Consider the following 144,179-nt stretch of genomic DNA (forward strand, 5'->3'; position numbering starts at 1 on the left):
CTTATATGTGGAATCCAAGAAAAGGATATTAATGAACTTATTTGCAGAACAGAAACAGACTGACAGATTTTGAAAACATACTCTTTTTTTACCAAAGGGGGCGGGGGTTGGGGGACAAACTGAGTTTTTGCAATTCACATATGTACACTGTGGTAAAGAATGACTGGCCAATGGGGAACTGTTGTATAGCCCAGCAAACCCTACCCACTATTCTATGATAATCTATGTGGGGGAATAATCTGAAAAAGAATGGATGCATGCACTGTATAGCTTAATTTCATTGTTGTACAGAAAGAAATATTACAACACTGTAAATCAATAATACTTCAATAAAACTTTAAAAGTAAAAAATATATGTCATGCAAACTATGAAATATAAAATGTATAACAATAAGGTCCTTCTGTATAGCACTGTATTCAATATGCTGTTATAAGATATAACAGAAAATAATATAAAAAAGAATATACATATACTTAATTTAAAATATATATATATATATATATTTATACACACACACACATATGGGAAGGGAGTTCTCATTGCAGCACATTGGTTTAAGGATCCAACATTGACTCTGTAAGGATGCAGGTTCGACCCCTGGCCTTACTCAGTGGGTTAGGGATCTGGTATTGCTGCAAACTGCAGCATAGGTTTCATATGCATCTCAGATCCGGTGTTGCTATGGCTGTGGTGTAGGCCTGCAGCTGCAGTTTCAACTCAACTCCTAGCCTGGGACCTTCCATATGCTGCAGGTGTAGCCATAAAAAGAAAACAATACATATATGTGAAATAAAAGGATGTAGTAGATATATATACTGTAATATTACTCTGTCATTAAAAAAGGAAGGAAATAATGTCATTTGTAGCAACGTGGATGGACCTAGAGGTTAACATACTGAGTTAAGTAAGTCACAGAAAAATATAATGATATAACTTTTGTGTAGAATCTAATCAAATCATACAAAAACATATTTATAAAACAGAAATTCACAGACTTCAAAACCAATCTTAGGATTTTCAGAGAGGAAACCATGGGAGGAAGGGAGAAACTGGGAGGACAGGAATAATATGTATGCACTGCTGTATAAAATCAATAATTAACAAGAACCTACTGTATAGCACAGAGTAATCTACACAATAGTTTGTAATAACCTATATAGGAAGAAAATATACATATGTGTTTGTGTGTGTGTGTATAACTGATTCACTCTGATGTACATCTGCAACTAACACAACATTGTAAATCTACCATACCAATGAAACTAAAAATAAGTAAATAAATTAGTTTTGTTATTTATTACTTTCAGAAAAATACAATGTTAAATTTGCAAGGCTTTACTGCCTTAGAAATCCTGAATTTCTTTTTATTTTTCTCTAATGACACAAAAGTGAGAATATTACCTTATTTCATTTTTGCTAATATCTTACAAGGAAGAACAATTAATGAATTTTGACATATTTTAATACTTCAAATCACTGAAGAATGTATTCATGCTCAAGTATCTTTTCTTTGGCTATTAAGAGACTTTTCACATTAAAATTTTGGCCATTCTGATATGATCCTAGAAATTTTTGTTATCTGGACTTCTCTCTACATGACAATTTATTCCTGGCTCACCTTAGAAAGCTCCTGTTCTAAATGTGGGGTCAATTAAACACCCCCTCAATGAGCCCTGTTTCCTTCTAGTTACACAGTTATATGTGACACTACAACTGCTCTTTGCAAAGGATTTAGCCACTGTTTCTAGGTCTTCCCATTGAAAAGAACTGGAATGACTAGTCTTTCTATTTATTTTTTTAAGAGAAAATGCATTATGGACTCATGCTTTTGTAAAACACATTTATATTTCAGCTATTTTAGTTACATTATGTGGTCTTTTTGTTACGCTGATACTTCTGTATCATATCAACATTAGCACAGTTATTTGCATTATCTTAATATGCCAGTTCAAACTCAGGGCTTTTGCTCAAGAAATCTGGGATCTGATCCCACTCTCCCAATAGGGCAGTGAGAGACACTGAGCAGAATAGCAGCCCTGGCTCACAACAAGCTCTGGTCCTGATTTTCCCATATCCAGCCTCATCTCCTATCAAGGTGATAGTTGCCAACAAAATTTGATGAAAGACATGATATGCATTCACATCACATTCAGATTTTTCACTAGAGCCACTGGACACTCAGACTGCACAGGGATGCTCTCACAAAAGGACACCACTTTAAGACTGTGAAAGGTAACTGTTTCACCTAATTTCAAATAGACAAAGAAAATTAAGGAAAATGAGAAGAAAGAGGAAATGTAATCAATTGAAAGTGTAAGAGGAAACTTTTGAGGGTAAAAAAGATGATGCAGCAGAATTACATAACTTACCAAATAAAGAGTTCAAATTATTAATAGTAAGAATGATAACTGAATTAGGGGGAAAGAGATAAATACAATGAGAATTACAACAAAGAACTAGAAAACATAAAAAAAAACTAGAATGGAAAAATACAATAATTAAAATTTAAAGAAAAAATCACTGAAAGGAATTATTAGCAGACTAGGTGATACAGAAGCATGCATAAGTGATCCAGAAAATAAGATAATAGAAATCACACAATCATAACAGCAAAAAGAAAAGAGATTTAAAAAAAATGATAACAGCTTAAAAGAATTCTGTACTATCAAGTGTATCAACATTCACATGTGGTTTCCAGAAGGAGAAAAGAGAGAGAAAAATGTGGAAAATGCGTATGATGAAATTTTGGCCAAAAACTAGCAAACCTTAACAAGGAAACAGATATCCAGATAACACATAAAGTGACACACAAGAACCCAAAAGACACATATCAAGACATATAATTAAAATGGAAAAACTTAGTGATATAAAGAATTTTAAAGGCTGCAAGAGTAAAACAAAGCTATAAATACAAGGTAACCCCCATAAGGATATCAGGTAATTTTTCTGCAGAAAATTGGCAGGCTAGAAAATAGTGTCATGATATATTCAAAGGAAAGAAAGGAAAAAAAATCTGCAACAAAGTACGCTGTACCCAGTAAGGTTATCATTCAGAACTGAAAAAGAGATAAAGAACTTCTCATACAAGCAAAAGCTAATAGAGTTCACTAATACTAAACCTACCCTAAAATAAATGTTGAGTCTTCTCTAAATGGAAAGAAAATTGTTACAACAAGTATATACAAGAAAGAAAAATCTCACTAGCAAAAGTAAATATATAGTAAAGATTGAGAATCAACCACTCAAATAATTATAAAGATCAAAACACAAAGATTATAAAATCAACTATTACAATAATTAGTAAATAAACATAAAATGTAAACATCAAAATACAAAATGTGGGGGAGGGTACTAAAAATATAGATCTTTTAGAATGTGTTTGAACTTAAATGACTACCAGTTTGGAATAAGGAGATATAGCTATGGCTCAATATATATGCACCCCACAGTAATCAGAAATCAAAAACTTACAAAAGATATACAAAAACTAGAGATAAATGAACACAAACATACTGCTTCAAACAATCATCAAAATAAAAAGAACCACAAAACAACCAGAAAAAAAGTAAAAAAAGTGTCACTAAGTACATACTATCAATAATCACCTTAAATGCCAATGGACTATATACTCCAGTCAAAAGACACAGGGTGGTTAATTGGACAAAAAGCACAAGATCCATCTATAAGCTATTTACAGGAGATTCACTTCAGAGCTAAAGACACACAAATACGGAAAGTGAGAAGATGAAAAAGATATATTATGCAAACAGAAACAAAAAGAAAACAGGGTAGCAGTACTCATCGCAGACAACACAGACTTTAAAACAAAGTCTATGACAAAAGACAAAGAAGGATATTGCATAATGATAAAAGGAAATATATAAAGCAGATGGCAAACAGATGGGAGAAATTGACAATAATACAAAATAATAGGGGATTTTTAATATCCTACTGACATCAATAGATCATTCAGACAGAAAATCAATGAGGAAACAGTGATCTTAAATGACACATTAGATCACTTGGACTTAATATTTATCTACAGGACATTCCCCCCTAAAACACTAGCATATACAAGAATAAAAGTGAGGAAAGCACAAACAAGTAGAGACTACACAAAATGCCACTAAAAAATGAAGAAACCAAAGAAGAAATCAGAAAATGCCTTTAGACAAGTGAAAATGAACATAGAGCTTTCCAAAATCAATGGAATGCAACAAAAGTGTTCTAAGAGGGAGGATTATACTGATACAGGCCATCCAAAAAATAATGAAGGATGGAAGGAAAGAAAATAAGTCCCCATAAACAACCTAACCTATCCTCTAAATTAATTAGAAAAATAACAAACAAAGCCCAAAGTCAGCAGCAAAAAGGAGTAATATGATCAAAGAGGAAAGGAATAAAAGAGATTAAAAATAGATATGATCAATAAAACCAAGTTTTTTTTAAATAAACCAAATTGATCAATCTTTAGCCACATTTATCAAGAAAAAAGAAAGAGGGTACAAATTAGCAAGAAAAGAAAGAGGATAAATTATATCATAGAAATACCAAAAATTCATAAGATGTTATTATGAATAGTTACATGCCAAGAAATTGGAAATCCTAGAAGAAATGGAAGATGTTCTAGAAGCACATAACCTTCCAAGAATAAATCAGGAAGTAACATACAGTCTTAACAGACTGAGCACTAGTTGTGAAGTTGAACAAACAAACTCCCACAAAATAAGAGTCCAGGACTGGATGACTTCACAGAGGAATTCTATCAAACACATAAAGAGGAGACAATACCCACTGTTCTCAAACTGTTTCCCCAAAACTGAGGGGAATGAAGCATTTCCAATAGCCAAAATTATTCCATGCCAAAACCAAAGGCACTACAAAAAAATAAATAAATAAAATTACAGGCCAATATCTCTGATGAATATAAATGCAAAAATCCTCAATAAAATATTAGAAAATTGAATTGAACAATTCATAAAATAGATCACACAATATGATCAAATTGGATTTGTTCCAGAAATGTAAGGATATGTAAGGATGTTGCAATATTATTAAATCAATCATTGTGATATACCACATTAACAGAAAGGATAAAAATCAAATAGCATGATCATCTCCATATATATATACAAAAAGTATTTGGCAAAATCCAACATACATTTATGATAAAAACTCTCATCAAAGTTGGTATAGAGAGAACATATCTCTCAAGAAAGGTACTTTGTGCCAAACTCACAGCTAACATAATCAATAGTGAAAGGCTGAAAGCCTTTCCTTTAAAATTAGGAAAAAAGATATTAATATCAACTCTCATCACTTCCATTTAACACAGTATCAAAAATCATAGCAATCAAAGAAAAACTCTACTTGTTGACAACAGGATATTTTATACAGAAAATCTCAATGTTTCCACACCAAAAAAAAAAAAAAAAAACCCTGAAAAAATGAATTTGGCAAAGTTGCAGGATATAAGATTAATATACAGAAATCTGTTACATTTCTATATACTAATAATAAACTGAAAAAGAGAAAGCTAGAAAACAATCTAATTTATAATTGCATTATGGAATTCTCTTGTGGCTCAGTGGGTTAAGGATCCAACAGTAACACTGCAGCAGCTTGGGTTACTGATGTGGTGTAGGTTCAGTCCATAGCCCAGGAACTTCCATAGGCCACCGGCATGGCCAAATAAATAAACAAATAAATAAATAAGAAAAGAAAAAACTACCTAGGAATGAATTTGACTCAAATAGTGAAAGACCTACATTCCAAAAGCACTGCTGGAGGAAACTGAAGATAATACAAAAAGAAAGACATCACATGCTCCTAGACTCAGTCCTCATCTTACTTCATTTACATAATTAGACACAAAAGATATTTTCATTCTAGAAATCTCTTCTTCACTTAATTTTCTAGAAACGCACTAGACTTATTTTCTACCTAAAGCCATTCTTCTTTGCTAATTACTTCTCATTTCTCTACCCACTTAATATTGAAATGTATCAGCATCTTTATTTTCAGGGAAATAAAACACCACAAAGAAATGCTACTTTATAACTAAAAAATGGCTGAAATTCATAAGATTAACACTATACATATACATCAAGAATAAGGAACATCTGAACCTCTTGCTTATGGCTGGAGAGAATATAAAACATTACAACCACATTGGAAAACAATGTGACTTCATATATAGTTAAACATCTACCTACTCTTATGACCAAAGGTTACATTCATAGACCTTTACTTGACCAGAATGAAATTATGTGTTTCTAAAAGGTATGCACAAATTTCCTCATATTAGCTAACAGCCAAAAATAACTGAAACACTACTCAAAAGAGAAAAAATCAATTAGGGTTATATTCATATTGTTGAATGACATATTTCAGTAAAATGAATTCACCACTGATACAAACAATAACATAGATATTTCAACAACATGTTACATGAAAAAAGTCAGAAAAAAGTCAACATACTGATTGATTTATATATATATCTGTGTGTGTGTGTGTATATATATGTATATATCTATCTCTATATATATATGTAATACATCGACACACACACAGGCAAAACTATGTTATGGTTGTGCAAAAAAATATGTGTTAGTTCTTCGGATGGAGGGCTGAACTGGAAAGGAACATAAGAAAACTACTTGAATTGATGGGACTATTCTATTTATTGACTAGGAGGCATCCTCATAGTCAAAAATATTTTTCAAAATTGACCCTAATAGGCATATAAGATTTCCACCATTCACTATACATAAATCACACCAAAGTATAAAAAATAAAATTCAAGAAAGAAGGAAAAAAAACAGAAAAAATATGAGAAGCTTCCCAAACATGATAATAGATATTAAAGTCAAAAACCAGAATAAATCTTAAAAGCAGACAAAGAAAATGTATAATATTGTCAAAGGAAGAACCATAAAACTGATAACTTACTTTTTAATAGAAATGATGGAAACCAAAAGCCAAGTAACTGACATGCTGACATGCTTAAAGTACTAAAAGAAAATAATCTGTGGCAATTTTTAAAAAGTGAAATACTATTAAAAGTTGGATGAAATTAAAATAAAAATCATGGACAAAGTGGAGATCTGGTTGCCAAAAGAACTGTAGATAGAGAAGAAATAGTCTTGCATAAACCATGAGAATTCAGATTGTAATAAAGAGAAATGTGAAAGTGTAAATAAATGTAGACTATAGTATTTTATTTTTAACTAAAATACATGGCAACAAGAAAGCAGGTGTTGAGGACAATTAGGCTGTTTTATTTTTTAACACAATAAACTAAAGATCACTGTTAGTAAACCAAATAAAAAATCTGAATACTCCTTTATCTCTAGTAACAAATTTTACTTAGTTATGAATCTCCTAAAAACCAGTCCTAACTGGCTTCAAAAAATGGTGTTTTCAAATATTTAAGAATAAAGATGCATCATGAAAACAAAAACAGATGGAGCTCAAGATGGCATAATAAAAGGACGTGGAGCTCATTTCCTCCTGCAAATACATCAAAACACATCTACATGTGAAACAATTCTCACAGAATACCTACTGGACACTTGCAGAAGATCTCATTCATCCAAACCTTCAAGAAAGATCACCACATAACTGGATAGGATGAAAGAGTGGGGGGAAAAAAAGGAATTTAGAGAGGATCTGTGTAACAGGAAAAGTTCCCTTACCCTGGGAACCTCCCTTTACTAGCTATGAGACCAGCCAGGACAAAAAGGGAGCTTCAGAGGCTCAGAGGAGAATGCAGCAATCAGCTTCAGCAAGCAAAACAGAGATATGCACAGAATGTCCAGGCCACCTCACTGCATGCCTCAGTTCTAGATACATGTCCAGTGATGTGCTTGGGGACTGGATGCTGAAACCTGGGCTTCAGCAGACAGACCTAGGGAAAGGACTGGGGTTGGTTACATGGAGACAGCCCAAAGGGACTGGAGGGTAGCCCAGGTGCATCATAGAAGCCCCATTCTCAGTGTGCTCATAGAAGGCACAACTCTACCTCTCCAAGCTCTGGGAGCTGCAAGTGCCTGCAACTGCCAAAAACTGGAGGCCAGGTTGAAATATGAGCAGATTCCCAGGGGCTGCATGACTTCTAAAGCAGGACTGAAATCTAAGCTATGTCCAGTGGCTTTGCAACTTTGGCAATTTTACACTGCCAGTGCCTTTGTGAGCATACAGTCTGAAGGATATCAGAATGGATTATTTGTGAGCTTACAGTCTGAGGGATATCAGAATGGATTATTGGTGGTCTCAAGGTCTCCAAGTTAGCACCTTTGGGCTTTGGAGGCAAGAATGTGGAGACGTGGCCAAGATTTGCACTGGTGGCTCTGTGACCACCTGGGAATTCAGGGTTGATTGCTTGCATTCCCAAGGCTGATGAGAGGCAAAGGCATTTTGTGGGCACCATAACAGGTGACAGATGACACAGAGCACACTTCCCAATGGACAGCTCCTTCAGAGAAATACTCAGTAGCTCCCTTCCCAGAAGAAGTGCTACAGTCTGGCAGACCCCACAACACACCTCAGAAACAGATATGGGACATCTGCTCAAACAACTGGGGGGGTAGACCCTGCTCCCAACAGAGCTGTGACAGTCACAGAGCAAAGGGGATCCCCCACTCAACCAACAGTATAGGCTCTGGTCACCACACCAGTGACATCTCCTATCAAAGGGATAATAGCCAGCACCACTGAGGCAACATGAGGGAGGTATCCATACTAAAAAAGAGCCCTAAAAATAAAAAAATTAGACTCACACAGGTCACAGAGGGGCACGCCTGCACAAAAACAATCCTTCAAGGCCACAATAGTTAACTGTTTTTCCTAAATTCATAGGGTTATAGAAATATAAAATGATGTGGCAGAGGAACCCCTCCCAGTGAAAAGAATAAGAGAAATCCCTTGAAAGAATAAACAATGAAATAGACCACTCCAATCTACTAGATACCAAGTTTAAAAAGGAGTTAATAAAAATACTAAAGGTAGTAAGAAATGCTATTAATAGAAATGCATATCAATGTAAGGAGGAGCTATAAACTATAAAGAGGAAATTAAAATTTAAAAAGTCATTTGGCAAGATGAAAGCTGAATTAAAGGCAATAAATAGAAAACTAAGTAATACAGACTAATGAATAAGTGATATGGAAGGCAGAATAATGTAAATCACCCAAATAGAAAAGAAGACAGGAAGACAATTAAAAAAAAAAAGAAAACAATATATGAGTTCTATAGGATAATATTAAACAAGCCAATCTACTTTTAATAGGGATCCCTGAAGGAGAAGAAAGAAAATGGGGTATCAAAATGTACCTAAGAAATTGTGGCTGATAACTTTGCAAACCTAAATGAAACAGATACCCTGGTAAAGGAGGCACAGAGGGTTCCAAAAAAGATGAACCCAAACAGATTTACATCAAGATGTATTATAAGTAAAATGGTAAAAATTAAAGATAAAAAGAGGATTCTAAAGGCAGCAAGATAAAAACAAAGAGATAATTACAAGGGAACCCCCATAGGTTACCAGATGATTTCTCTATAGAAACATCTCTGGCAAGAAGGGAGTAGCAAGATATATTCAAAGCTCCTAAAAGGGAAAAACTTGCAACCTAGGATATGCTACCCAGGAAGATTATAATTCAGAATAGAAGGAGAGATAAAAGAATTTCTCAGACAAGCAAAACTAAAAGAATACAGCACTACTAAATCTATCCTAAAAGAAATTCTGAAAGATGTTCTGTGAATAAAAAAGAAGCGATAATCTCTAAGAAAGAGCAAATCACAATTAGAAAACAAGTCAAATAAGGCAGTGCATAGATTTAAAGGAAAAAATTTTTTGACAACAAAGGTAATTACAATGAATAGCTAAATATAAATATGAAGATATAAGAACATCAAAATCATAAAAGGTGGGGGAGAAGAGTAAGAAAATTAATTTTTTAGAATGTGTTTGACACTATATTACTATAAGCCTAAAGCAAATAGATGTAGGAATGGGTTAACATAAATCAGCAGAAAGGAGGAAATGATAAAAAAATCAGAAAAATAAATAAAAACTAAGATCCAGTTTTTTGAAAAATTAAAGAAAACTAAGGAAACTCTGGCCAGGCTCACCAAGAATTAAAAGAGGGAGGACCAAATAAAATAAGAAATGAAAGAGGAGAAACAATAGCCAATACTGCAGAAATACAAAAAAAGAATGAAAGAAAAAGAAAATATGATAAAGAAGTATATGACAACAAACTGGATAACTCAGAAGAAATGGACAAATACTCCCAAGCTCATTCCATGATACCATCATTCCCTGATACCAAAACCAAATAAGGATAACACACAAAAAAGAAAATTCCAGTGATATCACTGATGAACATAGGTATAAAAATCCTCAACAAAATACTAGCAAACCAAATCCAAATATATATTAAAAGGATCATACACCATGATCAAGTGGGATTTAGCCCTGGGATGCAAGGATTCTTTAGTATGAGCAAATCAATCAATGTGATACACCACATCAACAAACTGAGGCATAAAAACCATATGATCATTTTTATAGAGCAGAAAAGGCTTTTGACAAAATTCAACCCCATTTCTGAAAAAAACTCCACAGACTGGGCATAGAGGAAACCCTACCTTGACATAATAAAAGCTATATGTGAAAAACCCACAGCTAATATTCTCAATTGTGAAAAACTGAAAACATTTCAACTAAGATCAGGAACAAGAAAAGGATTCCACTTTCACCACCATCATTGAACACAGTTTTGGAAGTTCTAGCCACAGAAATCAGAGAAGAAAAAGAAATAAAAGGAATCCAATTTGGAAAAGAAGTAAAACTATCACCGTTTGCAGATTACATGATACTATACCTAGAAAACCCTAAAGATAGTACCAGAAAATTTTTAAACTCATCAATGAATTTGGCCAAGTTTCAGGATACAAAATTAATATGCATAAATACATTTCATTTCCATACACTAACAATGGAAGATTAGAAAGAGAAATCAGAGAAACCACCCCATTTACTATCACATCAAAAAGAATAAAATACCTAAGAATAAACCTACCTAAAGAGACAAAAGAGTTATGCTCTGAAAACTATAAAATGTTGATGAAATAAAAAAATGACACAAACAGATGGAAAGATATACCATGCTCTTGGATTGGAAAAATCAATATTGTCAAAATGACTTTACTACTCAAGACAATTTACAATTGCAATCCCTATCAAATTACCAAGAACATTCATTGCAATCCCTATCAAATTACCAAGAACATTCTTCACAGAACTAGACAGATATTTTAAAATTTGTATGGAAACACAAGAGACCCTGAATAGCCAAAGCAATATTGGGAAAAAAAAAAAAACAGAAATTGAGGAATCAGACTTCCTGACTTCAGACAATACTACATAGCTACAGTTATCAAAACAATATGGTAGCGGCACAAAAACAGAAATATAGATCACTGGAACAGAATGGAAAGCCTAGAATAAACCCAAGCACCTGTGGTCAACTAATTTATGAGGCAAGAACATACAGTGGAAAAAAGATAGTCCTTTCAAAAAATGGTGCTGGGAATACTGGAAAGCTACACGTAAAAGAATGAAATTAGAACACTATCTAACACCATACATAGAAAATAAAGTCAAAATGGATTAAGGACCTAAATATAAGTCCAAATACTATAAAATTCCTTGGGGAAAACATAGGAAGAACACTCTGACATAAATCATAGCAACATCTTGTTTAATTCACCTCCTAGAATCATGACAATATAGATGCAAATAAACCAAGATGACCCAATCAAACTCAAAAGCTTCTGCTCAGCAATGGAAAGCATTAAAAAAATGAAAAGTCAACCAACACAATGGGAGAAAACATTTGCAAATGATGCAACCAACAAAGGCTTAATGTCTAGAATATTCGAACAACTTGTATAGCTCTATAACAACAATAACAACAAAACCCAATAGATAAATGCGCAGAATGCCTAAATAGACATTTCTCCAAAAAAGACATACAGATGGCCAACAAATACTTGAAAAAATGCTCAACATCACTACTTATTAGATAAATTTAAATTAAAACTACTATGAGGTACCTGCTCACACCAGCCAGAATGGTTATAATTATGGTCCACAAATATGGTCATAATTAACAAGTCCACAAAAAACAAATGCTGGAGAGCATGTGGAAAAAATGGAAGTCTCCTAAACTGTTGGTGGGAATGTAAGCTAGTACAACCACTATGGAGAACAGTATGGTTTTACCTCAGAAAACTAAGCATAGAACTATCATATAATCCAGCATTCCAATTTATGGGCATATATCTGGACAAAACTTTCGTTGAAAAATTTGCATGCACTTCTATATTCATTGCAGCACTATTCACAACAGCCAAGACTTGTAAATGAGCTAAATATCCATCAACAGATGAATGGATTAAGAAGATGTGGTGCACACATACAATGGAATACCACTCAGGCATAAAAAAGATAAACTAATGCAATCTGCAGCAACATGGATGGAATTAATGATTTTCATACTAAGTGAATTAAGCCAGAAAGAAAAAGACAAATACCATATGATATCACTTGTATGTGAAATCTAAAATTTGGCACAGAGGATACTGTCTATAAAACAGAAACAGATCACAACCAAGGAGAGCAGATTTGTGGTTAAGGGGTTGGTGGGGGAGTGGGATGGATGGGTAGTTGGAGTTTTGGGATGTAAACTTATATTTGGAATGGATGGGCAACAAGGCCCTACTGTACAATGCAGGAAACTGTATGTGATTGGGTCACATTGCTGTATAACACAAATTGAAGAAACACTGTAAATCAATTATACTTTAATAAAAAAATAAGATAAAAATAAAAATGCATAGCCCACCAAAACTGAACAAAGCAAGAATATAATTTAAACAGACTGATCACAAGAAATGAAAGAAAATTTGTAATTAAAACAAACAAAACGAAGAAAAAGCTTCCCTGAAGAAAAAGTTCAGGACCAGATGGCTTCACTAAGAAACTGTACCAAAAATATAAAGAAAAACTTACACTTATTCTTCTCAATCTTTTCCAAAAATCTGAAGAAGGAACACTTCTAAAGTCATTCTTTGAAGACAACACCACTCTGTTACCAAAACCAGGCAAAGACACTATCAAAAAAGAAAACTACAGGCTAATATATTCAAAAAATGTAGATGTAAAAATATTCGACAAAATATTAGCAAACTAGGGCTAGCATCAAAATCAGCAGCAGAATACAGGTTTGATCCCTGACTCCGAACAGTGGGTTAAAGGATCTGCCATTGCCACAGTTTTGTCATAGGTTACAACTACAGCTCAGATCTGGTCCATGGGCTGGGAACTCCATATGCCCTGGGTGGCCAAATAAGAAAAAAAAAAAAAATAGCAAACCTAATATAACAACATATAAAAGATCACATACCCCATAATCAAATTGGATTCATCCCTGTATCACAAAGTTAATTCAACATATTCAAAGCAAAATTAACAAAAGACAAAAATCTAAAAGACGTAGAAAAAGCAATAGATTAAATTCAACATGTATTCATGATAAAAATTCTTACCAAAGTATCTATAGAGGGAATTTATTTCAATACAATAAAAGCTAATTATGGCAAATCCACAGCCAACATAATACTCTGGTGAAAGGCTAAAAGCCTTCCTGTTAACATTTGGAATAAGGCAAGGATGCCCACTATCATTACTTCTATTCGATGTACTATTGGAAGTCCTAGCCACAACAATGAGACAAGAAAAAAAATTAAAAAGATCCAATAGGAAGGAAGAGTTAAAATTATAAGTATATGCAGATGATATGACACTACACATGGAAAACCCTAAAGGCTCCACACAAAACTGCTGGAACTGATAGACAAATTTAACAAGTTAGCGTGATACAAGATTAGCCCACAGAAATGTGTTGCATTTCTTTACACTAACAATACATGTCAAAAATAGCAAGTAAGAAAAACAATCCCTTTTAATATCACATCGCAAAAATAAAATACTTAGCAATGAACATCACCAAGGAGGTTGAAGACTTATATCCTCTGATAAAGTAAGCTGAAGGTGATTTAAAGAAATAAAAATATATCCCATGCTCTTGGATTGGAAGAATTAACATTGTCAAAATGGCCATATTACCCAAAGCAATCTACAGATCTAATGTGATCCCTATCAAATTACCCACAACATTTTTCACAGAACTAGAAAAAATAATCCTTAAATTTATATGGAACCATAAAAGACCCAGAAATACCAAGGAAATTCTGAGGAAAAAGAATAAGGCTGGAGGCATAACCTTCCTAGACTTCAAGCAATACTATAAAGCTACAGTTATCAAAACAATATGGTATTGGCACAAAAACAGACATGGATCAATGGAACAGAAGAGAGAGCCCCAAAATAAGACTGCTCACCTTAATGTTTGACAAAGTTTGTAAGAATATACAATGCAAGTGGTATTAGAAAAGCTAGCTAGATAGGAGTTCCCGTTGTGGCACAGTGGAAATGAATCTGACTAGGAACCATGGGGTTGTGGGTTCAACCCCTGGCCTTGCTCAGTGGGTTAAGGATTCAGCACTGCCATGAGCTGTGGTGTAGGTTGCAGACGTGGCTCAGATCTGGCAGCGCTGTGGCTGTGGTGTAGGCTATGGGTGCAGCCCTGAGAAGCAAAAAAATAAAAATAAAAAAGAAAGAAAGCTAGATAGCTGCATGTACATCAAAGAAGTTGGAACATTCCCTCAATACCATACACAGAAATAAATTCAAAATTACTTAAACTTACATATAAGATATGATATCATAAAACTCCTGGAAGAGAACAGAGGTAAAACATCCGATATAAACTGTAGCAACTTTTCTTAGGTCAGTTTCCCAAAGCAATAGAAATAAAAGAAAAAATTAAAAAATGAGATCTAATTAAACTACAAGCTTTTGTACAGGAAAGGAAACCATAAACAAAATGAAAAGACAATCTAAAGAATGGAAGGAACTATTTGCAAATGGTAAGAATGACAACGGTTTAATTTCCACGATATATAAACATCTCATACAAGTTAATAACAAAAAATAAACCCAATCAAAAAAAAAATAGGCAGAAGCCCTAAAGAGATTTTTCTCCAAAGATGACCAATAGACATATGAAAAAATACTCAAAATGTTCAGTTATTTAGAAATACAATTCAGAACTACAGTGAGGTATCACTTCACACCAGTCAAAATGGCCAAAATGTCTACAAACAACAAATTCTGGAGAGTGTGGAGAAAAGGGGACCCTCCTACACTGTTGGTGGGAAGATAAATTTGTGCAGCCACTATGGAGACCAATATAGATACTCCTTAAAAAACTAAATATAGAACTACCATATGATCCATCAATCTCACTCTTGCATCTATACCTGGATAAAATTCTAATGCAAAAAGATACATGCACTCCAATGTTCACAGCAGCACTATTCACAATAGTCAAGACATGGAAGCAACCTAAATATTCATGGAGAGATGAATAGAAAAAGATGTGGTAATATATACACAATGGAATCCTACTCAGTCATGAAAATAAATGAAATAATGCCAACTGCAGCAATATGGATACATCTCGAGATTACCTACTAACTGAAGTCAGAGGAAGACACATTTCATATGATATAATTTATAGGTAGAATCTAAAATATGATATGAATGAACTTATTTACAAAACTACAACAAACTTATAGACACTGAAAACAAACTTTTGGTTACCAAAGGGGAAAGGGAGGGTGAGGAGTGATAAATTAGGAGTCTGAATTAGCAAATACGAACTACTATATATAAAGTAAACAACAAGGTCCTATTACATAGAATAATAAACTGTAATGAAAATGAATATACATAAATATATCTGTGTGTGTGTGTGTATAAAACTGAATCATTTTCCTGTACACCAGGAACTAACACATCATTAGTTAACTATACTTCAATAAAAAATTAAATTACAAAGAAAAAGAATAATTTCACACAAACTCTCCAGATACTTTCTTTAAAATGCAAAACTTGAATAAATCTATACAAAAGTAAGTCTCCGAAATATCTGAGAGGTACACAACAGCACACTCAGCTTTATTAGTCATCAGACAAATTTCAATAAAAACCAAAAATACTCTACCACTACAGATCCATGACAATGTATAAAGTGAAAAAGATAATACCAAATTCTGGAAAAGATATGCTGCTTCTGGAACTCATAGACTGTTCATGTGTAAAATGGCCCCTCTCTGAAAAACTATCATTCATATATATATATATACATATATATATATATACACATACACATGTATATATATCTGCCAGTTTATATTAATGCTAAAATAAACACATGCTTCATGACTTAGCCATTATACTTCTATATATCCAACAGAAAGCATACAAATATCCACCAAAGAAAGGCACATGGTTTTAATAGACAAAATTTGATCAACCAAAATGTCCGGCAATATTGATATATTTATAAATTGTAGAATTGACAATTGTCATATAGTAATTGTAGTATATTCATCCAAAGGAGTACTACTCATTAACAAGACTAAATCCCTATTCAACTATCCCTATTCATAAATCCTGGATACTCTTCACAAAGACTGTATAATGCAAACAAAGCAATTCACAAAAGACATGATTCTATGTACATCAGGTTCCTAAACAGGCCAGACCACCTTATTAGCAATCAGAAGAGTTACTATTCTTGGACCCCAGAAGGGGTCATGAGAGAAGTTTCTGAGGTTATGTTCTGTTCTCTGTCCTTACATGCAGCATACTGGTTACTTAAGGATGTTCTTTTTTTTTTTTTTTTTTTTGGTCTTTTTACCTTTTCCAGGGCTGCTCCTGCAGCATATGGAGGTTCCCAGGCTAGGAATCAAATCAGAGCTGTAGCCGCTGGCCTACGCCAGAGCCACAGCAATGCGGGATCTGAGCCGCATCTGCAAACTACACCAGAGCTCACGGCAACGCCGGATCCTTAACCCACTGAGCAAGGCCAGGGATCAAACCCACAACCTCATTGTTCCTAATTGCATTCGTTAACCACTGAGACACAACAGGAACTCCCCATTTTGTTAAAATTCATGGAAGGATACATGTGGATTTTCCAGGAGTAGGTCATGTGTCATTAACATATTTACTGTATAAGAAATAAAATTGTTTTTATATTTAATTATTTTCAAAAGCACTATCTTTTCTTTCTCTGTATGAACATATTATCCCATCAGACGATTCTAAAGTGGTTAGTTACAGGATTATAGGATATTGCATTTTTCTTGATGATAATTCAAAATTATTCTTTAATTTTTTATGTTCTTTTAGATTTAATAAAAGAGTGTGTATCAAACTTTAAAAAAAACCCTACAAAGTTACCATACTTAACACATCACACTGGACTATATTTGCAATATCCCTTTACACTTCTCCCACAGCCATATACACATGTACACACACAGTATTTGGAAAATATGCTACACATCAGACAACAGCAATAATTCTAAATAAATACATTTCAACAAAACAAATTTTTTACTACACTTTTAATTCCTTGTGAATTTATTTCTGATCACTCAGTACATAATTCTCACAACTTTTATGTAAAAGATTATAAATCCTTAATAACTTTCTCCTCTGGTTATAAAATAGTGAACATTAAAACTTACATAAAACAGTCTATAATAATGTTTTATTATTTTAACTATATTTCTGAGGTTGAATGAATTATAAAAATCAAGGTCAATGTAGTTATCTTTACTTTTAATATCTAAAGACATTAGATATCTGTGTTTGAAAGTGAAATTACTTTAAAGATTTTATTTTCATCACGAATCATTTAACATTGGTAAATCAAAGACAAATATTCTCCAAGTACCAAAGTTATTTCTTAAATCACTTTAGGTTTGCATGCATATGAGTGTGTGGTGTGAATGCCTAAGATATATGCATGCTTTGGTATAATTAGTATTGGGTTAAACAAATTCTTTATATTCTTCAATCACCAATTGTATAAGCCTGCAATTTTTGTTTTCTTTTGAATTGACACACGTGAAATTAAATCATGTGTTCTTTTGTGTTGTTTTGTATTCTTAATACTTTATGAGAAACATTAATGTCTTTGTTTTGTTTGTAGCAATATTTGAGTTTCCTTAAATTATAGTTTTCCTTGTATAATATTCTCCAACTTATTAATTACCAGATATGATCCTGCTGTTTTGAGGCTGCAATTTGATGTTTTCTTTCTTTTACAAATTTACTGGACATTTACGTTATAGTCACTAACTTTTTAACATTATACTAATTTACTATTACAAACTATTTCAATGATTGGTGTTCTCATGTATTTATTTTCTTTGTTTTCAGTGTTTTGGTTTTTTTCATCATTTATTTTTAATTTTAGGCTCTTAAATTAAGTTACTGCAAGCTGGCAAACAATGACCAACTATTTCGTCCACAAAACTATAACCACACATTCCCAGACATTACAAGTATGACTGCACTAATGTTAATACTCATCACCATTGTAACAATTACATATTAAAACAAATATCAAATATTCAAACATGAAGGCAGAGTTCAATGGCATGTAAAATATTATATGTTTGTTGGATTTATTAGCAGAAATCCATTGCTTTTATTACAGTAAATATTTGTAAGGAAAAAAATCACAATTCATACAGAAATATTTGGTAAATGACATATACTAAGTGTGGGGAAGACATAAGATTTTTGAGAAATATAACAGTTATTAGTTGTTTTATCTACAGCAAAGCATCTCTATCTTTTAAAAACTATTCCTTAGATTAAAAGTCCATGCACAAGACAAAAGCAATGTTTTACTCAAAGTATTTATTCATTTCCACCCATTCTTTTTTTTTAAATGCCTTCTCTGTTAAACTGTGCCCTGAAATGCAAATAGTAAGGCTTTTTTTTCTTCTGGAGACATTAAAGGCGTGTGCTCTGCACAATGTGGATTGATCACAAATTTTCAAACGGTTTTTATTATTTCTTAAAAGAAGTTTCCCTAACAACAAAATGATATCTATAGAATGACACTAAGTAATCACTGCAGAACTTGGTAAAAATCCAACAAAGCAATGGTTTCACCAACCTGATATATATTGGGACAAATGTGGTAAATGTAAACGAAAAGTGATTAAATCAATAGATACTCCTTTCAGTGGCTGAAATGAGATGTAGAATGTTGTTCATAGTTGTTAGGACCTTAAATGTACATAATATTAAAAATATAAAAGTAGTGCACTTCTTATTTTGTCACCTATTCTCTCCAAAGTTCTTATATATTCATAAGAGTCTAACATGGGAATGAATCAAATTGAGGAAGATTTATAATTTAACACAATTTATTTACAAAAAAGGTCAATTGATACATACGATAACCACCTTATAAATGCTAAAGGGCAAGAACTTTGTGTTAAGTATCCAAAACACATTCAACTGCAATCCAAACCTAGTTATTTTATCACTGACACATGGTAAGTACTAAATAATTATATGTTGCATGAATAATAACACGCATACACCTTTCCTAGGGCATAGATAGGAACAAAAAAAGCAGGTACTACATATCAAAAATTGAATCAAATCTATTGAGTTATCAGAGGAAAAAATTCAAAAAGGCCGGAAATTAAAAAAAATTAAAAACTGACCAAGATAATGATCATATCCTAATAGTATCTACCATTGTTATTCATTGCTCCCAATTAATCACTTCCAGGCTAATCACTTCTCTCTGTGTCTCTCATACTTTAGGATCATTTGGATTTATAAAAAAAAGTTTATTTATGACTTCATCAATAGAGGTTTACTGATTTCCTTTATATGGAGATGTCATCACTTTCTAAAATTTCAATACCCATCTGGAGGGCTTATCCAATAAACACAAGCTTTTTGACCTATTCATCTTCTCCTTCTTTCAGTATTGTACTGAACAAGCTCATATGGGAACAAGCTATACTTTTTCTTTTATCTTTTAAATTTCAAATTCATTATCTAATTATCTTAAACCATCTTCTGTCTTTCATCTTCCTGTTCTATGCTCTGAACTCTAAAACTTCTTCACCAAAGTTAGATTTCCTATTCAGTGACCTCAAGATTTCCTCCCATACAGTCTTCACTGTTCCATAAACAACTACCATTTCATATCACATCCTTGTATTTAATTCTGTGGAAATACTCTTAGCGCTTTTGAATGTCCAGAAATAGTTTAAGGCCAGTTAAGCCTGACTATTTCTTTTTTTGGTCTGAGTAAAAAACTCATTAGAAAAGGTTTAAAAAAAAAAATAACACTTTTTTTTTGTCTTTTTTCTTTTTGGGGCCGCACCTGCGGCATATGGAAGTTCCCAGGCTAGGGGCTTAATTGGAGCTGTTGCTACCAGCCTACACCACAGCCACAGCAATGCCAGATCTGAGCCATGTCTGTGACCTACACCACAGCTAACAGTAATGCTGGATCCTTAACCCACTGAGCAAGGCCAGGGATTGAACCCCCAACCTCACGGTACCTAGGTAGATTTGTTTCCACTCTGACACAATGGGAACTCCAGAAATAACTCATTTTACCTTAAGCAAAACTGCAAATATTTGATTCACTGCACTCAATCTGGCACTCAAAACTGCCTGGATAACTTAGGAATTAATTCTTCCTGAGCAAGTTATTTCTTACCTTCATATCTTACTTTACACTTTTACCTCTCCCATCATCACTTTAATTTGATAGCTTTACTTCATATTTATTGAGAAAAAAATTTTAAATAAGAAACTTCCTCCTTTTCCTTTATCAATGTACAAATTGCCTACATTATTACACATATCCTTTGTCTTTTCCCTATTTAAAGTAGAATAAATGTTAGAGTCAATCAAAGTTAAAATAATTAACACTGGAGTTCCCGTCGTGGCGCAGTGGTTAACAAACCCAACTAGGAACCATGAGGTTGCGGGTTCGATCCCTGCCCTTGCTCAGTGGGTTAACGATCCAGCGTTGCCCTGAGCTGTGGTGTAGGTTGCAGACGCGGCTCCGATCCCACGTTGCTGTGGCTCTGGCGTAGGCCGGTGGCTACAGCTCCGATTCGACCCCTAGCCTGGGAACTCCATATGCTGCAGGAGCGGCCCAAGAAATAGCAAAAAGACAAAAAAAAAAAAAAAATTAACACTGTTGGAATCTGAGGCCATCCTGAATTTTTGGCACTTAACCCTTGCAGTTATTCCCATTTTCCCCTTTAGTATCATATTTCCCCCCTTCCCAGATTATTCTCATCAGGATAAAACTATACTATATAAATACCCATAATTTACAATAACAATAAAATCTTCACAGAACTAGAACAAACAATCCAAAAACAATATGGAACCACAAAAGACCCAGAATTGCTAAAGCAATGCTGAGGAATAAAAACCAAACAGGAGACATAACTCTCACAGACTTCCGACAATATTACAAAGCCACAGTCATCAAAGCAGTGTGGTACTGGTACCAAAACAGACATATAGACAAATGGAACAGAGTACAGAAACCAGAAATAAACCCAGACACTTATGGTCAATTAATCTTTGACAAAGGAGGCAAGAATATAAAATGGGAAAAAGAAAGTCTTTTCAGCAAGCATTGCTGGGAAACTTGGACAGCTGCGTGCAAGTCAATGAAACTAGAACACACCCTCACACCATGCACAAAAATAAATTCAAATTGGCTGAACGACTTAAATAGAAGACAAGACACCATCAAATTCTTGGAAGGGAACATAGGAAAAACATTCTCTGACATCAAACTTATGAATGTTTTCTGAGGTCAATCTCCCAAAGCAACAGAAATAAGAGCAAAAATAAACCAATGGGACCTCATCAAATTGACAAGCTTTTGCACAGCAAAGGAAACCCAAAAGAAAACAATACAACTTACAGAATGGGAGAAAATAGTTTCAAATGATGCAACTGACAAGGGCTTAATCTCTAGACTATACAAGCAACTTATACAACTCAACAGCAAAAAAGCCAACAACCCAATGGAAAAATGGGCAAAAGACCTGAATAGACCATTCTCCAAGGAAGATATACAGATGGCCAAAAAGCACATGAAACAGTGCTCAACATCCCTGATTATTAGAGAAATGTAAATCAAAACTACCATGAGATACTACCTCACACCAGTGAGAATGGCCACCACTTGTAAGTCCACAAATAACAAATGTTGGAGGGGCTGTGGAGAAAAGGGAACCCTCCTGCACTGGTGGTGGGATTGTAAGCTGGTAATACCACTATTTCTAAGGTACCTCCTTATATACCTACCTCTATACATGGAGCTACCATATGACCCAGCAATCCTACTCTTGGGCATATATCCAAATAAAACTTTCCTTAAAAAAGACACCTGCACCCACATGTCCATTGCAGCTCTATTCACAGTAGCCAAGAATGGAGACAAACCAAACGTCCATCAAGAGATGGTTGGATTAGGAAGATATGGTATATATACACAATGGAATACTACTCAGCCATAAAAAGAGCAAAATAATGCCATTTGCAGCAACCTGGATGGAACTAGAGACTGTCTTACTGAATGAAGTAAGTCAGAAAGAGAAAGACAAATACCACGATATCACATATATCTGGAATCAAATATATGGCACAAATGAACCTTTCCACGGAAAAGAAAATCATGGACTTGGAGAATAGACTTGTGGTTGCCAAGGGGGAGGGGAAGGGAGTGGGGTGGTTGGGGAGCTGGTGGTTAATAGATGCAGACTATTGCCTTTGGAATGGATTAGTAATGAGATCCCACTCTATAGCACTGGGAATTATGTCTAATCATTTATGATGAAACATGATAATGTGAGAAAATAGAATGTGTACATGTATGTGTAAATGGGTCACTGTGCTGTACAGTAGAAAAAAAATGTATTGGGGGAATAACTATTAAAAAATAATAAAAAAAATTAAATAATGTATAAACACTTCTGAGATTTCCTGGTCCATAAAGCTGTTGCTATTTTGATTTTTTAATATCAATGGCATATATCTGGAATCAAATCAACTTTTTAAACTTATAGATATAACTTAGATATAACATATAGATATCTAAGACAAATATCAAAATGCTATATATTTCCCTCTATAGAATGAAGTATCATCATTCTACAAATTTTGGTATATTGTGATTTTCTTTCTATTTACTTAAAAATAATTTTTAGCCCACAACTAACATCATACTCAATGGTGAAAATATTAAAACTTTTCTTCAAAGAAAAAAAAACAGACAAGGATGCCCACCCTAGCCATTTTTATTCAACATAGTATCGTAAAACCTAACTAGAGAAACCAGGCAGGAAAAATAAATTAAATACATCTAATATGACGTGAGCTATGCTGTAGGTCGCAGACATGGCTCAGATTCCATGTTGCTGTGGCTGTGGCGTAGGCCAGCAGCAACAGCTCCGATTAGACCCCTAGCCTGGGAACCTCAGAAAAGACCAAAAAAAAGAAAAAAAAGAATAGACATTACCACATTTTATTTACTCGGTATTGAACTGTATATAGCTTTTTACATTACTTGGTATTAACCTATTTTACTTTTAATATTTAAAATGTAAATCTCATAGTTAGAACATCGTTGGGTTTTGTTGTTGTTTTTGGCTGTGCCTGAAGCATGTAGGGGTTCCTGGGCCAGGGATCAAACCCATGCCGTAGTAGTGACCCAAGCCACTACAGTGACAATGCCAGATCCTTAACCTATTGTTCCACAAGAGAAATCCCATAGCTATTTTAAAAAGTAAAATCTGGCAATCTCTTTCTGTTGAATGTAGATATTTTATACAGAGAGTTATTACTGATATACTTTGGTTTAAGTCTATCATATTGCCATTCATTTTATATTTGTCTAATATTTCTTTGCCCTTAAATTTTTTTACCTATTTTGAATAAACTGAATATCCTTAAGATTCTATTTTACCTCCTTATTAAAAGTATATATCCTTAGATATATATACATCTAAAGTATATAGTATACATATACATTCAGGTGAGTTATACTTCACATGTAACAACCTTTTACTTTCACTTCTCCCTCCCATTTCTGTACATTTTTGCAAATATTTTATTACTTCATATGTTATAGATGCTTTGTCTACTATCAACCAAGAGATTTTTTTTACAAGGATTTTTATTTTTTTCCATTATAGCTGGTTTACAGTGTTCTGTCAATTTTCTACTGTACAGCATGGTGACCCAGTTACACTTACATGTATACGTTCTTTTTTCTCACATTGTCATACTCCATCATAAGTGACTAGACATATTTCCCAGTGCTACACAGCAGGACCTCATTGCTAATCGATTCCAAAGGCAATAGTCCACATCTTTAAGCCAAGCTCCCAATCCAGTCACTTCTATTTACCCATTTAGTTGTCAGTTCTGGAGCTCTCAATTTCTTTGTGTTGATCCATACTGCCGTCTGGTATCATTTTTCTTCTGCCTAGTAGGCTTCTTGTTAACATTTCTTGGAGTGTGAACATGCTGGTGATCTATCTTCCCAGCTTCTGTGTGTCTGAAAAGTCTTTATTAAACTTTCATTTTTGAAAGATACCTTTAATTGGTGTAGATTTCTGGGATAACATTCTTTTTCATTTTCTTTTTTTTTTTTTTCTACTTCTTTAAAGAAGTTACTATCTTCTGATTGGGCTATCTCTGCTAGGATCTGATAAACTGCTTACACTGCTTGGAGTTATCACATACCTCCCTTACACTCTGTTCATTTATTTTCCAGTCCTTTTTCTCTTGTGTTTTCTCTTTGAGTAATTCCCATTTCCATATATATATATATTCATTCACTACTTTTTTTTGGCAATATCAGCTATTAATGTCATCTATGGTATTCATCATCTCAGACATTGTAGCTCTTGTCCTTAAAATTTAGATTATATCTTTTTTAATATTTTCCATTTTCCTACTTAAATCTTCATTGTTTCTTCTTTCTGTATATGTACCATACAGTTATAACTATATTAATGTCCTAGTCAACTAATTCTATCATGTGTATTGAGTTTTAACTTACAGATTTTGCTCCTCATGGAGCTGTAATTTTCTGCTTCTCTAAAAAGTAATAGGTTTTTATTTGATGTCAAATATTGTAAATTTTAACTTTTTATGTTCTGGATATTTCTTATTACTATGCATATTCTTGAACTTTCTTCTGAGAAGTGTTTAAATTACTTGCAAACAGTTTGATTATTTTGGTACTGTTAAGTTTTGTTAGGATTAGTTTTGTGCCGACTTCCACTTTCACTGTTAGGATTATGCTTTATTTCTGATGTAATTACTTTCTCGGTCATTTCTAATCCTTTTAGGTGTTTCCTTTCCTGGCCTCATGTAGTTTCTATTGCCATGCTGCTCTCTCCTTTCTAATGTTATGCTTTAAGAAATCTAAGACTCTCCAGACCTTTAGCTCTGCATCTGTCAAGCTCTCCCAGGGTTCCCCTTCTTTGGGCAGTATTCTTGAAACTCTCTCCCTGTATGAAGCTATGACAATTGGAAGACTTAATATACTCTGTACTCTATATCTCAAAGACTACTTTGCTGCACTGTTTAATGTCCATTACACTGTATATTTTGTCAAGTTTTCTGCTATCTCTGAGTGGAAGGAGATATCCAGTCCCTATCTCCATGTTTACCAAGAACACCAAGTCTCAGTTTATCTGAATGCTGAATTAGAAGAATCTGAGGCACAGGGAGAAAAGTTTGGCTTTGCCAGTGATCTAAGGATCTGAGAAGAGCTCATCTAGGGGGCCTGAAGCTGCACTAGTAACAAAAGGACAAGAAAAGCAATTTGACCCAGAAGAGACCACCTAAACTTTTAAACTGGTACTGCATTAATTTCATTGGGTAATTATAAATCTTGTCCCAAACAGGGATTAGAACTTACAATCAGTGTAATAATCTATTAAAATATATTTCACAGGAAGTATGTAAAGCTAACAGGAAAAAATATTTCAAACATCATATTTTCCTCTCCCAAACAGGAAAATTAGAGTAGGGCATATACAGTTACCTTGAGAAGTGCCTGAAAAAAGTTCCATAAGAGAACTTCTTTGAAAACTGTCTATGGTACAGTACTGATTTTTATTACTAATGATATAGTATGCTTTAAAGAAAAGAAAGAATTTTTTAAAAAATCACTTTCTTCTCATTTGGGTTAATCCAGTGCATCCATAAAGCAACTAATATTTGACAGATAACAAAGTAAACGGATGGCCTCAACAATGTGACATCTCTCATCATATCATGTTATATTAATAACTGACCTAAAAGGACACTTAAAAACGATTGTTGAGGAATTTCTTTTACAGGTTTTGTGGAGCAGTGAGTTAGGCCATGACCTCATCACCAAGCTGAGCACCTTTGGGCTGTGTAAGGAAACATTTTGTTGCTTTAGGGCAAGAAGCCTCTGAAGTTCTGCAACCTTCCTGCAGTAGCAAAAAATCAATATAGAGCTGCTGTATCTTTACTCTGTTTAATATAGAACCAGAATTTTCTGAGGCTGGTTCCTAAGTATTAAATTCTGTGCCTATGACAGGTACTTTCTTCCATGTTTTAAATGCAGATTTTTAATAATAATTTGGTAAAGCAACAAAGCCAAATATGGGTTCGAGGATTTTGAATTGAACTGTAAAATAGGCAGTGAATTTCTCTAATTTTCTTTGCTTTTAATTTGAAGCATTGTTTTCTAAAATTATTTCCTATATAAAATTTTGCACATAAACTTGATGCCATCTGTCTACTTTGTTATCTGTCAAATAACAAATATTAAATAACTAAAATAAAATATAAAATAGTTTGCTGCCACATCACTGAAAAGTCATGATAATACTTCTTAGGTAAGTTATGATAAAAATGTCCTCAGTAAAAATGTGATTTATTTCCCTAACATTGGCATTTTAAAGCCTAATGTGAAATTTTAGGAAAAATAATTATGCTAGATTTTGATACTTTCATTCATTGTAATCTTTGGCATCTTTTTTTCCCCATAATATCTAAACAGTTAAGCCTAATATTAACTATACCTGTGTTTTTCACAGTCAGAGTAGGTATTGCAGGATATCACTTGATATCTTGATAGCTAATCAATAGTTTGATTCAGCAAAATGTAAACAGCATTTGATCTTTAACAAGTATATTTCGTTGACAAGTAATAAACCACTAGGGCCATGTATAGAATGCTAATAGGATTAAAAGTTCAAATGTAATGCAACCTTATTTTTCTTTACATAATGATCCCCTTTTTTATTTTTTAAAATTTTTAAATTTTAAAACTGTCCTTGTTCACATTTAAGCATCTAACAGCTGCTTAATCTTTTTCAATATTTCATAAGAAATTTTCTAACAGATGCCAATCTTTTAGCTCTTCCTTATCTCATTTTAAATAAGACCTCATAAACCACATATTTGTAAAAATACATCATCACTACTCTTTCACCATTCTAACATAATTTAGTTTGGAGGCATCCACAGTGCTCTGCTTTCTCCCCTCTTGACTCACTTAATTCATGTAATAATTCATTCATTCATTCACCTACCCATTAATTTATCAAACATTTATAATGAGTACTTTATTTTTTTATTTTACTATTTATTTTATTTTATTTTATTTATACTGAGTTCCTTTTTCCTAGACCTTACTACTAAAAATAAAAATTTAACAAAATTATTTAAATTTTATTCTTGTTTTTTCCTTGTTTTATTTCCAGAAATAGATTACCTTATTTATATACATATATCGAAAAATACAGTTCAATTCACAATGAGGACATAGGAAGGATACCTGAATACAGGTTAAATATATATTTTTTGAGAATCAGCACCTAATAAAAACGTCTGAGATTCTAATCTAAGAGGGAACTGATTTCTTTTTTTTTTTTTTTTTTGGCTTTTTGCCTTTTCTAGGCCCACTCCCTCAGCATATGGAGGTTCCCAGGCTAGGGGTCTAATCAGAGCTGTAGCCGCCAGCCACATGGCAGGGCCACAACAACGCGGGATCCCAGCGCGTCTGCGTCCTACATCACAGCTCATGGCAACGCCAGATCCTTAACCCACTGAGCAAGGACAGAGATGGAACCCGCAACTTCATGGTTGCTAGTCGGATTCATTAACCACTGCGCCATGAAGGGAACTCCAGAACTCTTATTCTTAAACCCTGTACTTCTTTCCATCAAGAGTGATGCACAATGAAACAGACATGAACAGAAGCTTTCCGGTAGCAATATTTACATTAGTTGAATGGACTACCCAAACAAAATTTTAAAAACAGCTAATGTTTATTGACCATTACCTATTTCAGGCATTGTGCACATGTTTTTGTTTGTTTTGTTACTTTTGTATCTTGAAATAGTTTCCTGAACTAAACACTACTCTTAACCATAATTTTGCAAACAGGGAAACCAAGGCTCAAAAAATTAAGAAGCTTTCCCTTGTACACCCAGGAAATGATTAGATTTGAACCCAGGTAACTTCAGACTAGAGCCTGAATTCTTAACTGTTTTGCTGTGTTAACTCCATAATTCATTTATGGTGTCCGGAATCCCAGTATCTTTTTCTATCTTTGACAGTGTTTTAGTTTGATTCTTTTGACTTATGAACTTGCTCCTTATTCCTAAATCTCTTTTGCTCATATTAATGTTATCATTTCTTTCACATCTTCAGCTAACTGATGCTCAACTCCTTTTGCTTCTCAGGATTATCAAACTACCAGATCAATTGGAATTCAGGCAGTTCAGGGCTCCCGTTCTAAACTCAGACAGAAATTCAGTGTTAGTACAGAAGAATTCTTCGTTAAGAGTAGATTCTTAAAGAAATAAATTAAGCTTTTCAAAGTTATTCCAGGATAGAAAGCTTGGCTCTTAATAGACCAGACCTTAATTTTTTTTTTTTTTTTTTGGTCTTTTTGATGGCTGCACCCACGGCATATGGGGATTCCCATGCTAGGGGTCTAATCAGAGCTGTTGCTGCTGGTCTATGTCATAACCACAGCAACTCCAGATCTGAGCCGCCTCTGCGATCTACACTACAGCTCACAGCTGAACAAGGCCAGGGATCAAATCCACAACCTCATGGTTCCTAGTCAGATTCATTTCTGCTGTGCCGCAATGGGAACTCCAAGGCCTTAAATTAATATTACATATCAGTTTTGACTAACAGTGAGGTAGGGCTCAAGCAACTAATAAGATGTGCTTAAGATGCATGCTTACTTCTACAACAGTCTTGATAAAATATTGGAGTACATAGCTTTCTTTTTTCTCCTCTATTTAGGAGTATAGCAATTTGCCCACATGAATTACACGACAAGCCTAAATGCTGTTCCTTTACATACGTTCATGAAGTCAGGAACTCTCTTTATATATCTAGTCTCAGAAGGGCCTTTGTTATTAATAATTTCCTGAACTAATTTTAAAATGAATACTGCTATTAATGCAAGGTTACATAAATACTGATGTTCTTTGATGTTTCCCTGAAAATATTTTCAATTTTAACCTAATTAAATATATTATTTTATCATTTGATAGGTGTTCTGTTTTCCTGCAGAAAACTTTGTTATAAAGGCTATCATTCTAAATATTTAAGAAAAACAAATTGTGTCACCCAAACAAAGATAATTAAAAAGTTTGAACTGTTTAATGCTTATTTTTCCTTTTCCAGTGGCAGATATATTAACAGTCTCCATTTCTCTGGAGTACTCATTTGTTATCATAAATATGACATCTATACAGATAATATAAGTAATAACAATATAAAATATAAAAACAACAGTCATACCACCTACAATTAAACAATATTTCAGAATATCAGTTTTCAAGTTTTATTGCATAATTTATTTTTATTTTAGTTTTAATCTTAATTATTTGATTATATATGTTCATAAACACATTTTAATCATATAGTTTTTAATTATCACCTTATTGCATACATATATGAAATTAAATGATTTATTATTTTGAACACCATTAAGACAATTTTTCATATTTGAGTTTATTTCCTTAGTCTATAACTAACTCACAAGTGAAATTTTTAGAATATAATAAATGTCTCTGAGCTGTTACTGAGGATATTTCTTGATTCTATTAGGATAAAACCCCTTATATTACAAGTAGATCTGATACTTAGGCACCATAAAATTGGTCCCTTGCTCTGGAGCAGTGCTGTGCAAGATACTATGTTTTTGAATGGTGATAAAGGTACAGGTTTTTCAGGCAAGAGTATATGATATATATGCCAACTTCAGTAAGAATGCACTATTTTCCTATAGGGTGGAAAGATCTGATAAAAGCTGATCATCATATGGATGGCTGGTCTCCTTAAGTGATGATAACATACCAGCTGCATAGAGTTGATTTGTGAGAAGGTTGGGCATTAAGTAGTGCTCAGAGTAGAATCAGACTTGGAGAACAGAGCACTCATGATGTCGATTCCTTACAACATTTCCATATATTGACCATAGTCATTCTATTCAGAGTTCATTTGACCTGGGCTGAAGTTGCTAAGAAGGAGAGGCTGGTTGACATCTACTTTGTTACTGTTTCCTCTTATATTACTAACTTTTTGGTGGGAATATGAGACCCAAAGTGCTGCACACTGGTTCCCACTCTCATAGGTCCAGGCGTAACTTACTATCCCAGACTAACATATCTCTGATCTTCCAGGACTGCTCTTTCAGACACCTTACTGAGCAACTAAATCCTCTGACACCGCCCAAGTATTTATGCGTATCTCTTTTTCAGGCCACTTTTCCCTCAAAAGTGTCCCCTTTATTGAAGGTTTGAAGTGCCCCTTTTGTTGAAGCATTGAAATGTATCAACTTCAATTCCGTGCTTTAAGGTCACATGCAAATGTATAAGTAATACCTACATATTACACTTGGCTTCCTGTAACCTAATCTTAAGATTTTTCTTCCTTTGTCAATTGGTCTTAGAGAGCTGCCCTTCACAACATAGGCATACACTAAGGGAGAGACAGTGGTACAATAGAAGATGTGATGAAAGTGCCACATCTTCATGTAATTTATTTGTGTCTTATGATGCTGCTTTGTGCCTTCTGCTCCTGCTTTAGGCTGTAGTTTAATATATATTTCCACTTTGGAATGGTTAGCATCTGTGCCTGCCTGACCTTATGACTCAACAGATCTGATAACACCAAGCTCATGATGAAGTGTTCTGATTCTTTATTCATGCACTCAGTCACTATGATTGAGGGCCCTAGATCACGTCAAAAGTCATGTTTTTAAATATAAAGTTGTTTTTGATAGCATGATGGTCCTACTCCAGAACTCTAGGAAACTATGCTGAGAATTTCCTAATGAACTACAAATTATTATTTGCCACTTATACTTTTAGCCCCATAAGATTTGCTAGAACATATGGCCTGAATTATCAAGAAGCTTGTACCACAACCTGGATTTGCTCCAATCCTCTTATCTTGAGCCCAAACAATACTCGCAGCCTGCAGTCATCTAAGATTGGATCAGAACCATATTCCCAAGAATGAGGTACATTACCTTCTAGCCCTAATGGTTCCACAATGTGTTCTTTCTCTTAGTGGTAGGTGCTGGAAATGTGTAGGGCTACCAAGCTCTCTGTCTCATCTCAGGCCTCAGTGTCACGTTTTTTTAAAATGTCAGATTCCCAAGTCTGATATAAGTGACCTGCCAAAGCTGTAATTCCAGCTTCTCCATTTTTCTGCTTTTATAATTAGACTCTGGCTCTGATTTTCCATGTTGGTCTCTTTTAATGCTTCCATGGAGGCCCTGTGTGTTCCACAGCATGTCTTGAGTTGAGAGTTGGATCATATGAACTTATCATTTTCTTTTCCTAAACTTAATGAGCAATGGCAAAAGTATGCTAATTAAACATTTCTTATAATGAGTATTTCTTTCTTCTGTTCAAGTGCTATAACTACATCACAACCTGCTTGTCATCTTCCATCTATATAGATTACTTCAACGCGCTAGGTGAGATTTTTGGTAACTGCCGATGGTAATGTTTACTAGGAATTGTCCTCAACCCTATTATAAGCAGCACTCATGATTTTCAAGAGATGGAGGAATGCTGTGGCCTAATAATTGATGTGAATGTCTGATCTCTAGGTACTGACTTTCTCATTCTGGATTTACCTGAAAGTCAAGGTTGAAACTGCAGCTTATTGAAAATATTTTATTTGGAAGTTATCACATATGCTTAAGTGAGGTATAAGAGCAGTAACACAGATAAGGTGGGAAAGCCAATAAAATGGTACAGTGTTAAACTGGCCCTTTATACCTGCAAGAGTGGCTTGATCCTCTAGGACTTTAAGAGCTTTAAGCAATGGTTCTAAGAACTATGTGCCAGAGAGACAAAAAGAAAAGTTCATCCTTTTGCTCCTAACCTGCTTTCATGAAGAGTAGTCTTTTCACAGGTAGCCATTACTTGCCTAATTGCTTATGCCAGAAGAAGAAATGGACCCTCAGATATTCCATGCTAAGATCTCAAGCAAGCTCAAAGGACATCAACAAGAATTATGAATGTCCGGTTGCACATCTATGAATTTGGTCACTGTGAATGAGACCTGGCTGGGGTAGAGTAACAGCCTTAAGATTTGAGGTGGCATGTGAGAAATGTTGGGTGTAGGTCATATCATTCTCTCAGTTTTCCCTTATGCAGGATTTAAGAGAAACATAAGTAGCAACTCCTTTTCCCTTCTTTCATATTTTTTTTCTTTTTAAAAATTCATGTGGTTCATTGTTTTTCTTTATTCTCATTTAAGAGCAGCAGTACTTACTATGAGCTGTGTTGAATCCAATGGGTGCCAGGATTCAAAGATTCAAAGTACTATGTGGGGAAATTAAACTGTGTGTATGTATTTTTTCCAAATCTCTACAGATTTTCCTAGTCTGATATTGTCCTTCTAGTATGTGTATTATATTCCCATTTATTTTGGTCATTTCAAACCTAGGTGGGATTCAAATTAAACTCTTAGTGTCTTTTGCTTTCCTCTCCTGAATATCTGCAAGGACTCAGTCTCATATCTACTTTCCTTCTGTCACTTCAATGGTCATACTCTGATAATCATAGTATACATTACCCATTGATAAGCATTTCTCATTGTTTTCACTATAGCCACCTCTAGATGTTAAAATGGTGTTAATACATACTTTTATTTTATAAATAAAACAGAGGTCATTAAGAAAAGGTAAATAACATGCATAAAGTCAAAATGTAAATTAGTTATGTAGCCAAGATGAAAAATATTATTTCTATTAATTCTCAAAGAAAGTAAATTTTATCATTTTCTATAAAAATTGTTAGATACAAATCTATAGGCATGGTGAAATTTAAAAAAAAGTACAAATAAAGAAAAAAATGAATATAGTACCTCTGTGATTTAGTTTCCTCGTTTGTGAGAAGGAACATGAGATAATTTCATTAAATGATATCTGAGTCCATTTCAGCTCTAATATGCTGTAATTCTAAATAAACCATAAGCATTCTGTTCTGATATTGACACTGATTAATAAACTGGCTACTCCATGCTGAGCCATGAGGTATATTCAAAACTTTTAAATGGAAATATTAGAAACTCACTCTAATTGGCTTTAAAAAAGAGTGGGTAAGGGGAGAGAATTTACTGCCAGCATATTAGCTTATCCACCTGAAACACAGTGACAGGAAGCCAAATTAAATCTCACTAATAATAGGAATTAGGAACACTTACGTCAAAAAAATGATATTGCTCTCTCTTAATTCTGGGCCACATGGTCTCTCAGCTCTGCATTTATCTACCTATGTACTTCATTCTTTTCCCATGACACAATGATTATTATTATTATTATTTCTTTTTTTAGGGGCCACGTGTGGCATATGGAAGTTCACAGGCTAGGGGTCAAACGGAGCTGCTGCTGCCGGCTTATGCCTCAGCCACAGCAACCACAGGATCTGAGCCTTATCTGCAAACTATACCACAGCTCATGGTGACATTGTATCCTTAATCCACTGAGCAAAGCCAGGGATCAAACACGCATCCTCATGGATACTAGTCAGATTCGTTACCGGTGAGCCATAAGGGGAACTCCCACATGGATTATTTTGTATTTTAGCATACTCACGGCCACATAAGTAATCTCAGCCAGGCTTTGCTACACTTAACCAGTTTAAAGGCATAACAGAGAATAACTGAAATTGCTCTATCCCAATTTTAAATCTATGGAAAGAAGTTTAGAATGGATCTAAGGTCAACTATGGCAGGGGGACAAATTTCAGAGTGCAGACTAACTGCCAGAGTGCAAGTATGTTCACAGGGCAGAGATTTTTGTTAAAAGTTTGGAAGGCACAGACCAAGAAAACACTCTAAAATGCGTTTAGTACAAACAGAAATTATGATACTATTTCCAAACATAGAGAGTGGATTACTAAAACTGATACATCTTCCAACCAGATCATATAAACTTAATAACATTAGAGAAAACTCAATATGATATATGATACTAGATTTCTATGGAAACAACAATCAATTAATTTCTGTAGCATTTTCTCTATTTGAAAAATAAATTTGTGTTCATATTTGTTTTATTAATCTACAGAAGAAACACCACCCACAAAAAAATCATTCCAAGTAGTCACAGACTTGTGCACTAGACAGTTTTAAAACTTCAATATTTCTGACTAATTAAGTGTCTCTCTGATACAGCCAGGGGCAGGCGCTCTCATGATGCTCTAATGACCTGTAAAATCTAAGCAACTAAAAAGCTTTAAGAACACAAATTGGGAACATGGAACCAAAAAATAGAGACTCAGCTATTCTTTTTAACATTTAGGGTTGACTGTAGCCAAAATGAAATATAATAGTTGTGAACTACATTTCTGTATAGAAAACTTAAGATTAGTGTGAAATGAATGTAAAGAAGTAGATGCAGTAAAAATTTATGAATTCACTAACACAAGTGTGGAGAATGGTAAGAGACATTTACCTGCATGCTATCAAAACAATAAAAAGGGGTGAAAAGTAAGGAATTCTCAAGAAAAAGTTAAAGCTACTATATAAAATTTACTATTATAGTATTTCATACATATTAACCATTTGGAGAGTTGTATGAGATTTTATTACCATAGAAATATATATTTATTTTATTTATATATACATATAAAATATATTCTAGATTAAATTCAAATTAAATTCAAGCCATTCATTCTTTTCCTCTAGTAACCTGCTGACCATAGGCCAACTAATTCTTATTCCTTAGTAAATAGAAGAATCAATTGTTATATCAACTTTATAGAAGCAGCAAATGGGAAAAGTGGTTATTTAAAAAATATGCATACTTTGAAAGTGATAAGGAGAAAAAGAAAGTATTTTTCATGAAGTGATCGGGCTATCTACTATACATAAAACAACTGGAAGCCTCAGTGAGTTAAGAGTAATGAATACACCATGATTAAAAATACTATATAAAGCTAATGACAGCCCCATGAGAAAATGAAAGCTACTTATGAAAACATAGTTAAATAAAAATATTTTTTTTTTTATCTCATGCAGTCAATGGACAGGTATTTCTTATTGCTATGTCATTCTTTAGTTTCCAAAGCCTGGTCACTTATGCAACCTGAATTCTCAATTGAAACAGCGCAAAGAGGAAGGTAAAAGTAGACCAGGAAATTGAGGTCAGAGGGGCTGAATTGTCACATGGTTAAAAATGTGGTCAAGATTTATAATCTGATGATCACCCTCATGCAAACTGAAAACAATTTCCATTTGGATTTATAATCTCTAATGCCCACTTAATATGAGATAATGACAATTCTATAAGAAATGACACGTTAAAAATCCCTTGAAAATGACAACCATTTGATGAAGGTAGATCATGTCACTTACATTCTTTTTTATTCCTCCTTTAAGTGGCAAATGAGTATTTATTTTATGGGAATTATTTCACCTTCTTCTTAATCTCAACAGCTTAATGTGAAGGAAGAGTTACAAATATTTTCATTTTATTTGCAGCATTTTCAGAATAAGAGTTATTGAAAAATTTATGTCAGTATTATTTGAGAAGTAAATAATACATGGGTATTAATGAATTGATTTTTGATGATGTTACCAATATTTTAAAAAATTAACTAACACTTCTTCATATATGTAAGCACACACACACAGATTAATCACGAAAGAAAGTGGAATAGTCAGATCAAGGTCCTTCTTCCCGTATATCCTACTCCTTTTTGCAAGGCAGGGCATTTTGATGGCCTAGATTTCTCCTTGGGGACATATGTGTCTAATGTAATTGACTCTTTTTGATGTGCTATGTCTGTTTCAAATGGAATGGAACATAAAATGGGACTTTTCTTATTCTCTAAGAATTTCAGTTAAAGGCTCAGAATCAGATATGATTAGTGATATATGTCTCCACATGCTAAAAAGAAATATAATCATGTACTCAGAGGATTTACTAAAAGGGTAGCAAATGGTCCAGTGATCAACCTCAGTAGCCTATATGAGAAAATTGAGTAAAGGAAAATCTTCTTTAAAGGGAATTTCAAAGCCCGTAACTACTCTGATTTGGTATTTTTTGTTTGGTTGGTTGGTTGGTTTTTTTCCTTCTCTTGCTTAATAATGGAGGATAGAAGGTATATGACAAGAGTAAGCTGGAAAATACATTGCCTGTGTTAAAAAATGGTTAGAAGGCCCACAGGGATCTTCCTTAATTGTTTGACAACTATCTATATGCACCTCAAAAAAGCCAGCATGTAAAAACTGTATTTGACTCAGCCTTAAGAGAAATACAAAGTAAAAACCTTGCCCTGCTTCTAAAGTCTCTGCATGCTGCTGAATTCTGGAGGAGTTGAAATTGACAGATGAGGGTTAGGTCATGGAGATAGTAAAAAGTAAGTGATAGATCGTTACATGACTTCCTTGGCTCTCAGAAAGCCACCTAATAGGTAGGAGAGCAATGACTGTGATGTGTGGAGAAGGTGTAAAAGTAGATGAGGCTAATATTATTAATGAGAGATTAAAATTTAACATCGGATTGGATGGCATACTTTAATATATAATAAGACTGCATTTTAGGATTGCTTCTGCCATAAGTTCATTCAGTAGCTTTTTTACTCTTAAGGCGCAATCATTAGGATCTAAAAATCATTGGCTCATCTGCATTTTCTTGTTTAGGAAGATGAAATTTAGTAACACTACTCTGGCTATTTGTGCTGTTCTTCAAATCCTATACTTTCCCCACAAAGTGCTTGGGCCAAAAATATATTAATGATATATATATCACACTGGTCAGAAGGTTTAATAGACTGATTATGATTCATCACATTTATTCAACCACTTCTTCAATAATAAGGATGAATGTGTGATGATGATGGCTAGAAATATGTGGGTTTCCATATTGCTTGCTATGAAGAGATTTCACAGTAAATAAATACAAGCAATTAGCACCTCAAAACAACCTTGGTTCATTTTCCCCTTTCTGGTTTCAATGTTAACTAATTTTCTTGAACTTCTTTTAATATTTTCAAAATTAATTATAATATTCTCTTTCTTATCACTATTATGTGACAATTTTCTATTCCCAGTAGTCACGAATCCTTCATCAACGATGGCTCTGGAGCCCAATACTTTAATTAAATTTAAAATGAAATTTCATGTATGGGTATTTCTAAAGTATTTTTTACACTCAAAACCATTTTTATTATTTAAAGGAAATGAAGTTTCATAAAAATAAAAATATTGAATACTTAATTAAAAAAGTAAAAATAAACCTCAATTTTTATAGTGGATATGAATTTAATTTCTGTAAGATCTGCTAAAAAAAGTTAAAATTTGAAAACCTCTTTTTTAGAGATACTTAAGTTATTTTAAATATACAGGGATATATATGTTTATATTTATATTTTTTATATATAGCACACATACATATCAGCACACACTTATAGCACATGTGTTTGGTGTTGGAGAAAGGTAATTAAACACAAAGTCTTCTACCAGCCCAGAAATCCTCTCTAAGATTCCTCTCGAAGGAATAAGAGAAAGAAAATATTCTTATTATTAAATTAGAATTAAGCCAGAATGTGATGTCTACCACAGACTATATGCTAAGAGATTGCAAAGACAGAAAGAAGTCTTACCCTTTTATACAGCCAGTCATATACAACTCATTACATAACATGTTCTTAGGATAAACAATACCTAGTCTTCAAGTAAAAGAATTTGACAACACCATTTGTCATAGATAGTAAATCCTAGATTTATTGGAATGCTAACTGGCTTTATCCATTGAAAAAATAAACTTCTTACATCTTTATGACAGGAGGTAGTTTTGGAGCCAAGCGGCCTGCTCAACTTTGGCTTCCATCCTCCCATAGGCACTAGGTAAAAGGGGCACGCTCTTCCTTAAGGATGACATTTCAGTGAGTTGGTTCCCAGGCCCTTGAGCAAGGCATTCCTGGGTTGCAACAGACATAAGTCTTAACTAACATTTAAAAGGATTAAACTGCAAAGAGAAAGATAATTAAATTAAAACTACAAGTTTTCTAAAGTAAATGCTCTAAAAAAAGATAAAAAATGATAGTTCCCGTTGTGGCTCAGTGATAATGAACCCAACCAGTATCCATGAGGATATAGGTTTGATTATTGGCCTTGCTCAGTGGGTTAAAGATCACAGCATTGCTGTGATCTGTGGTATAGGTCTAAGATGTGGCTCAGATTCTACATTGCTCTGTCTGTGGTGTAGACTGGAAGGTGCAGCTCTGATTTGACCCACTAGCTGGGAAGTTGCATATGCCACAGGTGTGGCCCTTTAAAAAAAAAAAAAAAGATGAAAATAAAGAAAAGGGAAAAATTGAGCTGGCAGAGTCTCTTCCTTTATTTTCAGCTGGGAAAATTAAGCTTTCTTATTTTTAATTTTTAGTCTGTATTTTACCATTATAGTGCATGTATAGAAGCTTTCCTATTAATTTTAGAGGTAAGAGTATTTCACAATCTTTTTAAGGAAAAAAGGGCACCTTTATTTTCCAATATTTTAAGCTCCAAGACAAAACTGACTTTAAAAAATTAACTTTAGGATGATCATTGAAATAGATTTTGCTTTTCCAGTTTATTACCATGTTCTATTCTCAACAATGCTCTTTAATATATATTTAAAAATAACTACCTAAGCTCTATATCAGAGTTTTCTATGGCATAAAATATCCCATTTTTATATTTTTATATTTATGTTTATAAAATACATACATAAATAAGTGTACTGATCAGTGATTTTTTACAAAATTAAAGTGATGAAACCAGGATTCCGTATGACAGAACATTACCAAAAGCTCCTCTGTGTTTTCACTCACTACACTTTCTCAAAAGAACTACTATCCTGAATGTGATAACCCGATTTTGTGCTTAATTTTTGAAACTTAAAGAAATGGAATATAAATAATTCATTCTCATGTCTTATGTCTGGCTTATCATATTTGTGAGATCTATGTTGTAATGTATGGAATGGAATGTTCATTCTCAGCATTCTATGATAATCTCCTGAATCAATCTGTCATGATTTACACATTCCAGCAACTATGGATATCTGGGTTATATATGGTTTGGGGATACAAAGAATAATGCTATCAATGTGCTTATACATACCTTTTGGTGAACTTATATACATTTTCGATTAGGTACAAGCCTATAATTTGAATTGCTAGGCCATAAGATATGAATGCTCACAGAGCTTTGGTTGATATTAGCAAATTATTTTCCAAAGAAACTGTACCAATTTAACCTCGTTAAAACAGAGTACAAGAGATTCAGTTCATCAATATCTCAAGTAATGCTTTTCTTTTTTTTTGTTTGTTTGTTTAGTTGTTTTTTTTTTTCCACTTAGTTTGAGCTGCTAGAAAAAAGTACCACAATCTGGGTAGCTTATAACCCACAGAAATGTTCTGCTCACAGTTCTAGAGGCTGGGAATTCCAAGATCAAAGCACTAGAATGGCTGAGTGAGGGGTCTTTTCCTGGGTCACAACCAGCACAGTTCTCATTATAGCCTTTCCTTCCAGGGGTAGGGAGCTATGTTGTCTCTCTTTTGCAAGAGTATTAATCCTATTCATGAGAGCTCTACCCTCATGACCTAAAGTCCCGACCTACTAATACTATTACCCTTGCAGGTCAGGATTTCAACCTATGAATTTTGGGGGAAACACAAACATTCAGAGACAGCAGTTACTTTTTGTGTGAATAGTAATATCTCATCATTTTATTTGTACTTCGCTGATTAAGATATTAATATAGAGACAAATATACACATAAATATTCTTTCATGGTGTGGGTGTGTGTTTATGTGTGTGTGAGAGAAGTATAGTTTTTAAATATTTTTGTGGAGTTCCCCTCGTGGCGCAGTGGTTAATGAATCCGACTAGGAACCATGAGGTTGCGGGTTCGGTCTCTGCCCTTGCTCAGTGGGTTAACGATCCGGCGCTGCCGTGAGCTGTGGTGTAGGTTGCAGACGCGGCTCGGATCCCGCGTTGCTGTGGCTCTGCTGTAGGCCAGTGGCTACAGCTCCGGTTGGACTCCTAGCCTGGGAACCTCCATATGCCGCGGGAGTGGCCCAAGAAATAGCAAAAATAAATAAATAAAAATAAATATTTTTGTCAATTGCTTTGTCTGGACTTTTATTCATTTATGCTAAGTCTGAATGTAAGTTATTTTGGATATATATACTGCAATTATCTTCTTTAAGAGACATGATATTCACTCATAGTAGTGTCATTTGGCAAACTAAGAATTATTAATACTAATGTATAGTATAGCTTGTCCACTTTCTAAAGTTTTTAAACCTTTTAAAGAAATTTTTGATTATCCCAACTCAAGAAGATATTCTTGTAAATTTTCTACTAGAAGCTTTATAGTTTCACATTTCATATTTTGATATGGAATTCATTTACAATATTTTATCATCTCAAATTTCCATATGGATAGCCAATTTACACTGTTTATTGGAAAGATTATTTTCTCCAAGGGCATAGTAATGGAATTTTTGTCATAAATCAAAAGCTTATACGTACATGGGTCTTTCTCATATAACTAGTCTGGTTTATTGGTTTATTTATCTATTACTGCATCTTTGTATATTGTTAGTTGCTATAGCTTTATGAAGTATTCATCAAAATTTTCCAGCTTTATTCTTCTGGGTCTTTTTATGTTGAAGTCATAGTTCTGACTTCATACAGGTCTTCTATTGTATTACACTAAAATTTCAAAACAGAAAACTCTTTCTTCCACTGTTCTACTTCATCAAGTAATCCAATATTTCAAAATATGAGGTAATATATCATCCTGTTTAAAAATATAGCCTTTAAGTCGGAAAGACAGAGTATGACGCCCAGTGTTACTACTTAAGAGAGGAACAGCATTTGGCAAGTAACAATGTACTCTCTATGACACTCAGCTTTCTAATCCATAGTTAGGAATAAAAATAGTAATATAAATTATTTGTAAAGTTTTATTATTTTTTTATTGGACAGCTATCATCTTGTTGTATATGTACCACACTTCAGATATTATTTTTATGTCCTGAGAATATGCAAAAGAACAGAATTGTCAATAAACCCTGCCCTCAATGAAGTTTAGGTTCTAATGCAGACAACAAACCAGTAAATTCCAATAGACAAATAAATATGGTATGTCAGCCAGCTGTAGATAGTATGGAGAAAAATAATATAATCATTGCTCTGTCAGTCATCCTGCTTCCACCCAGTTCTGTCATTGCATAACTGGCTCATGAATAAAGTGACCATGACAGCAGTGACAGAAATTATACACCAGAGCAGAATATAGGATTTACATTATCCAGAACAGAGCTGGTTACAGCCACCGCAGAGCGCCAATATGCCCATGGTAGAAACAAATGCTAAGCCTCTGTTATGACACGATTTCCTGGGATTAGCAGCCATCTCAATAAGTGGAAGAAGCAGTTCATGTTCTCACTGTATTAGACATTTACTCTTGATATGGATTTTTCTTCCATGTCTACAATGCTTCTGCCAAAGTAACTATCAATAAATTTACAGAATGCCATACTCACCATGTTGGTATTACAGACAGCATTTCTTCTGATCAACCAAATAATTTCCTAGGCAATATTGTTTGGCAATGTGCCCATGTCCATGGTATTCACTGGATGTACATGCACCATATTGAAATAGCTGGCTTGATAAAACAGTGCAATGATCTTTTTAATTCTTGCCTGTGGTTTTATCTTATAGATGTAGGAAGGTTTTCTCCAGGATGTGTTAATCAGCAATCCATATATAAAGATGTTTCTCCCATAGCCAAGATTCATGGATTAATGGATACATGACTCAAAGGGTGAAAGTACCTCTTTGCTATTACCACAAATGATCCATCAGTGGACAGAAAAGATTTTCTGTCCTATTACTTTAGCTTCTAATAATACAGAAGTCTTAAATCCAAAAGGAGGAATGCTTATATCAATGAAAAAAAAATTGACTCTACTGAACTAGAATTTGAGATGATAATCTAATCACTTTTAGTTCCTCAAGCCAATAAATAAACAGGCAAAGGAGTTTACAGTTCTGGGTGGGTAAGTTACTCTAACAACCAAGGGAAGAGTGGGTTGCCACTACATAATGTGGAAACAGAATGATAAGTCTGAAACACAAATGATCCCTTGAATTGTCTCTTAGTTCCTCCAAATTCTACCATTAAAGTCAATGGAAAATTTGCATTGTGCTCAAAGGAAGCATATTTTATTATTGTTTTTATTGAAAATTAGTCTGTTTAAAGAGATGTATATGGATGCTAAGTGACAAAAGGTAGACTGCACTGGCTTTATAATGCCAAAGCATTAATTTAACAAATCTGTACTACTTTTTCTGGAATATCCTTACCTCTAGATTTGTGATGAAAGTTGGCCATAAGAAATATTCTTGCAAAGATTCGGAGGAAGGAATGAAGCAGCAACTCTATGCTTTTTATGTGCAGAAAGCTACATTAAGTTCATTAGGCACTTTTGTAGCTCATACCTGTTGTTGCTTTCTGCTGACTGAACTTGGACCAGCTGGGCAGCAGAGGGTCTGCAATTAATATATTCTCCCCTGGATTCTCCTTCTGCTTCTATGGCTCCTGGGCCAGTGTATATTTCACTCTATGAAGATGGGCAGCAGCTTCTGTGTAGTACATCAATTTCATCCTGGTCAGAAAAAATGAGAACTAAAATGGGTTCCAGTCAATCTTGGGGGTTTGAGTTTGTGTGCGAATCCCAGTTTATTTTTGCCCTCCCTTTCATCCATCTTTACTTCCGAATCCATCTTTCTTTCCTAACTTTTGTATAATGCAACCATGGAGCTCCAGCATCAAATATGGAAACTGAGTTCTGACAGAGACAAACAGTACGTCTGTTTGTCTCACTGAACTCTAATTGACAAAAGTGGAATGTTTTCATTGAGAAGAACACAGTTGGGTAAACATCAAAAAGGAGAAGAATGAGTTGTTTTTTTTTTTTTTTTTTTTTCTTTTTAGGAGTTCACCAGGATGAACTGAAGTTAAAAAAATAGGTATTAAAGCTAAAACCAGTAAAATTATTCACAGAATGATTTAAATAGAAATTCATTATTCATGGATTTGTATATGTGAATTTGTGAACTTACTAAAATTTATTTGTAAGTCTAAAATCAGTATTCCCAGTGCTTTCGAAGTCATTTACAGATGTGTGCTGAATGGTAAAAATTTTGAGTTACTTAACACACATTGTCCCAATTTAGGTTTAACAAAACAATGCTCTGACTCATGTTTCAGCCCTTATACTTTAAATAAGAGACAATTTTGTGGAATATTTAGGGCAATTTTTTAAAAAAAGCATTTCGATGCTTATTTTGGTGATTTAATAGTTTAAAGTGGCCCTTTAGTGCTAAAGTGCTAGTTTATATTCCTAATCATAATAAGATTGTAATGTGCATTATGAAGAAAATAATGTTTTGATAAACTTTACTCAGGAATATCTTACAGGGCTGCTGGTCAGCAATGTTAATGAATCGATGATATGTATATCCAGGAAAAGGAAGAGGAACTTCACTGGTCTGTACATGCGGCCATTATAGAAGGTACTAACCTAATGCCTATGGTGCTTGATGAAACTATGGAAAAGATGGGAAAGCAGCTAAATTTGTGAATTTAGGAGATGACGACAAATTTTTAAAACTATGAATGAAGAGCACTCTTGCGAGGCTGAACATCTAAGATATTTATAGACACATTTCCCAGAGTCAGGAAAATGTTAAACTCTCCTTTGCTAATAATGGTTGGTTTCACAACTCAAAAGGTGATACAGCATGAAAATCTTAAATTTACAGGCAAGGTAGCTTCTGCAGATCAAGAGGCCATGAAAGAATTTTTTTCAAAATACTTGATAAATATTATATAGGAAAAGTTTATAGGTAAGAGAAATTTTTTCAAAACTGAGATGACTGACTTGTTTTATGAGGAAATTGACTAACAGATTTATGCAATTCAAATGATCTCCTAAATCCCTCATTTTAAATCATTTGAAGACCATGCAATTAATTATTTAATAAACAATATGCTTTTAAACAGAGATAACTATAAAACAAAGCTATGTATCAGGTGGCTGATGAAAATATGACCAGTCTCTCAGGATCCTAACCTTGTATTTCCCTTAGGAGTCATGAGCCCTTATTTACTAATTCAATTATTGGTGTCACCTTTCTAGACTATAACAGCCCTAAATAATTAAACTTACACACACACACACACACACACACACACACACACATATACATATGGTGTGTTGAAAATGATGCTATAAAATAATAACTATTTTTAAGTTGGTAGGCATCTTAAATTAAGCTCTCCCAAAATGTGACACTTTAATAGTGGTAGGCTATTTTCTAAGAATGCCAGAATTTATATAAACATTAGATTCTTATTTTATTAAATGTTCTAAACAAAAACATTTATAAATTATTTGGTTTATATATTAGTTTCTTCAAAAATGTACCTGGAAAACTTGCAATCATCAAAATTTAGAATTTATGAGATCAGAGGTGTTTTTTATTAGATCCCTGGATTAACAGATAAAATGGAATTTTCATGTAGCTCTTAGGAAGAAAGCAGCGTGGCATATAGGAAATAAGTGAGAACTTAAAGATTTCACTCAAATAATTAAATAAGAGTTACATGCTTCCTCAGACTATGTTAATCATTCAAAGGCTGCAAGCTTTCCTAGGGAAATAAACTGCTAAGCCAATGATGAGCTAATGAGTGGGAGAAAGAATTCTATTGTATGTAAAATATTTCATTATATAGTGCTTCTTATTATTCTACACAGCTATGGTAGAATTGCTAGAGAACACAACTTGTCCCTGGAACTGTAGGAAAACTCTATTTAGCCAAGATCATTTCATTTTCAAAGATAATAATAGAAAGTTTTGCTACTTTGTTATTAGATCCCTTATTGTAATCACTAAAGTGTGTTTCAAGTCATCATTATAGAATCCATCAGTAAATTCTTGTTTACTGAAGATTTAGGTAATAATGTTAGTAATAAACTGGACCATATTTGAATCATGAACAAATCAGTCTCAAGGAGTCAACCTATAAAATCATATTTTACATCTGAGCTCAATAAATCTTATAGAAGACCAGCACAAACTCCAAACTATTAACCAGTGTTTACTTATAAATTTATCCCAGAATTCATGCCACTGGTACAAAAATTAATATAGTGAAGCAATTACTTACTGAATAGTGCTCTGATAGGCTTTATGAATTAATGTAGTATTCAGAGACTAGCTTAGAACTAGAAAGAGCCTGCAAATTATTTGATGATGATAATGATACCAGTAACCATGCCAACTGATCTGTTTCATTTTCTAATCAGGCATTAGATATTTTGTCATTGACATAGACTATATACTGACAGGGTACCTGATACATTGATTAGATATATTCTTCCCCTTACTATCCTACCATTAGTAAACATTATTTATGTTTTATTCTGAATAGTTCTCACTACGCAGTAACAGCTATTGCACATTCATAAGTTTACAAATCTCTATGATGAAGGAATTTAAAATCAATGAAAAGAAGGTCATTTGATTATAGAAAAAATAGATAATAAAACAGAGAGTTATCATCTAGAAATAGACTAAATTCAACAAGTGGCAGACAAACTGAATAGGAGAAATGACACATACATAGAGGATTAGATATGTATGCAGGTGTGAAAGTGTGCATTTCTATTCATTTTTCTATTTTGTGATGTGTAGCTTTAACTATGCAGTACTATTAGCGAAATAAAGATATGAAGTTAAAATAGGACCTGTAGAGGAAGGCAAGATGGCAGAAGAGTAGGGGGACGTGCTTGCCCTCTTCCACACACACACACACACACACACACACACACACACACACACAAACATATCTACATGTTAAACAACTGGCACAGAACAGCAACTAAATGCTGGCAGAAGAACTTAAACTTCCAATAACAGCAAGAATCTCATGACATAACTGGGTAAAACAAGAGAAAAGAGGAGAATGAGAGAAAGGGAATCGGGACCGGATAGGTGCTCCTAAAAGGGAACTGTGAAGGAGAAAGGGAACACACACCCTGGAAAGTCACCTAATCGATGGAAAGATCAACTAAGTTTGAGGGATCTTCAGATACCAAGAAGAGCGAAGCAATAGGTCTGAGAACTGAAAAACAGAGTGAGAGCCGAACAGATCATCTGAACTACTGGCATAGTCACTAAAAATCGAGATGCCTGGGTGGGGGCTGGGCACTGAGATCTCGGCTCCTGAAGTTAGTCCCTAGGAACAGGCTGGAGTTGGTGGTGTGGAGACAGCCTGGGGGTCTAGGAGGCAGTGCATCGCACATAGAGGGAGCAACACACTAAGGGCTGGGGAGTGGAAAGCCACAAAAGAGGGAACCTGGGAGAAGAGCTGGACCTGCAGGAAAGACAAGGGGCCAGTGTTGGGAAGGGGAGAGGAGGAGGGGTGGGCCACCACAGAATACTCCTTGTGCCCCAGCAAGCGAGCTTGCCCGCCAGCTAGCAGAAAACAGTGCTTCCCAGTGTATCCCCCCTCCCACTGCTCCACAGGCATACCTGACCTGAGGCCACCAGCCATCCAGGAGGGCTGGCCTCACCACTCGCAGGAAGCTGAGCACCCCAGGGGATTTCCCTGCCCTGGCCTGCCCACCCTCTGGAGGGGCTACACCCCCTGGAGCAGCGCCCCTGAAGAGCCCCACAGCCCAGAAACACCAGAGCAAGTTCTGCTGGGCCACAGGATGTCTGCCTTCATTGCAGGGCGGTCCTGCCAGTTCCAGCTGCCCTAGGGAAGTGCCCCTTTGTCTCCCAGCAGCCCTGCTAGCTGCTTCCACCCTCGGGAGGTGCTGCACTCCCATGGAGCAGCTGCCATCACCTCCAAACACCTTGAGGGGCCCCATAGCCCAGAAAACACCAGAGCAAGTTCTGTTGGCCCACTGTACATCTGCCTTCATTGCGTGGCAGTCCTGCTAGTTCTGCTGCCCAGGGGAAGAGCCCCTTTGTCTCCCAGCAGCCCTGCTAGCTGCTTCCACCCTCGGGAGGTGCTGCACTCCCATGGAGCAGCTGCCATCACCTCCAAACACCTTGAGGGGCCCCATAGCCCAGAAAACACCAGAGCAAGTTCTGTTGGCCCACTGTACATCTGCCTTCATTGCGTGGCAGTCCTGCTAGTTCTGCTGCCCAGGGGAAGAGCCCCTTTGTCTCCCAGCAGCCCTGCTGTCTACTCCTGCCCATGGGAGGTGCTACACTCGTGTGGAGCAGCTGCCCAGAACTGCCCACCCCCTGGAAGAACTCCACAGCCCAGAAACACCAGAGCAAGCTCTGCTGGGCCACAGTAAGTCTGCATTCATTGCAGTGTGGACTTGCCAGTCCTGCCTGCCCTTGGGAAGTCCTCCTTTGCTTCAGAGTGACCCTGCTAGCCCCACCCACCCTTGGGAAATGCCCTGCTGCCTCAAAGAAGACCTGTCAACACCACCAGACCTCGGGAAACACTCCACAGCAGCGCCAGGGCAAACCCTGCCCAGCCACAGGGAGTACACCTACACCAAGAAAAAGAAAGTAACAAGCAAGATGAAGAAGCTCAGAAACCATTCCCAGTTAAACCAACAGGAGAACTTACCTAAAGCAGTCAACAATGAAACAGACCTCTGCAGTCTGACAGACTTGGAGTTCAAAAGGGAGATACTGAAAATACTGAAGGAATTAAGAGAAGATATAACAGTAATACAGACTCCCTCAGAAAGGAACTAGAAAATATAAGGAAGATCCAAGAAAAACTAAAAAATTCATTTGCAGAGATACAAACTGAGCTTAGGGCAGTAAAAACCAGAGTGAATAATGCAGAAGAACAAATTAGTGATATGAAAGATAGAATAATGGAAATCACCCAAACAGGACAGCAGACAGAAAACCAAACATGAAAGCAATATAAGAGACTTATGGGATAATATAAAGTGGGCCAATCTACGCATAAGAGGAATTCCAGAAGGAATAGAAAAAGATAAGGGGATGGAAAATATATTTGAAGAAATCATTGCTGGAAAAGCCCCAAAACTAAAGGATACTGATTTCAAGATACAGGAAGCACAGAAGGCCCCAAACAAGCTGAACCCAAACAGATCCACACCAAGTCACATTATAATAAAAATGGCAAAAGTTAATGATAAAGAGAGGATCCTAAAGGCAGCAAGAGAAAAGCAAAATGTCATTTATAAGGGAACCCTCAGAAGGCTATCAGTTGATTTCTCTACAGAAACTCTATAGGCCATGAGGGAATGGCGGGAGATATTTAAAACACTGAAAGGAAAAAAAAATGCAACCTATAATACTCTAACCCAGCAAGAATATCATTTAAATTAGAAGGGGAAAAATTTTTTTTCCAACAAACAAAAGATAGAATATAGCAATACAAAACCCATTCTAAAAGAAATAGTGAAAGGGTTTCTCTAAATCAAAAAAAAAAAAAAAAAGAGGAAGAACAGGATGGAGGAAACCACAAACAGAGAGCAGTCACTCAAATAAGCCAGCATACAGAGTTAATCATGAACATGTCTAAAACAATATAAAATTTAAAAAAGAGAGACATCAAAATCTTAAAATGTGGGCAAGGGAAGTAAGGAAATAGCTTCTTTTCTTATTTTTTTTAAAATTTTAGTATGGTAATGAAGTGTTTGAACCTACAGGACTATCAGGGTAAAACACACAATTATAGGAAGGGGTTAACCTACTTTAAAAACAGGGCAAACACAAATCAATACCAAACATTACATTCACAAAAAAATGAAAAGAAAAACACTCAAGCAGAAAATAATTAGAGACCATCCAACCAAAAAAAGAAAGAATGGAGAATCATAGATTCAACTGGAAAATGAGGTTTAAAATAGCAATAAATAATCATCTATCAATTACCACCTTAAATGTCAATGGACTGAATGCTCCAATCAAAAGACACAGAGTGACTGATTGGATAAAAAAGCAAAAACCTTCAATCTGCTGCCTACAAGAAACCCACCTTAGGACAAAGGACACATATAGATTGAAAGTGAAGGGGTGGGAAAAAATATTTCATGCCAACAGACATGACAGGAAAGCAGGAGTTGCAATACTCATATCAGACAAAATAGACTTTAAAACAAAAGCCATAAAGAAAAAGAAGGACACTATTTAATGATTAAGGGATCCATTCAATAAGATATTACTATTGTGAACATATATGCCCCAAATACAGGAGCACCCAGATACATACAACAAATATTAACTGAAATAAAGGGAGAAATTGATGGGAATACAATCATAGTAGGATACTTTAATACCCAACTCACACCAAAGGACAGATACTCTAGACAGAAAACCAATAAAGCAACAGAGATCCTAAAAGAAACAATAGAAAAGTTAGACTTAATTGACATTTTCAGGACACTACATCCAAAAAAATCAGAATAAACATTCTTATCAAGTGCTCATGGAACATTTTCAAGAATTGATCACATATTGGAGCAGAAAGCTATCCTCAACAAATTTAGGAGCATAGAAATTATTTCAAGTATCTTCTCTGACAACAATGGTATGAAACTAGAAATCAACCACAGGAAAAGAAATGAGAACAAACCTACTACATGGAGACTAAACAACATGCTACTAAAAACCAATGGGTCAATGAGAAAATCAAGAAGGAAATTAAAAAATACCTCAAGACAAATGATAATGAAGACACAAACTCTCAAAATCTATGGGACACCATGAAAGCAGTGCTCAGAGGGAGATTCATAGCAATACAGGCCTTCCTCAAAAAAGAAGAAAGATCTCATATTGACAACTTTATCCAACACCTAAATGAATTAGAAAAAGAAGAACAAAAAAGACCTAAAGTCAGGAGAAGGAAGGAAATTATAAAGATCAAAGAGGAAATCCATAGAGATTCAAAAAACAATAGAGAAAATTAATAAAACCAAGAGCTGGTTCTTTGAAAAGGTAAACAAAATTGACAAATCTCTGGCTAGACTCACTAAGAAGAGGAGAGAAAGAATGCAAGTAAACAAAATTAGAATTGAAAAAGGAGAAATCACAACAGATACAGCAGAAATACAAAAAACCATGCGAGAATATGATGAACAACTATATGCCAACGAATTTGACAATCTGGAAGAAATGGACAACTTTATAGAATCTTACATCCTGCCAAAACTTAATCAAGAGGATATTTCACCAACTGAACAGACTGATCACTAGAAATAAAATTGAATACATCATAAAAACACTCACTACAAATAAAAGCCCAGGACCAGATGGCTTCACAGGTGAATTCTACCAAACATACAAAGAGGAACTCATACCCATCATTCTTAAACTTTTTAGAAAGGTTGAGGAAGAAAGAACAATCCCAAAGACATTCTACGATGCCACCATCACCCTAATTCCAAAACCATACAAAGATACGACCAAAAAAGAAAAATATCAGCCAATATGTTTGATGAATATAGACACAAAAATTCTCAACAAAATTTCAGCTATCAGCGTCCAACAACATATAAAAAAGATCAAACACCACTTCCAGGTGAGGTTCATCCCAGGTTCACAAGGATGGTTCAACATGCTCAAATCAATCAGCATCATACACCACATTAACAAAAGAAAAGTCAAAATCACATGATCATCTCAATAGATGCAAAAAAGCTTTTGGCAAAGATCAACATCCATTCATGATCAAAACTCTCGCCAAAGTGGGTATAGGGGGAATATACCTTAACATAATCAAAGCCATTTATGACAAACCCACAGCAAGTATAATACTCAAGGGAGAAAAGCTGAAAGCCTTTCCACTAAAATCTGGAACAAGACAAGGATGTCCACTCTCACCACTGTCATTCAACATAGTACTGGAAGTCCTAGCCACAGTCATCAGACAAACAAAAGAAGTAAAAGGCATCCAAATAGGAAGAGAAGAGCAAAAATGGTCACTGTATGCAGATTACATAATACCATACAGAGAAAACCCTGAGAACTCAACCCAAAAACTACTTGAACTAATTAACAAATTCAGCAAAGTAGCAGGATATAAGATTAACATTCAGAAATCAGTCACATTTCTGTATACCAACAATGAAATATTACAAAAGGAATACAAAAATACAATGCCTTTTAAAATTGCACCCCAGGGAGTTCTCGTTGTGGCTCAGTGTTAACAAATCCGACTAAGAACCATAAGGTTGCGGGTTCGAACCCTGGGCTTGCTCAGTGAGCCAAGGATCCCATGTTGTGGTGAGCTGTGGTGTAGGTTGCAGACGTGGCTTGGATCTGCAGTTGCTATGGCTCTGGCGTAGTCCATTGGCTACAGCTCCGATTAGACCCCTAGCCTGGGATCCTTCATATGCTGCAGGAACGGCCCTAGAAAAGACAAAAAGTCAAAAAATTTGAAAAATAAAAAAATAAAATTGCACCCCAAAAAATCAAATAACTGGAGTACATCTGACCAAGGAGGTGAAGGACTTATATGCCAAGAACTACAAAACATTAATTGAGGAAATTAAAGAAGATGTAAAGAAATAGAAAGATATTCCATGCTCCTGGGTTAGAAAAATTAATATTGTAAAACTGGCCATACTACACAAAGCAACCTACAGATTCATGCAACCCCTATCAAATTACCCATGACATTTTTCATAGAACTAGAACAAACAATCCAAAAATTTATATGGAACCACAAAAGACCCAGAATTGCCAAAGCAATGCTGAGGAACCAAAACCAAGCAGGAGGCATAACTCTCACAGACTTCCGGCAATATTACAAAGCCACAGTCATCAAAACAGTGTGGTACTGGCATCAAAACAGACAGACAGACCAATGGAACAGAATAGATATAGTCAATTAACCTTTGACAAAGGAGGCAAGAACATGAAAGGGGAAAAAGAAAGTCTTTTCAGCAAGTCTTGCTGGGAAACCTGGACAGCTGCATGCAAGTCAATGAAACTAGAACACACCCTCACACCATGCACAAAAATAAACTCAAAATGGATGAATAACTTAAATAGAAGACAAGACACCATCAAACTCCTGGAAGAGACCATAGGCAAAACATTCTCTGACATCATCCTCATGAATATTTTCTCAGGTCAATCTCCCAAAGTAACAGAAATAAGAGCAAAAATAACCCAATGGGACCTCCTTAAACTGAAAAGCTTTTGTGCAGCAAAGGAAAACAAAAAACAGACAAAAAAGACAATTTACAGAATGGGAGAAAATAGTTTCAAACGATGCAACTGACAAGGGCTTAATCTCTAGACTATACAAGCAACTTATACAACTCAACAGCAAAAAAGCCAACAACCCAATGGAAAAATGGGCAAAAGACCTGAATAGACATTTCTACAAGGAAGACGGACAGATGGCCAACAAGCACATGAAAAAATGCTCAACATCCCCGATTATTACAGAAATGCAAATCAAACCTACCATGAGATACCACCTCACACCAGTGAGAATGGCCACCATTTGTAAGTCCACAAATCACAAATGCAGGAGAGGCTGTGGAGAAAAGGGAACCCTCCTGCACTGTTGGTGGGAATGTAAGCTGGTACAACCACTATGAAGATCATATGGAGGTACCTTAGAAATCTGTACATGGAGCTACCATATGACCCAGCAATCCTACTCTTGGGCATATATCTGGACAAAACTTTTCTTGAAAAAGACACATGCACCCACACGTCCACTGCTGCTCTATTCACAATAGCCAAGACATGGAAACAACCCAAATGTCCATCAACAGATGACTAGATTAGGAAGATGTGGTATATATACAAAATGGAGTACTACTCAGACATAAAAAAGAAAAGAATGTCATTTGCAGCAACCTGGATGGAACTAGAGACTGTCCTACTGTCCTACTGAGTGAAGTAAATCAGAAAGAGAAAGTCAAATACCATATGATATCACTTATATCTGGAATTAAATAAATGGCACAAATCAACCTTTCCACAGGAAAGATAATCATGGAGTTGTAGAATAGACTTGTGGTTGCCAAGGGGGAGGGGGAGGGAGTAGGGTGGTTGGGGAGCTTTTGGTTAACAGATACAAACTATTGCCTTTGGAATGGATTAGCAATGAGATCCTGCTGTGTAGCACTGGGAACTATGTCTAATCACTTATGATGGAGCATGAAAATGTGAGAAAATGGAATGTCTGCATGTATGTGTAACTGGGTCACCATGCTGTAGAAAAAAAAATTGTATTGGGGAAATAACTATTTTAAAAAAAAGAAAGTGGAGTTTCCCTTCCATTTTGAATATAATTTATTTTTCAACATAACCATAGCCTTTTGAGACTTTAATTTTTATGACATTCAGGAATCTGAGAACCATAAATAATTAACATGCAGCAGCATATCTTCTATTAGCATTTATTCTAAATATCTGATTATGACATGGGATTGACCACAAAAATGTATACATAAAGAATATTAAATGTTTGTTTTCCTTTCCTGAGCAAAGAAAACTTTAAATGTTCTTAATTTGCTTTGTAAAAGCTACCAGTGATTGTGCCTTCATGCCGGGCTGCATTGATAGTGATAAATGGTGTTGATGCCTTAGGGTGATACCTAACTAAATTAGCTGGTAAAGCTAAATGGTGTTCACTTTCAATTTTTAATACCATGCAGTAGTGATGGCTGTTCAGTCACCATTCAATTGGCTTTGCTTACTTTGTGATTTAATTGTTTATAAGGAGGTAATGAAAATTTAGAAATGTATAACAAAGGAGAAATGTGCTTTTACTTCAGATACTTAAATAAGACATGCTAACAGGAGTCCAGGGAGGTAGCCTTAGGAATGTTAAATTCCACTTAAAAGCTTTTCCTATTTAAAATTTAATTTTATTCTAATTGCTAAGAGAAAAAACTTTTTGTCAGGAGAATATAGAAACTCATACTCATGATGAAGTATTATGAAACTATAAAGCTTGGAGGTGGGAAGTATGTAAAAACATACTGAAACATACTGATAATGATCTCATTAACTTATCTTTCAGACTCTCTCCTCCTTCTATGTACCTTTGCTTTTCAGGCTGCTGCTAGGTGAATAATTAATGTTACTTTATTATTACCATTATGATAGCACAGCATGCACTTTTACTAAAAAAATGAAAGGTAGTAATAATTAAGGAAAATAAATTATCCCCTGGAGATTTGTATTTATTTACCATATTACATATAAGTATAGAAAAGGAGAGATATAAACTGGAGGGGATAATACAACTTGAAAAATAAATCTCACTATATAACTGTAAGGCTGAGAAAATTACAGTTCTTTTACATTCTCCAAAAACTGTTAAACTGCACAGAATCCATGCCAATAAGTAAAGCATCATTATCTGTGCATTTATAAGCACATTTACAAAAGGCACAAAAAGTTAGTCAAAAGAGATAGAACTCTATAGCTGGCATCCACAGACCATTAAACAGTATTTCAGGTCAAAGTGCTTTCCTATAAAAATCTGTTAAAAAATCCAAGGGACTATTAGAATGTGATCTCTTTTCATCTTAAACTTGAATTTGTGCTTACTGCTCGCTGTTACATTTAAAATGAACAGGGTGTTTGCTTGTTTTGTTTTTGCTTTTGTTTATTCTGATGACCTTGAGGGCAGTTCTGCTCAAAGAAATAAACACTGGTAAATTTACCTTAGTTTAATAATTCTCAATTTACTGATGTTACAAATTTTAAAGTTCTAGATGCCCAAAATTTACTTTTAAAATATTTCAATTAATATTCCTCTCAGGTACTTAATCTGATAAATATTATAAATTAAACTGGTAGATCTAAAACAAAGTCTCTCTAATATTTTTGCACTATAAATTAGTAAACTTCTACATAAAACTAGGAAATCTCTAAGATTACTCCAAAATATTACCGGTTAATTTTCTTTCTTATTTTTCTGACTATCCTATATTGTTGACCTAAAACAAAAAGACTTCCAGAAAGTTCTCCAGCAAACATGGGTTTGTTTGTTCAGGACCGACAGAGAATTCCAATTTAAGGTCTTCAGTCGTGGTGAGCCATGTTCAACTCCCCAGGAGGCAAGGAAAAGAGTGAGTGCTTTCAGAGAGAGGAAAAGGAAATTGGAGAGGCTACAGTAAACAGAGTCCATAGTTTTTCACTTCCCAGGAAAGGACATGAGTCTTCATTCCTTCTGTAGGGTTCTAGTATCATAGCAGGGCATAAGAGCTCCCCCTTCTGGTTTCCTGTTTAGTTGAAGCTTGTGTTTATATTTTATAATCGCCCCTTTTGAATACAATCCTGCTCTGAAAGCTTTATCAACTGGAATACTAAAGAATGCACCACATATATCAATCACAGTTAAATTTTTACTTTTGGTAGGAATGGTTGTTATGAGGAATAACAATACTGTTTCTTACTCAGAGATCATGGACAACCTCCACCCTCAATACTTAGGTTTTCTCACCAGTAATATGGAAGTGTTTTAGGGGCTAATACAATGGATGTGGACTTGAGCCATACAATCTTCTATTATAGGCTATTCTGCCTCGAAGGACTTCTTTCGGGTCAATACGTATAGGGTATTGATTAATTCTGGGAAGAGGCTTTTTTTTGGGGGGGGTATCTTTTTGTATCCTGATGATAGACACATTATGAATTTTGCCAACATCAGTTGGAGATTTTGCCCCTAAGGAAAGTGGTAGCTGATTTAATAAAGACAAATGATGACAATTTCCAGAATCTACTCTAGTAACATCAGCAATAGAACAAATAAAAGATGTCAAAGGGTAATTTAATTCACCTGGTGACTTACTTTGGTAACTACCGTCAATGTCTACAATTATTTTCCCTTTTTGGAAAAAAAGAAATTTCATCATGATACTATTCTAAGAGGCTTCAGCCTGATAAATGGATAAGGGTAGAGGAACCAAGGAGATAAGAATGGGCATCTCTCAGGGGGGCTAAACAAAAGAGAATAGGTTCAGAGGCTGGAAACTGTTGAAGTTCATGATAAATCTACACTATTTGAAATGTTTTGCTACTCCAAGGCAGGAGCTGGAATACAGTAGTGAGACAAAGCACCAAGAGTGTGTCTCTGGTGTCAATTAGGACTGGAAGAGATTCATACTGACAGATGAGATTTTCACATGCTGAGGTACAGGAGAAGTCATTCTTGCTTAAACATGATTTGGCATGAATTTTGCACAAACTAGAACTGCCTGTTTTGTTGCCTAATCAAATGTGCATTATACATCTGCTTCAATCATTAAAGAAAATAATGCATTTCAAAGTCGGAATGGTGTACCTGTGGTTCAGGTTTTCAAGATGGAGCCTGGCAGCCATTGTAGATGTGGACAATACCGCTGAGGACATGAATTTTCTGAACTATAACCAACTCAAGGATACCACAAGCTACCCTCAAAACAATATCTTCTAGCAGCTGCTAGTTGCAACCTTATGGTCTCAAGGTCTCCTCTCACAACTATGCTATAATTTCAGACCCCAACCAATACTTGCTCAACAAGCACTCATACTTCTTGCCAGCTCAAATAATAATTCTTGACAAACAACTTAAATAATTTTATGGTATTTGCTTATATAAGCCTCACTCATTGATGAGTCCAACAGAACACAATTCAAGTGATTTTTGAATCTGTGCCTATTACTGCCTCTAATAAAACTCTCTTCTATTCCTAGTACATATTATTTATTGATCATTTCCATCAACATACCCAATCCTAAGAAATGTTTTTCCAAGTCGCTTAAGAAAGAGGTTGCGAAAGAGCCCCTGTAGTTCCCAGGAGCCTTGTCATTGAGAATTGGCAAGGTATTAGAAAGGCTGGTTTCAAAGCTAAGCTAATGTGACTAAAGTGCTAGAATTTGTAACAATCTCTCTTTCACTGTTCTGGCTCTTTGCAATAACAGCAGAAAGTAGGAGGTTTGGGTTTTCTTTAGGAAATTGAAGTTGAAGATTAATCTTGGTGGTCTTCCTTGGAGGTGACTCTAACTACAATAGGAGAGAGGTGGTTTGCCAGATAAACCAAATCTGGAGTGGAAACAGTTTCTCATTCCATTCTGGTCCTTTTTACTAGAAGAATAGGGTTCCAGTTCTAATAAACATCGAATTTAAAGCTACCAAGGTGGAATAAATATATGAAGGAAGACCGGAATTTTCTTTAAAAATAATTTGAAACCTAATGTCTTTATCATGAATCATTTGAATTCAGGTCAAATCATGAATCATTTGTCATATTTTGGCATGCAAGCCTGAATTATGTTCCAATCAATAGGCTTTTGAAAAGTTCTAGGGTATTTGTCTTTCTCTTTCTGACTTACTTCACTCAGCATGAGAGTTTCTAGTTCCATCCATGTTGCTGCAAATGGCATTATTTCATTCTTTTTTATGGCTGAGTAGTATTTCATTGTGTATATATACCACATCTTCCTAATTCAAAAAAAAATTGTATTGGGGAAATAACAATATAAATGAATAAATAGATATATAGGTAGATAGACAGATAGATAGATAGATAGAAAAGCCCTAGATACTGCTTGAAGAAATTGCCTAGTGATTGACCAGTCATAATGGTATATAGTAAGCTAGTGAACTGGTCTCCCATTTATAATTCCAGAGACCCTTCAGGACTTTCACAATTAGTAGTTTTCATTCAATGTTGGGCCTGGCCTTCACTTACAAGCATATGAACGATGCAATATAAGTCAGAGAAATCAAACTGAGGAGTCTGAATGACTACCTTAAATTCCTCAGCAAAACTGTGAGAATCTTCAAATACTCTGGGAAATATTTGTCTATGGTTCACAATTTAGTTTTTGTCCAGGGAGCTTACCAAATTAAGGGTTTGGGGAGTTCCTATCATAGCTCAGCAGTAACAAACAAAAACAAAAACAAAAAACAAAAAACAAAAAACAAAAAAAAGCAAGTAAGATTTTAGCTTTTGGATCCTGAGAAGGCTTAATTTTGAAAGGGCAAGTTCTAACATGTTCAAAGGAACAGAGAATGAGAAGAGCTTAAAGAAGAGGGGAAGCTTGGTGGGAGAATTAGTATGATGGATTTGAGAGTATAGTAGAAGCATAGGTAATATAGAAAGGAAAGAAGAAAATGCTGCTGGATCTGGAGCTTGAGATAAAGAAATCAAGGAAAAAGAGCCTGGGGCTCTGTGAGCCATTTTATTTTTCATTAATCATTTATTTGTCTCAGTTAATCTTAAATCTTATTTTACAGAGAGGTAACTTTAGACTCCTGATAATGTTAGAAAACCTCAAAATACCAATCAAAATAAACATTCACTTTTTCTAGAACTTTTTGAGCTATTGTAGTCCAATTCGATTTTAAGAAAATTAAATTTAGGAATTTCAAAATTCCCCATAAAGGCCACTGGCATCCTAAATTGACTTTGGTCAGGTGGTCCATTTATGAGGAAGGACTGTGGTTTTCAAACAAAATCAGCGAGAGTGCATGTGGGGGGAGTGGGCTAGAGCTCAAAATATTAGGTAATTGAGATGCTATTTCCTGGGAATTTTTCCTCTGAAGAAAAATATAAGCTTAAATGGCTTACATCATAAATGGCTCAATTCAAACAGTTTGCAAGCCAATCCAAGGCAATCTACAGATTCAATGTAACTTCTTTGAAATTACCAATGGAATTCTTCACAAAAGTACAATAAAATATTTTGGAATTTGTATGGAAACAAAAAGGACACTGAACAGCCAAAACAACCTTGAAAAAGAAAAGTGGAACTGGAGGAAGTAGGTTCCCTGCCTTCAGAATACACTATAAAGCTACAATCATCAAAAAAGTAAGGTACTGGCACAAAAGAAGAAATACAGATCAGTGGAATAGGATAGAAAGTCCAACAATAAACCCACACATCTATGTTCAACTAATTTCTGACAAAGGAGACATGAATATACAATGGAGAAAAGACAGTCTCTTCAATAAATGGTGCTAGGAAAGCTGGACAGCTATATGAAAAAAATGAAATTAGAACAGTCTCTAATGCCATACACAAAAATAAACTCAAAATGGATTAAAGACCTAAACAAAGGGCCAGATACTAAAATTCCTAGAGGAAAATATAGTCAGAACACTCTCTGACATAAATCACAGCAGTATCTCTTTGGATCTACCTTTTAGAGTAATACAAATAAAAACAAAATAAACCAATGAGATCTAATTAAACATAAAAGCTTTTGCACAGCAAAGGAAACGATTAAAAAATGAAAAGACAACCCACAGAATGAGAGAAAATCTTTGTAAACAAAGTGCCTGACAAGGGCTTAATCTCCAAAATATACAAATACCTCATGCAACTTTATATTAAAAAAGCAAAAAACATAATCAAAAAATGGTGACAAGATCTAAATAGACATTTCTCCAAAGCGGACAGACAGACGGCCAAAAAGCACATAAAAAAGACGTTCAGCAGCATTAATTACTAAAGAAATGCAGATCAAAACTACAATTAGGTATGACTTCATACCAGTCAGAATACTCAACAAAAAGTCTACAAACAATAAATGCTAGAGAGGGTGTGGAGAAAAGGGAACCCTCCTAACCTGTTGGGGGGAAGGTAAACTGGTGCAACTACTATGGAGAACAGTATGGAGGTTCCTTAAAAAACTCAATACAGAACTACCATATGACCCAGCAATAGCACTCCTGATCATATATCTAGAGAAAACTGCAATTCAAAAAGATACATGCACCCTACTGGGCACTGCAGTGCTATTTATAATAGCCAAGACATGGAAGCAACCTAAATGTCCATTGATGGAATATTACTCAGCCATAAAAAGATTGGAATTTTCAACCACATGGATGGACTTAGAGTATCATAATAAATAAAGTCAGAGAAAGACAAATATTATATTATTTATATGTGGAATCTAATAAAAATATACAAAATAACTTATTTATAAAGCAGAAACAAAACACACAGAATTTGAAACCAAACTTATGGTTACCAAAGGGAAAACTGCATGGAGAGGGGAATAAATTAGGAGCATGGGATTAACATATAAACATACCACTATATATAAAATAGATAACTAAAAAGGATAACTATAGCACAAGAAATCTACTCAATATTCTGTAATAACCTATGTGGGAATAAAAGGATGTATATGTATAAGTTATTCACTTTAATATACACTTGAAACTGATAAAACATTTTAAATCAACTATACTCCAATAATTAAAACAAAGAAGATTTCAATGTAAATAGAAAATTATAAAATTTCTTAAAAATATAAAATTCCATAAGTGACTACACCTATTCATAATTATAGGATCAATTCACAATATTAGACATTTTAAAAATTCTTGTTCAATATTTAATTCCAATGTTATTATTAAATAAATATTTAATGTTCTTAGTAAAACAAAAACAAAAGCAGAACCAAAAATAAAAAACCAAAGGAAACAGCCTAGTCCCAGAAGAATCAGGCCAAAGCCTTCTTCAGTCAGCTTCCAGAAAAGAGCCCTTCCAAAAGTATAGGCCAAAGGTTTAAAAACACAGCACTGTTTCTGAGAAACAACCCCTGTTCTCAAAAGGATAGACTTCAGGAGAAGCAGCACCTTTTCCACAGAGAAAAGACCAGTGGCTAGCCAGTTACTGTCAAACACTCTTATCTCAAAATTGGACTTAGTGAGTATTTGCATACTGATCAAGGCCTTTACCAGAAAGTTGAAACCTTTAAATAGATCCTAAATAAAACTTGGAAAATTTCAAAGGCAGAGAGGGTGGGAACTCAGATTCAGGAAAATAACATACCTTCAAACTCCAGGGCTAGTGAGAAAAATTGTGAGCAACAATGGACTCAACTGTGGGGAACACACATATTTGCACACAGGAAAGAAGAGGAGTCTTTCTCCCTACTGGCCTTTGCTATCATCACAGGACATCACAGGACCCCAAAACAATCAGGAGTCTCCTCTCATACCCACATGAGCCACAAAATGCTAAACTGATACAGAAGACTGCCACATATTTCTCCAGCAAAAGATGGGTTTATTTGGAATCTGTAGACAACTACAATTTGCAAAGGAAAACAAAACAAAACAAAAAGTTGGGAGGGTTATAGTAAACAAAGAGCCCATGTCTTTTTTTTTTTTTTTTTTTTTTTTTAGGGCTGCATCTGTGCCATATGGAGATTCCCAGGCTAGGGATCTAATAGGAGATACAGCTGCCAGCCTACACCACAGCCACAGCAACACAGGATTCCAGCCATCTGAGACCTACACCACAGCTCACGGCAACACTGGATCCTTTACCCACTGAGTGAGGCCAGGGATTGAACCCACAACCTCGTGGTTCCTAGTTGGATTCATTTCCGCTGTGCCATGATGGGAACTCCTGATTCGACCCCTAGCCAGGGAACTTCCACATGCCATCAGTTCAGCCCTAAAAAGCAAAACAAACAAAAAAACAAAAACAACAAAAAAGCCATAGTTACCAAAGGGGAAGAGGAGGATATGGACTGGGGGTTGCAGATTGGCATATGTACACTGCAGTATATGGAGTATTTGGCCAATAGGGACTTTCTGTACAGCACAGAAAACTCTACCCAACATTCTGAGATAATCTATGCGGGAAAAGAATCTGAAAGAGAATGGATGTGTGTGCATCTATGTAAATGTTGACCTAATACAGAAGACTGTCACATATTTCTCCAGCAAAGATAGGTTTATTTGGAATCTGTAGATAACTACTATTTGGAAAGGAAAACAAAAAAAAAGTTGAGAGGGTTATAGTAAACAAAGAGCCCATGTTTTTTCATTGGCTGAGTCTTGTCAGGAAAGAAGAGAAGTCTTTCTCCCTACTGGCCTTTGCTATCATCACAGGACATACTATATCCTACTTTTTCCTCCCAACTCTATTTAATTGAGCTTTCTGTTCATTTTTTTTTTCAACATATGGATTTACTACATTTTTTTCTTAATTTTTATCGTGATGGACATACTTTCGTTTTTTTTTTTTTTCCATTATTGATAAAATTGCAATGGATACTTTTGTGCACTAATTTCTCTTGCATGTTAAGTGAAAAAAAAACATAAAATTATAGACTTAAATTTTTTTAATTATTAAAAATACAAAGGTTCATTAGTATCCTCTTCTTTTAAGAAACAGACTCAAAAGATTTTGTAAAACCTAGTTACCAGGAGTTCCCATCATGGCTCAGCAATAAGGAACCCGATTAGCGTCCATGAGGACATGAGTTTAATCCCTGGCCTCACTCAGTAGGTTAAGGATCAGGCTTTGCTGTGAGCTGTGGTGTAGGTCTCAGACGTGGCTCTGGTGAAGGCCGGAGGCTACAGCTTCGATTAGACCCCTAGCCTGGGAACCTCCATATGTCACGGATGCGATCCTAGAAAAGACAAAAAAAAAAAAAAAAAAAAAAAAAGAATTTTATAAAGAATACTATTATACCTGATAATTCTGTATTTATCCCACTGCTTCCAATGGTTTTTTTGATACCACTTCCTAGGTCTGTTTACTCATAAATTATGTCTTTCTAAAACTAAAATAATTACTATCTAATGCTGGAAAATAAAATAGTTTAGATTTTAAAAGCATGTAACTTGTAAAATATTAAAGAATCACAAAGATTTTAAATTTTTTTCTATAATAATATATTGTTTACTGCAAATAGTTAAATTGCTGAGTTTTCATTTTTTTAATTAAAATATAATCTACTTTGAATAAAATGTTGGCCTGAATTCTCAAAGACTATACCTAGGCTCCTTTAAAAAATACTTAGGCTAATATATTTAAGTAATATATTTCTAATAGACAATAACACGAACAAACAATCACCATGCTAAAAATTAAAATATACAGTACTAGTGTTTATTTTAAATGTAATTACTTTGAATTTCTTCAGGTGAATATCTTTGAGTTACTGGTCTATTTCCAAATACTCATTGTACGAGGTCTTGTAAAGATTAAATGAAAGCACTTCTATGAAAGGTTTAGTACAATGATTAGTACCTGTTGGGGTTTTGTAAAATTAGCTGCTTCCATTTAAAATGTTATTTATGAGTTCTTGAAAGAGTGATTATTAGTTTGTTGGATGTTTCTCTTAAGTAACATTCCAAAGCTATAGACCAAACTTCCTGAAGTAACTCTTATGGAAGGGGCACATTCCTTTCAAGAAAACAGGTTTCAAAAGACATTATTTTCTTTCTGCAGAATTGACTTTACTTTCTTTTGGATTTCTTATCATTTTTTACATTACGACGCAGAGTAGAATTCAAAGCAATCACACACTGAGAAAGAACCCAAGCTAAATACTGTTTCATTAAAAACATTTAACTTCTGATCACTGACATGAGATGAAAAATCCCTGAGGATGCTGAAAACGGGTAATAGCTTTGCGGATATATTTGCCTATTATATAAGCCACATAGTGAATATAATAAACTAATAAATGTCCATGCCACAGGGCCTATATGAGGCAAACTACAAATGATGAACTATTAAGACATCTTTTTACTCCTTGAAAATTTCCTAACAAATATTATAATTTTACTTTAATGTTGCCATTAATTTGAACACATAAAATCCTTTTTGATTTTTAAAGTTAAAACTACAAAAGAGCTGTTTTATCAAAAAGGTGATTTTCCAGAAAGCAACAGCAATGAGATATAGTAATGAACCCTGCAAATTTTCATCCTAAAAGTGTACTGAACATAAATAGAATAATTAATCAAGTAAAAAATGCAAAGCACAGTAATAATTACTGTTATTATAATTATTAGGATGCCCAAAGTTTGGTTCTCAGAACTCATCTTTTATCAGTCTCCAGTGAGACCACCTTTTTGGGCTAAAGACTTGTATATTCCAAAGCACATTCTACCCTTCTACTTGGGAGGGGAGTTTAATATTCAGTGGTTGCTGCTATTCCCCTGATATGTGCAACTAATTTTGAAAATACATCTTCTGATATAGTGCTGAAATTTAAATCAATATAAACTAGTGATATGAGATGGTATATGTTTTGAATTTTTGATAATGAGTGTTATGTAACAGGATATTAAGAAATTTGTAGTCATTATGCCTTAGTATTAAAATGGAAGTTCCCAGGCTAGGGGTCAAATCGGAGCTACAGCTGCTGGCCTATCCCACTGCCACAGCAGTGTGGAATCCGAGCTGTGTCTGTGTCCTACAGCACATCTCATAGCAATGCCAGATTCTTAGCCCACTGAGCAAGGTCGTGGATCAAACCCGCATCTTCATGGATACTGGTTAGATTCTTAACCTTCTAAGCCACAATCAAAACTTCTCCAAAATTTCTTAAATGATGTTTACTCCTAAGACAGATAAATATTTCTAAAATTGATGTTCACTCAGGTGACCATGTTACATGGAAATACTTAGTATACCTTTATCTTAAACCTCTTAGTGTATATAGGATTCTCTAATTTCAGCATGTCAAAATCCAATGGACAAATCTCTGGTAGTTATAGCCGTGTTATAAGATTCTAAATATAATTTCTTCTGGAAATTTTGGCCATTAAGATTGGACAAATATAGGGGAAAGAAAATGAGTTGGAAAGATGGGAAAACTGCCTTGTCTATTGACTTGTAACACTGTTTGTGTACAAAGTGTTGATTTGCTATCTTACAAATTGAAACATTACAACTATACTGTTAGCTTACACCTCCTCTCATCACATAATTTTCATTTATTTTTGTGGTCAGAAACTTTAAGTTTCTTAGCAACTTTCAAGTTCATAATACAGTCTCATTTAGTTAATAAGTTTATTGCTGAATAAACTTATTATAGTTTTAATCATCATGCTGTATATTAAATCCCCAGAACTTATTCATCTTACAACCAGAAGTATATAGTCTTAGACAAAAATCTCATTACCCTAGCCCTTAAAACTCTAATAAGTACCACTCTAATTTCCATTTCCATGACTTTTCAGCTTTTTTACATTCCACAGGTAAGTGGTATCATGACATTTGCCTTTATCTATCTAGTTTATTTCACTTAGCATCTTGCCTTCAAGTCCACCTATGTTGTTGCAAACTGTGGGATATATTTCTTTCCCATTGCTAAATAATATTCAATTGTGTATTTATATCCTATCTTCTTTATCCATTCCTCTGTTCACAGACACATAGGTTGTTTCCATATCTTGGCTACTGTAAATGATGCTGTAGTAAACATGGGAGTAGAGCTATCTCTTTGAGATCCTATTTCATTTCCTTTAGGTATATACCGAAAGTGGGTTTGGTAAAACAAATATATGGTCATACTATTTTTATTTTTTGAAGAAACTTCATACTGTTTTCTGTAGGAGCTATACCAATTTACATTTCCATAAGCGTGCACAAAAGTTCCCCCCTCACACATCCTTGTCAGAATTTGTTATCTTTTGTCTTTGAGATGAGATAACAGTTTAGAGGTTTTGATTTGTATTTCCCTGATAATTACTGATGTTGAGCATCATCTTTTCATCTACCTGTTGGCCATCTATGTGTCTTACTTGGAAAAGTGTCTATTCAGTTCTATTTTTTAAAATTGGATTTTTAAATTTTTTTTGTTTTTGCTAGTGTGTTGTTTTTAAAAAATATATTTTCAATGTTAATCCTGTATCAAATGTATAATTTACAACTGTTTTCTTCCATTCTTCAGTTCACTTTCATCTTGATGCTTTTTCCTTTTGTTGTGCAAAAGCTTTTTAATTTGATATAGTTCCACTTATTTTAGTTTTGTTGCTTAAGCTTTTGGTGTCATATCCAAAAATCTCTGCCATGACCAAATAGCTGTTTTCCATGACCAAGAAGCTATCTCCCTCTGTTTTCTCCTAGGAGTTTTAGGGTTTCAGGTTCTGTGTTTGTCTTTAATCCATTTTGAGTTAATCTATATGAAGGGTATAAAATAGGAATCCAATTTCATTCTTCTCCATGTGGTTATCCAGTTTTCCAAATACAACTTTTTGAAGAGACTATCATTTTCCATTCATTATTCTTAGCCTCCTTGTCAAGTAATAGTTGAAATGGGAGTATTTATTTCTGGGCTCTAAATTCTGTTCAATTAATCTATGAGTGTATTTTTATAACAGTCCATACTGTTTTGATTACTATATCTGTAGAACAGTTGGAAATAATAAGTGTCACAATTTTAGCTTTGTTTTTTTTAATCTCAGGATTGCTTTGGCTACTGAGAGACTAGCGGTTCCAAGAAAATTTTAGGATTTTTTTTTTTCTATTTCTGTGAAAAAAGCTGTTATAATGTTTCTGTGGATTACATTGAACCCACTGATAGCTACGGGTAGTGTGGACAGTTTAGCACTATTTGTTCTACCAATCCATATACATGGAATAACTTTTCATCTACTGTTTCATTCCTCAATTGTTTTCATTATATCTTACAGTTTTCAGTGTACATCCCTTGCCTATTTGGTTAAATGTATTCCTAGGTATTTTACTGTTTTTATGCTACTGCAAATGGGATTATTTTATTTATTTTTTGGATAACTCATTGTTAGTTTATAGAAACACAAGTCATTGTATGTTGATTTTAAATCTGGCAACTTTACTGAATTTGTTGATTAGGGTTTTTTTTTTTTTTTTTGGAGGGGATGCATCTGTGGCATGTAGAAGTTTCTGGGTCAAAGATCAAACCCAAGCAACCTAAGTCACTGCAGTGACGATACCAGATCCCTGTTGCACCATCAGGGAAGTCATAATTTTAACATTTTTTTGATGGCATCTTTAGGATTTTAAATATGTAAAATTATGCCACCTGCAAAGACAATTTTGTTTCTTAATTTTTTATTTGGATACCTTTTATTTCTTTTTCTTTCCTGATTACTCTAGGAATGACTTCCTGTACCATACTAAATAGGGACGGTGGGAATGGGTACCACTGATTTGTCCCTGATCTTGGAGGAAAAGCTTTCAATCTTTTACTACTGAGTATGATATCAGCTTTGGGTTTGTAGTACATGGCCTTTATTATTTTGAGACATGTTCCTTCTATAATCAAATATTTTAGTCATTTTTACATGAAACAATGTTACACTCTGTCAAATGATTTATCTATATCTACTATGATAATGATTTTTACTTTTTATTCTATTAATGTAATGTATCATATTTACTGATCATTGTATATTGAATAATCTTTGAATGTCAGGGTTAAACCCTGCTTGATAATAATTTACAGTTCCCTCGCCTACTTGGTTAAATGTATTTCTAGGTATTTTACTGTTTTTATGCTACTGCAAATGGGATTATTTTATTTATTTTTTGGATAACTTTTGGATCATTTTTTAAAGGCACGTCTTTTTAATGTGCTTTTAAATTTGGTCTCAATACTGTCTTGAGAATTTTTACATCTATATTATCTAGATAGTTTTAGTTTTCATTTTTCATGGTGTCCTTATCTATCTTTGGTGTCAAGGTTATTCTGGCCTCATAAAATATTTGGGAGTGTCTCCTCCTCTTCGATTACTGGGAAGAGTTTGAGAAATAGTTGGATAAAGAGTGGAGCATTAATTTTTAACTGGTAGAATTCACCAGAGAACCACCTAACACTGGGTTTTTCTTTGTTGGGATAACTTTGATAATTGATTCAATCTTGCTACTAGTTATTAGTCTGTTCAGATTTTCTATTCCTTTATAATTCAATCTTGGTAGAGTGTATGTTTCTAGGAACTTTTCTGTTTATTCTAGGTTATCCAAATTTCTGGCAAATAATTATTCTGAATAGTCTCTCATGAACCTTTGGATTTTTGTGGTATCAGCTATAAACTCTCCTCTTCCACTGTTTATTTTGAGTCTTTTTCTTAAATATCTATAGGTATGTCAATTTTGTTTATCTTTTAAAAAATGTTGATCTTTTCTGATATTTATTTCTGCTTTGATCCTTGTTATTTCCTTTTTCTACACACTTTGGGCTTTTTTTTTTTTTTTTGGTTCCTTGAGGTATAAAGTTTGTCTGCTTTAGGTTATTTACTTGAAATCTGTTTTTCTTCTTAACATAGGAATTTATCACTATAAATCTCTTTAGAACTGCTTCTGAAGCATCCTATAGATGCTAGTATGTTATGTTTCAATTTTTAATTTGTTTCAATATATGTTTATATTTGTTTCATTTAACCCACTTGTTATTCAGGAATATGTTGTTAAAATTCCATATATTTTTAAATATTCCAGCTTTCCACCTATTTGCTATCTAGTTTCATATCATTGTTGTTGGTACAAGATATTTGGTATAATGTCAATCTTCTTGAATTTGTTTAGATTTGTTTTGTGACCTATTATCCTATGATCTATCCTGGAGAATACTGTAAGCACACTTGAGAAGAATGTGTATTGTGCTGCTGTTGGATTGAAATTTGGTCTAGATTGTAGCTCATTTCCAACATTTCTTTACTTATTTTCTGTTTGGATAATCAATCCATTGTTGAAAGTGTAGTATTGAAATTCTCTACTATTATTTTAAGGTTGTCTTTTTCTCCATTCAACATTTTCTTCAGTCCCATAATTTGGTTATTTTTTATAATTTCTTTTTGTTAAAACATCTCATTCCATTCATGTATTGTTTTCCTGACTTGGTTGGACTGTCTTTCTTGTTTTCTCATAATTCATTGGTTTTTCCTTAAAATAGCTGTTTTGAATTCTTTACTGGGTAAACTGAAGATCACCATGTCTTTGGTGCAGATACTGATAGATTATTATAACCCTTTGGTGGTATCATGTTGAAGTTTCATACTCTTTCAAGTTTTGTAATGCTGCCTTCACATTTGAAAACTGTAGCAGTTATGTCCTCCGGTCTTAACTAAGTGCCTTCAGGAGAGAGATATCTTGCATCAGCCTTAGCAGAGATTCTGAAGCTATCTCACACCTTCTGTAGGTATACCTGCTCCATAATTCTTGCTCTTTCTTGTGGTAGAATTCTCAAGTTTTTATGACATCTCTGGATCTTGCAGTGCATCTGCTGAGTGCTGGCAGCATCTCTTTTGTTCCCCCAAAATGGCACTAAAGCTCAAGTTTGTGGTCTCTCCCTGGCCTACAGATTTTGGCCCATTTCAGGCTCATGCTCACAAGTCATGTGTCAAAGTTTTCTCTCACTTCCTCAAACACAGGGAGCCAATGATAGCATAGGGATGTATGTGGTGAGGCACATGGAGCATTGGGGGTGCCTGTAGGCCATTTAGTGGGGGTCTGCAGGTAAAGCATTCCTAATACTTCGTGGACAGACTTCTTGATGGAGTTTATGACATAGTAGTATCCACAACTAATACCCTCTAAGAGATCTATCTGTTACTGTCCCAGCCTCTTCCTGATACCTACTGGTGTTGCTCACGATTCAATACTCTCAATGGATCAAGAGAGAAATGAGCCCTTTTGGCAGTGTCCCACACAACTGGAGAAGCTGGGTCCTCATTCACATCTTTTTCCTCTTCCCTTTGAGATGAATCACAGACTGAGGAGGATCTCTCATATCCCTAAGCTGTGCTGCCATGTGAGAAGGACAATCCGGGTAAAATCTAGCTATTTTTCTTGCCCACTTCAATGTGTCTAAATTCATATTCTATTTTGGCCAGGGTGCTGGCATTTCTTCAGAAATTTAGACATCCTCAAAGGCCCCCTCATCTATGGGTAATTGAGACAGTGTTTTCCAGTGGTTCCTGAGTTGAAGCTGAAAAGGGCTGGAATTAATACAGAGGCATAGTTTCCACAGCTAGGATCAAAGTTTGCCCATCTTACTTGAATCATGGGAGGACAAGACTTCTCCCAGGTCACTTGGTGTATAGAACTGATCATACAGTTTCCTCAAAGGCACTTTTGTTCATGGAAGGATGTTGACTTTTTGTTGTTGAGCAGGGAACAAAATGAGTATAGTTATATGCCACCATAATGCTGACATCATTGTCCCTGTTTTTTCTGTACTCTTGAAAAATCATGATCACTGAAACCTGCCATATAAAATGCAAAATTTATATTCCTTAAACATTCTTCCTAAACATTGTAACAATAAAGTCAATCATCTGGGTCTTTCTACTTCTAAATGATAGGGAAGCTTTTGCAATCTGTTGGTTCATAATTTAGAAATTAATTTTGGTTCCACATGGCTAGGAACAATTGGTTCTTATAGTGAACACAACAATTATGTTTGTTAGAAATATAGCATCATAGTTATCTCTGCTTCTATCGGGTCAGCAGAAATGATCTTGTCAAGGCTGTGGTATTTTACCTCTTGTTTTTATTTTCTTGGCAATTTGTAAAATGTTCTATTGTTAACTAGTCCATCTGGTTCAAGTCCTTTTCTCCTGCTTTACATGTCCTTTTTACAGATCATTGAGACTGAATAGATTGTTTCTAGTTTATGTGAATATTCAGACTGAATTACATAAATGACAGTAAACACAAGGGATCATTTATTCCTACTGTTATATAGGACTACATACACATAAACTATGATAGCAAGACTATTTAAATATATTTAAAAATTAAGAAATACAGTTATGCAGTTTCTTAAAAAATGTGAGCTTAAGCTGCATTCTTTACATGCCTTACAGAAATTACTTTAATCTTTGAGTCATTCATAAAACCTCCAACTTCAAATTAGTGCATGTACCTTAAAAAACACTGGTTTTGTGTCCCTAGTCTTGAAATACCATTTCTACACTGCTTTGATTTGTTCCTCTGAAAGTAATTTTCTAATGTTCCCTGCACAACACTATCTCCTGGTTCAAAATAAAATATCTATTCTCTGCTAATGGTGGTTACTCAGTAAGCTACTCAGATAAGACAACTGACTCCATCCCATGAGCACCTAGAACCTGTTTTAAAAGAATAAACGGCTTTACGGAAAATGAATTAAGTATACAAGGGAAAATTTAAAAGTTGAGATATTAAACTGGGTTATTCTTAAATGTTAAAAAAATCAGGTAAAATAAAAAGAATAATAGAAAAACAATCTAAAATTATTGTACTTTTTAATTATGTATACAATTGATTCATCTCCAGCTTCCTATTCATGTTTATTTATTTAATTTCAAAGGTTAATCCTAATAAATAATTCAAATCCTAAATGTGGAAGGCTATTCTTTTTCTTAAAAGAAAGGGAGATATCCATTGGAGTTTTTAAAAGCGTTTTCTCTGACTCTTACTGATATCAAATATATTTTAACACTTAATATAACATTTTATAGAGTTTTTAGAAAAACTATAAATTTGGAAGATTTAACAAAATAATTTGCTAAAAAGAGTTAATGGTTAAGTCAAAACCACTGAGGTCTTACTATGTGCCAGTGACTATGATAGCAAGTTGACAACACAATGGTTTTACTCCAGCTTTACTGAGTTATAAATAAGTAAATTAAGATACTGGTATTCAACATGCTGTTTTGATAAATGTACTTATCCTGAAAGGATTCCTATCACCAAGTTAGTAAACTTATCCATCACTTCACATATTTGCCTTTTTTGTGTGTGAGAACACTAAGTTCAACTCATTAAGCAAGTTTTGATTATACAATATTTTCAACTACAGTTATGAGGTTATACATGAGATCTTCATACCATATTCATCTTATATAACTGAATGTTCGTACACTTTTAACAGCCTCTATTTCCCACATCTCCCAGATTTAGCAACCACCATTCTACTCTGAGTCTGACTTTAGTCTTCAATTTCATATATAAGTAATACGAGGCAGTATTTGTCTTTATCAAATTTCATTTATCATAATGCCCCCTAGGTTCATCTCTGTTATCACAAATGGTAGGAGTTCCTTTTTTAAGGCCTAATAATATTCCATATGTACATATGTGTGTGTATATATTTATGTATGATATATCACAGTTTCTTATCCATTGATGGACACTTGGGTTGCTTCCAAAGATCGGTTGTTGTGAAAAATGATTCAGTGCTGCAACAAACATGGGAGTGCAGATTTCTTTGATGTTCTATTTCCTGTGGATATGTTCCCAAAAGTGGATTACTAGAACATATGGTAGTTCTATTTTTAATTTCTTTAGGAAATTCCATACTGCTTTCCAAAGCGGCTATACCAGTTTATATCCCCATTAACAGTGTACAAGAGGTTTCTCTTCTACATGTTCTTCCCAGCATTTGCCTTCTCTTGTCTTTTTCATAACAAACAACCTAAAGATAGGAGGTGATATTGTGGTTTGGAATTGCATTTTCACAATGATCAGAGATGTCCATCAACTTTTAATGGATTTGTTGTCCATTTGTATGTGTTTCCTGGAAAAATATTTATTCAGGTTCTTTGCCTATTTTCAACTGCATTATTTATTTCCTATAGAGATTCCTGTATATTTTAGATAATAAACTCTTGTAAGATAGGTGTTTTACAAATGTTTTCCTCCATTTCATAGGTTTTCCTTCTCTTTTTGTTGATTATTATCTTTGATGTACAGAAACTTTTTAATTTGGTAGAGTCTCACTTTATTGCCTTTGCTTTTATTATCAATTGCAAAAAAAATTAAAAAGACCATTATCAAGAAGCCAACACTTGTTTACTTCTAAAAATTGAAATTAAAAACTGTGGGTCAAGGTTTAATTCTTTAAACCATATGGAGTTGATTTTTGTGTATAGTGTGAGACTGGAATCCAGTTTGATTATTTTACATGTAGCTGATCAGTTTTCCAAATACCATTTATTAAGGTGATTCTCTTTTCCATACTGTATACTCTTGGATCCTTTGTTGAAAATTAATTGAATACAGAAGTGTGGTTTATTTCTGGGCTCTCTATTCTGTTCCATAGACATATGTGTCTGATTTGTGCCAAAAGTTTTAATCACTATAGCTTTGTAATATAGTTTGGAATCAGGTAGTGTGATGCCCATGGTTTTGTTGTTCTTTCTCAAAATTCTCTATATGTCATCTATAAACAGGAATACGTTTGTTTCTTTTTGGTGTTGATGCCTTTTATTACTTTTTATTGACAACTTACTCCAAAATTTCATTACTGTGGTTGAATGAAAATGTCAAGAATAGAATCCTTGTCTTATTCCTTGTCTTAGAAGAAAAAATTTTAATATGTAGAAAAATGATTTTTTTTCTGTTTTACTCATCTTATTTCTACTATCATTATTGATTTGTTTGATGTTCAAATACTAGTTATATATCCTCTGTTTCACAAAAAAAGAGAAATAAAAATATTGCATAGTAATATGGTATTCTTTCACAATGATATCTGTATTTTTAAGAAACTATTACACCTCCACTCAGCCTCCAGAAAGAAAATCAGCAAATCCTTGCCCAGCTTTGGTAATTATTTGCAAATAAAATTTAATTCCTGATTTGTTAAATAAGCTTTTGTTGGGTTTATGCAATATGAATTGAGAATTATTTCAAATACTTTACTTTCCATACCAAATAGACTTTAAACACAATATATAATTTTTATATTTTATAAGAATAAAGTATAATTTTCATTCCTTTTTTAGGCATGAGTTTACAATTTATGTGTTTCTTGGTCCATGCTTTCAAGAATATTTTTAAAGAGGGATAAAACACTTCTAGAAGAAAACCCAGGAAGTTAGGTCTTTGACATCGGTCTTAACAATTTTTTTATATAAATCTTCTCCAACAAGGTAAAGAAAAGCATAAATAAAAAAATTTTATTTTTATTTTTTATTTTAATTTTTATTTTTTATTTAATTTTTGCACAGTGAAAGACACTATAAACAAAACAAAAAGGCAACCTGCTGAGTGGGAAAAGATATATGCAAACAATGTAACTGATAAGAGGTTAATATCAAAAATACACAGAGTTCCCATCATGGCACAGTGGAAACGAATCCAACTAGGAACCATGAGGTTGTGTGTTTGATCCCTGGCCTCGCTCAGTGGGTTAAGGATCCAGCATTGCTGTGAGCTGTGGTGTACGTGGCAGACGTGGCTGCGATCCTGTGTTGCAGTGGTTGTGGCATAGGCCTGCGGCTACAGCTCCAATTAGACCCCTAGCCTGGGAACCTCCATATGCCATGGGTGCGGTCCTGAAAAGACAAAAAAGACAAATAAAAGATTAAAAAATGGACAGAGACCTTAAAAAGATTTTTTTCCAAAGAAAATACAGATGGCCAAGAGGCATATGAAAAGATGCTCAATATCACTAATCCTCAGGTGTATGCAAATCAAAATCACAATGAAATTTTCTATGTATAACATCTCATCACCTGCATAGAGTGGTAGTTTGATCTCTTCCCTTCCAATTTGGGTTCCTTTTACTTATTTTTCTTGTCTGATTGCTGTGACTTGGAATTCCAAAACTATGTTGAATAAAAATGGAGAGAGTTGGCATCCTTGTCTTATTCCTGATCTTAGAAGAAAAGGTTTCAGCCTTTTCACCTTTGAGTATGTGGGCTTGGCCTTTATTATGTTCAAATATCTTCCCTCTATGCTTACTCTGTTCAGAGGTTTTAATCTAAAATGGATGATGATTTTGTCAAAAGCTTTTTCTATATCTTTTGAGATGATCATATGATTTTTATTCTTTGTTAATATATCACAATGACTGATTTGCAGATATTAACTGTACTTGCATTCCTGTGATAAATCTCACCTTATCATGGTATGTGATCCTTTTAATGTATCAAAGAATTTGGTTTATTAGTATTTTGTTTAGGACTTTTGTATCTATGTTCAACAGTTGTACTGCCTAGTAGTTTTCTCTTTTTTGTGTGAACTTTTGTTTTGGTATCAGGGTGATGCTGATTCAGAAGTGTTTCTTCCTCTCCAATTTTTTTTAATAGTTTGAGAAGGATAGATGTTAGCTCTTCTCCAAATCTTTGGTAGAATTTCCCCAAGTCCTGGATTTTTGTTTGTTAGGATTTTTGGTTGCTGTTGTTTGTTTGTTTTTTGATTCATTATCATTACTGGAATTAGTTTGTTATTTTTTTGTTGTTTTCCTGGCTAAGTTTTGGGGTATTGTAGACTTTCTAGAATTTTGTCCATTTCTTATAAGCTGTTCATTTTGTTCACAGTAATCTTTTATCCTTTGTATTTCTGTGGTGTTGGTTCTTTTGCATTTATGATTTTATTGATTTGGGCTCTCTTTTATCCTTGATGAAATGGGCTAAAAGTTTACAAATTTTGTTTATGTTTTCAAAAAAAAAAAGTTCTTAGTTTCATTGATTTTTTCTTTTTTTGGTCTCTATTTCATTCATTTCTACTCTGATCTTTATTATTTATTTCCTTTTGCTTACACTGGGATTTATTATTGTTTTTCTAGTTTCTTCAGTTGTTAGGTTAGGTGGTTTGAGATTTTTGCTTCCTTAAAAAAGGCTCCCTCACTATCAATTTCTTTTTTAGAACAGCTTCTGCTCCATCTCATACATTTTGGATTACTGCATTTTATCTTTCACTTGTCTCCAAGTATCTTTTGATTTCTTCACTGATCCAGTGATTGTTGAGTAGCATATTTTTTAGCCTCCATGTGTTTCTGTGTATGTCTTTTGTTTGTTTTAATTTTATTTTTGCAGTTGGTTTCTAGTCTCATGCCAATATCATTAGAAAAGATGCTATTTGTAGATGATACAACACTATAACATAGAAAACTCTAAAGTTGCCACCAAAAAAAAACTACTGGAACTCATTGATGAATTTGGTAAAAGTTGCAGGATATAAAATTAACATACTAAATCTGTTGCATTTCTATATGCTAAAAATAAACTATTAGAGAATTAAGAAAACAATCCAATTTACAATCACATCAAAAAGAAGGAAATATTTAGGAATGAATTTAACTAAGAGGTAAAAGACCTGCATACAGAACACTTAAAAACACTGATGAAATAAACTGAAGATGACACAGATAGAAAGATGTATCATGTTTATGGGTTGTAAGAATTAATAGTTAAAATCATTGTACTACCCAAGGTAATCTACAGAGTCAATGCAATATTTATCAAAATACCAAGGGCATTTTTTCACAGAACTAAAATAATTCTAAAATTTGTGTGGAAACATGAAAGACCCTGGATAGCCAAAACAATACTGAGAAGGAAGAACAAAGTTGAAGGTGTCATGATCCCTGATCTCAAAGTATACTACTAAGCTACAGCAATCAATATGTCATAGAGCCAGCTTCAAAACAGACACATAGATCAAAGGAACAAAGCAGAGAGCACAGAAATAAATTCACAATTATACTGCCAATTAATCTCTGACAAAGGAGTTAAGAATATACAATGGGGAAAAGACAGTCTCTTCAATAAACAGTGTTGGGAATAATGACAGCTCAATGCAAAAAAATCAAACACTATTTTTTCACATCATGCACAAAAAATAAATTCAAATTAAACACTTAAATATAAGACCTGAATCCCATAAAACAACTAGAATTAAACACAGGCAATAAGCTGTTTGACATCAGTTTTGGTAATATTTTTATTGATATATTTCTTAGGTAAAGGACACAAAAAGGAAAAATAAGTAATTGGGGCTACATCAAAATAAAAAGCTTTTTCATAAAGAAACTATCAATAAAACAAAAAGAACACGTACCGAACAGAAGATACTTACTTGCAAACATTATAACCACTAAGGGGTTAAAGTCCAAAAAAAAAGTGATGAACTCATACAACTCAACATCAGAAAAACAAACAATGGGCAGAGGACTTTAATCGAGAGTTTTTTTAAGAAGACATACAGATAGCCAACAGGCACATGAAAAGATGCTTAGCATCACTAATCATCGGAGAAATGTAAATCAAAACCAAAATTAAGCATCACCCTACACTTATATAATGTCTATTATCAAAAAGACTGTTAATGTATTGTGCAGCATAACTTAAAGCATTATGTAGATTCCTCAAAAATTAAAAAACAGAACTACCATTTGATCCAGCAATTACTACTGAGTATATATCTGAAGAAAATGAAAAACACTAATTAGAAAAAGATACACATACCTGTATGTTATTTGTAACATTATTTATAATAGCCAAGATAAGGAAGCAACCTAGTAGGTAAATAGCTAAAGATGAAAGGTGTGAGTGTGTGTATATATATCTGTATATACAAACACATACATACAATTTATGATGAATGTAGGTCAAATCATTATGCTGTATACCTTAAACCTATACAGTGCCATATATCAATTATATCTGAATAAAGCTGTAAGAAAAAATTAAAAAATAAAAGAGGGATAAACTATTCCTGGCATGAGTACTCTCATTTTTAAAACTTTGCCATGAAATACTGGACAAATTGAAAGTATTTTTAAAGGAGTACTCAAATAAACAGCTTAGATTCCATCATTAAAAGTTTTAACTTTATTCACATTATCACATGTCTATTACTAATCTATCTCTAGATTCTTCCAATTTTCCATGTTAATTTTTATGCTTTTTCAAAACGACTATAGCGCTAATTTTATGTATGTATGCATGTATGTAATTGGGACTACATCTTGTATTTATCTTTTTATGGCTATACCTGTGGCACATGGAAGTTCCCAGGCTAGGGGCCAAATTGGAGCTCCAGCTGCAGGCCTATACCACAGTCACAGCAACAGGGGATCCGAGCCGTGTCTGCGACCTATAGCACAGCTCACGGGCAATGCTAGATCCTTAACCCAGTAAGCAAGGGAGCTCTTACTCGTAGAAATTTTTTTGAAAAATGATCTACATTAATCCTAGAAAGGACTCCAATGAATTCTCTCTCTTAAAAATGTAGTAAGTTTTTCTGCTAAAAAAAAAAAACTTAAAAATTTTGCTAACAGGTAAAAATAGAAATGGACGCACAAATTAATTACAGGTGTTTATTAAATGATTCACTCAGCTTTAAGATAACCATATTAGTATGGCTTTAGGAGACCTTACAACTAAAAATATCTAGTCTTGATTTTTTTTTTCTTTAAATATTGCTACAGAAATTATTTAAATATGTTCAATTTACTGTTTGCATTTTGCTTAAAGAAAAAAATGATTACAAAATAGCCTTAAATATTTTTTAAAAATGCCTTAAGATATGGTAATAAAATAAATAGCGATATAATCCTCCAACAGTCACAAAAGAATTGATAAAGCAATTTTTGGAAAAAGTGAGTTAAATGGGTTTGTAGGTCTAGTGTAAAACAGTGTAAAAATCTTCCTTTTACAGAATTCACTCTCCTTGTGATCTGCTCTGGTATCTTTGACATAAGGCACTATCTTCTGCATATGCTGGATAATGGACATGTGTTAAAAAAAATAAACTGTGGGTACACACACTGTATTATCACAGAATAATCTAAAATCAGAATAATTTAAAAATCTTTAGGATTTTGAAGTTTACCACTTTACTCATATTTTTACCCATCCTTGAGCATTTTTCACTCTACCTTTTCATTGTGCCCTAACCCTGACTATGTTTTGGGTAATTCAGCACCCTAGCAGTTAAGGTATGCTAGAGAAATACCCAGTAACACTGCTACATTTTTTGCTCAGTTTAATCCCTATTCTCCCCTGCAGTGATTTGCAAAGTGTGGTCCCTGGACCATCAACAACTGTATCAATTTGAAAAACATTACAAATGCACATTTTTGGCTTCACCCAGAGCTACTAAATCACAAATTCCAGGCCTGGAGCCCAGCAGTCTGTGTTTTCATTCCTCCATGTTTGCTTTCATTTTATGCCCTACTAACTCTTTGACCAAATTTATGCTTTTGAAAATACCTTCTTGCTACTATGTATCTGTAGCTAGCTTTTGCACATTTTCTCCTTCCCTCTATTAAAAAAGTAGTTAAGTATCCTATTACAAGCAAACTTCAAAACTCGCTGTCTTTTTTCATCTATTCTTTACTCGACCCCCCAAAATCTGTCTTCCATCCTCATCAAGCACTAAAATTTTTCTTGAATGTCACAGTTCATATAAGTACCAGAATCATTTTTACTTTTCTAAATTATCCTGTCAATAGTTACTTGTTCCCTCCTGAAATCATCTTGTATTTCACGCAAAAAAGAAAAAAAAGTTGGTGATTTTGAGACAGTTGAAAGGAAACATCAAGAAACAACTGGACATATTTAGGTCATTATCAACAGAGTAGTCTCAAATTTAACTATAATTTTGTGAGTCATTTGAAAGTTTGTGGTTATTAAGGCTATGTATGACTGAGATTGCCTAAGGAGGAAATGCAGAATGATATAGAAAACTATTAATCTGAACTATAAATTTGTGAATCTTTGCATATTTAATTGCAGCTATATACAGAAATTAAACAATGAGATGGGAAGAATCTTAAGCACTCCAAAGTAAAAACAAACAAACAAACAAAAAACCTCCTACACTAAAGGCCTGGGTAGAGAAAAATGAACCTATAATTTTCTTTGGTGGGCTCTTTTTCCTAAACTCAGCTGCTCAATTTTTGCAATCTAGGCAGTTCAGAATCAAAATATCCAAAAGCATATTTATAATTGTTCATTTCAAATTTAACTCTTTTCTACTTTCATTCCTCTTAGAGAATGGCATTATTCATTCCTTTCCAGAAGCCAGAAACCTAGGGGCTGTCACTTTACCTGGCTGCCCAGTGCTTCCAAAGGACAATTCACTACTAACAGGTGAGCTGTTATGAGCTGTATGATTTGGAATAGTTCACAAATCTATCTCTTTTCTTCACATCTACTGCCTTCAAACTGATGAAGCTATTGCCATTACTTAATGTAGGCAACAGCATAGGCATCAGTCTGGTTCCCTTATAAAGACTCTCCAATTATTTCTCTAGGAAAAAATGAGTCATGTCTTCCAAGTGCATGTCTTACCATATTAAACTTAAACCATTTTAAGGACCTTCTGTTACTCTTCAAATAAAAAACACAATCAATTAATTAAGCTCTATTTGATTATGGTCTGGCCCTTATTTCCCTTTATAGTATCTTATTCTCTGCTTCTCTCATTCTCTGAATTTCAAAAATTCTTGCCTATTTTGGCCTCATGAACTCACTATTCCACCCCATCTATAAAGTCTTTTTTCATAGTCATCTTTGGAATATAACAATACATTCTCTTCTTCAGCAAATCCTTGAATTTCCTTTAGGTCTCTGCTCAATCCCAATATGAGAATAATGAGTCAAGTATCAATAAATATTTACAGGAGTTCCCATCATGGCTCAGTGCAAATGAAACTGACTCAAATCCATGAGGACCCAGGTTCGATCTCTGGCCTTGCTCAGTGGGTTAAGGATCTGGCACTGCTGTGGCTGTGTAGGCCAGTGTCTACAGATCCAATTTGACCTCTAGCCTGGGAACCTCTATATGTTATGGGTGCAGCTCTAAAAAAATAAGAAAAAAAAAGAAATACTTACAAGTAAATTTTTTTCTTTACTGAGTCCATCTGAATAATTTTTTAACATATTTTTAGTTTTTATGTTTTCTTAGTTTTTAGATTAGACCTGTATTCACTTATTTTTACTTAGGAATAACATAGCAAATTAGGAAAATAAATTGTAGTTTTACTCCATCTGTTTTGTGTATTATACAAAAGAAATTTATATATATGGGATTTATTGATATAGCTTTTATATACTTATTGAGACACTTATTCATACTGGGGTGAACACTGCTTGCATTTTATTTTCATATATTTTTAGGTAAAACTTTTATGAAGTAAATGCTGTAAAGTTTTGTTTTCAACAAGTTGTCTATCATAGAGGAATACTTACAACACCGTATAGCATTAGCAAATATATAGCAAATGATCCATAAAATCCAAGAGGCTAAACATTTGGTATTCTGAACTTTTTTAAAACCACAAAATAATAAGCTTAATAAAATAATAGTTTTGATGAGGCTTTCCTTTAAAAATAGGCAGCATTATCATACAAAGGAGTAATTTTCAAATAAAATCCAAAAATACATCATTTAAAGTAAAATCATTCATTGAGCACCTCTTTAGAACATCAGAACGAAGGATATGTAACATTCAAGCAGATAAAATAGATGTCATAGAGTTCTTGCAACGAAAAGGTGTATTCATCTACCTTGGAGACTACTGTTTTTACAGACTGTATATGAATTAACAGTGCTGTATGGTCCTCTTGTCTAAAAAGATTTAAAGTCTAGAAAAGTTGTGATTTCTAGAGTTCAGCATATTCGGGTTTTTCTCATGTGTCCAGTGGCATGAGGAAAAAAGAAAAAACTGTAAAGACCTACCCAAATACCAAGGGGTCAAATGATAAAGCTGTTAAAAACCTGCCAGGTACCAGGAGACCTCATTTATCTCCATGCCGTACAATTTCTCCATGTGAGCTCCCATATTCAAACATGACTGCTTTGATTTTGTTTCCTGCGCTTCTGATGCTTAATTTTACTTACCCTCAAAGGGGGCCTCCCGAGCATCTCAATATTCTCAAAATAAAACAAAAATGTTTCTTGCTCAATGTCTTACCTTGTTCACTGTTGTTGCTATTATTTAAGGTTGTCCTAGTACAATTTGGTTATCATTCTTGCAGTTTTTCTCTCTTTCTTTCAACATTTCATTGTTCATAAATCCTATAAATATTTACCCAGATACATGAGGAAAACCTCCACTCTTAAGCCCTACAAAATGTTTCTCCTGATATATTCCAATATTTCAAATATGGCTTTCATTCTTCTAATTATGGGTTCTTACATCATCCATTCTTTTTCAGCATTGGCTTCTAAAGAAAAATTCATCGCATTTTCTTACAAGGAAACTCTGATGGTTTCTTATTTGTTAAATTCCAACTTACAGCATAATTTCTGAAAAAAACAAGAGCTAGAAGTATTTATTTATTTTATTTTATTTTACTTATTTTTATTTTTTTGCTTTTTAGGGCCACACCTGTGACATATGGAAGTTCCTAGGCTAATGGTCAAAATGGAGCTACAGACTACTACGCTACAGCCATAGTAATGTGGGATCCAAGCCATGTCTTTGGCCTAAACCATAGCTCATGGCAATGCCTGATCCTTAACCCACTGAGAGAGGCTAGGGATAGAACCCACATCCTCACAGATACTAGTTGGGTCCATGGTCGGCTGAGCCACCATGGGGACTATTTATTCCTTCACAAACCGCATAAACCGGTCTGAGAATTTAACCTTGGAACCTAGCACCCACACATTTTTGCTCATTTGATGCTGTAAGTCTGAGAAGTCTCAATGATTTTATATATATATAAGCTTCATTAAACATGTGGGTATTTTTCTTTGTTCTAAGTAAAGAACAATTTGACTACCCACCCAATCCTCTCCCAATTTTCCCTCCTAAAGCAAACCAAAACCAAAACCAACAAAAACATACAATTTTGCTGAAGTACTCATTTGTGTCCCTCCAGAGGAAGTGACTGCCACCAAAATTCTAGGTTATCCTCTTTGATTAATCTCTATCAGTCTGGTGGTTTCACTCTTTTCTCAGTAACAAATCTACCAAGGCATGTAATCAAATTATGTCCAGTGAATTAGGAAGACCAGCTAAGAAATCCTTGAGAAGGATTCTCTACTGCTAAGAATGACACTGAAGCAGAGAAGACTCCTTTTATCTTTGGATGTGATTTTGTTTTCACTTCAACAGTTTTATTATGCACACACACACACACACACACAGTGGGGGTTAAAACAATATTCTTTAATTTCCATTTTTATATACTTCTAGGAGTATGTTTTATTTTTCAAGTTATCTCGTTTAAAATTGGTTTTTATTCATGGTAACCACATGTCATATGTCTTAAAGGAATACCACAAATATTCTGTATTTTCTGTTCCTGGTGGCCTAGCTATTAAGGATTCGGCCCTGTCACTGCGCCCTGTCACTCTTGTGGTGCAGGTTCAAACCCTGGCCCAGGAACTTCACCCACATGCTCTGGGTGGAGCCAAAAGGGGAAAAAAGAAAAAGAAAAAGAAATTTTGGGAGTTCCCTCCAGGGCCCAGTGGTTAATAAACCCAACTAGGATCCATGAGGATGTGAGGAGTCACTCAATGGGTTAAGGATCCAGCATTGCCATGAGCTGTGGTCACAGATGTGGCTTGGATCTCCCACTGCCATGGCTGTGGCATAGTCCAGCAGCTGTAGCTCCCATTTTACCTTTAGCCTGGGAACCTCCATGTGCCTCAGGTGCTGCTCTAAAAAGAAAAAAAAAAAAAAAAAAAAAAAAAACCACTGTATTTTCCTCTCTCTACACTCTGTTGCTGTTGCTGTATCTGGAAATAATGTCCCAAACTTCTTTATGATGATACTGATGCTTGAAGAAATGCTTTTTTTTTTATGAAACTGAATTTCTTTTACATAGTACATTACACACACTATTTTAAAGAAGTGTGAATTGAGATTTTCTGTTACTTAGAGCTGAGCGTTTCAATATCTTATCCTAATAAATAAAATATTATGGCTATTAGGCTTCCCTCCTCCCATATGACACTATTATTGAATTGTGCTCAGAGTTTCTCACTGGTCTTTGTTTGAGTCTTCTTAACACATTGACCTTTTGCCCAGAATATAGTTTTCTCTTAATACTCTTCATGATTCTCACTCACTTTTCAAGATGTATTTCAGTTATTTCTTTAACACACTCTGATGGTACTTTAATTCCAAGGCAAGTTATATTTCATTCCTTTTATTGTGATTCAGCTGCAAATATTCTCTACTTCTTTTTTCACATTTGATGTGTTCTATTTTCACTTCTTTACATTTTCAGAACATTTATTTTAATCTGTCTCTATGATGTCAGTATCAAGCACTCTGAAGACAAATCAGATATACAATCAACATTTGTAAAATTTATTAATTACCAGGAAATCAACTATTTAAAAAATATTAAATAGCTATAAATGGGGGTGTTTGTATAACAATTACTCTAAAAATATTTTTGTTCTATCACAACAAACTAAATACTGTAAAAGAATGAATGTGGCTTTAAAAATATTGTTTCCACAAAATAGGGAGAAACTCGTAATAAGAAAATGCTTTCAGAATTGCTGACTTTTTGAAAGAGGATAAGAACTTCTATTTGAGAACTGGGCTATAAAGGAACAAGTTAATGTTCCAGTGAAAATTCCTGGGAGGCTGATACAGTCCATTAAAATGAGAGGTATTTGGTCACTCTACTGAATTACTTTAGAGAAAGTCTCAGGTCTTGAGGAGTTCTTCCTGAAAACAAGAAAATTTTAAGACCACACAATGCTGTTTAAGAATGTCTTCAAACTTTTTTCTATAAAGCTAATATGCACTTTTCATTACATATAAGATACTGTTGATATTCACATGTTCATTCCTATTACCTAATAATCCCAAATAGAAAGAAAGACGTCCTATGATGGGAAACCTTCCAAGTTAGCATGATGACAAGCTATAAAATACTTGGTTTTGAGTTTGCTTTTTATACTTTATTGTGAAATGCAATAGTAATTATTATCATTAAATATTTCATACTTAGAATTGAGCTATCCAATTGTTATCCAATTGTTTAGTTATCAATCCAGTAACTAAAAGCTTATACAATTTTAAATACCCAAAGATTGTTAGTATATCCATTTCACTGCCAAATAATCATACACAGTAAATGAAGGAAATGTACTGAATCTGTCTAAAGAAATTTACTGCTTAAAGTATTACTGCAGTAGGCAAATATTTATGAAACATAGTCTCCACTATTACAAATATCTGACTGGGAAGATAAAATACAAAATTAATTTAATTCTAAACACTTTACAATAAACGTGAAACAATATATATATATGGAATCAGGGTTAGGGTCTTAAGACTGTAAATAACTTAGAGATTTTTTTCACTTCAATCAATCTGGCTCTCTACATGAATCTGACTACAGTATGACAGCTGTATTATTTCAGATAGAATTTGAATTGGTTCATTGTTTGCTCCAATAATTGTTATGCAACTGATGATACAACTATGGTATCAAAAATCTGACTAGGGTGAGTTTTTTCTTTTTTTATAACCAACATAATTTTTAAAGCAAGAATAATTTTGTGAAAATGTAGAATACCTGAAAGATCTTGATTTAATTTACATCTATAAACAATATTACCAGAATAAATAAAAATAAATCAATTTATTAGCCTACTAATAAACATCTATCCAGTTGGCTGCCATCTATTTCATTCTTATTGACACAATGATTAGACACTGGAAAATATCTTCTAGTTGAGGCATTCTTTTTTTTTTTTTTTTGTCTTTTCTAGGGCTGCACCCATAGCATATGGAGGTTCCTGGGCTAGGGGTCTAAATCAGAGCTGTAGTTGCCGGCCCACATCAGAGCCACAGCAATGCAGGATCCAAGCCACATCTGCAATCTACACCACAGTTCACAGCAACACCAGATCCTTAACTCACTGAACGAGGCCAGGGATCAAATCCACAACCCCATGGTTTCCAGTCAGATTTGTTAACCACTGAGCCACGATGGCAACTCCTGGTTGAGGCATTCTTATTACTCTTATGTTCCTATGGTAGATATGACCACTTTGATTTTGGAAGTTAAGTAATGTCACTTGGTCTCTGCTGTTCCAGGAACTCAGGATGACAATTAAAATCAGGAAAACCTTATCTGGCCAGAATCCCAAATAGCCAGCATCGCAAATGGTCCTATCTGGCTGAAGGGGAACTATTAGTGGGCTTTTCAAAGATGTAAGAGTTCTCCTCATTTATGAATTGTTAATACCTTAGTGAAGGGGACTGTCCTCTGTTCCTTCTAATAAAATGTAGTGAGTATGAAGGACATGAATTATGACTCCCATATTCGTATATTCCTAAGCCTTTGCATTTCCTCCTTTATATGATACCAAGTAAGCTGTAGTATCTCAAACTCATTAATTATAGGCTACACCAAGTTCAAGTTTCAGTCCACCAAATAATGCGCCACTTGAGTCACTTCCAGTACACAAGGTAATGCATTAAATTCAGAATCCCTGGTAAGTTCACTTCCACTAAACAGTGAGGCTCATATTGGCACAGGGGAAAGCCTGTTCATTTTACCTAGGTCTACCAAGTGTTGCCATTTTAAGTTTTAGTCTTTCCCAATCTACACTCTGACTTTAAGATAGGAAACTTGTGAGACTGAACTCAACTAACATTGTTAACTCCGTAGGTCACACAATTTTTTTTTGTCTTTGATTTCTCTCTCTACGTTTGTCTTTGATTTTTTTGACAATATCAGACCTGTAGTCACTCAAGGAATTGTTCTATGTTTCATATTGTGACTTCAATTGAAGTTAAGAAACCTGAACTTAGCATTTGCTTTCTATAAATCTTGCAGCGGACACAAAAGAACTTGACACCATAGTTCTCACAGGCTCTCGTAGTCATTGCTACTGCCATAATAGTCAAGTGAACAGTCACTGGACCCCCCATGTCATATAAGTTTAGTTGGTATTTCACCACAATCAAACTCTGGTGGTACTTGATTACTTATGATGCCACTGAATATCCAGAATTATTAGCATTCCTTTTCCAATTAACAAGAAACTTAGCAATGTGTCAAAACCCAAGGATACAGCATATCAATCCCCAAATCCCATCTCTGTGGGTCCATCTCCTGAGGCCACTATTATCTGCATTAGTCAGATTCCCACTGTAAGACAGAAACCACACAGTACCTTTGAAAAGGGAGAGTTTATAATAAATATTAATTAGTAACAAAGATTAACTACTGAGGTGTAAACAGAACTATAACAAATAAATAAATATCAGATATAGGGATCAGCTACTAACAATCAATATGGCTAACACAGAATACCAAAGGAAGGAAAATTTTTGAAGTAAGTCCTTCTACACAGGGCTTAGATTCTGATCTCACTAGTGGGGGTGTGGCTGTAGCCCCTGCTGGCAGAAAAGCTCTCTGTGGTATTGTATGCAGAAAGTTAAAAATGCCTCCTGAGGTATCAATGAAACTTCCCAGAAGCTGGCCACAGGTTGCTGCTGAGCCATTAAGAAGATGGTAGCAATGCCTGCAGAACTTACTGGGAAGTTTGTGGTAGTGCGCTGAAACTCATGCAGGTGGGCACCACTGGATGTTCAGTATGACCATCGTGTCATCCAGCAAAAAGAGAAATGTCTGTAGATTCTAGCTCCATATTACAAGCAGGTCAATTAAGCAATACATTGATAATTAGCACAGAATCAGACTTGATTTATCTAATTACCTATGTCTATGTATATATCTATCTCAAAACTATGTCTATAGGTATAGATTTTTAAAAGTTTTTTTTTGTTTGTTTGTTTGTTTTGCTATTTCTTGGGCCTCTCCTGTGGCATATGGAGGTTCCCAGGCTAGGGGTCAAATCAAAGCCGCAGCCACTGGCCTATGCCAGAGCCACAGCAACGCAGGCGGCACGGCAATGCCGAATCGTTAACCCACTGAGCAAGGGCAGGGACCGAACCCGAAACCTCATGGTTCCTAGTCGGATTCGTTAACCACTGCGCCACGACGGGAACTCCCTAAAAAGTTTTAAAATGTTGTAGTGAGTGACTCCGGGTGAGAAAGTTATGCCTCATGCCATGTACATAACTAAACTGAGATTATAAATATATGTTCTGATACCCTATGTCACCTGCCACTTTCTCATAAGGATTTTTTTGTGTGTTCTTAAATTTCAATGTCTACAAAATGAAATCTCCAGTAGGTTGACATACTACTTTTTTGTTTTTCTTTGTGTGTGTGTGTGTATGTGTGTGTGTATCATAGTAATAATTATTATAATTATTTTAAACATCCATGCTGGTAAATATTAACTTTACACTGTGATTTTGTGATAAATCACCATCTTCTTTCTATGAAATTCCACTGGCCTGAAGAGAGACCTAAAAGCACCAACCAGCAGAGAGGGAGAATCCAACAAGGTTATGTTCATAAGAGATTTATTAGGCTTTCACCATTTCTTCCCTACTTAGTACTTTTCACTTTCAATTAAAACAAACCTAATACCATTTATATATTAATAATTTATATCTATATGTCAAATCTAAGGGTTTTTTTTTTTTGGTTTTTTTTTTTAGTTTGTTCAACTATTTTCATTAACAGCCTTTCTCCACGAGATGAGGTATCGAGTAGCAACCAGATAGACATTGTAATTACACAAGTTTATATTTCAGTGGTATTTAGTGCTACTTACTATGGAATGAATGTTTTTGTTTCTCCAAAATTCATATGTTGAAACCCCAATTCCCAATTTGAATATATCTGGAGATAGAGCCTTTATGGAAGTAACTAAAGTTAAAGGACATAATAAGGATGTGGCCCTGATCTGATAGGATTAACGTCCTTATCAGAGAAAACAGAGAATTCCCTGGCTAGCTCTCTGCACACAAACTCAGAGGTTTGGTGAAATCACCATGAAAATGTGGATGTCCACAAGCCAGGAAGTCATCCCTTAAGCAGGAACTGAATCAACCTGGAACTTCAACATGTGACTTCTAGCTGATAAAAGTAGAAGAAAATAAATTAGTCTTTTTCATAGCTAAAGTAGATTTTAGCTGTATTATGCATTAAATCATATTTTTAAGCATAATATGTTTCCTGACTACCAATTTTAACATTTCCCCACTTATGAAAAATGTGTGCTGAGTTCAAACAATGGATTTGAAATATACTTTTGAAAAGCATTCCAGTCATATGTTGGAGACTATCCACTGTATTATTTCTCTAAAGCTATAATTTATACAGCAGAGTTCTCAAATTATATGAATGAAATAAATGACAGATGGCAAAAGGAAACTGTGGACATGATAAGCTGATAATTAACCTATGAAGAAAACATTAAGGTGATTAAGCCTGTATCTTTACTAAAACTGATACCATTCACTTAGATCATTGACTTAAAGAAAAACAATATATTATCACAAATAGGTTGATTCTCATGATATAACATTGATCTTAAACTTTAATGTATCAACAAGATAAGTTTAACTCAGAATACAAGAGTAAATGCAATAAAGCATGTCACATTTCAGACTTAGAAAACATCCTCAATGTGCTAATCCATTGTAGAATGCAAAATTTGAAGTAGTAGTAAAATTTACTCAGTTATTGGGTCAATATAACTGAACCTTGGATAAATAGGAATATCTGTGAGAAGATCTTCACACATGATATGAAACTTTGGAAAGTTATAAGCAAGGTTAAAGCCAGCTGTTTTAACTTGTATGAAGCCTTATATTAATTCAACAATAGTATAGGTTTATCATTTCCAGATAGTAGGATGAGTGAATATTTTCCATGGTTAGTACAAGGAGAATAAATTTTCCTTTAGCTTATATAGTTAATTTAACCAAAGTATTATTTTTTCCTTGAGAATAACTCAGGGATAAGGACAGTTATTTCAATGCTTATAAAGGAATGAAAAAAAAAAAAAAAGTCTAGCTTTAAGACAAGGAAATTGCCTGAAATATTTCAGATATTTCCTCTAAAGAAAAATATTATGAACCATGAAATGCCTCCTCTGTAGATGAATTACTATATACAGTCAGTGACTAGTAAAACACAAAGTTTCATATGAACTCTTAGAAAAAGAAATTTGAAAAATATTCTTAAAGAACTAAATTTTCCCCACTCAACTATTATCACTTTTTAAAAATAGCATTTTCTAAACACATACATTAAGGAATTAATTTAAATATAAAGTACTTGTTTTATACTTTTCTATTACTTTTTTCTTTTCATTTTTATTTACTGATGTTAAGGTTATTTGAAGCAGGGAGATACATTTAAGTACAAAAAATGTAAACAGTAATAAGTACAGTTATAGAGCATTCTACATTCTTCACACTGCTATCAAAGACACAGATAGGTAGCACCCATATAACAGGACATAGTGCTGACTTCTAACTTGATGTAATGAAAAAAAATAAATAAACCTTAGGAATTTACACATGATCACCAGAGGTGGAAACTGCAGATTTCAATGGAGAAATGAGATAATCAGGGTAATTTTTTCTTTCACATATATGTGTATATTACATATAATTTAAATGTGTGTTTATGCAAATATATTAACTATATATTCATGTCAACATGATATATTTTCATTTTTTCAGATATATTATATTTTTATAGAAGTGATAAAATATTTGAATAAGACTGTTTGAAAAACTCCTATGCATCACTCTTTTTTATCCTTGTAAAATAGTACTAGCCTTCGCCATTAAATAATTTCATAGACAAGAAATGCATTTTTTGTTAAATATACAACTATTTATCCATGGATCCACTCATTAAATTCTCTGCTGCCTCCATAAAGTCACACTGAGAATTTCCTTCTAGAGTACAAGCTCTGTGGGATAGGGAATTTCATCTGTTTTGTTTACTGTTATATTCTTAGCTTCTTTTTTGGGGGGGGGGTGCTGCACCAGTGGCATATGAAAGTTTCCAAGCTAGGGGACCAATCGGAGCTGTACCCGCTGGCCTATGCCACAGCCACAGCTCCATTAGATCCAAGCTGTGTTTGTGACCTACACCACAACTCACAACAATGCCAGATCCTTAACCCACTGAGCAAGGCCAGAGATTGAACCTGCATGCTCATGGACATTAGTCAGATTTGTTTCCACTGAGCCATAATGGGAACTCCATATTCTTAGCTTCTAATAAGTCCTGGGTCATTAAGTATTTCTTGAATATGTAAAAATTTACAAATGAAGGAACAAAACAAAACAAACTAACCAAAGGCAAAACAAACAAACAAAAAACAGTTTCTTTCCTCAAGTAATTTAATATCTTTTGGAGCAAGTTTTAAATTCTATAGCTTGTAGAAGACTTGCTGTTAAAGAGTTAGGTTTTCCTCATATGGTATACTTATTTCCTTGCCCTCTATTTCCTGTGGGCAAAGATTTTGTCAGTTAAATAAGAGAAGATGTATTGCTTTTAATTAAAAGAACACATGTTACAAGATAACCAATAGGTAAAGCAAAGATACCAGTGGACTTGATAGATTGCCAGGGTCTCACTGAGCAACCCTTTTGTCTTACTTCACTTGTGCATTTATCAAGGGTTTAGCTTCTGGCCTGCAGAATGGCCACGAGGAATACTTACATGAGTATTAGTACATACATAAGTATGGCCAGTCAGAGGTGAAAGTGAGATGACATACTTAGAGATCTTGACCCTGAAAACACCAACGGTTTCCTGGCTTATGTAAATTTTGAGGTTCTTGAAGAGTTTGAAATAAGCCATTAAACATTACTCCTGACCACTTTTTACTTTTTCAGTCAAAATAAAGAATATAATGACACTGATAAGTATAGAATATAAAAGCTGTTTTCAACTATAATTGCACGCATCAGGCCAGATGTGGGTTTGGCTGATTCCACTTTAACACTGTTTGGGTTACAAGAATAAAGAGAGATGATGGGAATTAAATGTGCCATTCAAAGAAAAGCAAAGGATCCTGAAAACTTTACATCAGCAGTCTCTCTTCAATTTTTTTAGGCTATAAAGACCCATTTCCTTAACATAATGACCCACTCACTAGTAGGAAATCCTGGTTGGGCATGCCAAATTAAACACATAAAATGTCAAATGGCAAGCATTTGTGAGAAGAAGGGTGTGTTTCTGCAAACCTCTTGAAACAGACCACTCTAAAAAATTAATAAACATATACAATGAAGCAATAATCTTCAAATTACGGTACATGAAACCAGGGGTTAAATAAAGATTTTCTGAGGGAACAAAATAAGTATTGCTAGACCCTTAATTCTCAAATGTACACTTTCATAAGCTTAACATTCCTAAGAACAAGCCAGTGTTAATTCTTTTTCTTCTCCCGTGAGCAATCTCCCGCCCAATCTCCCTCACCCATTTTTTGAAAGAAATATTAACTCCTGCTCTTATCACAACTGCCAATTGCCCTACTGTATATAATTTATTGAAGGCAGAAAGAAAAGGAATGATTCAAAATTTTGGTTTAGTGTGCAGAAAGTGAATGGCAGTAATGCCTGGTAACAAACATTTTTATGTATCATGTGATTTCCAGATTCTTTGCTTTCAACAAATTGAGAGTATCTTATAGACTTTTCAATTGATAGATTATTCAGAATATGTAATATGTCAAAATGTGATTTTATGACAACTTAGAAGGTGTCCAAAAATTGAGTGACTTTTTTAACAACATTCTTCCCACCCCCATCTACATTTTTGTTAAATTGGTTTATAATTATATATAGATATGCAAATAATTTATACATACACAATGCAAGAACAGGAATTATACTGATCCTAAGTTACATCTTAACTGAGCAATAAGTGATACTAACCCACAGATAATTTTAAAAAGGAAAATAACCCCAAGCATTTGAGACATTTTAAAACTTTTTTATAATTATAGATTTTATTATATACTTATGTAATTATGATACCCTAGGAAAATAACTGAACTTCAAACCATATAAGCACAGAATATTAAAATACTGCACATAGTTGTTTTTTGTTTTTTTTTTTTTTTTTGTCTTTTTGCCACTTCTTGGGCCGCTTCCACGGCATATGGAGGTTCCCAGGCTAGGGGTCGAATCAGAGCTGTAGCCGCTGGCCTACACCAGAGCCACAGCAAAGTGGGATCCCAGCCTTGTCTGCAATCTACACCACAGCTCATGGCAACGCAGGATCGTTAACCCACTGAGCAAGGCCAGGGATCGAACCCGCCACCTCATGGTTCTTAGTCGGATTCATTAACCACTGAGCTACAATGGGAACTCCCGCATATAGTTTTTTATGTAATAAACTATAAAGGGTGATTATTAAAAGGTTTGAAAATATATTAGAATATAATTATATGGTAAAAGCAGAATATATATACAAATTCAAGGAAAAATATTAGTGTTAAAGGATACTTTTTTCATGTATTTTTAAATGGTTGTTACTGGATATCAAAACGTAATTTAACATATCAACATTTGTGAAGTGCTGAAATGTATATAACGTTTGCAACCATGTAAACTTATGATACAGTTTTCTATGTTAACTTGAAAATGTGAGCAAGGGACATTTTCTTTTTTCAAAATTCTTTCAGGTTTTGCCAGAACAAAAGATTATAGGTCCTTGATATAAAGTATTCTGTGACAGATGCTGCAAATTATTTACCACTTTACATTCTTTTCTTTCTTTTCATGAAATAATTCCTGATTTTGTCAGGAATCAGTCACCTAGATAGAGATTCTATTTGCCCCTTCCCATGCATCTAGCTGTGACCATTCAACCAATAATATATGAGACACAGTGGTATGTGCAACTTCTGCATGGTCACCCTAAAGGAAACTGTTTGCCTACCACTTACCTCTACCCTTTCAAACTCTTTGGGCTATAGCAATGGCTGAACCATCACTGGACTCCAAAATGGAAACCACACATGAGGGAGGACTGTGCCCTTAGCTAACTTGTGCCAGAAATCTCATCTCTGACTTGAAACATGAGTAAAGCAAATAGCTCTTAATTAAGTCACTATTTGGAGAGTTTATTATGTACAACATCAAATTCTATAGTGTAAATAATGTACATGGCTAAGTAGAAAAATAAATGAAAAGACAAATGGCTACATCATTTCAGGAGATGTAAAAAAAATCTCAATAGAGTGTGAGTGAATATAATGGATTGTACAGGCATAATAAACTTCTACCCAGTCCTAGCTTTGACATGATATGGCTGTTTCCCTCTGTACCAATACTATCACTTCTTTAAACTACTTCCTAAATAAAAGAAACAAATTGGATATAGTTAAGGTCTTATTTCTTAAATTGCAGTTTTTCTTTCTTTCTTTTTTTTGGGGAGCAGGGAGGGGAAAAGACCAGGGAGGGTAAGTTTGAAGAGAAGTTATTTAAATCAGGCCTTGAAAGGTAATTTAATGCATGTTCTTGTGAAATCTGAATCATAGGTGAAAAGGGCAAATCTCCTGGTGTCCTCTAATAATAATCTACATAGGGTAGAACAAATTGAGTTCATAGGACAGTAACATTCTTAGAGCAGAAATGTGCTTATTAAATACAGCAGCACAGATGGAAACACAATGGCTATTTAACACATTACTAACAATATCCAAACCACTCCTATATTTAAATGATCTTATAATTTCAACACTTAGAAGACTTGAATATAAGAGACAAAGAGGAAAAAGCTGACAATGATCCTGGCAGTTATCAAGGAGACTAAGCAGATTTCATTCTATTAGAAACAATTAAGATCTTGGCAGCTCAATATGAGGAAATTAGGAGTAAGATTACTAGAAGATGAGAGGAATGATTTGCAAGTTCATTTAAACTCAGATAAAATGTTAGTGGGCTTTATAATGAAAGTATGTTAGCTCTTAATTTTTAAATGATTTAAATTATGTAAAACTATAAATTATTAAGCAAACTGATATCTGAAATCATTTACAATTTATGTCAACTACCCAGTTTAAAAAAAAAAGGCAAGTTTTACAAAAATGTTATAACCTACAACATACATGATTTTTTGGTTAGGTATTTTAACATGTTCTTATTTAAACATTAAAACAACACTGTTAGAGGAGTTCCCAATGTGGCTCAGTGGTAAGAAATCTGACTCATATCCTTGAGGATGTGGGTTTGATCGCTGGCCTTGCTCAGTAGGTTAAAGATCTGGCATTGCTGTGAGTTGTGGTGTAGATGCAGATGAGGGTCAGATTGTTGCAGCTGTGGCACAGGTCGGCAGCTTAAGCTCTGACTTGAACCCTAGCCTGGTAACTTTCAAATGCTGCAGGTGAGACCCTTAAAAAAAAAAAAAGACAACAAAACAAACACTGTTAGATTATTTTTCCATGTTATTAGAGATGATTAAGCTGAAAATCAGAGTTAAATAAGTCCTCTATAGCTTCAAAGCTAGTATATTTTAGTGGCAAGTTCTGTATCCAGGCCTATGGAATTCGTAAGTTCACACTTTCCCAACTATAGCAAATTCTTTTGTCCAGAGATACCTGCTTTACTGAGGAAATAATAAACTGTATCCAATTAAAATGTACAACTTGCATTCTTACAGTCATATACTATCAAGATAAAGACTTTTCCATCTTCCTCAAAAGACTCATAATCCTTTGCAGTCCATAATTCCCACCATACCCTGACAGCAAGAAACATTGATATGTTTCTATCACTACAGTTTTTGTTTTATATATATACATGATATAGTTTTTATATATGTTATATATACAATATATTATATAATATGTATGTTGTATATGTGTATAGTTTCTATATATTCTATATATTGTATGTTTTTTGTTTTAAATATATATATGATATAGTTTCTATCACTGTAGTTTTTGTTTTATATAAATGGAATCCTATAATAATAGTTTTGTGTGCCTGTATCTTCTTTCAGTCAGCATAATAATTTTGAGTTCTATGTTGTGTGTATCACAGCTGTGTTCTTTTTATTGTTGAGGATAATTCAGTTTATGAATTTATCAATTAAAATTTTTCCATTGAATTATTGACGGACATTTAGATAATTTTTAGTTTTGTCTATTATAAATAAAGCTTCTTTATACTTTTTTCCATAAATATTTGTGTAGATATATGTTTTTATTTCTCTTGGAGAAATATCTAGAATGGGGAATGGCTGAGTCCTAGGTACATGTTTATCTTTTAAAGACACTGACGAATGGTTTTCCAAAGTGGTTGTACCATCTTACATTTTCACCATCAGTGTATTAGAGTCCACTATATATCAGCAACCCTTGCCATAGTTACTCTCTTTAATTTAAGCCATTCTAACAGATGTATAGGAGTATCTAGTTGTACTTCAAATTTTCAATTCCATGAAAGTTAAATGGAGTTGAACATATTTTTTGTGTAACTACTAGACATACGTATTCCGATCAAATAATTTACTATTTTAATTGACTTAGGACCTTATTTTTTATCTTTTATCTTTTGTAAGATAGATGTATTATAAATATATTCTAACAATCTGAGATTTATCTTGTTGATTTCTTAATAGTGACTACTAAAAGGCAAACATTTCTAATTTGGATAAATTCAAATTTTTTAATTTTTTTGTTCTTATATGCTTCATGGCTTTGTTGTATTCTATGAAATCTTTACCTATCTGAATATGTAAAATTTTCCTTTATGCCTATTTCTAAGAGTTGTAGTGCATTTTAAAAATGTTATACATAGTTCTCTAATATATTTTGAATTAACTTTTTGTATATGTTTGCATTAATTTTCCATAGCTGTCATAGTAACATATCACATACTTTGTGGCTTAAGCAATACAAATGTATTATCTGAAAGTTCTAGATGCCAGAAATCTGACATGACCTCACTGGATAGAAACCCAAGTTTTGGAGGGCTACAGTTCTTTCTGGGGGCTCTATGAGAGGATCTATTTCCCTACTCCAGGTGTTGGCAAAATTCCATTTCTTAGAGTTATTGAATTGAAGTTCCCTGTTTCCTTGTTGGCTATCAGGTGAGGACTACACACAGCTTCTAGAGGATGTTCACATTCCTTGACTTGTGGCCTTTTAGCCCCGATTTTTAACACCAGGAATGGCTAGTACAGTTCCTTTCATGTCACATCTTTTTCTAACACAGACAGAAAAAAATTCCACTTTTGAGGATTCAAGTGATTAGACTGACCCACTTGGATAATTCAAGATTGCTTCCCCATTTCCAGATCCTTAAGCTTGATCACACATACAAAGTCTTTCGCCACAGAGTTACCTAATTGTAGGTACAGGGGATTAGTACATGGACATCTTTGGGAGACCAGTATTCTATCTACAGTATTAGGGAATAATATATTTTTCTATAATGAATATCATTATTTTAATATCATACACTGAAAATAATTTTCTTCCCCCCTGGAACTGCCTTAGTAACCTTGTCAAGAATCACTTGACCACATATGTTTGCATTTATATTTGAAATATGCATTTGTTTTATCTATATACTTATCATCAATGCTACACTGCATTGATTACTACACCATTACAGTAAGTTTTGAAATTAGGTAAAACATATCTTTCAACGTTGTTCTTTGGAAAACTGATTTAGCTATTCTCTTTTTGCATTTACACACACATTTTCCACATTATTTCTTTAAGTTTTTAACAATTTATTTCAGTACTATTCTGTAGTTTTTAGTATACGGGTCCTAAAAATGTTTTTCAAATTTATTCCTATTTATGTTTTTGTTAATAAAGCAAATATTTCTCAATTGTTTTCTAATTGTCTACTAATAGTATATAAAAATACAACTGATGTATTTTATACAAACTTGTATCCTCAGACTTGCTAAATGCACATATTAGTCCTAATTTTGTACATTCCTAAGGATAATGTATGGAAGCAATTATGCCAATAATTATAGAGTGTTGAGCACTCTTTTATTTTATTTTAATACTATTTTCTTTCCTTATTACAATGACTAAGACCTCTACTACAATGTTGAACAGAAGTAGTGAGCATAGATATCCTTGTCTTCTTTCCAATAAAAAGGGGAAAGTATTCAGTATTTCACCATTAAATAAGATGCTAAGCATAAGTTTTTACAGCTGACCTTTATCAGGGTGAAGTTGTGTCTTTAAAAACCTAAATTGCCAAGAGTTTTTATCATTAATATGCATTGAGTTTTGTAGCTTGGTGCTGTTGTTTTTCACCTAAAATAGTGATCACATGGTTTTGTGTTTTGTTTTCTGAGAAGCAAATGCTAAGATAAGATCAAGCATGCTAAGATTTTATTAGGAAACCCACAAGTGAGAGAGAATTGAGAGGGAGCTGTGACCTAGGGAACCATCGGGCAACATAAGTCTGACACTTTGTGCAGAAGAGATGGCTAGAAGATTGGGTTAAAATGTCTCAGAATGTAGCAGAGTCAATAGAAAGTTGAATCAGGCAATCAGGGAGTTCTCAGATCAAAAATTCCCAAGAGAAGAGTCTCATATCTCATTAACAAGCCTGCTTAGTATCACTGCCATGACTGTCACTGTCTCAAATGGATTTCAGGGTACATTAGCTGGGACCCATGGTCAAGAGTTCTCCCTGCAGATGGAGGAATTCAAGGTACATTTTATGACTGATACAGTTTAACCCTCGCTATGTACAGATCTATTTTTTTTAGTCTAATTTTTAGAATAGTTTTATATTTATAGAAAAATTAAGAAGATAGTGTACCATAGAGAGAGTTCCTATTTACCCCACACCTAGTTTCCTCAACTGTTAACATCTTACAGTAGTATGGTATGCTAGTAACAATAAACAGACAAGTAGTAATACATTACTATTATATAAAACTCATGTTTTATTTATATTTCCTTAGTTTTCACCCAATGTCCTTTTTCTGTTCCAGGATCCCATCTAGGAAAGCAGATTATTTTTAGTTATATTGTCTTATCCAGCTCTTCTCATAGCTGTGTTTTCAAAGCAAATCTAAGAGAGGCTCCTCCATGGTTCCTATGGTAAATCAGTCTCTCCTGCTTCTATTCTTTGCTATATGGATGCATGCACGACTAAGAGTTTAATATTTAATGCATTCTTCCTACTGACAGTCTCAAGAAAAGAAAATAATGGGAAATAATAATATTCTAATGCTCAAAATTCATAGCATCAGCATTGGTGCCACATACATACTTCACCAAGTTTGCATAATGATCCAATCAGGTAATGTGTCTGAAGTCTTCCAAAGCCCCTGTCTCTTGTGTTTACTTTGGTGATAGAAGTGAGGATGCTCCCTTGCTGTTTGGATCCTCCAATTCTCTTTTACAAGTATGAGTGGCTTTGTGACTCAAGTTTAGCCAATATGATATGAGAAAGACAGGAGGTCAGGTTGCCAGAGAAATTTATATAACGCATCAACTAACTCGGCATCTCACTTAGCCCTTTATCCTTTCATCTACTCCATGATTCCTATGTGTAATATCAAAAATGGTTTTGATTAATAGAAGTACAGAAGTTATATTATCATCCTGTGGATGCAAGCCACAAGCTAAACTGGAATAAGAAGAATGAAGGAACATTGTCTCCTTTTGACATTATTGCAGTGTGTGTAAGCCCTAAACACTATCTCCGGAATTGCTGTGTTAAACAATTTCCTTGTTATGTCATTACTGGTCAATTATTTGATTTTTACCATTGACTACAACAGAATTTGAAATTGTAGGTCAAATCATATGAACTGATAGAGGTACTCTGATTTTTTTTAGTAGAAAATTAAAACTGCCAAACAAAATATAAACACCTAGAATACATTAAAATTTAGTTTTCCTTAATAACACATATTTATGTTAAATGTTTTTGAACAAAATGAATGAGGTGGGTCATTGGTCCTTCCCAAATACATTACCAAAAGAGAAAAGTTGCTACCCAGACTAGGAGCTCACAGGCCAAAAGGCAAAATAATTGAAGAACAGAAATACTTCAAAAGAAAAACAGAAATGGGAAAATATTTATCATCCAAAGAATTAGTGAAAAAGTAAATATTAAAGTAAGCATGATAAGTATATTTCACCAAGAAAAGGAAAACATTACCATGTTATATGCTAATGAGATAAAGGATACAATAGAAGAAATAAGCTATGAATGTTAATAGCTGAAAATCAATGTGTGGTTTGAATAATCAAATGGGATAAATTTCACAGATGTTCGGAAAGACTAAAGAGAGAGAAAACAAAAGGAAAATTAAGAAATATAGAAAATAAAACTATGAATATCCAAATAATATGGGCATATTAAAGAGAAAAATAAAAATAGAAAGAAGGAAATAGTATAATAATGGAGTAAAATTCTTAGATTCAGATACATTTGAAAGACCTCAGACATAGAGTCCCTGCTAGCTAAGAAAAAATTTAACCTACATAGTAAAATTTTAACATTTAAATTTAAGTATTTATTTATTAATTAAATTTTCTTATCTCTTTTGGACCACACCCACAGCATATGGAAGCTCCCAGGCTAGGGGTCAAATTGGAGTCATAGTTGCCAGCCTTCGCCACTGCCACAACAGGATGAATCCGAGCTATGTCTTCACCCTACACCACAGCTCCCGACAACCCCAGATCCTTAACCCAATGAGCAAGGCCAGGGAATGAACCCTCATCCTCGTAGATACTAGTCAATTTGTAATCCACTGGGCCACAACAGGGACCTGGAGTATTTAATTTTAATACATTGAAAACAAATAGAAAATTCTTAACTAATTGAACATGGATGGGCATAACTGTCAAATACAAAATTAATAGAAGATTAATATCTAGAATATATATATATATAAAACTCCTACAAATCAACATGAATAAAATAGGAAACACTACTGAAAATCAAGTGAAAAATAAGATCAAGATATTTATAGGGGAAGATACCCCAAAAGACTTATGAGAACATGAAGGAGTACTTAAAGTTTTAATAACTGTAAATATGCAAATCAAAACAAATATGAGAACAGTTTATGTTCCTTAGAAGGTAAAGCTAATAAAGTTTAAGAATAGCATTTATAAAAAAAAAAAAAAAAAAAGGAGTTCCCATCGTGGCACAGAGGTTAACGAATCCGACTAGGAACCATGAGGTTGCGGGTTCGGTCCCTGCCCTTGCTCAGTGGGTTAACGATCCGGCGTTGCCGTGAGCTGTGGTGTAGGTTGCAGACGCGGCTCGGATCCAGCGTTACTGTGGCTCTGGCGTAGGCTGGCGGCTACAGCTCCGATTAGACCCCTAGCCTGGGAACCTCCATATGCCGCGGGAGCGGCCCAAAGAAATAGCAAAAAGACCAAAAAAAAAAAAAAAAAAAAAGAATAGCATTTATTATAGATAAGTGAGACTATTAACACTAGCATAGATTGCAGATGGGAGAACAGGCCGGTCATCTAAAGAGCTATCTAGTACCATTTTGTAAGATAGTCTGTGACCCAGCATTTTGGATTTTAAGTATATATCACAAAAGTGAACATATACAATGCAAAGTTATTTTTTAGGATTGGGGAGTTTAAAAAAAAAAAAAAGACACTTGTGTTCACCAATATGTGGACAGAAAGGTAAAATATGGTGGATAAATACTATGGAGTATTACGGACAACAATTAGATTTGCACATAGTAATATGAGGTGGATAGAAGTTTTTATCTTAATACTAAGTGGGAAAAATGAAAAAAAGAAATCTGTAACTTATTTACCATAATAAACGCATGTGTATAGGATACACAACAAACTTTTACAAGCATATACACAAACTAAAAGACAATATTAAATATAGAATAAATGCCTAAAGAAACAGAGGAAAATAGTAATAGAGCATGGAAATAAAAAGGAAGAGATAAATAAAAGCAAAGCCTTGTTCAGACCAATGTTCATAACAAGGTATATTTTGAGGAGTAAGATTAACACAACTTTGTGCACTAAGTATTTGAGGCAAAAATACTAAAGAAAAGAGCAAAGATAATCATTACCCTAACTAGATGATTACCACCCATACCCTTACATTTAAGGAAACAGGATAAAAATACTTTTTTTTTTTTTTGGTGTTTTTGCCATTTCTTGGGCCGCACCCACAGCATATGGAGGTTCCCAGGCTAGGGGTCGAATCAGAGCTGTAGCCACTAGCCTACGCCAGAGCCACAGCAACGCGGGATCTGAGCCGCATCTGCAACCTACACCACAGCTCACGGCAATGACCAGGGATCGAACCCACAACCTCATAGTTCCTAGTCGGATTCGTTAACCACTGAGCCATGACGGGAACTACTAAAAATACTTATTTTTAAGACTCTGAAAGCTTATATGGTATTTATCAATTTTATTTCAATTTATTCTATCATTTATTTATACCCTGAATATGGGTGACACTACTTATTTATATAAACTTCTGGGGTTCTGTGAAGATCAAAGGAACACACATACAACACTTAACAATTGTTTAAAATGATGAACATTCAAAAATATTGGATATATAAAAAATACAATAATAAAGGAAATTTAAAAAAGTAAAATGCAACCATATTAAATCTTTTTAAAATGTTTGCTTTAAGTCACAGATAATATAATCTCTTAGCCCTATTTTACAATTTAAGTGTCTGACTAGTTCCAATATTTAAAAATCTATAAGAGCATAATTGAAATTATTAATGAAACATTCCGAATGTGCACAATGATTTTCATTTAATGGTGACTGTCATTTCTAGTATCTAAGTCATAATATGCTGCCTAAAAATCAGTTCTTTAAGCAACACTTCCAATGGATTTTTAAAACAACAATATATTGTGATGATATCTGCTTGCATGTTTTTTGTTGCTGTTATTTTTCTTCACTACTACGATCTTGATAAATAAATAAGTAAATAGTCTGTATTTACAAATGACTTCGTTTTATATTTTCATACCATATTTCTCCTCAAATCAGGAGTGAGTAAAAATTAAAGAGTGATGGCAAATATATTGAAACTTCACAATTAAGAAACAATAGATCCCATGAAAAATTTCAGTAAGGTACACAAAGATTGCATGGTAAGTCGCTATATTCAAGAAATAAACATAACTGAAGCCCCTGAGTAACTCTGTTTTGACCTAAATGACCCCTAACTATCTCAATATGATGATTATTTCATTTCTCACACAATAGTTCAACAACCCTGGCCTCTGCAAGAATATATTTTCTATAAAATGCTAGGAGCAAATATCATTCAGGAACAAATATTGTCTGAGTTATTATTCTTAGTAAACTCCCAGAAACCAAGTCTTATTTACTACCAATTGATTCTGGAACTCAAAATGCACTAAGCAAGCAGATGTCAAATGTTCTTAGGCAGAAGTCTGCGATAGAGAAAGCTCTTTCTTCAACATTCGTCCCACTACCTTTGGGGATTTCCTTCTCTTGAACCTATACACATCTACATGTATCATTCTCTTTCTGTACCCAGCCCTAACTTAAAGTATTTTCTAAAATGATGTCCTCAAAATCCTAAAAAATATGATTTGTCAAAAAATGCAGATCCTGGTCTCCACAACAATGCTTACAATAAATCTTAATACCATTCTGTAGGAGCCGAATACATTTTAAAAAACATCTTGTTTAATATTATATAGATGACACTGAGACTCTGCTCTAAGCACTTAGAGCTTGTGACTACGAAGTTTCCTCAGTCCCATGAAGATCGCAAGGCACAATGGGCAAAGAGGCATCACTTTTAAGAGTAAATTAGAAGAACTTAATTAAACAGTCACTATATTACGATTAAAGAAGAAAAGCTAATACTTTTATTGAAGAATAAAACTAACAGTCATGAAAGGTTAAACATACTTAACATATTCTCAGAGTACCTGATTTAAACTTATTCAGCTTAAGATGAATTGGTAAGTGCTACGTTTACTCTATCCCTAACAGCGAAGGAATCTTCTCCTTTGAATAAAGTGGTCCTGAACAGAATCCATGTGCAAAATGAAACTTTATCTCAAAATAAGATCTATCCTCCTAGAAGATGACCAATAACGTAAGTTCTCAGAGAAGGTGGAACCACATTCTTGGACTTTCTATGGAAGAGAGCTCAAAATGGGATATTCTTGGGTACATTTTATCTTAATTGGTAGAGACACAGATTGTGGCTCAGATTTACAAAGGTCAGAAATTGCAACTTCAATGACATTTTGGGTAATTTTGAAGTTTGTCTCAAATACATTATAATTTGTGACTTTATGTTAACTGGCACTTGTTCTAACTACCTAATTTTAATTTGACAGGCTCTTTTCTCCACCACCTTTTTCACTCATAAAATCTGTCCTGAATCTTACTGAATTCCTGTGTGAAAATAAGCAAATTATAAAACAAAATAATACAAAAGACACTATGAGTTTGTCAAAGAAAACTCAAATATGTGGCATATGCCCTTAATGTGTCAACTTGGCTAGGTTTAACTACATGGCAAGCAAATAATGCAATCAGGATCAGAACCAGCCAGATAAGGGGAGAAAGAATATTTGGCACAGTAACCCATTTAAGTGTATAAAGTTGCTGACACATAGTAGGTACTCAAGATGTCATTTTGGGGGGTGGGGTGTCTGTGTAATTTAACACACCAAATGTCCCAGCTAAGAATGAAAGAATCCTTATGAACTGTAAGGGCATGTGTTTGCTGATCTTGCACAGAATGAATAGGAAACACAGGCAATGTTTTACTTTTCTTATCATTGCATTGTTCTCTCAAGGTGAACCAGAAATGAATGATTAATCACCTACTTACATTTGGCTTTATTTATGAACTTGCACAATCAATAATTGATTGCTCTCTGGAAGAAACAACTCACACTGAAAATGACATGCTCCTTCCTTCCCGAAAAGAGGAGGATATGTGCCTGATTTTGTGGAGATACTGGGGTGCAGAGCAGAGTAGAGGAGAGGGGTAGATTCTAACTATGGGACCACCTGATTTTAAGTGGCAAGTCAACAGTTACATACTGGGAGTTTTTATTTTTCTCCCTAAAGACCAAAACTTCATTTATGAATAAAAAAAATAATTTTCAATATGACATTCATTAACTACCAATGACAATTCTGTGTTTTGTTTATTTATTTAATTTATTTTAATTAGAATTTAACTGCAGCCAAAATTGCCTGGAAACAGAGGAAATGAAGCAATACGGGGTTTTTAATATGGTCATCTGACGCCAGTTGTTGTCATGCTCCACCATGTTGATTTTTTCCTTTGGCTAATTTAACAAGGACAAATTTTGAGCAATTTTTCATTCATCCCTTTGTTTTTTATTTCACTGTTGGAGAAGCATTTAAAATAATGGAGAAATAGGTATTTTCCCCTAATGAGAGTGAGTAGTGTCATATGCAGCATAGGGTACAAAAGAAAGCTGAGACATTACACAGAGTGAAAGAAATATTATCTAAATTTCTAATAACAGACAATGACAAAGATTTCAACAATTGGGGAGTGAAGGTGATTAAGTTAAATTGAGTTTCATGATCTCTATCCAGATACCCCCTGTCAGGGGCAAGATACTGCTGGCCATGCAATATTCCCCATATGCAAATGATAGCAAATCCCAGGGGAGAGGGTTTAGGATAAGAAAGAGAAAGGATGGGAGTGGGAAATGGTGAAAAGGGCGTTTTTGTTTGTTTTTTTGTTTTCTTTTGTTTTGAGCCTCAGCCTCTATCCAGAGCTTCATTTATTTCTGCATCAGATGGCTTGCTATCAAGAAACCTAAACCGAACCCTGAAGTTAATTATGGAAATGACCACTGTTTTACGAGCAAGATTAGGACAATGAACCCTTATAAGATATCGTATGCTCAGGGTCTGGTAGGAATAATTATTTAATGAATACATTTTTTAACTGATCAAAGAAAAAATGAGAGTTTATTTTGTTGCTTTTTTGTTTTATAAAAGGTTGTTCTATATTTAACTTGGCATTTGGCTTCATTTTTCTTTTTCAGTTAAATGCCTGGTTTCACATTTTCATTATAACCCTAAAAGACACCTTAAACTCTGTTTTCAACTGGTGATAACCACCACAGTTAACACTAAGCAGAGGCAGAAGTCCAAACAGCTCCATCAAAATGATGTGTAAAGGTGGAGCAAAATGCCATCTATTTTAGTACTGATAATAGTATACTCTACCTTTATTGGGGGGGGGGGGAGAACAACTTCAATCCATTAACAAAAATGCCAATATCACACTAAATTACTTAATAGTGCAAAGATAATGTGGGTAAGAAGGAGACAACAGTGATTTCTTTCTAATGATATTGGAAGGTTATGGTGGTCATAAATATTCACTATTTTCCATTTTGTGCCTTGTGAACTTTGGCTATTTCGACTGTAATTTTTTCCAAGTTAACTTTTATTCCCAGATTTGAGCCTGCAAGTCTGTGACAATGATGTAGTAACGATGATATATCTCAGAATAGCACTGCCTAAATGCCACCTGTAAAAACAGCAGGAAAGCAATATAGTGAGGAACAGAACAGCAGGTAAGGTGGTGTTTGTGTAAGTGCCAGCTACGTATTTGTTAAAGCTAATGAAGTGTAAAAGGAAATGCGACTTATCCTCATCTGAGTCCAGAATTTGGATGCAAGCTGAGGAGTAAATCCCAAGAGAGAAGGATGGAAAACTGCCTAGATTGAGTAAAATCAAGGGCCAACATCAAAGAATGACATTTATTTCTCAAGTCTATAATAACTAGGTTCCAAATAGTAAAAGAGAATATGTTGGCTTATAGATCCTCAGTGATGTCAACTGCCATATGTGATAAGGGGGGAGTTTATTTTTTTTAATTTTATTTTACTGCCAATCAATTCTGAAGAGAGATCTACATGAATGTGTAAAGCTCTTCTGAAACTGGATGGTGAAGACTGCATCTTGATGAGTTCCAGCTTCAGGAATTAAAATGCCAAAATAAAATAAGGTCTCCATTTCACTTATCAGCAGATAAATCAGAAGCTACTGAAAGATCAAGTTATAAATATGTTTTTTCTTCTGTTGTTAACATTATACACTATCCTGTATCAATAAGATGCATCTCTGTTTATCCCTCATATATCAAACTCTATTAACATACATTAATGTAACAGGGAGTTAATATCACAACAGAGTAGTATGAACCCTATTTGCAAATTTATAATTCCCTAAACATCTCCTAGTCACTATTTGGAATTTAATAAAAAGTTATCTTAAAGGCAAAATTATTTGAAAATTATATCTCTTTTGTCAAGAGACATTTTTAAAAATTCTTCCTTTCTAGCTCATGATTCTTAAATTCCAGCATGCACTTAAGCTATGCTACAAAAATCACTTATACTTTATATGATTTGATAAAGCTTGACTTTGTGCAATATGCGCACTTCTTAGCTGAACTCCATCTAAAAAAATGCAGTCTAGGCTCTGTGAATCTGGAAACAAAAACCTAAGAATTTCATAAAATCTCTAAAGCTTTGTAATGATTGCTTACTTTTGCAATCCTAGAAATCACTGAACTGGGTTACATAATTTTAAGAGATGGCTAGGAAACTCCAAGATCCATAGAGCATGCCATCTGAAAGTACAGCTAGACCTCTGTGGCATGAGCTGAAGGAGCACTCAGGCAGAATTTTTTCTCTGTCAGGGAAGCCTCGGTTCTGCTTTTAAGGCTGTTCAACTGATAAAATCAACTTTCCTCCCAGAAAATCTAATGTAATCTTGTTTATTATGTCAATTGATTATAAATATTCATCACGTCTACAAAATACCTTCACAACAATATCTAGATGAGTGTTTTACTAAAAAATTGAATACTATAGCTTAGCCAAGGTGAAACATAAACCTAAACATCACAACCATTACTTCCTTCAACAATAGAATGGATTACATTTTTTCTGAAAAGCAACTGAAAGATATGGATGACTTTTTTATAGAGAACATGTAGGATGAAAAACCGTTTCATTTTTCCCTAGACTTTTTTTGTAATGATCACTTATTCTTTGGAGGATCCTATTAAGTATATGTACATTTTTAAGTTTTAACCTGCATTGTGGAAAATTTCAAACATACACAATAGTGCAGAAAATAGTACAATGAAGGTCAATGTACCCATCATTCAGCATCAACAATCATCAGCATTTTTGCCAACCTAATATATATGTGTATACATACACACACATATCTTTAATCACTAGGATGTATTTCTGCCTGGATTTGAATTGCAACCTAGGGAACACAGCTAAAGGGGTAGCAGAATTATGTTTTTCATTTTAACCCAGGAGATGAACCATGTGAGTAAAAACCTGTCCAGAATAACCTGCACTATTGTTTTCTTTCTCCTTTAATTTTTTTGCCTAGTGAATATAAATGAATTTTATAAAACCATCATTTATTCAATATATGTAACTTTGCTACTGAATAATGATATATTAAGGAAATACTAGAGAAGGACAATAGTGAGTAATAAAAATCATGGATAGAAGGATAAAGATAAAGCTTAATTTACGCAATAATCTAATTTAAAAGGATATGAGAATAACTTTTAACAGCATAACAAAATTAGAGTTTGGGGATTGGAAAGTAAGGTAGAAGAGAAGACAAGGAATTTACTTATTTATTCTCTGAAAGATTTCAGGCTACAGCACAGCTGATGAAATGGTGGGAGGCTACATTGCTTCTAGTCAGTGCAGCATTGCTTTTGTGTCAAACATGCTCAATTGCTATTTTCCTTCTAAAGGTTTAAGTGAGCTGATGGAGTCTGAAAAATACACTGGCAGCTGAAGTCTAGCATAGTTATGGTGTTAACAGCAGTCAAGATCTCTCTATTTTGTACCAGAAATAAGTATTAGGTATCCTAGAGTCAATGAGGAGGGGAGGGAAGGCTCCTTAAAATTATTTAGTAACAGAAGTGAATGCCACATGATTATTACCCTTGTCTTAGGGAAATATGCATGATAATGTATTCATTATTGATTCTTCCTCTGTAGGACTTCTGCTTTGGCTCATTGCTCATTCTAAAAGGCTCAGTAAGTCACAAGAGTTGTCAGTGTTTCCTCAGTTAGCTTTACATCATTTGTTTACAGCATCTGCTCAACAATAGCCTGCTTTATGGATGAGCTCCTATAGACTGTGAAGATTTAATACATAATGCAGGTGTATATTAAATCTGTTACACATATGTCATCAACACAATGGAATTGTTTGGAAACAACTGTGGATAACTGTGCATTATTTTATTCTGTATCCCAAAGGCTTAGCATGGTGCCTGGGACATGGTATGCACTCTATGAATACATGTTGAATGGATGTATGTGTAAATGAATGAATAAAATTAAACCATAGAAAAAAACCCTATTGATTTTCATATAAAACTCTGCACAGTGGCATACAGTGTTGCTCTCCTCCTGAGATTCTAAATAATTCCCTCTTTGCCTATCTAAACACTCTTCAAGTGCTACCTTCATCTTCACACTCTCCATAAGCTCACTTGATCACTTCATCAAATGTTGTTTTATCCCCTGACTAATCAGTTGGCAATTTACAATTGCTTAGTTGGAGAAAGAAGATAAACAAATGATTCATTAAATAATCATGTATAAACAGAAAAATAAGATTAATATAATACCAGGTATGTACTGTGTTTTCCTTTAAAAAAATACAACGTGAAGATTTGGATTCAGGTTCTGTGCATTAAAACTAAATAAATCACTACTCACCAGGAGACGGCCCTCCCCAAGTACCTCATAATCAGTATACAGAGCAGATTCTCATCATGATGCAAATTTGAGATATGGAATTTTAGTGTTACAGGACCCCATTTAACTTTTTTTGTTTGTTTTAGAAGGACTCTTATTTCAACAAACTATTTTTCTATATAATAAACATACACTTAAAAGGGAATAAACATTGAGCAGAAGGAAATTATCACTTTATCATTCAATATCATCTAGTGAAATCTGATGTATTGATACCTTTTTTCATTAGAAAGCTTACATTGGAATAATAGCAATCAGTTTTCTCAAAAACAAAACTCAAGTTGTACAAAATCAAATCAATATAAATATTTAAATTTCTATTTTTAAATAAACTGGAGCAATTACTAGTTTTCTCACTTATTCCTCCAAAACCGCTGTGCTAAAATCTTACATTAATTACATATAAGGACTGTCTACTTTGAAATATGTTGTCTGAGTTAATCTGAGAAATTCTCACTGGAAGTGTAAACAATGCAACATTCAATCCACAGACATGTACTGATATGCTAGCTTCCGGGGGCAGGAGGGGAGAGGGAGGTAGTATTTTATCTTGTTTGCCACCACCTTGGAGCCAGGCTCCTTTTCCCCAGCTTACCTGGCCAGGCCCTTGGGCAATAACTCCTTCTCGGGGACTCAGTGGCGTAGGGGATATTGAGACCCGTACAAGAATTGTGGTTTGCTTAATAGATTGTGTGAGTCAGACTACTTGTGGAAGAGACTGGGAGAAAGAGCCTCCAGAATTAAGGGCACCTGGGTGTTTCTCATCCGTTGAATTCCCTGGAAGCCCCGTGGAACTCTGAAAACTCGTGAGACCAGTCTTCCTGAGTGTGGGGGAGGGGAGTGTGGGTTGCAGCGAGAGGAACTTACAGGTGATTTTGCAACTTCTCTGATCCAAGCCATGTTGCTCAGCTCACCCTAGCCTATCTTATCTCCCACCTCCACTCTCCCAACACACACCAGAAGACACACTTCCTAAGTTGCAGGCTCCAACTGTGCCCTCTTTACCTTCCTTGGAAATCTCACGCCCCATGTGAACCACATACAGGCTTCCCCACGGAAGAGAGAGAGACCCCAAAACAGGCCAAGAAATCAGAACATAGTTGATAAAGGGCCTTTGTGCTGGGTCAAAGCTGGCCTCTCTAGGCCTTAGGCCTTGAGTCTGAGCTATCATCCTTCACCATTTGAAGGCAAAGGGTACTTGGTGGATGTGGGCACAGAAGCAGAAGTTTCCAATGTTGGTCAGTACACTTATGCCATTGAGTCATTAATGAAGGTGCATTTGATGCCAAGGGGATCCAGCAAATGGCAGATCTTTTCTTCCAGGCAGCAAGTACGCTTAATATTTCCACTGGTAAATAAGGAAAAACATTTGGAATTATAAATTGTAAAATCTTAGCTACAGCGATTTCCATGATTGCACTAAACCAAGTTTAAAAATGACTCATTTAATGAGATGACTTAAAAACAAGAATCATTAATGAGGCTTTCGTGAGATCACAACAAAGGTGCTGGAGATTTCAAAACAGATGCTTTAAATTATCCTGAAATTGAATTGGATTGCTCACAGAGAAATCACAATTACATCTACTTTACAAAAACAATAATATCGTAAAAATACAAGCCTCATAAACTTGTTCCATCTCTAACTCCTCAAGATTCACCCTCATTACCAGAGTTTCCCTTTTTTCTTCCACTCATGATTCTGACTCTTCCTTTTAGCCACTCGTTCTAGCTTTTGTTGCTGAAACAGCCTCTGTCCACCAATGCCTAATAGAAATGTGGAGACAGAATTTTGGGTGAAGGAAAACAAAATAGCTCTTATTGCTTTGTCAGGGAAAGGAGGCCCAGCAGGCTAATGCCTTAAAGCTTGTGTACCCTGTGGGGAAAACTGAAGGGAGTTTTATAGACTAAAAAGAGAAAAACAAGTTTCAGGTAAGAATCATGGTTGTGGCAGACATGCATTATTCTTTCTTTGGGGGAATCTTAGTCATCAAAGCTGGCATCAGGCGATCACAGCACGATCCTGGTGGTGGTCATTTGGGTTATTGCCTAGAATAATAGTACTTGTGAAAAGGGCATATTGATCAGAGATTAGAACAAACTAGGACAGTTCCTGAAAAACATGTGCTAATAATCTTTAACACATAGGCAATTGTGCTCCAGTAAACTGATCTTTAACTTACAGGTGATTGTGTTTAGGGTACAATTATATGAGGGAGAAGCACGAGGAAAAGCCCCAAACTGTTCAATTTTAAAGTATTCATTTCCAAAAGAAGCATAAGGAATATAACCCTTAGGTGTATGAGATGCCTACATCATTATGTGTATACTTTGAGGGGAAACAAGATCCTGTCTCAAGGCTGTACTATTGCTGCTTGACTGTTCCTCCCTATCTTTGCATCCCCTCAGTACCCTAATTATGAACTGAGCCTGCCCTTTAGAACTCAGGGAAGCCCATGAAAACTGAATGAAGCCCATTTCTTAAAAACAGGAAATGGGGGACACAGAAAGGTTTTTGTGCCCAGGAGCCCCACAGGGCCTTGATACGTTACACTTTCAGTCAGAGCTTTCATTCACATTCTCACTGCATGGATTTGGTCATAGGGATGTGTAGGTGAGGTAAAGGTATATATAGCTTTTCCTGTAATATAGACACTGTAGCCTTTAGGAGGAAGAAAAGCAAGATGAGATAAAAGAGAGGTTTCTTGTGATGCAAAGTCAGAATGAAAGTCTCCAGGACAAACACATTCTTCTCTTGCTAATTATGACACTGTCCCCCTCCTTCATAGTACACAGCTCATTGTTATTATTTACAGAAACTCTGACATTTTGCTGTTTTCCCAAACTTGGTATTGAGCAGGATTACAGAAGGTAGAATACTAAGACATGCTTCCCAAGAAAGGAAGTAGAAGAAGTGGCAACAGGAAAAAAAAAATCACAACATGCTAGAGACAGAGGAAACCTTTAAAAATTATTCTCAGAAGAGACTGTTAGGATAGTCAGGTACTTAATCACAGTAAATTTATTGTGCTCTTTTAAAGAGGAGATGAACTGAGAAAGTTGCAAGTAGGCCATTATAACCTGTTTTCTTCCTTCAGTTACAGAAATGTCTTTTGAAGGGAGTTTCTGATCAATACAGAGGAGCAATGCAGTTGAGCCATTGTAAAAGTGCCTGTGCTTTTATACAGGTTAGTAATCTGGTTGAGAATCACTGGCTGGATCTGCCAGGGTAGATCTCCCAGTACCATTTGCCTAGCTTGGGGATTCAAATAATGATTCAGACATTAGGTCACGGTATGGAAATAATCTCCAGATAAATGTTTCCGTTGGGCTTGGTGTAAGATTAAGTTTTTGACTTCCTAAAGGATGACAGCTCCATCACAATGAACCATCGAAACAAGGGAGCTTGGTTTTTCTTATATATAGAAAAATTATTGACAGTTTATTTTTATCCTGATAACTGTGCAAAGCTTCCCATTAGGAGAGTGTTACATAGACTTCTGAAGCATAGCAAGATAGCCTACAAGTGGATAATAATGAGAAAAGATAAATATGCTTTTCCCCCACTTTTGCTGAATGCTTATGTAAGTCAGGTGGCATGAAGGAAGGTTGGGGTGGGGGTGGGGTTAAGTCCCCCAAAACCAGTAATAAGCCTTTTAGGCCAATCCATACAGAAAAGACTATATTTTCCTTTAATGACTAAATGACAAAGACTTTGGGGATAAAACAGAAGTTTGAGAGAGTCTAGATGTTGATTAATAAGGAAGCTGTCTGAAATGGATAACTGATTTCATTTGAAAGTGTTTTATATTTATATGTTAGAACTAATTGAGGAATGTCTTGCAGGAAATATGGAGAGATGTTAGTTACAGTGAATTTACATCCTATCTCTTAAGGAAATTTTTTAAAAAGGCGTAGATAAAATAGGTTGACTTTTTTTGCTAGACTGAAGATAAAGTGAAAGGAAAAGAAACAGGTGAAAGCACAAAGCAACAGAAACAAACCAAGTGTCGTATCTAATTAGTATAAGTAACTCATTGAAAATTGAAAAAGTGCTAGAGTAAATTAAATCCAACACCATTTTGTGTACGTCAGTAAAATGCTACAATAAAAATAGCTCTTTGGAGAATTAATAATTAGAAACTTTAATGGCACACAGTCCTTAAAATATTTCCATTTTTGAAAGTCATTTTATAATAATCAGCAAGGATCAAATGATATTTATTTCTAATCATTAACACTGTTAGTGCTGAGAATAATGGTAAATAATGTTAATACATATGTTAACAGAGTTTATCTTTATAGATAAGAATTTAGATTGACACCAAAATTCAAATGGAATAAAATTTTAGTAATCAACTTCATGGAACAGGAAGGATCATCATTATAAATTTATTTCAATAATTTAATTATTTATTTTAATAATATTCAAACTAAAGACAATTACCATTGCTATTTTATTAGAAATCATGGTGTATAAACCTTAAAAGAAATTAAGATTGCCTCTAGACTGCAAGTTCTAGGATCAGTCCAATTTTTCAGTTTTCACTTAAACTGAAAAACATCCAAACAGCATTTCACAGTGCTTAGATGTGTGTTATCTTTCTCTTATCACTTTGAAACAGAAATTGTAGAAGAGTTATACTTAGAATAGAAATTACAAAATCAAACATAAAAACATATGTTTATATAAATTATGGTTTATTTCAGCATCTTTTGATTAGTCAGAAAAATATTGTTTTTTATGATGATTTTTATTGTTTATTTTTCACAGTGCAATGCAGAATTTTATTTGCTAAATATTTTTCCAGGCTTGCCTTCAGGAATACCTTGTATATAATAAATAATTTTAATTTAAATGTCATATAAAATCATTGGGCTTTATTATTAATATTATTACAATAACAAAGCTTTTGTTTAAAAGTAAGCTGGAGATTATACAACTACAGATGTGATAAATTCATTTGAGTAATAAAAACATAAATAAATTAATTAGTTAATTACAAAATAAATAAATAAGTAAATAAATAAAAGTAAGCGAGGTATATAGCAAAGTGAATCAATTATACCTGAAACTAATACAACATTGAAACTCAATATACTCCAATAAAATTAACAAATATAATAAAGTAATAGGAACTGCAAAGATAAAACTAAGCTAGCAACATATATTTGCCCTTCTTTCTTTACTGTGGTAATATTGCAGGGGTTTTTGTAAAGATGAGATTTCTAGTACCTAGGAACATGAAAATGATTTTACTCTCTTCCTGTCTGCAGAGAAAATAAGAAGCTCTTTTATTTGTACCAATAGCAAGAAAACAAGGATAAAAAAAAGAAAACAATGAAAAAGACCGAATCAATAGGGGGAAAATAAAATAACCTGGTTTAATTAAACTTTCTTAGAAAAAATATTTGCTTAATGAAATCTTCATGGAATGTTTAGGATGAATGAGACATTTGATAAGTCTAATATTGTTTTTCAAATATATATTTTCCTTTCCTTGTCCAAGGAATTACTAAAACTATTGTCCTACCTAATTTAACTCAAGTTGATAAACCATTATGATTTTAAAAATGGAGGTAATATTATTTACCTGATGGTATTATGAATATTAAATAAGAAGTCAGGAATGGTATCACCAAAACGACAGCATAGGCAATTCAAACACCCTTCTCCTCACAGAAATTTTGAAGAACAAGAAGAAACTGTAAGGACCAACTTTGTCAGTATTCTAAAAGACAGTCAAAGATATACAGCAACTAAGCAAATGCTGAACAAGAAAAAGGCAACATAATAACAGAAACAAAAACAAAAACTTTAAGGCACTTTTAATTGTCTTTGCCCCCACCATTTTTCAGACTCAACAGTGGTCTTAAAAACAATATTTAATGATTCCAGAGGAAGCAGAATAGATCTTATTCACAAATTATTAAGTTACTTTATTCTAAATTGTCAGAGGGCTACCTAAAAAACTGATACCCAGTGCTCATTTCTGTTTTAACTACTTTGGAGATTGTTATGAGCAGAAAAGGGATGGGCCTTATTAGAAAACATTTTAACATTGTAACATTAATGAAAAACCTGTAGCTAACAGGGACAAAAGATTACAGTTGGAACACAAACTAAACTGCCTAAATATGGTAGGCAAAACTGGGAAGAGAATTTCTTAAGAAAATTAGGACATTCAAAAGTGCCTGTGTATACTGGGAAACTTAGAAAATCACGTGCATGCCCAGGATAGTATGCATTAGCTCAGAAAAGATCTGAGAGCACTCTAAGCTTATACTTCTGCCTGATATTTAGACTCCGTGCTAGCAGGAAGTGTATAATAATTGAAGGAAAAATTCATAGAGGGACTCAAGAACAGAATTGAGTAGGGTAAAAGAAAGAATTAGTAAACTGAAAGACAGGACAATTCAAATTAACCAGTTTGAGTTGCAGAGGAAAAGAATGAAAAAAAAAGTGAAGAGAGTCTAAGTAGAAATTAAGACATTCCAAAAAAAAAAAAAAAAAGGAGTTCCCGTAGTGGCACAGTGGTTAACGAATCCGACTAGGAACCATGAGGTTGCAGGTTCGGTCCCTGCCCTTGCTCAGTGAGTTAACGATCCGGCGTTGCCGTGAGCTGCGGTGTAGGTTGCAGACTCGGCTGGGATCCCGCATTACTGTGGCTCTGGCGTAGGCCTGTGGCTACAGCTCCTATTCGACCCCTAGCCTGGGAACCTCCATATGCCGTGGGAGCGGCCCAATGAAATAGCAAAAAAAGACAAAAAAAAAAAAAAAGAAGAAGAAGAAAAAAAGAAATTAAGACATTCTCAGATAGAAGTTCTCGGATAGCCTGGCAATTAAGAATCTTTCACTGTTTCTGCTGTGGTGTGGGTTTGATTCCTGACGCAGGAACTTCCACATGCCATGGGTGTGGCAAAATAATTCCCAGATAAATAAAAATTGAATTTGCTGCCAGTGAATCTACAAAATATGTTAGAGGAAGTCCTTTGGGTTGAAATGAAAGGGCACAGACAGAATTCAAAGCAGTACGAAGGAAAGTAATAGTCTGGGAAAGGTGACTACCTGGAAAAAATTAAGAAGTTGCTATCATGTTTTTTAGTTTGCAACTCTTCTTTTTATCTCCTACATGATTTTAAAAGCTTTAGAAAGGAATTAAAAAGGACAATTAGCAAAAACAAACAAAAATGAACATAAAAGAACACTGTAAGAGAGAAAATGAGGAATGAAAACATATGAGAGACTAAACACAAATAGCAAAATGACCAATGTCAATACTTTCTTATCAGTTATTTTTAATGTAAATTTCTTAAACTCTCTTATTCTAAAGACTGAGGTTATCAGACCAGGTTAAAAAATGATCCAGTTATATACTGCCTACAAGAGGCTCATATTAGATATAAGAACACAAATAGGTTGGAAGAACAGGAAAAGATACTCCTTGAAAATAGTTATCAAAAAGAGATGAAGTGGCTATTATTCTATCAGACAAAATCTAAACCCTTTATAAGAGACAAAGAAGGACATTAAAGGAGTAATTCATCAAAAATATATACATACATATAATCTTCATTATAAATATACACAACTGTAACAGAGCCCACAAATATATAAAGCTAACACAATCATAATGGAAATTTCAATAACCCACTTTCAATAAAGGGTAAAATATTTAGACAGAGATCAGTAAGAAAGTAGGGGATTTGAACACTGTATACCAACTATATCTAATAGACATATAGAAAATGCTCTGCCCAATGACAGCTGAATATACATTCTTCCTAAGTACAAATATAACAGTCTGCTAGATAGATATGTTAAGTCACAAAACAATTCTTATTATTTAAAAAGATGATATTATACAAAGTATCTTCTCCAACCACATTTAACTAAAGCTAGAAATATCAGAGCTGGAAAATTCAGAAATATGAGTCAAATAACACTCTCTGTAAAAAGAAAAATCAATGATTCAAAGAAGAAATCTCAATGGAAAATAGAAAACAATTAGGAATAAAATTGTTTTAAAAAGTGATGCACTGAAAGCAGTGCCAAAAAGGAAATATATAGTAGAAAATACCACATTAAAAAAAAATTAAGATCTCAAATTAATAACCTAACTCTACACTTGAAGTAACAAGAAAAAACAATTGCACACTAGGTCCAAAGCTAGCAGAAGGAAATAAAGAATAGAGTGGGGACTTTAAAAAAGAACAGTAAAAGAATGGAAAGAATCAACAAAACCAAAATACGATTCCTTGAAAAGAGTAATACTATAACATTCTTTAGCTAGAAGTAAAAAGCAACAAAGAGTTAAGGCATAAATAATTAAAATGATAAAGGCAGGGACTGCTATTGATCTTATAAAAATAAAAAAAGATTATAAGGAAATACTATGACTATGTGTATGCCATTGAACATTTGTATGATTGCTGTAATGTATAAATAATGTTAATGAAATTAAGAAAAATAAACTTAGAAACATATTAACTACCAAAAAGACTCAAGAAGAAATTAAAAATATGAATAGACTTATAGCAAGTAATTATACTGCATCAATAATTTTTAAAACAACAACAAACAAAAAACACTTCAAAAAGAGAAGTCTGGGACAAGACTGTTTCCCTGAAGAATTCTGCCAAATATTTAAAGACTAATTAACTGAAATCCTCATACTCTTCCAAAAAGGAGAAGAGGGAACATTTCCTACAGCATTCTATCAGGTCAGATACCAAAGCTAGATAAAGACAGCATAAGAAAAGAAACTTACAGACTTTGTGAATATAGATGCAAATATCTTCAACGAATGGTAGCAAATGGAATCAAAGAGCATATTAAAAGAGTTAAACCACATGACCAAGGGGGATTTATCCCAGAAATATAAATATATTTCAACATAAGAGGATCCATGTAAAACACCACATGAAGAGAACAAAGGGAAAAAAATGATGATCTCAATTGATACAGAAAAATCGTGATAAAGCTCAACAGTTTTTCATGTGAAAAAGACTTAGAAAATTAGGAATAAAAGGGATCTCCCACTACCTGATAAAATGCATTTATCAAAAACCCACAGTCAACAGCATATTCAATGATAAAGACTGAAAAACTTGCCCTAAGATCAGGAACAAAACAAGAATGTTCACTCTCATCACTTCTTTTCAACATTTTACTGGAAGTTCTAGCCAAAGCAATTAGGCAAGAAAAAGAAATAACAGGCATTCAAATTGGATAGGAATAAGTAAAACTATTTATTTTCAAATGATATGACACAATATGGAATGATTAGTTTTATGTATCAACTTAGCCAGGTTACAGTACCTTTTATTTAATTAAACACTAACATATGTGTTGTTGTAACGTTATTTTGTGGATGTTGTTAATATCTCAAGTGTTTGGTTGTAAGATTACCCTCATTATGTGGTTGATATGCCTCATCTAATCAGCTGAAGACCTTAAGAAAAAATCTGGAGGTTTCCGGAAGAGAAGGAACTCTGCTTCAAGACGTCAGCATTAACTCCTGCTTGAGTTTTCAGCTTACCGGCTTGCCCAACAGACTTCAAACTTTTAATCCCCCAATGTCACATAAGTTGATTTAGCCAATTCCTTAAAATCTTTGTTTCTGTAGATATATCTATATCTATCTAGGATAGATATTTACAGATAAATAGATTGATAGTTGGATAGAGATATATATGATATATATCTAAGTGTGTGCATATAAATAAATAAAAATTATGTTTTACAATATGCACACATACACATATAGTATTAGTCAGGGATCTCCAGAAACAGAACCAGTGGGACATGAACATATATAAAAGGAGATTTATTATAAGGATTTAAGGAGTGGCTCATGTGATCCTGGAAACTGGCAAGTCCAAATCTGCAGGGTGGGCTGGCAGCCTGGAAAACCAGGAAAGCCAATAATGTACTTCAAGTCCAAAAGTTAGCAGAAGGAGACCCAGGAGACCTGTTAGTACAAAGCAAGTCTGCAGGCAGTCTGCTGGGGAATTCCCCTCACTCAAGGAGACAAGTATTTTTGTACTATTTAGGCTTTCAGCTGATTAGATGAGAACCATACCCATTATAGAAATATACTTACTCAAAGTTCACCAGTTCATCTCATTCAATAATACTCTTCCAAGGTGACACATAAAATTGATCATTACACACACACACACACACACACACACACACTTGCAATCACAGATTGGATATAGAGCTAATACAGACTTTGGTACTGAGAACTGACATTCCGTTGTAAAGGGTATCTAAAAATGTAAAGTGACTTTGGAAGTAGCTAGTGGGTATGTAAGAATTTTTAGTGCATGACAGAAAAGCCCTAAATTTCCTTGAGGAGACTCTTGTTAGAAATATGTACATTAAAACTAATTCCAGTGAGAGCTTAGAAGGAAGTGCGAAGATATATAGAGAGAACTTCTATCATCTTAGAAGATACATATATCATCATGAATGGAATGTTGCTAGAAATATGAGCATTAAAAATGCTTTTCATGAGGTCACAAACAGAAATGAGGAGCATGTTATTGGACACTAGAGGAAAGGTGGTGCTTGTTATGAAGTGAGACAGTTTGATTGAAATATGTTTTATTGTTGTATAAAGGTAGTAACTTGTAAGCTTTGAACATAGATATTTATCTGAGGAGAATTCTAAGCAAAGTATGGAAGATGAAACCTTGTTTCTCCTTGCTTTTTTTTTAGTGATAACTGTGTGAAATGTGAGAGGAGAGATAAATTGAGGATGGAACTAACTGTTAAGCCAAAAGAAATCCATACTTGATGAAGTGGAAATTTTTCAAGCCATCTGGAAAACATGCTCTGATACCAAGTCAATGGTATGGCTGAACAACTGTTTTCAAAAGAGATTAGACATATGACTTATGGATCAAAACAACCATCTCCTAGGAGTGATGATGAGCTTACCCAGGAAGGATCTATGGAAGAACCCTTGAGTCAAATGGTGAGGATTCCCCAGATATCCGTTGAAGACTGAAAACTTTTTTGAGAATTTCTGTACCAGAAACAGCACTGCCATCGTGGACTGGAAGGGACAGAGATGGGACAAAATGAAGTAACAATAACTTTGAAAATCTATTGTGGATACACAGTCCAAATCGAGAAGCCCTGGAGTCTCAGAAATCCAGGCTAAGTATTGTGTTAGTTATTAGGGATAGAGCAGTAGACAAGACAAATAGGACCCTGAATCATATACATCATCACAGTAAAATCTCTGTTCCATAGGCAAACGAGGATGATGTCCAATGACTGTAGCATGTTGAAGGCTTTGTATCTTTAGGAATTTACACAGCAAAATGCTCTGTGAGACAGAAACATATAAGACCTTGGTCTTAAGAATTTTAATTAATGAGTAAAGAATTTACATATAATGGTTATTAACCAGTATCAGACACATTTTATGTATCCATAGAAATTCTATACTAAAGATTTTAAGTCTTAATGTCCATTTAAAGTGTTAAATCTTGCCTGTCACATTTCTTTCTTGTCTTTTTAGGGCTGAACCTGTGGCATATGGAGGTTCCCAGGCTAGGGGCTGAATCAGAGCTGTAGCCTCTGGCCTATACCATAGCCACAGAAATGCAGGAACCAACCCACCTCTTCAACCTACCCCACAGCTCACTGCAACGCCAGATCCTTAACCCACTAAGCGAGGCCAGGAATCGGGCCCACCACCTCTTGGTTACTAGTCGGATTTGTTGCTGCTGTGCCACAACTGGAACTCCCAGTTGAACCTTAACCCACTGAGCGATCCTTAACCCACTGAGTGAGGCCAGGGATTGAACCTGAGTCCTCATGGATGCTAGTCAGATTAGTTTCTGCAGAGCCATGACAGGAACTCCAACATTTCTAAATAAATATATCTAAATAACATTTTGAATGTTTTAAAGAATTAATTTCAATGTAAATGAGAATAATTAATTGTCTGGACATTTTAAATCTGCCTACTTTGATTGTCTCTATGAAGTTCTGGAGGTTCCTCAAACCACTCTCATTTCTCACATCAACCACAAATTTGGGAGTCCCCAAGACCATAGTCAAGTTCAGTTATTTACTACAGCCACTCACAGAATTCAGATAAGCCATTGTTTTCATAGTTATGGTTGATTACAACAAAAGTTAATATCAGAGAGGAAAGAGGCACATAGGGAAGGGTCCTAGAGACACCAAGACTTAGAGCTTCCAGTTGTCCTCTTCCAGCGGAACTGTGTAGGCAGTACCTCTTTTTCTCAGCAATGATGTGTAATAATTCACACAGAGTATCGCCAATCAAGGAGACTCATATTAGCCTTGGTGCCCACAAATTTATTGGACCTGAGTCACACAGACATGATTGACCCTATACCACTGAACTTAGACTCTATTCCTGCCAAATGTTGAGCAGATAATCTGTGACCAAAGGGCCCTAACCATAAACAATATCATTAACATAGACTATTTGGCTTGGCCAAAGCCTCCAGGTAAACAAGGACTCTCTTACCAGGCAGAGTATTCCAAGGGCTTAGACGTAACTCCCCAAACCTGAAGTCGAAGCCCAAACCACTTTGGGGTAAGTTATTCAGACTTAGTATATTTATGCAGAAGAAATACTGAGTAACATTCATTGTTTTATGTTCTTCTGATAACCAACTGCTTACAAAAGTACTGTAGACTAAGCTACAGAATTCTTCATGAAACTTGCATTAAAGAAGTTTAGTATACAATGTATTAATTAGAACATAAAATATATAAGTAGATATGTAATTACATGTTATATATCAAAACAAAATAAATAGTATATAACTAAAATTTTGAATTCTCAATGTTGAAAATGATCTAAATACTCGATAGATAAAGAGAAATTTGATATCATATCAAAGGAAGTTTTTCACCTCTCTGGACATCTTTTTTCAGTAAGTAATAAATGAAATCTGAAAAAAAAAATCTAGTTTCATGCTTGTCTGCCTTCCATAGAGTAGGGCCTCTTATAATAGTAGCACTTTGCAGACAGTAACTCAACCTAGATTTTATTGGAGAAGGAATAAGAACTTTAACATGTGTGTGCTGGTATATCAGAAAATGAAGAAATGCAGTTACAGCTTCACAGTCCATTGCTCTGGGACTGTGGAACTGGAAAAACAAAATTGACTTCTGGAAAATTTTGCAAAACTTAGGATGATTAAAGCACACTTGGAGGGATTTTTTGTTTGTTTTTCTCAAAACAGTTTGATAAATCCTAATGCTGTGCTGTTACAGATTTCAATTGTCACATCTGCTGCTACTCCCTAATGCAGGTAAAAAACATTATTACTTTTCAGTCTCATGGAAGATATACACAAATAAAAGATTGGGAACTATACTCATGCAAAAACAAACAAACAAACAAACACGCCACTTCGGACTTTAAATTACTCCAAATAGGAAAAAAATTATATTGCCAGTCTCCCTTACAACACATTCTAAATAGTCATATAATTTTTTGATTTTTTTTTATTATTTAGAAAAATAAATTCACTGGTAAGTAGTACGTAAGAAATGTCTCTTAGGTGAGACCACTTAAAATGCTGGAGTAAGAGGACTCAAATCACTTCCCCTCGTGAACATATCAAAAATACATCTGTTTGTGGAACAGTTCTTGCTGAAAACTAAATTGGAAACTGGCTGAAGGATTTCTGTTCAATCAAGGCTCTAAGAAAAATATACACTTAATTGGGTGGGAAGGGAAGAAAATCAATTGGATCAGGATGTTCGTTACTGTGAGTGAACTAAGAGAAAAGGATGAATACATCAAGGACTACCCACTCGGGGAGTGAGCTGTGAGAGCCACAGATTGGATGCCACAGTCCCAGGGGTCCTACTGGGTGGGGGTGGGGAGATGAAATTGTGGGGGATTCTTCCCTTGGCTGTTTGGAGAACTGCTGGGAGGAAAGGAGGGATGAGGAAAGCCTAGCTTGCCCCTGAGGAGAGTTGGAGAGAAGGCTGCTATAGGGGCTGCTGGGCTTCCTGCAACCTCCTTCCCTCATACCCCAGCCAGAGCCAAAGGAACACCCCAGCCCCACTTACCTCACTTCACAGTGCAGCCCTGAATCTGGGGCATCCACGACGTGGGAGAAGACAAGACTTCAGGATGCAGATGCAGAACTGGATGGAGCGGTGGCGGCCACTGTTGCCGTTTTTCTAAATCAGTGCGTCGGAAGCAGCCAAGCTGTCTGACGCCAGACACTCCACCACAGCTCAACCCCAGCACATGACAGGAGTCCATGTGGGCCTCCCTGGACCTGTACTGTGGCTCTGCAACCAGGTGGGAGCAGGAGGCCGGGGGCAATGATGTTGGTGAGAAACAAAGGGAATTTGCATACCAGGCTGCACTGTGTGGACCAAAAGAAATAACTATGGGTGCCTGCACAGGCAGCACACCAGAGACACCTGGGTACCTGTCTGCAGCCCACATGAGCCAGAAGCCCACGTGGACCCCCCCCCCCTTTAGCACTCCCCCACTCTGGGGTCCTGGTGGGGGGAGAGGGGAAGACACACATTTAAAGGGAACAGAGCCAGCTCAGGTACAACCCTCAGGGCTTCTGCTTCATCAATTTGAGATTAGGCTCTAAGTCTACAAATAACAAATATTGGAGAGGATGTGGAGAAAAGGGAACACTCATACACTGTTGGTGGGAATGTAAATTGGTGCAAACACTATGATAAACAGTACAGATATTTCTCAAAAAACTAAAAATAGATCTAGCAATTCCACTCTTGGGAAGGGATCTAATAAAAATGAAAAGACAAATTTGAAAAAATACATTCATCCCAGTGTTCATAGAAGCATTATTTACAGTAGCCAAGATATAAAAGCAACCCAAGTATTCATCAACAGACGAATGGATAAAGAAGATGTGGCATATACACATATATATAAAATGGATTACTAATTAGCTATAAAAAAGAACAAAATTCTAACTTTTGCAGCAATTTAGATGGACCTAGAGAATACTGTATTCAGTGAAATAAGTCAAATAGAGAAAGACATATACTGTATGATATCAGTTATATGTGGAATGTAAAAAATAAAATAATGTATATAACAAAACAGAAAGTGATCCACAGATAAAGAAAAATAAACTAGGGGTTTACCAAAAATGAGAGCGAGAGTAGAAGGAGGCACAAGATGGGTGTACGAGATTAAGAGATACAAATTACTAAGTATAAAAGAGATAAATAACAAGGACATACTTTATGGTATGGGAAATTATAGCCACTACCTTATAGTAACTTCTAATAGAATATAACATGTAAAAATAATGAATCGGGAGTTCCCGTCGTGGTGCAGTGGTTAACGAATCCAACTAGGAGCTTTGAGGTTGCAGGTTCGATCCCTGGCCTTGCTCAGTGGGTTAAGGATCTGGCATTGCCGTGAGCTGTGGTGTAGGTTGCAGACACGACTCGGATCCCGCATTGCTGTGGCCCTGGCTTAGGCCGGCGGCTGCAGCTCCGATGAGACCCTTAGCCTGGGAACCTCCATATGCCGCAGGAGCGACCCTAGAAAAGGCAAAAAGACAAAAAAAAAAAAAAAAAAAAAAAAAAAAAAAAAAAGAATCGCTATGATGTATATTTGAAGATAATGTAATATTGTTAAGTCAACTATACTTCAATTTTAAAAATGTCTATTAGTCCAGAATAGAGATGCTATTATGTATTATAGAAAAGGAGAGAGGGAGAGAAAGATGGCGGAAGGGGAGACAATGACTGTCCCTAGGTGTTGCTCATCAGTGGTCAAAAAAGAGAAGTCATTTTCTCTAAGAACAGTTTTCCTCCTTAAAAAAACTGAAATCATCAAGTTTTAAACAGTCTCCAAACAAAGACGACAATATAAAACATATAACAAATAATTTCTTATAATTTGCCCCTCTGGGAAAATAGTTAATACATAAATAAACAAAAACTTGTTTTCTATCAAGCTAGATAAATTTAACCAAATTACAACGATACAACTTTTTTTTCACCTAAATAGCATTTTTTTTAAGAAAACCACTTTCTTTTTAACTTGGAATGAGAATATACTTTTAAAAATATTCAGATAATTGTTTGTGATGATTTATATCTTTGAGTTTAGCAGGGGTTAGAATGTCAGCAGCAACAGTGAGATAATTTTCAAAGTTCTGAACATAGCCTTTAGCACATGATTAAAATAAAGACACTTCACAAGTGGGATCTTAGGGGTCTAATGGAAGCCAAGGAAATAAAAATAGAGGTTAACTTTGTTTTCTCTGAAATAAAAGTAATGGTATTAATCAAATATGCACAGTGTCTATCAACTCAAAAGTTTTATGATTGGGTGAAAATGAAGAGAGAAAATATGGAACACGTAAAGATTATAAGTAGAAATACTATAGATATGGAAAACATATTCACTTAAAACTTTTGATTTTAATATTACCAGGGACTTTAATACATACCACACCCTTTGTTCTCCATAGCAAAATTCTTCTGTTCTGCCAAAATACATTAGGTAAGAAAATGTTTTCGACATCCACATTTTACTACTGTTTATGCTGAGGACAAGAGATTAAATACTAGTAGAGAGTAATTCAACCAGGTTAGCAGTGTACCAGGACTTAAACATACATTCCTTTCAATACTCATCTTTTCCTACTTAGGAAATGACCTTTATCATACTTCAGTAACACTAAACTAAATACTATTCATCAAGAGAGAAATTTGAGACTTAGACATTACTAGTCCCTAGATCTCAGACTCCTTGGGCGAGGCAACTATTTATTGCAATGTTATCCAATTTATTCCAATAATATTAACCATGTAAATGAACCAATAGAAAAAATGAATGCAAACTGAAAATGTAAATTAGAAATGACATGTTCTATGCATTAAAACTTCTGACATACAGTTATAGAAAAATTAAATAAATTTTATAGAACCTATAACACTTACAGAAGTTTTCCTCTATCTTTTAAAATCTAGCAAGAGTTCTTACATTCCTTTTATTTTCTTTTGATCATGAGAATTGTAATATTTTTTTAAAAAAATATTAAGGAGCATCTCTTCCTTTTCATAATATCTGAAATAATGTCAAATTTGTCTTCCTAGATGACAAAACAAAATTAATCATTCCTAATTTTGTAAGAAGCTGCCATGTGCCAGAGGATTTCCTTATCATAGCTACTCATAGCACTTGGAGAGACATTCAGAATGTTATTCATCAGCCAATTCAATTTTCTTGGATTCTAACATTTCATTTTAATTTAATATGAATGACAGTTTCTCAGCTTGATCACCAAAAGAAGTTCTGTATAATAAGTTAGCAGTGTAGAGACAGATAATGATACTAGGTTAGTCATTCATTTTTACTGATGGCATAAACCTTTCAGATATTAACCAGTATCGCCACTGGATATAGAAAAAATATAAAATTAACACAGGTGTAATTTGACAGTATTTAATAATCTGTTCAATTAATCATCACTTGGAGCATAACTAGCAAACTAACACTAGTCTAAGTATTAAGGGAATATAATCATCTGATGAAAAGATCTCTTTATTTTTCTTCTTATGGCCACACCTGTGTCATTTGGAAGTTCCCAAGCTAAGGGTTAAATCAGAGCTGCAGCTATGGTCTATACCACAGCCACAGCAACACTGCATTGGAGCTGTGTCTGTGCCCTATGTCACAGCTTATGTTAAAACTGGATCCTTAACCCACTGAAACAGGCCAGGGATAGAACACATATCCTCACAGAGACAATACCCAGGCCTTAACCCCCAAAGCACAAGGGGAACTCCCAAAAAAAGTGTCTTAATTATAGAAAAATTAGAAAAAAACTTAAAAATTCTGTCTCTGTCTCTCTCTCTTTTTTTTTTTTTTTTTTTGGTAATTTCTCCCACAGCCATGATTTCTAAATATCAACTTAATTCATTTGTAAGCTGATGAATAAATAATTGACATGTATGTTGTTATAGCTGATAGTCAAATAATTCAAATCATTCAAGATAAATTTCCTAATTTTCCTACTTGTGGTTCCTGGACCTGAATCCCAGTTTAATGTCATTATAAATTGTCACATGCTGGTAAATGGAATTGGGAAGCTGAAAAATCATATTCAATCACTGTAGAGAGATTTTTAAATAGTTTACCTGTCTAATCCTTACTCATTTTTTCAACTTTTCAATTAAAATGATTACAGTTACGTGTGGGATTTTCATTTGGATAATAAAATTTGGGCTCATTACATTAACAACTGTTACCACAGTGAAAATAATAAACTAAGATAAAATTTGAAACAGGAATTTTGTCTCTAGTAAGAGAATGAAGGGATTATGAGGTAGATTCTTTATGCTAAGATCCTATTATTGGTAAAAAGTGTTTTATATTTTTAGCTTCTTGAAGAATTTAGAAAAGTATAACTTAATCTTGCATATTTGAAATTTGAGGACACTTAGATTTAACATTTACTGAACTATTAATTTACAAAGAAATGTGTTCCACATGATGGAGGATAATTGAAAACAAGAATGTGTGTGTATATATATATATATATATATATATATATATATATGACAGGGTCACTTAGCTGTACAGCAAAAATTGACAGAACATTGTAAATAAACTAGAACAGAAAAAATAAAAATCTTAAAAAACAAATATGTTCTGTAAAACAATGTAGGTATTGTACCTGTTCCCACTATTAAATCTAACAGAAAATAGAATACAAGGTCATTTACATAGCATTATAGAAACTTAAACCCTAGGGAATTAGTTCTACATGGTGAATGTTGTAGATTGTTTCTCAGATGGCTGCAATTGTTTTTCTCTTTTTATTCATGTCCTTTTAAAATGTGATTTTGCAGCTTTCCCCATTAACAAGTAGAGTTCATTTTTCTAACCCTCAAATATGTACTGGCTTAGTGATGTGCCATTGGAGCCTGGCCATGTGACCATGAAAACAAGACTAGTCTAGCCTTCAGAAACGTAAGACTACAGGGGAGAAAAATCAAAGCAGCCAATACCAAGGTGATTTCCAGAGCATAGCCACTTAGCTGATTCTCAATGGATGCACGACGGAGCCTAAGCATAACCAAAGGAACCACATAGCTGGAATACAGAATCAAGAGTAATAATAAATGGTCATTGTTTTAAGCCACTAAATTTTGGATTGTATTGTTAGGAAATAATGGTAAACCAATACAACAGATAAGTCAAATCTTAAACGTAGCAGAATGTAGTTAGAAATTGAAAGTCTGATGTGTAGAGATGAAGATGTGGTATGAGTAGGACTTCATTTTTCACTGATGCTATAGAGTAGATATTCTGAAAAGTATAGTGGTCTTCATTTTTAATTTTCTGCTGCTATTTTCATAGACCCCTTTTAAAAAACAGTTTTACATTTAAAAGATAGTGCAGAGAGTTCCCATATTCTCCTTTTAACTTTCCTCTCTTAAAACATCTTCTATTATCATGGCATATTTGTTATAATCAATGAGATAATATTAGTCTGTTTTTATTATTCACGTTTCTTTAGTTTAGCCTAATGTCCTTTTAATGTTTATCTCATCTAGGATAACAAATTACATTTAGTCATCTGGTCTTAGGTTTTCCTGGTTGTGACTATATCTCAGAATTTTTGGTTCTGATGCCTTTGAAGGTTTTCATGTACTTTGTTCATCTATTGTGCCCATCTACTGGAATTTTTCTTGTGTGTCTTTTTTTTTTCTATCACAGTTTACAGGAGTTATGGGTTTTGGAGAGGAATACAACAGAGATAAAGTATCATTTATATCATATCACATCCAGTGTATAAACATGACACCATGGTTTCAACATGAATTTTCATCGTTGATGTTGACCTTGATCACATGGAGGAGGCAGTGTTTTATCAGGCTTTTCCACTATAATTTTCCCCCTTTCCATTCCGTACTCAGTAGAAAGCAGTCACTACACACAGCCCACACTAAGGAGGAGGGAACTGGGCTCTCCTCCTTTAGGTCACTGTATATACAAAGATTATTTGCAATTCTTCTGCAAAGAAAATTGGCCACTTTCCAATTAATTAATTTATTCATTCATTTATTTATATCACTATAGATCATGGATATTTATTCTATATTTTGAGTTATAATCCAATACTACATTATTATTATTATTATTATTTTGTCTTTTTGCCTTTTCTAGGGCCGCTCCCACAGCATAAGGAGGTTCCCAGGCTAGGGGTATAATCAGAGCTGTAGCTGCTGGCCTACACCAGAGCCACAGCAATATGGGATCCGAGCCGCATCTGTGACCTACACCACAGCTCACAGCAACTCCAGATACTCAACTCACCAAGTGCAGCCAAGGATCAAATCTGCAGCCTCATGGTTCCTAGTCAGATTCGTTAACCACTGAGTCACAATGGAAACTCCCCAATACTACATTATTTATTTTGTTGCTCACATTTCACCTAACTTGAGCATTAGGAAATATTACATTTGGCTCTTGTTTTACTTTGCCATATCCTCTTCAATGAAATGTTTTGTTTTTGTTTTTTGCCGTGGGGTTGGGGGTAGTAGTGGCTAGGATTTCTTTACTTTCTGGCACAAGATCTCCAGACTCATCTTGTATATTATTTACCTCAGTTTTAGAATCACACTTTCTCCAAGGAGCCCTGGTACCTTTCAATAAAAAATGAAATTAAAAACTAAGATCTGGGTATATAAGATAGGTATATATGTCCATGCTTCCTTAGGGCCGTTCAGAAAAAGGAAATATTTGAGTACATTTTAATGAGTAATACCTATAACTAATTTTATATGTAAACATCTATGCCTACATTATGGTAAACATGAGTTCATACCAATGTCTCCAAGTCTACTGCAGTACTACACAGATCCTTTTGTTTACATGTTAACTCTTAACTTCAACAGAAACTTGTCTCCAACCATAATTCATTTATTTAATTGTTCAGTTCCAGTATACATGTATAGCAGTAACATAACTGCTTAGTCATTAAATATTATACTCTTATCAAAAGCCTAATATCTCAACATTCTTTTTTTCAATAAGAAAAGGAGTTTTCTACTTTATGGTCCAGGTATATATAGCCAAATTATACATCAAATTCTCCCAGCCACCTCCCAGTCTTTTGTAACAGGAATTAATAAGAATTGTTAAGCAATCTTGGTGCATTTGAACCTTTTGGAAAAACTGAGCCTTTTTTTTGTACCATTTAGAGGCTTTTAAATGACACTGTCACAATCTACTATCATTAAGAGCAATTCTTTTAATTATCCTCATGATTTTAGGTAACGTCTAAAAATCATGACCCAGATTTAGAAAGCTGTGTGTGTGGTCTCTCCACAAACTTTTAAGTAACATATCTAACACTTTAGTTGACAGTAAAGTTACCTAAGATATACCCCTATCCAAAGATTTGCCTCCATCTCCACTGTCAGTATTTCTATGCAAGCAATCATGTCCCCTTACACAAGCAAACTGTCACAATAACCTCTAAAATGATAGTTCTATTTCCCTTCTTCACTGTTATAAAGTATTTCCCATACACCAGAGACAGCAAATATTCAAAAGCATAATTGAGTTCACATGTTTCTACCATATTAAAACCCCTTCAGTCACTTCTCACACTTATGAGACTGATGCACTTCCCACTTCAGTAAGGAGGCAGATGCTTTTCACATTTAGAATAAAAATTCAGGTTTTAACCATCATTTGAAAAGATCCTACATTAGCTCTCCCAAGCTTTTCCCTGTGTTGCAGCAATATTTCAAGACATAGAACCTCATTGCATTTTTTGAAAATACTCCTCTTGTTGTTGTTTGTTTTTCCCTGCTTAAGTTATTTTCATTTTCTTGTCTTCTGCTCAAAATACCTTTTTTTCCAGTTCTCAATTCTCCCTATTCTTTAGCTCAAGCCCTAACTCTCCTAGGTGAGTTCCCAATGAGGACAGAAACCACCTCTCCCAGATCTTCTCTATAAAGTTATCCTGATTAATTCTAAAATGCATTGATGCAATCTTGTTTACTCAGTAGAATATTGTAACTTGCTTTCTGTCTCCACCTACTAGGATGTAACGCCTATGAGCATCTGGATCATCATTGTATATATAATATTTATATCAGGGAATAGTGTACATCATTCACAGATTAGCTATTGAAGACATATTACTGAATAAATAAAATAATGAATAAAATAAATACAATAACATTGTTCTAAAACTTTGGATATGGAGCTAATACCTGAAATGAACACATTTTTTATGCCAGTTTTTAACATTTTCTAGATATTCCTGTGAACTTAATTTTGTGACAGCTGAAATTGATCAAGGATTACTTATGTTGAGCAGAGAGGGTTGGAAATTGAAGTATCTATCACACAACATTCTTCATCTTGTCAAAGTGATAGTTTAGTACACTAGAAACTGACATGTAAAATCATTCTCATCCGAAAAATATTCCAGCCACTTTGCTAAAATCATAAAGGTCTTTACTCTAAAGGAGGAAATCAAAGTATTACTTTAGAAAGCATTTAACAATCCCAGACACAGGAGGTTATTTATTTAACAACAGTAAATCTTAATTAATCTGACACATAGGGAAGATACTCACATTTGAATATATGAAATGAAGTTTAATTTTAAAATTTTGGCTTAATTGCATGAAGGTACATAGATCAACTCTATAAAATAATTTACATTTGAAAAGTTAGTTTTATGTGATTTTGTTCTTGTTACATTTAAATGCTAGGAAAATATCCCCTAGACTTTTTATTTCTGAAGTGATGTCTTTCCCTGTTCATTTGTTTGTGTGGTTTTCTTTTTGGTTGTTCTTGCTTTTTAATGTAGACAGGTAGAGCTATTTAAATTCAAGTATACAAGTCAAGTGAGTTTTAAGAAATTCATATAGTAAGATAATTAGCAGTGGAATCAAGATGCAGAATATTTTCAATGCCTTGAAAAGTTCCTTTATGTTCTTTGTCATTAATTTTCTCTCCCCAAACTCAGGTGCTGGAAACCAGTGATCTGATGTCTGGTCCCATGGCTTTGCCTTTTGTTTAAATGGAATTATAGTTTCAACCTTTCTACTGGTTTTGTTCAAATCACCTGCTGCATTTAAGATTCATCCACATGGTTGCATTCGTGCATTATTTCTAATGTTGAATAGAATCGCATTGGATGGGGGCACCACAATTTGTATATTGAATCAACAGTTCACAGAGATTTGCGTTTTCTCCAGTTTTGGTAATTATGAGGAAATCTGCTATATACATCAATGGAGGTTTTGTAGATATACGCTTTTATTTATTTAGAGGTCTAACTGCTACAATATTAATACTTAGCTCTGTAAGATAGTGGATCCTAGATATTTTTATATTGGAAGAATTAGAATTTTTCTCACATGCTTTCTTTCTTTCTTCCTTCCTTTTATTTTTCCTTCCCATCTTTTTAGGGCTGCACTCATGGCATATGGAGGTTCCCAGGCTAGGGGTTGAATCAGAGTTGTAGCCATCAGCCTATGGCACAGCCACAGTAATGCAGGATCTGAGTCAAGTCTGTGACCTATACCACAGCTCATGGCAATGCCGGATCCTTAACTCACTGAGCAAGGCCAGGGGTCGATCCCACATCCTCATGGATACTAGCTGGATTTGTTAACTGCTGACCCACAACATGAACTCCAACATGCTTTCTTAAATACTATCTAAAACCATCATATTTATCATTCCTCTTTTAAGCTCAAGATAAAAGCTGGCCACCAGTGAATAACACATGTCTAAAAATCTTTATAAGTAATCTAGTATAAATGGTTTCTTTAGTTCTTTAAATATACCTCTATTGGCTATATTCACACACATAATACACTCAAGAAGTGATTTATTCATGGTAAAGATAATTAGATATAGAAAACAAAAATTTAATTCACTTTGTGATTTAACTTGTTATTTCACACAGGCAGAGAGTTTTATATATACCTTTGTTTAATCACTGTTTGAAATTTCTAGTCTGTAACTTTTTTCCCCTCCTAAGAAGAGATGATAGACTGTTCTCTCTCCTGGGATAGTAGTATTTCAACAGTAACAGATTTTACTTCTTGCATCAGTAAATATGCCAGGGAAATCAAACCAAACAGGAAATTATCTACAACACAAGAATCTTCTTGTCATTCCACCTCCTGCATAAAGAAATAACTCTGGAGAATATAATACATTTGAATATTGCATGATTAATTTTGATATAATAAGAAACTATTTTATTATAAAATCAGAGAAAAAGCTAAATATTAATGGAAATATATGAAACTAAGAGAGGGCCTTTAGGACAATTTTTCTTTAATATTTTCACTTTGACATACTAGAATTATCTTCTCCAAATACTAGACACTTCTGAATAATTACACTCAAGTCATTCAATTAAAAATCCAGAATAGAAGTTCCTGTTTTGGCTCAGTGGTTAATGAATCTGACCAGGAACCACGCGGTTGTGGGTTCAATCCCTGGCCTCACTCAGTGGGTTAAGGATCCGGCATTGCCGTAAGCTGTGGTGTAGGTCACAGACGCAGCTTGGATCCTGCATTGCTGTAGCTCTGGCGTAAGCAGGTGGCTACAGCTCCGATTAGACCCCTAGCCTGAAACCTCCGTATACCGCATGTGCGGCCCTAGGAAAAAATAAATAAAAAAGAAAAAAACAGAATAAAACGTCAGTTCTTTGCAATACTATGAGCTATTCCACTCTGCTTTTCACCCTAATGACCCATCATTACTTGCATATGTCTTACAGTCCGTGCAAAGTTTGACTTACAATTTCTTAGCAAGCCATACTATTTTTCTATTTTATCAGTGTGGAATGACCCTAGTCTTATAACCACTTTAAATCTATGCAAGTTCATGCAAAAGAAAAACTTAAATGTCAATCCCTTTTTATTCTTTCTCTTGCCTGTCCCTTATTTTTCCCATTGCAACCCATAAAAGTAAGGTTTATAATTTCAGGGTATGTTTCTCTGTCCTCTAGTAAAATTAGCTGTTTAAACATTGCCTTTCATCTCCCCAACTAGGGTATAATATAGTTGAGGGCCACTCCTGGAATGGATGAATGATATGCAAGCACTGTATTAAAGAATGAATACAAAAGGAACTATCTTTTAATTTAATAAGTGCAGGCCATGAGGGAGATGTCCAGGTAATTTAATCCTATTTTGACACAGTTCTCATATTAAGATACACACTGCACTGTCAAACCTGCACAATTTACATTAGAATATAATATACTTAATAATAGGGTAATGTATAGTATTGAGCAGTTTAAAACTTCTCAGAATAGGTGGCTGAGCAGGGCCATGTAAAGGAGTAAAAATATGACAGATAAATGAGGAAAAGAATGCTGTTTGGTTTGATTGTACAAGTCTTACTTGTTTCTTATTAGTGTAATAATGAGTTAAATAAGAAGGGGCAGGGAGAGAGCAAGCCAATTACTTCCTGAAACATAGACATGATTCAATCTTATGTATAAGTCCTTCCTCAAAAAACTTGTTCTACAACACCTCAGGGCTTCTTGTTGCTAGAAAATAAATTAAGTTTTATTTCAAAAGAGGGACATGCAAATTAAGGCTACTAAATTTATATATATATATATATATATGTATTTTTTTTTTGTCTTTTTGCCTTTTCTTGAGCCATTCCCATGGCACATGGAGGTTCCCAGGCTAAGATTCTAATAAGAGCTATAGCCACTGGCCTACGCCAGAGACACAGCAACGCCGGATCGTAGCCGCATCTGAGACCCACACCACATCTCATGGCAACACTGGATCCTTAACCCACTGAGCAAAGCCAGGGATCGAACCAGCGACCTTATGGTTCCTAGTCGGATTCATTAACCACTGCACCAAGACGGGAACTCCAAGGCTACTAAATTATATTTTTAGGCTAACCATATTATCAGCAATTAAAAAGTCTAACAATACAAATTATAAGAACATTATTAATTATTATTATTAATTATTATTGGAACATTGGTAATTCTTATTCATCTAAAACAAAAAGTGTAAATTGGTTCAAACTCTTTAAAAATAATTTGCAATTATCTCAAACATCTAAAAATATTTTACACGGTTTACTCTTTCTCCTACAAATATTTTTACCCAGTTTACTCTTACTCTTTACGGTGTACTCTTAAGTAAGTGGCTTAGAAAAATTATTCTATATGCACAAAGAAACAGGTGCAAAATGTATCTGTACTTTACATAATAGCAAAAATACTAAAAATAAAAAACTGGAAACACTAATATCCATTGACTTGAAATGAATGAGTGAATTATAGTGTTTGCACACAATGGAATATTTAAGGCAGTGAAAACGAATACATAGTCTACTATGACAACACATGGCTGAGTTGTAGAAACATAATATTTGAGTGAAAGAAATAATTACAGAACATTACGTAGAATATGATAACATGACACTATTTTTAAATTTCAAAGCCAAGAAATACTAAATGATATATTTCTTAGGGATACCAGATATGAAGATAGATATTTATACATACACATATTTTTTAAATGCAGCTGAGTAATGGAAGCAAGGTTCTAGGTTTTAGCTTATCTCTTTAGAAAGGCAGGGAAGATACTGGAAATGAGGTCTCAGCTCAAGAACACTGAAAATGATCTTTTTTAAAATTTATTTTCCTGCTTTATAATTGCTTATATGTAGTAAAAATAAATAGCAATAACAAAAATGACCAAAAACATACACTAAATGACATCTACTTGTTCAACTTCAGTGGTTGTTCTGAATGATACTTTCTTCAGTTTGCATTTGACCTATCAATCATATTAGGAACGAAAATTCAACCAATAATGTAAACATACAGCAATTTTACAATAGATTTTGTGATATAAAAGGATTGTGCTATTAATCAGAAATGGATATTTTAAATATACTTTTTGAGAAAGAGTTAATTTTTTTTTTTTTTTTTTTTTTTGGCTACATATGGAAGTTCCTGGGCTAGGGATCGAATCTGAGGTACAGTTGTGGCCTATGCTAAAGTTGCGGCCTATGCTATAGCTGCAGCCACACCAGATCCTTAAACCACTATGCCAGGCTAGGGATCGAACCCACAACTCCATAGCCACAGCCACAGCAACCCCAGATCTGAGCTACATCTGCAACCTATGCTGCAATTGTGGCAATGTTGGATCTTAACCCACTGAGCCAGGTCTGGACTGGAAAGCACATCCTCATGGAAACAATGTCAGATCCTTAACCTGCTGAGCCACAATGGGAACTCCATGAAACAGATAACATATTGATATAAAAAACAAATAGCTCCCGATGTGTCTTGATAAATAAGTAAATAACTTACATTTTTACTAAATATATTTACAATATTTAGGACCACAAGTGCTTCTCACATATGTGACAATTTTGAAGGTTTAAAAAACTCATCTGAGAAATGTTTAATATTTAAAAGCTCTAATCATGGGGGCAATTATTTGCAAAGAAAAATACCACAGAAAGAAAATTTTTGCTACAAGATAAGAAAAAATTCTTTAAAATTCAAAGCTTGTAAATATGCTTCAAGATTGCTAAAATTTAAATAAATGACAGTCTGCTGAATGAGGAAAGTATCCTGTAAAACTATCATAGGGAAAAATGTAAAGAGAGATAGGTGTGTGTGTGTGAGAGAGAGAGAGAGACAGGGGGCGGGGAGGGGGGATGTCAATGTTTTGCTTTGACATTAGGTTATTCAGGATGTAATCTGCATTAAAACATAAAAATGTCATGAATAAATACCTATAACTTCTGACATTTCAATGAAAGTGAAAGTTGCCACATAAGAACCAGCTCACAGAGAAGCAAAATAAAATACCTATTTATATGCATAAAGATTTCATTTTTCCACTGAAAGAATTGAAATAGTCATTCATTGGCTAGTATAAGTCTGTATATGTTCAGAGGCTCCAGAAATTTTATGTTCATTTTTGCGTCCCCATACAATGAAACACACACACACACACGCACACACACACACACACACACACAATCATTAATGGATGATATAACTTCACCATGACTCAACTCTTTTTGGGTAGTCATGTCATGCTCCTTTGGAACCAGCAAGTACATGGAAGAGACCACACATAATGTTGTTAAATGAAAAAATATATTACTCTGCTGAATTTGAAAACAAAATTGCTATATTACAGAAATTTAGAAATGAAGCCAAGATGTGAAATAACTCAAAGTCACACAGCTAATCAAAGAATAGAATGAAGAAGATTTGAACCAGTTCTACATAATGTAAAAAATAATAATAATAATGTGTTCTCTCTACTCGTGTCTATTAGAACAGTAATTCTCACTGGGATGCTCTGAGACCAACAGTCTCAGCATCAACTGGCAAATTGTTGAAACTGGAAATTCTGAGACCCCATTCAATTCACTCCTGAATTAGAAACTCTGAAAGGGAGGCCCAGGAATCTATGACTTTGAAAAGCCCTATAGATAAGTCTGAAGCACATTAAAATAGGAGAACCCCTGGCTTAACCTTTGACACCTGACCAAAATAAATTGTGGGCTCCCACATTAATTCATCTAGTTCTAGTTTCAAGCATATTACCATGTATCTGATACTAATTCCGGAGTAGGGCTCCTAATGCTTCCAGCCACTGCATTTGGTATCTGAGTTGCCAAAAAAAAATTGCACAGCCCTGCCCTGTGTTGGAGGCATGAATATGTGACATGACAAAGAATGGAAGGAAAAGACTGGCACCATAGAGTGGCTGTAGAGGTCAGTCTATACTTTACAAAGTGTTGTGACTCTTTCATGACCCTTGAGGCAAAACGAATGAGAACAACATCAAAAAATGGCATCTTGAAAACAAGATTGCTGAAGTATTGATGTTGCTGATGGAAAACCATCACCTCTGACATTCTCAGGACTGGAGCCTTGGGGGATTTTTGGGATAGGCCGTAGATGGCTTGAAGCAAACAACAAATTACAGCCTGGGAGGGCTAAAACATTTATGATTACTTCATGTGCTTAGGAATCACTGTCCTAGCATATCTTGCTTCTAATCTGTTTGAAGTAAAATGCCGATGTATCCCCTGTATGTATCGGGACGTAGAAAATAGTAAATAAGAACCATGAGTTGGCTCAGAGGGTTGCTATTGCCTCTTGAAGGCGGTAGCCCCCTGATCCCTACTCTATTTCTGTGTCTCTTTCTTCTTTCTGCGGCACCGCTGACTTCAGGACCTGGGTTGATGAGCAGGCCCTGTCAGCCCTGGATGGAACAAGGCTTACTCACATGGAGAAGAAATGAAGCAAGATCTACTGCAGTAGTTGATGTTGGTCCCCATGGCCAGCAGGTCTCTTGGCAGTGGGAGGCCAATGCAGGGCCACAGACCTATGGGCATCTCTCTCAGGGCCACAGAGGAATGAACCTTCTGCTCCCTGAAAGAGAAAGATTTAATACTGGTGTTGGCTATGTGCTGTAAGACACATATGTTGTAAGCAGAGACAAAAGAATACTCATGGTGCCTGAACTATGGAAAGATACTCCCCATGGGAGTTGGTGATGCCAGCACAGAATGCTGTGGTTTTTTAATCTCCCAGTAAGAAAGTGTTCCATACCCAAAGCTCATGTCTGTGTAGCTGAGAGTGAGTCAAAGAACTGCATGCATGATATTGCCTTTCCCAACACCTAATGTCTATTCTTAGAGACACATATTCTCTCTAAGAGATATTGTCTCTAAGATAAAAGGTATTCCCTTAGGGGGAAAAGAATCAACCTGGAGGTTCCTTTAAATTATAGGCATGTACTAGAAGACATGAGAAAAGGAGAGCTCTAATAATAGGACCTACACCTAATTTTAATTCTTTAACTCTGTCTTGGTAAATAGCACGTTTTGTTCATCATTCAGATGTCTTTATGCTATCTTTTCCACATTCTTCTAAGTATGTGTCTTCCATTTGAGTATCAGATATGACATATATAAGTACTTAGTTTAAATGGCAAATGTACTTAGTTAAACTGGCAAATAACTACATTTATTTTGCTGTATTTGAAACTTGCAACTTAAAAAAAATCAATGCTAAACAACACACCAAAGAATTTTATGGATGAAATAAAAATATAACAGATAGTATCTAGCTGGTGAAAAGATGGAGCAACAGGAATCTCATAAATTTTACATGTTAGGAAACTATATGACAAGATCTGATAAAACTCACTATGTATCTATCTATCTATACGTACACACACACACACACACACACCATATATGTATATATAAAAGGTAGATATGCCACCCTAAGATTATACTCAAAAGAAATCTATATATATTCACCAAAAGATATATAATGTTTCTAGCAGTGCTTTTTTCTTCTAAGGTCTGATACAGTAAAAACCCAAATGCCCATAAAAAGAAATAATGGGTAAATAAAATTTGGTATATTTATACAGTGGGCTACTGTATGGTAAAGATAATGATCAAACTATAACTATGTCAAAAAAAAAAATGGGTGATCCTTACATACTTAATAATGAAGCAAAGAAGCCCAAAACATCAAAGAGTTCACTCTATATAATTTATTCATAAAATGTTTTGAAACAGGCAGAACTATTCTATACTGTGAGAAGTTAGGATAGTGGTTACCCTTATGTAGCATCTAGTGGCTAGGAGAGGGTGTGCTGGTTATATTTTGTTTGTTTTGATCTGAGTGCTGGTTACATGATCATATTAACTTTATGGATATCATTGAGCTGAATGTTCTATGTGTTTATTTTACTTTAAGTAAATATATAAAAAGCAAAAATAAATGTTTTTCTATGACCATTATATTATGGGCCATATCAAATAGTGAATATACCTTTTGAAAATAATGATCTAGACTGTTTTTGTTTATATATTTACTAGCCAGATTTTGTCATTTGGGATGTGGATTCACCATTTAATTGAGAAGAAAATATTTGAACTGAAGCTAAGCAAGTACAGAGATACTAATATACCCAAGTTCAAAGGACAGTCCATATTTGGAAAATGTGAACCTCTCCAGATACAATATATACTTTTATTCAAAATAGTTCAGAAATATTAATAGGATGCCAATACCATTTAAACAGCCAGCTGTGAAAGTGATAGAGGCAGAATGATATTCCTTGACTTTTAATTTTTAAAAATTTTATCAGACAAAAAAAAAAATGGAGTTCCCATCATGGCCCAGCAGAAATGAATATGTCTAGGAACCATGAGGTTGTGGGTTTGATCCCTGGCCTTACTCAGTGGGTTAAGGATCTAGTATTGCCATGAGCTGTGGTGTAGATCGCAGATGCAGCTCTGATCTGGCGTTGCTGTGGCTCTGGCATAGGCCGTTGGCTATGGCTCCAATTAGACCCCTAGCCAGGGAACCTCCATATGCTGCGGGTGCTGCCCTAAAAGGACAAAAGACAAAAAAAAAAAATTAATTACTTAATTAAGTAAAAATGTTGTCATTAAATGCAGATATCGCTGCAGTTCTTAGGCCTTGCTATTTTACATTATTTTTCTTTTGAACAGTTGGAGTCAGGGCCATTGAAAGGAAAGCAAGTTGGACTAAGTTAGATTAACTTCAACAAAATTCCAAGATCAGCTATTTATAAGGTCATTGCCTAAAGTCCTCTCTGACTTGTTTTTAACTGGCTTTGCAGCTGCAGACTGCTACATTGTAGCCTAAGCTAAATGTTGCTGCAATGATTCTCCCTAACTAATAAAATACTACACATTCTCTAAGTTGGAAATTTAAAGTGAATTTCTGCTAGACACTTGTGTGGAAGGCAAGCTTTGAAGAAATTATTTGGTATCTCAGGAAGTTTTTCTGGTCTAGTGAATGGTTCAAAGATTGATTGTTTACTGCTCCCACTAGCAGGGAGTTTATGGACTGTTTACTTATTTCAAGATGGTATAAACTTTGCCAGCAAAAAAGTTTCCTGCAGAATATCTCCTCAAGGAAAAATGCATCAACATCTTAACTGTGAAAGCTGAACAAGATTCAGCTTTTTATATAAATTAGATTTTGAGACTCTATTGCAGAAGCTATCTATTTTTTTGTTTTGTTTTTTGTTTTTCAAAAAAGAAAATGGTTGGTACATATTACATGCCTGGTCAGGAATATATAGTTAGGGAGGAGTTCTCTGATACTATGTATATTCATATTAGCTTTAGTCTTCAATGTTAATTTGTGTTACTTTTTAATTCAACATTGTACATGGTTCCTAAAGTTTGACTGGAATAACAATTTTTCCAAATACATTTTCCACAATTAAATAAAAAAAATTCACACAAACAATTAGTAATGCTTATATTGAACACTTTGTTAGGTAGGATAGGAATAGGGACTCAGATCTGGGTGATTGAAAACAGGCCATTTATTGATCACCAAAAACAAGAGGCCTGTGATCAAACAATGAAGACACATACAGTACCAGAGAATGCTCTTCACTGACCTCCTTATAACCACTTTCCCATGCAAATAAGGAGTCTTCGCCCAGAACCAATCAGAGGATCAAAATACGCCCCTCATATGGACATCAAAACAACACACCGCACAGGGGTTTGGAACAGGTAATCAGTGGGCCTGGGGCAAAAGAATAGGAGTCCCCAAACATGTCCGCAATATAGAAATATAAGTGGAGACCCAGTTGCAGCCAGCGCCAGTCTCTACCTCAGGGCCTTCTGCTCTCTCTGAGGGTGTGAATATAACTTGCTGTACACAGCTACTTGACTCTTGATTGTGGTCAAGATTGCAACTTCCCAGCAGGAGTATTTTGGATCAGAATGTGAATGGCTCATTAAAATAGCCATTAAGTAGCAATTAAAATAACCTCGAACCAAAATGTTGGTTTGAGGGGAAATGGCCTTTGGCCCGGAACTGCTCCTGTCCGGCTGATCACTCCTGCAAAGGGAGACCACCTGCCTCCAACCCTGTGAGGCAAGACCACTGGGGGCTCAATCCCCGTGTCGCCACAGTGCTTATAGGCCTGCACCTCCAAATCCTTGCTGTATGTAGGCAAGGACTCAGGGATAGTAGCACAGAGCAGAGGAACCTGACAATTTTACCATGTGATTGTCATTGTTCTGGATGCTGGAAATATACAAATACATGACATAGGCACAAATCTTAAACTCTAGAGGAACATCTTGTTAGGAGAAAAACAATGAAGCACTGAATTAAAAATAATATTTTATAAGTTTTCAATTATTTTTATATTTGCCACATATCTCTCCAACTGGATTTCAATTTCATGCTGTTTCTCCCCTCAAGCTCACTCTCAACTTTCTCATTCCCCATCTCTCTCCCTCGTCAAGGCATATTTACATATTAATGCCTTCTAGTCCTTCTGTAAACAAACCATCACTGTTTTAATCCAACGTTTCTTAAACTCACATGGCTCTATAGCTCCTTTTTTCTCAAGAAACTAATGCTCTGTGATATATCTGCAGATACGTTAATTGCATTTCTATCTATAAGAAAATTGATAACAGTAGAAGAATTTATCAATATTCACACTGTTTTCTTTATTCATTCTCTCTTTCTTTCTCCTCCCCCCTCCCAATGTTCCAGACTGAATAATTAGGTAAAATTATTTATCACTATATCTAGCACCTGAAGACTGAAGTTATTAATTACTGGCTATAGGAAATTTATATGAACTCCCATTCATCTACGTATAATTCAAGATTCTTTCTCTAAAGATTAAAAGTGAAAATAATTTGGATATCATTTTCACATTTTAATATGTAGCATGAACATTGACATACTATGTACTGAACACAACAAAAGTGTTTTTCACATCCACAAGAAAAGTCATTTACTTATTTGGCCAAAAAGATCAACCATGTATAGTTAGAAATAAGTGATATCAATATCATAAAGTGTAAAGGAATAAAATACAAAATAGATTGTTTTAATAGATTGTTTTAATCATATTAAAGAAAGAGTACTCTAACAAAATGGTTTGCCAAACATAAGACTACTTGGATGTAAGTCTGTAAAGCTGTAAAATTCACTTATTTTTAACTCAATAGAGTATGTTTCTGATATAAAAAATTTCTGCTAGTCATTTTATACACTTCAACTGGTATGTAAAAATTTGAAAATTCAAGTGTTCTCAAGAGTTAGAGGTTTTACAAGCATTTTAAAATATCTTATGTCTTTGATACTTGAAAATAACTTGTTACAAAATTGTCAAGATCTATGTTTCTTATCACTTAGTTAAATCATAAATGGCTTTGAGTTAGTCATCATGCAGTCTGATCACTCAAAGCATAAATCGGTATGCATATACTCATAGACCATGAATTTACTTTGTTGGTAGGCGTTATAGCTATGGGGATTTTTGAGAAGAGGACAGCAGAG

The 144,179-nt window shown here is 34.4% G+C and overlaps 1 long non-coding RNA gene across 1 annotated transcript; it reads right to left on the reverse strand.

The window, feature by feature from the left end:
* LOC110259771 lies at positions 38,343–110,498 on the reverse strand. Its single transcript, XR_002342110.1, has 3 exons — positions 110,362–110,498; positions 43,116–43,282; positions 38,343–38,583 (listed from the first exon to the last, which is right to left on the reverse strand). It is a non-coding gene; the product is annotated as an uncharacterized LOC110259771 (long non-coding RNA).

The sequence above is a fragment of the Sus scrofa genome, chromosome 2 (genome assembly GCF_000003025.6).
Source record: "Sus scrofa isolate TJ Tabasco breed Duroc chromosome 2, Sscrofa11.1, whole genome shotgun sequence".
Taxonomy (NCBI): domain Eukaryota; kingdom Metazoa; phylum Chordata; class Mammalia; order Artiodactyla; family Suidae; genus Sus; species Sus scrofa.